This window comes from Gambusia affinis, linkage group LG16 (genome assembly GCF_019740435.1).
Source record: "Gambusia affinis linkage group LG16, SWU_Gaff_1.0, whole genome shotgun sequence".
Classification (NCBI taxonomy): domain Eukaryota; kingdom Metazoa; phylum Chordata; class Actinopteri; order Cyprinodontiformes; family Poeciliidae; genus Gambusia; species Gambusia affinis.
In genome coordinates, this window is record NC_057883.1 from 14085496 (window position 1) to 14229674 (window position 144179).

At 38.4% G+C, this 144179-nt stretch overlaps 7 protein-coding genes across 16 annotated transcripts; 2 read left to right on the forward strand and 5 right to left on the reverse strand.

Moving 5' to 3' along the window:
• Positions 1-13930: 13930 nt before the first annotated feature.
• On the reverse strand, positions 13931-46842 carry ldlrap1b (low density lipoprotein receptor adaptor protein 1b). Of its 3 annotated transcripts, none has more exons than XM_044141974.1 (10): positions 46344-46842; positions 30900-31042; positions 29654-29766; positions 27495-27609; positions 25954-26026; positions 20945-21040; positions 18804-18937; positions 18461-18495; positions 16848-16879; positions 13931-15097 (listed from the first exon to the last, which is right to left on the reverse strand). In XM_044141974.1, the coding sequence occupies exons 1-10, from the start codon at positions 46426-46428 to the stop codon at positions 15051-15053; spliced, it is 873 nt and encodes a 290-aa protein (XP_043997909.1). In that variant the 5' UTR covers positions 46429-46842; the 3' UTR covers positions 13931-15050. The 3 variants fall into 3 exon arrangements, with proteins under 3 accessions (XP_043997909.1, XP_043997910.1, XP_043997908.1); XM_044141975.1 differs by lacking the exon at positions 16848-16879 and adding an exon at positions 45513-45623 and having other exon boundaries at positions 46344-46751; XM_044141973.1 differs by lacking the exon at positions 16848-16879.
• Positions 46843-49702: 2860 nt separating this feature from the next.
• On the reverse strand, positions 49703-61425 carry maco1b (macoilin 1b). Its single transcript, XM_044141965.1, has 11 exons — positions 61139-61425; positions 60028-60169; positions 58141-58267; positions 57194-57317; positions 56157-56335; positions 54218-54761; positions 53062-53220; positions 52702-52884; positions 52505-52625; positions 51037-51211; positions 49703-50928 (listed from the first exon to the last, which is right to left on the reverse strand). Exons 1-11 carry the CDS (start codon positions 61216-61218, stop codon positions 50726-50728), a joined length of 2037 nt encoding a protein of 678 aa, XP_043997900.1. The 5' UTR covers positions 61219-61425; the 3' UTR covers positions 49703-50725.
• Positions 61426-62319: 894 nt separating this feature from the next.
• On the forward strand, positions 62320-67043 carry rhd (Rh blood group, D antigen). Of its 2 annotated transcripts, XM_044141967.1 has the most exons (10): positions 62320-62603; positions 62865-63051; positions 63526-63676; positions 63848-63995; positions 64164-64330; positions 64487-64624; positions 64709-64836; positions 64923-65002; positions 66360-66433; positions 66542-67043. In XM_044141967.1, exons 1-10 carry the CDS (start codon positions 62453-62455, stop codon positions 66566-66568), a joined length of 1251 nt encoding a protein of 416 aa, XP_043997902.1. In that variant the 5' UTR covers positions 62320-62452; the 3' UTR covers positions 66569-67043. The 2 variants fall into 2 exon arrangements, with proteins under 2 accessions (XP_043997902.1, XP_043997901.1); XM_044141966.1 differs by having other exon boundaries at positions 62324-62603; positions 66360-67043.
• On the reverse strand, positions 66765-70134 carry tmem50a (transmembrane protein 50A). Of its 2 annotated transcripts, none has more exons than XM_044141977.1 (7): positions 70010-70134; positions 69433-69538; positions 69125-69237; positions 68697-68764; positions 67749-67841; positions 67549-67609; positions 66765-67455 (listed from the first exon to the last, which is right to left on the reverse strand). In XM_044141977.1, the coding sequence occupies exons 2-7, from the start codon at positions 69532-69534 to the stop codon at positions 67410-67412; spliced, it is 483 nt and encodes a 160-aa protein (XP_043997912.1). In that variant the 5' UTR covers positions 69535-69538; positions 70010-70134; the 3' UTR covers positions 66765-67409. The 2 variants fall into 2 exon arrangements, with proteins under 2 accessions (XP_043997912.1, XP_043997914.1); XM_044141979.1 differs by lacking the exon at positions 70010-70134 and adding an exon at positions 69828-69965.
• A 369-nt stretch (positions 70135-70503) lies between these two features.
• On the reverse strand, positions 70504-73280 carry mgst3b (microsomal glutathione S-transferase 3b). 3 transcript variants are annotated; one of them, XM_044141982.1, is made up of 5 exons: positions 73190-73280; positions 72186-72412; positions 71956-72078; positions 71639-71711; positions 70504-71290 (listed from the first exon to the last, which is right to left on the reverse strand). In XM_044141982.1, exons 2-5 carry the CDS (start codon positions 72309-72311, stop codon positions 71190-71192), a joined length of 423 nt encoding a protein of 140 aa, XP_043997917.1. In that variant the 5' UTR covers positions 72312-72412; positions 73190-73280; the 3' UTR covers positions 70504-71189. The 3 variants fall into 3 exon arrangements, with proteins under 3 accessions (XP_043997917.1, XP_043997915.1, XP_043997916.1); XM_044141980.1 differs by having other exon boundaries at positions 70785-71290; positions 72186-72435; positions 73190-73264; XM_044141981.1 differs by having other exon boundaries at positions 70785-71290; positions 72186-72343; positions 73190-73259.
• A 1443-nt stretch (positions 73281-74723) lies between these two features.
• On the forward strand, positions 74724-77851 carry rsrp1 (arginine/serine-rich protein 1). 4 transcript variants are annotated; one of them, XM_044141969.1, is made up of 5 exons: positions 74724-74979; positions 75382-76088; positions 76203-76378; positions 77374-77439; positions 77527-77851. In XM_044141969.1, the coding sequence occupies exons 2-5, from the start codon at positions 75404-75406 to the stop codon at positions 77668-77670; spliced, it is 1071 nt and encodes a 356-aa protein (XP_043997904.1). In that variant the 5' UTR covers positions 74724-74979; positions 75382-75403; the 3' UTR covers positions 77671-77851. The 4 variants fall into 4 exon arrangements, with proteins under 4 accessions (XP_043997904.1, XP_043997905.1, XP_043997906.1 ...); XM_044141970.1 differs by having other exon boundaries at positions 76203-76345; XM_044141971.1 differs by lacking the exon at positions 77527-77851 and having other exon boundaries at positions 76712-77396.
• Positions 77852-78894: 1043 nt separating this feature from the next.
• On the reverse strand, positions 78895-85135 carry syf2 (SYF2 pre-mRNA-splicing factor). The gene is made up of 7 exons (XM_044141976.1): positions 85071-85135; positions 84678-84776; positions 84372-84497; positions 83299-83416; positions 81595-81685; positions 80364-80462; positions 78895-79261 (listed from the first exon to the last, which is right to left on the reverse strand). Exons 1-7 carry the CDS (start codon positions 85086-85088, stop codon positions 79096-79098), a joined length of 717 nt encoding a protein of 238 aa, XP_043997911.1. The 5' UTR covers positions 85089-85135; the 3' UTR covers positions 78895-79095.
• Positions 85136-144179: the final 59044 nt, after the last annotated feature.

Below are 144179 nucleotides of genomic sequence, written 5' to 3' on the forward strand. Positions count from 1 at the left end.
TTTCTACTTCAAACGTTGTCGGTAGATATATTTAAAAGGGTTTCTGGTTGTAGAAGAAAAGCAGCAGAATTTCAAAAGTAAAAGGTTACCTGAATGCGGAAATGAATGGCACGTAGCCGCAACCACATGCGTTTGTTGTTTAAACGTTCGGATTTCTATTGACATGAACGCTTCAAGTAGTAAAACACGAAACCAAAAAATAAACTACAAACGGTGTCTCGTACAAAACCAAACGATTCTGTCATCGGAACTCGAGTGAATCATGTAATCTGAGTCACCAAATCTGAGTTTGCATTAAACTATTTGACAACTGATCATATTTACAACAAGCAGAATGCTCTGCGCTGTAGTAAACTTTATCTTTTCTGCCAATTGAATGACTTCTATCTGTTACGACAAGCTGGTTGTAAATACATAGTTCAAAATCCTACTTACAGACAGCGACTACCCTCCACAACATCTTCTCGATATCTGGTTTGAAGCAGAGCGCATGACAGATTCTTATTATTAATCCAGCCCCCACTCCTCGTCTCCACCCCCCTGTCTTCACCCCCCTGTCTTCACCCCCCGCCAAACAGATGTAGTCCCGCCAAACAGGATTTATAAGAAATGAGTACGAGGAGCTATTCCTGAGGCTGCAGTTCACGCCTCTTACAAACTGGCTCGCTCTACTGCAAGCTTCGCTGCTAACTGCCCTCTGAACTCTCCCTACTTCCGGTCCCGGTATTCCCGCTCCACCGATCCCCCGTCCACATGACAGACCTATCACGTGAGTGGGAGCCAACAGAGTCAGACAGGGGAAGCCCATAACACTCTACAAAAAAGATCACAATGCAACTTATAACAAATACAAATAACCATATGGACCCCAGCAGAACTAAAACACAAAATCGTTACAATAATAATAATAATAATAATAATAATAATAATAATAATAATAATAATAATAATAATAATAATAATAATAATAATAATAATAATAATTTATCAATATACAATTGTCTAAAGCTCTTAACTGAACATTCAGATTTCATGTTTTTGTTTTCTTTTTGGATCAAAAAAGTGACCTAGAGTAACCCTGACTAACAGGATTCCTTCTTTTAGTTCACTTCCTATCTGGACTCAGAGAGGAGGCGGAGCATTTCATCTTGAAATCATGTTGTGTCTGCTTGCAGAGTAATTTTTTTAGCGATTTATACTCCACTGGTCTACACTTTCTTGCTTTGGAAGAAAGTGTCTGCAATTAGGACATGGCAGATTTGCTACATCTTGAACTTATTTGATTCCACACATATTTTGTATCACATCACTCACACACATTCACTTTCATGTGATGATGTCACTGTAATATTTGCAGCTGACTAGTGATTGGACAATTCAAGAATCCTCTGAAAAAATGGCGATGACTTTGTGGAAAAAGTGTTCTTAGCAACTTATTAAACAAAACCCTTACAGGCCGTACTATTGCAGATGTCTCTGATGCTTGATATGTTTCCCTTTGTATGTTGAGAGACTCCACTTCTTTCAATGTTGAGATAAAAATATTGTTTAGTTGAACACACTTTTTTAAGCAAAACTGTTAAAGTTACCACCTTTCTTGATAGGATTGGAATAGTATTGGCAAGCCGACAACAGATCACACCACCTGCTAACAAACATCGGATAACTGAAACTAGAAAGTTGCCAATCAAATTTCCTGGCTGGGAGTGCTCATTTACACAAAATTTGTTTTTTTAAAAACCTTTAAACTTTGATTAAAGATTTATTATTCCATGGAGGCTGGTAAGGCACAAGTATTAATATATGTATGTAAACAGCAGCTGAGTGTTCCACTGCAGAAAGACCTGTTGAAAAAAAAAGGTTACATCATTTCCTGTGCAAAATCTCACACCACCAGAGGTTTTAAATTTCATTGGCTTAAAAGGAATCACCAGACATATGCTCAACCTTTGTTGCCTGACAAATTAAGTGTAGCTATTTTTAAACATCCTTTGTGTTCCAAGAGATACACTTTGACTGATCAGTAACAACTTTTCATAAACACAAAGTATGCATGCCACATCAGTTATGCCATATGACTTATTTCAACTGTTTATTCCAGAGGGTCAAACAAATATACAACTTAATATTTTTTATTCCTAACTTTTAAAATTGTAAATGTATTTATCAGCTTCTGGCTTAGATCTGGCTTGATGTTTATCTCCCTTATCAGAAATGGCAGAGTTTATTTAAACGTATCCTGCTTTCAAGCATTGCCCACAATTCTTTAACATAGTTGATGCTCATTCTTTGGGAATATGCAGGAACACTAAGCTGTTGATTTGAGATGAACAATTTGAAGGTAGCTCTTTTTATTCATCATTCCATCCACTTTCTGTAAAATACCAATAATATTAAACAGTATTTTATTTGAGGATGACTATTTTTATTAGCTTGGGTTGAATTTGGACCAAATTGGTTGTTTACAATCACACAAACTCATCAAAATGGAGTTATTGAAAGAATAAATCAGGCTAAAAATCAAGATTCTTGAATGGACTTTTGAAAGTCTTCAACTTTGTTCAGAAGAGCTGAAGTTGAATTGCCCTCTATTAAAAGCGTAACTCTTAAAAGCTATGACAAAAATGTAAAAACAACCTATTTAACTGAACTCAGTCACTGCTAAGAAGAGTGGGCCAGGAGACAGCTGATGGCTATGAAAACTTGGCCTGCAGTTTTCAACAAATGTCAGAGGAGGTTTATGTAAATTTCGAGCCGCATGTATAATTTTGATGTGGTTCTGAGAAAACATGCATATCAAGTTATTGCTCTTAAAAATCCCTGAAAAACAACAAAAAAATGCATCCATGCCAATGATGAGTACATGTCCATGTTTCACAGCAATCAAACATCAGCAAAAACAGACCAGACATCTTGTGTTGGCAACTGGTATAGTTTATTAAGCTGATTAAAATATTGCAGTAGTAAAGAGTGCAGCTTATGAAAGGTGATACAGTGATGAAAGTATAAAAAGTGGAAAAACATGATCTCATTTCACAAAAATGAGTCCACACAGTACAGTACAGGTATAACACATATAAATCTTCTGCATGTATAATAACAGTAATTGCCCATTCAGGATTTCACTCTGAAATCTAATATTTTATAATCATAATGCTCATATCATATCATATGTTAGTGTAATAATAAAAGCTATTAATAATAGTCACTTTATGTGTATAGATTATATATATAATGTATAGTTTATTAACATTGGTCATAATGCTACAGGATGCTGAAAGAACACTCGCTGGTGCTGCATCTCTAAGCTTCCACAGCTTTAAGTCTTTAACAGTAAGGGTGGGTTCAGGGGGCTGCTAATGGCTCACATGGTGCACACACTGGTGCAGCACAGAGGCTTCCACAGCCTCAGAAATAATTCATCTGTGTAACAATAATTCACACTTCATCAGCAGAAGGAATTACTATTAAGGCTGGGAAGATTATTGATTTTTAAAACTTTAATAATGTTGGATGTCTGTCCAAAATGATAAGCTGGGGTTAAAAAAATAAGCATCAATGTTCTTTAAATTAATGATAATATAAGTTAATTTACTAAAAACACCCAGTAAGATAAATATATGTATATATATTTTTTTTTAAATCACGAATGTACACAATAATCTGAGATCTATAACTGGAGTGCTATGCTAATGGCAGTAGTGAGTAACAGTACATTGATAATATTCCACATGGCAGGATGCTACCAGCAAATATAGGTAATAATATTGAGCTTAAATACAGTTTATAGCAGAAAAACTCTCAAAAGCAAGAAGAAAAATAATTATTTTTCTTAGATGCTTTTGATAATAAAGGAAACTGCAGGTACATCAGCTTTCTACTGACTCTCTATCACCACATCGGGTGGTTCTGCGTCATGCTGCTTTGGTACAGGTGTGTAGATGCGTCTCACAAAAGTTAACATTCTGTGAAGAAAAAACAGAGCACTTTCTCACTACTCTCAGAAGCTGGACATTTGGCTTTTGTATGGATGTTACAGAGGGGAAGAAAACAAACCTGCAAATGTTTGCTTTGAATATGTAGGACAGGATAATAAGTCCCAATATTGCCAGAAACAATAAGACTCCAAAGATGGAGTGAATCAAGATTTTTGAGTCTCCAACTGTCAACAGATAACATTAAATAATTAGAAAACTTAACATGGATTCATCAAAGGACTCATCTGATATGGTTTCTTTTAGAGGATTTTTAAATTACATAGAAATGAAGAAATAGAAATGTCCTTTATTGTCCTACAGCTGGAAAAATTCAGGTGTCACAAGAGGAAATTAAGATAAGTGAAAGCAAGCATGCTCACACAAAGTGAGAAAATATATTAAGAATAAGAAACTACTCCCAGAAGCAAGAGTAAAACATAAGAAAATAATTATATGTCGTTATTAAAAATAGAGTCATTATGAAGTAATGTAGAGCTGACTAGGTAAATTTAGAGAAAAAAACTTTACAAGAGGTGCATAAAAAAACAATAGCGAGATTATAAGAACTGTAAACAGGAATGTGCAAATAACACCAGGAATGTTATTTCAAGTACGAAAAACTACAAATCACAGTAGGGATGGAAAGACTTGTTTGGTTTGTTAAGAGCAGAGACTATTATAAAGTCTTACAGCTGCTGTGAAGAAGGATTTTCAGTAACGCCGCTTTGTGCACCTAGGATGCATCAATCTGCATGGATGCATTTCATGTTACTCTAAATACTTGAATGGTAATGGTCCAAAAAAGTTGTCATGTAAATACAATGTTGTGCTTCAAACTCACCTTGACCCAAGTTCATCACAGCACATGTTGCTAAAAAAAAAAGACATTTACAAATAAAACAATGAATAAACTGAAACTCAAGCTCTATTGTCAAGAAAAAAAATACAACTGATAGGGAAACAACTTATTTAAAAAACAAAAAACAAAACAAATTCAGGTGTTTTGATGAAATAATTTGTGCAACCAATACTTACTGTTGCAGTTGGCTGTGTAGTCTGTCAGTTCCTTCTCCTGAGGGAAATAAACAGCTTGTCTATTTACTTATTTATTTTATTATTCTCTTTAAAATAAACTTTAATTTGAATAAATATTGCTCATTTATACATGTGGAAAAAATAATCTAAATACAGTTTTTGTATGCTTCTCAAGAGTTTAAAGAAAGTCTGTAGTTTCCAAAGAATTGTTTGGACATTTTTTTTTTCTATCTTTTGTAAACATTTTATACCTCTGCTGACCAGCACTGCGCCATCCATAAAATGTAGACATGGCAGTCAGATGTCTCTAGAGTGTGGAGGCTGTCTGGATGTTTGTCTGAGCTGGTTGAGAGCACGGTCTGAAATAAAAAAACAAAATAAAAAAAGAACATTCATACACAATTTCCTGTTACAGTAAACCAGCAATCAGTGACGATTCTGCAAAAAAAACGGACCCCACTAGAATGACACGTAGAACAAAATACTGATTTCACCAATCTCAGTCTCTATTTTAGGCAGTATCTCTTAAGTGTAGAATTGTCCAGTTACTATAAATATCAGACATAAAAATATATTCAAGCATATTAGTTAGGACTGCATAGAAGCACAATAAGATCCCATAATCCCAGCTTGGAGTCTTTATGCATGGAATATGCATGTTGTCCCTGTGAATGCATGGGTTCAAAGATAAAAAAGTAAATGACCGTGGGTTAAAAAAGGGGGAAATTGTAACTTACAGTTTTGTTGCTCCATGAGGAATCACATCTGGCTGGCTGGAAATCAGAAGAATGAGACTCCAACGAGATGTTGTAAACCATCCGGGTGCCATTTCTTTTGACTGTGCAAACCAAATCCACAGCACAGCAGAAATTGAAAAGGAATGCTATGAAAAAAGGCATGAAACACAACAAATGTCAGTAAAAATACTAAATACAAGGCGTAATTGTTTCTCACTGTGGTAATTTCTATTGTCTCTCTAAAAAAAGCAATATAGTCAATTTAAGATTTCACACACACAGTGTGGTTTACACACACAATCTCTAAATTTATCTCTACCCAGTGTGTCACATCTTGAATATTTGAAGACACGCCAGATGATGCAATAAATCTCAGAGAAAAGTTTTTTTTACTCTGCGGCGGGAACTGTCTGTTGTCACACAGCTTGAAGACAAATAAGTTATGCAAATATTACCGTATATGAACAGCGCAGCTTTCTTCCACAGCTCCATCTTAGCCGTAGACTTTAGTTTATCACTGTACTCTTCCACATCGATGGTGCGAACTACAGATCAGATCACAAGTTGTCAAACACACGACACTCGTAGATGATGTTGGTTGTGGAAATACCCAAACCAGGCAGCTTTTTTTTATATATTTTTTTTTATTTCAAAGTAAATTACACACGCGATCTGCAAAGATAAACTTCAGCTTTAAGCTTACAAAGCTAACGCGTATATCATCAAAATAATTTACGGCACTAAAAACGTATTAAAATCATACACTTTTATCTCTCTTTTATAGTGTTGTGACATTTTGGATTTGCCCGTTAATCATAAATTGCTTTTATTTTGAAAATCTTTTTTTTTTTTTTTTTTTTTACTCTATTAAAGAACGGATGATGCAAGGTTACATTAATGAAGCGAAGATACGAAAACGCCGACGAAGCAAAAGTCATAGAAGTCCTGTAGTTTTGCGTAAATAAATCACAAGAATGAAGTTATTAAGAATATAAATATTAATTATTACTGAATCAAAAATACAGACAGAATCAAAATAAAGATTAAATCAATCTTTACATTTAATTATAATTTGATAATTTTCACACCTTGAGACAAGTGACCAAAACGGTGCACATGTTGACATGGCGATCTGATCTTAGTGTTGACGACATGGAGGTTTGGGGAAGAAATATATCTGATCTTCCTAGGTTAACTATCTGATTTAGATTGCTATTATATTAACATTTTCAATGCATATCATGCACACCTATACACAACTTATGCTCGTAGCAATGTGTGTGGGGACTGGCAGTAGCGTCACCATCTGCTTGGTGCCTCTATGGCCAGTAGATGGCAGCAAACATCTGGATCTGGTGTGAGAGCTTAAACTGGAGCCATAAAGGACAGATGCGTAAAAACTGGGTAAAGAAAGTAGAAGACAGATTATTGAGAGGAAAACTTTCAGGGGCAGCTGGAGAGAAAAGAATCCTGGTGGGGCTAAAGTGGCAGCAGATTGCCCTTCCTAGTCCATTATAAGAAGTGAATATAACGGTCGGAAAATCACTACAACTCCACAATAACACTGCATTCTTCATACAGCGACATAACATGTAAAGCTAAATTAGCTAAATGACAAAGGTATGTTCAGTAACTTGCAATATGTACAGAGTTTGATCCCAAAAAAAACCCCACTCTCAACAACTAACCAAATCAGACCCAAAACTGAAAAATTCCAAACTAATTAATCTATAATGGCCTACAAGCTTAAAGAAAAACTGGCTTAATTTGGCAGAGAAACTGAATTTTTGAGAATTAACTGACAGCCTAAAAGAAAACACACTGTATTAAATAAACATGGCTATAACCATAAAATTAACTCAGAAATCAGAAGGTCATACAACCTAGACTTGACTTCCAGGAATCTATGGTTCTGTTATGTTTAGGTGAAATATGGGGTTCATATATTTTATGATAGGTTCTGAAAAACAAAATGTTGACCTGAGAGCTTCACACACTCCTCGGGAAAACGTTTGACCCGTATTAACCCTTGCTCCATATTTTAAAAGCATTTAGTTTGACTTCCTGCCCTGTGTCATTAACTGAAATGAGTCACGCCACAAGAAAACAGTCAGACAACTTCCAACACTTTCATATTTAACTGCATGCATGACAGGCTGACCCTGAAGTGGAATGGCTAGTTATGTAAATAACTACCTTTCCAATTCTTCACGCCTTTCTTAGAAAGTTACTATCAGTAGACGTAATGGTTCAAATATGCAGGTAAACAAGTGACGGAAGACCTGATGAGCTCACTTCCTGTTACATCACCCTCACACCACTAACAGTTTATTGGTTAAATACATCACACCACCCAAAGAGCCCCACCTTTTTGTGGTCATCTTGGTTTCTTAGTGCTTCTTACAGTTTTGGTTTGAGATTTAAATACACTCAGCCTCATGAAGAATGTCATCAACTTTGGGCTTTTTAATGAATAAATGCATGTTTTCCAGGATGGCATAATTATGAGTCAAACATTTTAAAATGGTTTATTTCACAATTTCCTCAATCTTCATAGGGTCAAAGTTACACACATAAGTTAAAATACACACTTTCACCAAACCGGCATGTTATGCAGCTAACTGTAGTGCCTTGTATTCTGTTATGTTTTTATTATTATTAAATATTGGACAAGATCAGACATATTAACCCTCTTATTGGATTGGACCAGATAGGCCAGTATTCACTTCTCATTTATTCGCAAGCTTTATGATGCTTCTGATCTCTGTTCTTTCCTTTGACATTTGATATATTCTGTACACTGCAGACCAGAAACACCCAACAGTTCCAGTTGTCAAACTCCCACAATCTGGGACCCGTCAATCTCACACAAATGCTTCTCCTTACCCATTTTTTTTTTTTTACAGGTTCTAGTACATGAAGTTTGAGGACCAAAGTTGCACCCACTAACAGGATCCACGATGAGCAGATCCTATTCACTTTACATGATGAGTGTGCATGCTCCCTATTGCCCTATTAAGTACTACATCAATAACATAATTTTTTTTTATTTACACACTTGAAGTATGATTCCAGTTGGACAATTTACCACCTTTCTTGATAGGATTGGAATAGTTCATTTGAGTTTATTTGGTCTGGATTCGGGTCCAGGTTTCAACCATCTGACCCAAACCGCGAACCCCAGATGAACAGAAATAAGTTTTAGTGTTTGAATTCAGTCCAACGTCCATCAAAGCTCAAGCTTAAAGCTAAATCAAGCTTTTGACCAGAACCTGATCCAGGCTAAAGTGAAGCTCAGACACTTTATGTTTAGAATAGCGTGATTTATTAAAAGCACTAGAATAATAAAGAGCAGTACATGAAAGGTGGTAGTGAGGGGACATGATTTCATTACACTGGAAAGAATCCAACAGCACGTACAAACATTTTGTATGTATAATATTTCATAGTATATAGTCATAATTAATGCTCATATCTTATTAGTGTTACATTAGGAATTATCCATTATATTTATTTAATGTGTATATAAACATAATATATCATTTAATAAATAGGTCATAATGCTACAGGAAGCTGAAAGAACACTCTCTGGTGCTGCATTACTGGTCTCCAAGCTTCCACAGCTTTAAGTCTCTCATTTCCACCAGGGGAGAACTTAGGATGGGGGCGGACGGGCTACAGCGCTGCTAACGCCTCTCAGAGTGCACACACTGGTGCAGCAAAGAGGCTTCCACAGCCTCAGAAACAATTCATCTGTGCACCGATGCGTCAGACCTCATCAGCAGGGGGATTGTCATCAAGGCTACGAGGCTAATTAAATTTAAAACAATAATGGTGTTGTGTGTGTGTGTGTAGCACAAATCTGGCATCTGGCTTCTTCTCAAAAGATGCAACCCAATCTCAAAGCATAGCTTGCAAAAAAAAAAAAAGTTAATGTAAGAGAAATATTGTTTAAAACTATATCAATACAGTTATTGTATAAAAACCACTTTTGGAAATAAAAACAACAGTAGGATACAGATGGAAGTAGTTAGTAACAGACAGAACTTTAGATTTTAGTGTAGATAATCATTTCAGATATTAGTCCAACTGTTTCCTAAAGCTACATGACGTCTTCTATAGTAATAATGCAGAAGACAAATCTAGTGAATAATAGTGAAACATCACTGAACTGAAATCCTCCACTTTACACATTGATGGCTCCAGGTTCGGTATTTTCCCTTTTCACAGCTCTGTACGCTCGTCCAATGAGGCTGCAGTGGAGGGTCCTGTCAATCCCAACAAAGCATTGTCTCAGTATCATCAGAATCAGTGTTATATTTGGAGGTTATGGAATAAAAACAACAACCTGTATTTGCAGAGCAGGAAAATGGTAGTGATGAGTCCAATCGCTACTACGATTCCAATAATGGCTCCAATTCCAGTGTTTGACTGATTCTCTATTAACAGATAACAATACATAATTATACAGCTTAGATTATAATCAATAAAAGGAAAATCCCAAACTCTATTATTTTAAACTTTTCAAGCATCATACAATGAGAAATAAATTCAGGATGTTTCACCTTCATCAGTGGGTTTAGTGGTAGGGCTGTCTCCATGACGAGAGTTCTTGCTGTCACATGTTGCTGAAAACGGGAGACATTTTTAATCAGACAAAAATGAATAAAAATGAAATTCTGAATGAATCTAGGGGGAAACAAATGCTGATACTCATTTTATGTAAAACTTGTAAATAAAAACTTTAAGGGAAAAAAACTGCAGTATATAAAATTTACTGTTGCAGTTTGCTGAAAAATACGTCAGTCCTTTTGGCATCTGAGGGAAAACAGAGAAAGAACAGAAATTGTTATACAAATTTTATAATATATAGTTTAAGCATACACTATATATATATATATATATATATATATATATATATATATATATATATATATATCCCCACATCTGAAATTACGGATGTGGGGACTGTAATTTTAGTCAAAAATGTAACACCTGTGAGCACTGTTGGGTCCAAGTCACATTGGCAAGGCATTCGGACGTTTCCAGAGAGCTGGAGTTGTGTCTCATCACCAGTGCAGTTTTGTTGTTATTGGCTGCAAGCGTGGTCTGAAGTCAAAATACAAACAGGAAGAGATCAGAGCATCTTACTGGACCTAAATCAAACCATGAACCAGAACATGGTTTTAAAAACAAGGACCACTTTGTTTTATTAACTCGAAAGTTTGACATTAGCAAGTGTTCATTTATTTTTAAATTTTAATAGAACATAAAGGAATACGTGTATTTGTAAAAAGGGTAAATGTATGCTTTATAAATTTCAACATAATTTTTAATAGCATAATTTAATTTTCTAAACGTTAACATTTATCGAGTGTTCATGAGCTAAATTAGTCCCATCACTAAAATGATTTTATATAAGGGCAAACTGTACATGAATAACAGCCATACACGGTTCCAGGCAGACTAGATGGCATGCATTTGACAAAATGTTTATTTCAATCCATAAAAACAGAGACTAGATTCGGGTCTTGACTTGAACTTTAGAAACATGACTTGTAAACATCTCTGCAAGAAGAATGCACATTTTTCAGGGTAAAAACTTACATTCCCATTGCTCCACAAGTAGTCACACTTGGCTTCTAAGGGATCAGAGAGGTTCAGTATGTTGTAAAGCTTCCCGTTACCATTTCTGGTGGGCTTACAGTCAAGGACCGAAACTGCACTGCACATCTGAAGAAGGAAGGCTGAAAAAATAAAGTAATTAAACAGAAAAGATGCTAAAACACCAAATAAAATTCTTTATCTTTTAATTGTGGCTATTCTTCACGATCATTTCTAGACAGGGGCCAACAGAGGCCAGTGCCCCTGGAGTAAGAGTCCTTGTTATTGTTATTATAAAGAAAATACAAAATTAATTTCTTATGGTGATATGTGCTGACACAGAAACTGTAATTAATTTTTTTATTACCCTGACATTTTTACTTCAACAATTATTTAAATTGCATTTTTTCCTTAGACTTTGGAACTTAAGCTAAAAATGTAAACTTTTTATCTGTTACATCAGTCGTCTGTAACTAGCAGCTCCGGGATTACAAGTAGCTCTTTGACTCAATATCTTAAACCACTAAATATCGCTCTGTTTTGTTTGATTTTGTTTTAGTTTTTGTTTGATTCTTCTGAAGCGTTCATCGACCCCACCCTGAAAAACGTGCCTCCGTTACACACTAAACTATTAACAGAAAAAGTTTAAACACCAAAGTTTAACTTCTTAGTTGATAAAGAACATGATAAAACAACAAAGCGAAACAGCTTCCCATGTGTTATTAATGAAATTTTTGCTGCATGAGTAACTTTGGACCGTCAGGCGGCTAGCAGTTTGTCAGGCATGACGATGCAGTAAAGTATTACAAAGATTACGTAATAACTCACTGTCTGAGATCTAAACAAATTGTGAATAGTAAAGCTGTTCATCATCAAACAACCTAAGCGCTTAGTAACTACCATAGTTCAAAAATAAAATACTCACAAAGAAACACTGCAGCTCTCCATTGATTCCGCATCTTTTCCACGCTGCTTTTCTGTAACCCGCCAAAATGGCTGCGCTACACTTCAGGTAATGGACTCTTCAAAATAAAAGCCTACCTGTTTTGATATGCTGTGAATAAACCTTGCCTAGAAATAACACAATTTTAGGTTTACATATCTAAATTCTATATGTGATGAATAACTGAACTGCTGCTGGAGTCTCTCTAGGATGAGTGCATCAGTTAGAAAATAATGTTGATAATAAATTGATTGGTGATCTAATACTAAAACTGGAGCTAAAATTCAGAGAAGGTGAAACAACAATTACTTACTAGCAGCTCCGGGATTACAAGTAGCTCTTTGACTCAATATGTAAAGAAATGGATTAAAAGAGAAAACAACTCTTAACAAATGTATTCTATGCAAAAGTACAAAGCTCACTTATTGCCACACATCTATATTTTATCAAAAGGATATGTGTTGGGCTTGCATGGGACTTTGTTAGTATAAGAATCTCAAGTAAAACAAATGCCTATCCATACTTATCTAATTTAATTTATCTACAACGAGAATTATTCTTTATATAATTATCACTAAAATGATTGTTTTTATTTGATACAATTCAGAAAACATATTGAATAAACACCAACAATTTTCTTTTTTTTTTTTGCAGTTTAGAGGATTTTATGCATAATGTATATATATATATATATATATATATATATATATATATATATATATATATATATATATATATATATATATATATATATATATATATATATATATATATATATATATATATTTTTTTTTTTTTTTTTACAATTTACTTTTTTGTTGAGAAAGACAATAAGTCTAAATTGCTGATATTAACTAGTTAATTAGTCAGGCAGTATATGCAGCCAACATGCAGTCAGCTGTGTAACAGATTTGCTGCTTGTGGTCTTGTAGTTTGGAAAACATCAATACCCAAAGAGTAAATAGACTTTTTGGGTTCCTACAGTGACTCTCCATGTTTTCTAGGGCTGGAAATATTTCCATGTAGCCAAAGCCTTTATTCTGGATACAACCAATTTGGTCATTTCAACACCTAATGAAATTTAAAAAATACCTATTTAAAAATCCTTTACTTTAAGCAAATAGGATAATTTGCACCAGTTTTATTTTTTAAGATAATACAAATTTCTTGGAGTTTTCACTCATGTTCTTGGGAACCTATTGATGATCCAACTGAAGGTTGGATCAAACACAGTAACACCGCTGCAAATGAATGAAAAAGAAAAGGATTCGTATGTTGCAACAGTCCAGTCAAAATCCAGACCTCAACCTGACTAAAATATTATAGTGAAACTATAGTGAGACAGCATGATGCTGCCGCTATCATCTGATTGTAGTGATGTGGTTAAGATAATGTAAGGTTTTAGTTTTCCTCCACACATTGTGATTTGCAGGTGGGCAGTGCAACTGATTCTTCCTCCTTTGCTGTATATTTTATCAGGTTTATTGAGTTTATTTAGCCAATAAGAACTAAAATACAAAAGTTTATTACTGACAAATCAAGATTATACATGTATGTTGGAGGCAAATGTTATTTTAAATGTATTTTTTCCTAAAACGAGAGAAAAAAAAGTATCACACACACACACACACAAAAAAAGATAATTAGATTTTTATTAAAATTTATGTAATTTAAATTAATGCACAAAACAAACGCCAAAAATAACACTGGGAACAGTCGCTGTGGGGGAGGCGGTAAAAACAGTAAACCGAATATCACTGTAACATATTTTGACAAATGGCGTCCGAGTGCCAATAAAAGCTCTTCATCCTCTTAATGATCTCTTTACCAAATCTGAATCCAAGAGTTCAAATGAACACATGAGAGATTTTCAGTAAAAGTAACTGATCGACTGCTCCTTGTTCTTATTACAGCCTTGAGCCTGAGTGAGAATTCTGAATTGGCAATTGCTTTTAATAAAACCGCTACACACAACGGTATCAACGTATCCGTCACACAAATTTAGCTCAGGGATTCAGAGTTGTTATACAGTTTTTCAAGTTGAGGAGGAAAAGCAGTTAGTGTGAAAGCAAAAAGGTGTTTGACATTAAAATCCCCTCACATGAATTCTGTGCTTTTAAAGATGACTGAAAGCTGAGTGCAAAAATAGTTTTTGCAGTAGAAAAAAATAGGATTGTCACTTTGTTTTGACACATTTTTTAAAGCTTTTGTGCCCACTGGAGTTGTGACACGCATATAGGTAGTAACTTCCTGCTGAACACAATATGGATCTCGCGAGTTAGCGTCCAATCTGCTAAAGAAAACAGATTGCGGTAGTCGCAGTGTACACATACATAGGAGTGATAGGTAAAAACAAAACATAATAACAGACTGACTGTAACAAAACATGGAGCGGCTGCATGTTTTTTTTTTTTTTGTCCCATTGAAAGTAAAGGTTTGTATTGCTTTGGCCTGTTGTGTGAGCAGTCAGCTCGTGTTGTCCTTCTCTGCTCAGGCAGATTCAGAGCCATCAGAGATCCACAGATGGTTTGAAAATGTGGCAGCAGGGAGAAGCTGGAAAAACTTACTGATTTCACAGGCTTCTGAATCTATTCTACCAGCATTTTGCCTTCTTTTTTCCCCCTGGTTTTCCCTTCTTCTTGGCAGAGGCTTTACGTTAGAACTCAAACGTGTCGTTTTGTGCAGCCGAGTCTGTCTCGTCTTGGTCCCATTTGCCTGTGGTGAGGCACTCTTCATTGTTCAAGTCCTGAGGGTTTACCCCAATGTCCAGGACCTGGGGGTTAGTGCGAGACTCAGCGAGTCTGTAAAAAGCAAAAGAAAATGACACATTTTAAACTTAACTTAGACCTCTGGATGACAAAAGACACAATGTTTACTTCATGTGTGGATGAAAAAAACAAGAAACAGTACAAATATTTCTGGTCATCACTAGTCTCATTATATTTGACTTCCAATGAACAGCACCTGCTCTTGTAATTTTCATAGATGACACTTGTAAAACCATATAATAATACAAGTCTCAACAGTGACACATCACAAACCTGTGTCTTGATGTTTCCTGAGCTGTGTGCTGCATTTGACGTTGATCATAACGTTGATTAGACTTAGAACAGTCTGATGGAATATTAAATATTGTGGTAAACTGATTCAAATATTACAGGTTATTTTGGGACATACATTTGGCAAATATACATTTAAGCAAACAGAGATCACACAGGTCTGGAGTTCCTCAGGGTTCCAATCTCATCCTACTTTAATTATTAGACTTTGTGTTAAACTTGCAAGGTTGTTGAACACTTTTTTTTTTTATCTGCATGTTCCACTAATACAAAATGTGAAGCAAAGGTTGGCTTGATTCCAAAGTATGGTAAAGGATTTCTAAACCATCTTAGATTAGATTAAATCTGGACTGAATTATTTGCCATCAGATTTTTTTAAAGCCCATTTTGTAAATTTGTTGCTTTGGTTTTGTCTGTAAACATTCAAAAACTACAAGTACTAATGCTATGTTTGGCCTCTAAAAATAGAACCAAAAGAAGCCCCTTTAATTTGTTTCAAATGAATGCGTATTAAACTTTTACGCATACTCGACTTCATATTGTTTTTAAGGCTTGTGAAGTCGTTTCAGACAGAGTGGGAACTCTGAACATCTCATACCATCTGTATGCTGATGACACACAACTGCATATTTGTGTTTTACTACCTGACCACAATCCCTTACAGTTACTGCGTAAGTCAAAGCATGCCTCCGCAAGAATTGTTTTTAGCTTTTCTACAAAAGACGGAAGTTGTTATTTTTACTCCAATTAAGAAACAATATCCTGCTAGTCTCAGGAAGGGTTAAAATTCTAGAGAGTACAAAAACACTGGTGCTGTTATGGACTCAAACTTAAATTTTAATCAACAAAAAGTCCAACGCGGCAAAGTACCAATGCCAAAAAAAGGTTTCTTGTCAAAACGGAGAAAAAGTTATGACATACTTTCATTTTCAGAGTAATAGTGTCTTTATGGTCTCAACAAAGGAAAAAAACAGCACAATACAGCAGCTACAACAGCTAACAAGGAAAAAAAAAAACCTTCAAACAGGCTGGAGAACTACTGATTCTATGCACTTAAAAGATTACAAGAAAGTCTCACTGCTTGGAAGCAAAATATAAAGAAAGAAGGAATGACTGAAGACTTCTTTCAGTCCATGTTTCTATTTATGATAATGAAAGGTGAAAAGAATATTTTATACACACCAATTACAGCAGAGTTAATTTTATCATAGTGTACCACAATCTGCTCTGTTAGCGCTACATGTGAACGCACAGTCAGTGTCAAAGGTGCAAAAGTGATGGATGTGATGCAGAAAAACAAGTTCGTACATTGGTGATGAAGACGTGGACACAGTGGCTGAAAGTTCCTTAGGCTCGAGTCGACTATGTTAAAGGGTGTAAACTATTTCAAAAGTAACACAAAGCTACACGCTGAAAATGTTCTGACTGAACACAGATGAGCAGGCTGGAACGGTGGGTTGATGAGGAGGAAATGATTCATGACAATTGTTACCTGAGTAGGATTCAAAGCTATCCAGACTGCGGCTGAGGGGTGCAAAGGAAACATCACAAGTCAGGGAACAATTCAGCTTACTTGGAGTGGCTCCTCCGAACCACTTCCTCATTATGATATAAATTGTCCATTTCTTCTAATGTAGTTTGATTTTATTGGTACAAATTTAAATAAGACCAGTAACATGTAACAACTTTTCCCCATGTTGTTACATTATAACCTCAAACTTCAGTTTTTTTTATTTAGATTTAATGTGACAGACCAACACAAAGAGAAGAAAAAGGAGAACCTGTGGAATCCTGAAGGAAAACCTGTTATTGACATATGATGGGGTTGTAGGATCACCTTCCTGCAGGACGATGTTCTTAGAAGTACAAGCAGGTCCGCAGCGGAGCGGTTTGGAGCAAAACATCTATGTGTTAGAATGATCCGAGTCAAAGTCCAGATCTAAATGTTAATGGGGTTTTGGTGACAAGGGTTGCAAACTGCTGTACAGCCACATTGAAAGGACTCTGTGTGTGCTTCAGCTAATTTGTAAAGAAGAATGAAAATAAGAGACGGTTTTATATGTGCAAAGGTGGTAGAAATACAGAAAGACTTGAACCTGACAGGAAAAGATGGTTTTGCCAAGGATTTGTAATCCTAAAAAATCAGGGAAAGCACAACTTGTCCTCCTTAGTGTTGGTCTGTGATTTAAAATCAGAATAAAATGGGACACGCTGTGACAAAGTTCAAGGCTTATAGGAAGACACTGAATTTATTTTTAAAAAAGTTAGGGTAATGCACATAATCAGCCAGCAGATGGCAGCAGAGATTCAGATTGCAACAAGGTTGGACTCAAACGTCTGAATTTGATACCAAATATTGCCTCCAGGATAATCTCCACTGAGTTCAGAGAGACATCAAATACTCCACATCCTGGCTTTAATCCTTTATCTCTATCTAAAGTTCAACTGCAACAAACACAATCAGCTTCCAGCCCGACGTGCAGCCCCATCACTGCTAGCACTGTGAGCATCCTCATTAATCAAACTGGAGACTAACGGCGTCAACGTGTAATTACAGTGTGAGCAGACAAATAATCATCTAATGACGGGTCTGAAATGGCTTGTTGGAGTCTGATTAAAAATACTCAGGATCCAATTCTCTTTAGCAGGACAAGACAAAACAGCACTTATATTAAAAGGGAATAAAGCCCAACCTGGCAGCAGATCAACTTATTTCAGACGGAATCAACTTCTAAATATTTTTACGTTCCGTTTTTCTACCAGAAGAACACTTTAAAATACTTTTTTTGTGGCTAGTTTAGGATTATTCTTCCTTTGATTGAAATTAAAAATACCAAATTGTGTCTCAAAACAGAAAGATTTGTCGATGGAATATAAAATCACTGTGTGGGCCTCAACTGGAGCCTACATACTGAGCATGACTCAGGTCATGCTTCACTCAACATGACCTGTTCAGCTAAACTGGAGTCTCTTCCTGCCTCTCCTGTCTGCTGGAGGGAGAGGCTGCATTTTATTATTTGATCAGGCAAGCCCGAAGTGAAGACTTGGAAGTCTTTGTGCCTGTTTAATTTCAGGAAACCCTCCAAACGTCACAGCACCACTCACCTTGAAAACGCCTCGTCCAGACCGTCCTCCAGCTCCTGTCAGACACAACACAGAGAAATGTAAGGTTTTCCCGTGAAAACATGCATGCATGTAAAACTCGCCTTCTTTCCCTGTTATCAAAAGTCCCACACCCTCCTCTGCCATGTGTGCATTAGATAAGACTGCTTCTGTTCAATAGGCTATTGTCCACCTTAATGCGGCTGCAGCGCAACTATGGTGCCTACTTTGACCACAACAAGTAAAGTACATCACTTGGTAGCATTTAATCAGTATTTCTATGAGGCATTCTTCTTATCAAACCCCAGCAGCTGAGACATGTTGGCCAACACTACTCTTGTCTTACCCAAACGGTATTGTTGTTCTCCGTCGCGTGATTATGCACCATGAAGGGATCCGACTCGGCCGGCTTTGTTCCTGAGTGGGCCTGCGCTGCTTTGGCTCCCTCTGCGAACTCCAGGAGAGTCCCTGTGGCTGCATCTGTAAAACACAGGAAAAGTTCACTCCATTTGTGCTATTCTATTACTACTATACTATTGCTTCATAAAGCAGATATTAGTTTCAGGCATGTGTGAAATAATTAAAGCAGCAATGGAACTTATTAATCAACGATCTGCTGGCAGCAGAGTGCAACCTCCTGACTTTCATACCCAACACCCACAATGTCTCTGGTCTGCAACGGGATTGGTTCGTATTAGCACACATGATGATTAATGTGCATCAACGCTAATCTTGGTCCAGTGCTCATGCATGGGTCAGTGTGTGTGATTTTTAATATCCGCACCATCCAAATCCAATATGAGAGGCAATCTCTAGCAGAGAGTAATCCACAATACAGAGTCACCTGCTGCTGCAAGATCTCATGACAACTCAGACATGTTTAACTTTACAGCATTTTGCCCTATTAGAATGTTCTAAGTTGCAAATTTAGGTACTGTGTAAATTTGCTCCTATTGAAAGTTTCCACTTGGTGACATGGGAGATAAACCTTTGAATAAGACTTTTTTGATTTCAGGGTTGATGAAAAAGCAAAAACACAAAAAAAACAATGCACCTGGTTTGGCTGTGTTGCTGGATTTTACATGGATTGGACCGATTTGTCTCAATAAGTGTCTACCAAAGACATTTTTGGGGAATTTAATTAAATTAGATGGTGGAAATGAAGCAGATAACAGGCAATGACGGTAAAAGCCTGTTTGTCACATTCTCAGAATATTTGAGGATGTTTCTCTGGCATCTGTAGAAACTAACCTCATATGTATATTTCCATACAAATCATTATATGAAAAGAAAAAAAAAAATCATTTTACTGAGAGAGAATGTAAGCGTTAGTTGTAGTTTGACATTCAGCCTTGTGTAGAGTTAGACCACTGGTAAGGAAGATGACACTCCAGCAGGAGAAATCCCCCGGCGATCAGGATGGGCTATAATTTAGAGCCGCAGTAAGAGACGCCGTTCCAAGAGAGAGCTGAAGGTATCATGTCACATCAATAAAGCTGACTCACCTTTCAGCAACGCCGCTGAGCCGTGACGTGCTATTTGATCACAGTGAAGGGTAGAAGAATGTAACCTTCTCATTTAAAAAAAAAGATCTTTCTCCAACTTCTATTTTAGAGAATTGTTCTGTCTTTTTCCCAGAAGCACTATAAAGCTTCATCCCACTGTACAATTATGCCAATTTGCCTTGAGGAAATTCCTTTCCTCTGGCAGCCGAATGACCCAACAAGTCCAAACGTGTTGACACAGAGCCCCTGCTTTTGTGGGAAAAAAAAAAAAAAGAGTCGAAGACTTGCTTCTCTGAGGATTATCTCCAAAACACCCACGTGTCATGAAACGTTTCACATTCAAGGCCACATGTAGTGTCAGGATGGATTTAGAGAAGAGATCCCTGTCTGGCCTGAGACCAGCTGGCTGAGCAGAGGATGGAGAGTGGATGTTTTCAAATTTTCACAAAATTCAGGCTTTTAGAAAGATCAGCAAGGGAACAATGAATAATGTAGTGTTTAGTTCTGGTATCAGAAACAGAAAGGCTCTCTGTGAGCGAACCCTGCAGCTAGTTTAGAGAAAAAGAACCAGGATATTATCTGCATGAGTAGATGTCCACATGTTAATGGCCGTTTCATCTTACTAATTCAAATCAAACACAGTCTTATTTATGCTTTTAAACTAACTGGGCTTCCTCTGTATGATAATTGCTGTTACTGCAGATCGTCACAAGGATTATTGAGGCAGGATTTTCTTCAGCACATCACAACGCGACCGAATGCTTCTAAATTAAAGAGTCGATCATCATCAAACACGTTCACCTTAAACTGTCTCTTCCTGTTCAGATTCATGGCGTCTTACTGTGAGAATCTAGCCGACCTGCAGCTCTGATGCAGGCCAACCTTTTAACGAGTGGCCGAACACTCTTCCTCTCCCCCCCGAGGATATGATTGCAGTGACAGCGAGGGTGAGAAAGACGTGATGACGGGTGACAGGACTCACCTCCTCCCTTCAGGCTGCCCAGGCTGGCCGAGCTGTCCGACTGAGAGCTGCTGGCTCCTTCGCCATCTGAACCCGACTTTACTCGCTTCTCTTTGTCTGTGGACGACAAGTCAGCACAAAGAACAACAAGTCAGTGAAGGTCAAGAAGGTGAGACCAACTCTTCTGCAGTGCACTGCTTAAAGTACTGTTATTTTTCTAGCGGCTGAAAAATAAATAAAAGTAGCATTTTTGACAAACGGGTCAAACTTAGCTGGATTTTATTTCTAAAGCCATCCATCATTATCCCTCTACTTCATAGTTATTCACTAGTTTACATTAGTCATTCGCATGAAATCACAATAATACTCTGATGTAGTAATGCAAGGAAATGTGAAGAAGAAATTAAAGATGCAGGTCATCAATTAATGAGTTCATCTAAAGCTGATTGATTTCAACGCTCAACAATTAATTGATAAGTGGCCATTTTCTTAAAAACCTGACTTTTTTTCTCTTGTATCAAGAGGGTCGACCGTCTGTCCATTAACAAAGATGGATTAAAAATATATAATTCAGCATATTTTTCTCAGTGTGTTGAATATTTAAAAAAATAATAATTTCCACATTATTTTGCGTCAGTTGTATTATACAACTCCTGAATAAACAGAAAATTTTGTTTTTTCTCACATTAGACATATTTATAAGATCTAAGTGTGTGTTAGGTTGCTGAACAGAAACATTAAAGATGAAAAGAATAAATGACGCCCTCTTCTAGATGGTCGCCAAACTACAACACTAAAAGAAGACTTAGGTGGATGTTAATCGATTGGAACCAATTTTAATCTAATAAGTCATTAATCATCAATTACTCGCAAGTCAATTAATTATTTGCATCCCTTACATGAATACAGCAAAGCACTGTAAGAGAGTAAACAGAAGAAGTTAAAGTGGCTCCTAAAACATCTGTTGGCTTGACCCTACAGGAGGGCGCCGTCTGCACCTCTAGAGGCTTCTTGTGCATAAATACCGTAGCAGAACATCTGGGTGAGACGGATAGAGAGCTCTACCAGCCGCATCCTGTTGAGACAGGTTTCAATAAAGTGCAAGTCACACAACACGAGCAACAACAGCCGGCTGTAGACTTCCTGCAGTGCAGCGCTACTTTAGAGCCTCCTCTTGCAGAGCGATTTCTGGGCCTATATTTATCACCCTTTCACAGAACGGCTGGTCTGAATGGCACCAATAACTCAGCAAAGGTTGAGACTTCTCCCTCAGAGGACAAAGGTCTATTCATAGGACAAAGCTGGACAATGCATTTGCACAACACTTCACAATGTCGACTCCATGACAGATTATGTATTGTTCTCTGACATTCTGGTGGGGAAATCTAAAGGTCAAACAACATGGCACCAACTCTCACGTTTTAGGAGTGAAAGGTGAAACTAACTTTTTAGGCTGTCTATTCGAAAATACTATTTTATGTATGAAATTGCATATCCGCTTTTTATTTCAACAACATCAAAACTTGAAAAAAAACACAATGCTTTTGCTCAGTTTTACTACACATTTCACAAGGTGGGACAGCAGGATTATCACTCCGCCGGGCTGAGACTGATTTTTTGTGGACATGTGAAAAAAAGTGTACACGCCATGTTTACTGCGTATGGGCGCAACTGCTAACCAATTGAAGCAAGCGCAGGTACCGCAGCAATAACAATGTTACTCGTGTTACGCTGCGTGCACAATCTCTGCACTGATTAAGATTCATCCACATCAGCGTCCTGAAAGCCTAAAACTGAAATGAAACTGCCAGCATGACCTAGTTCCTGATCGATTTGGCTGACAGCTTTACAAATCAGAGAGGAAATCAAAGAGGCTTGAACTACCAAGAGCTCAGTTGATCCTGACATAACAGTTCTAATGTTGCTGAAAACTGTAAATCTACACCCTTAATCTCAATATATGCTCATTGTTAAAAAAGAAATTAATAGAAAACAACAAAAACTTCATATATGTGGCAGAATTGATGTTACCTTTAAAAAAAAAAATAATCAGCTTTATATCCTTTTGTTAAGCACTTTTTTCAATATGCCACCCTACATGGCAAGATGGATGCCAAAATTTGAGAAATTAAAGTTGTCACAGGCAGCCTTTCTTGTAATTTTATAGCAGTTTTTAAAGTTACACAGTTCTGCAAAGATTTTATGTCAAATAGCACTTCTTCACCAACAATGGTGTTTCTTTTTTTTGTCTCAGTGTGTGCAAGGGCTTTTTGTTATTAAAGCCCTACCCTAAAGGGCTGGCCTACTGTAAGTAATGGTCCTGCAGAGTTACAGCAGGAAAATATATTTTACTTCATCACCACCCATCATCTATTTAGAAAAACAATCCAATCTCCCAAGAGTGCTGGTAGCTTAGCAATCAGAGAGAGCGGTGAAAGTTTCCCCAGGCGCCCTGAAGCTCACTCCGGCTCCTCCTAAACATAAAGCCGATGTAAACATACGTCCCTTCTGTAGTGTTTACAGTGAATATTCTATGAGAGCAGCTTTAAGAACAGAGTTAGGAGATGTAATATACGGAGGAATGTGGGTCAGGCATGTGTGTTGTACTGAGGAGAACCACAGTGGGTGGTGCAAGAAGAGCTCTTCCAAAAAACAAGAAAACCAGACGGTGGATCTCATCTTCCTGCCTGCCTTAATCCTGAGGGGTCCAGACTCAGAAGATTGCTTTGGGACTCGGTTTCTAAAGGAAATCTGTTTAGAGAAAAAATATATACTGTATATACTTTGCCTCTCCTGAAGTTTCAAGGATGAGGAGAAGGATAACGTGAGCAGAGGAAGGGAGCTTGAGTGAAACACTAAAAAGGTTGAATTCAATTTTAAGTATTTAACCGAAAGCGAGGAAAATAAAAGGCCTGAAGAGATGTGAGGCGAGGAATCCTTGGCCTTGGTGTAAACAAAACAAAACAAAACAAAAAAAACAAAACCAAATGCCTTCCTTAGAAGACAGAAGAAGGAAAAGCTGGAAGAAACGTTGCCTTTCGTCTGGTGCAGACGTGCGTCTCTAAAGGACTGCATAAATCAGCCTTCGTGAGAGACGGCATCCATGGCACTGACATTGAGCGAGTCATGGGGCTGAGCTTCAGCTGACACAAGCGCACAATCATTTTCCTTTCTCTCAGCAGCCCTCTGAGCGCCACCCTTTCATGCTTTATTGCCCCCACTCCCTACCCAGTTGCTCCCCCATTCTTTATCAGTCCTCGCAGCGAGCACCGGGATGAGGACTGATTGGAGAGACGAGAATGATTCTACGCTCAAGCCGCAGGTGCAAAACATTGCAGGCAGCAAATGGACAATCAATGAATTCAAAAGACCACCAACAAAGCAACACACATGTAAAAAATTAGTACGGTGGTGGTGAGAGGAAGACTGGGGATGCAGGAACTAATATGATGTGGTACGATATGCTCATTTACAGAGGAGTCAAACATGCAGTAAATTACACACATGCTCTACTGAGCTTTTAAAAAAACAAAAACTACTGCTTGTGTTGGCCACCCTGCTCACACAGCTGCTCCGACGGTCTGCTGTCTTCAAAGACACACATTTAGGTATATTAAGTGGAATATTAAAAATGCTCAGAAATATCAAAGTACCAGCTAGACTCATAAAACACACACACGAATGTATAATAAGGGAAGGAAAGCACTGTGTGTTTAAGGATGCAGTGAAGAGAAAATGTACGTTCCCACACATCTGCCTCAGGCAACACTTAATTCCTTCACAGCCTTCGCTCGCTAAAACCTTACAACTTCCGAGACTGAAATGTCCAGATTTGTTGGGTTTTGATGCTCAGATGTGAACATCACCAGTAAATGTTTCAAAAATCCAAATCTTCTCTCTAGAGACCCAACAAGCCCCAGTTAGCATACTAAACAAAATAACGATGGCACAAGTAGAAAACAAGCAGGGCTTGTTTGGAAAGGCTGAAAGAAGAACAAAAGTATGGCAGCACAACTTGGATTTACAAAGTTGGCTCTGGATCAACCACAAGACTTCTGGAACATGTAAAAGTTCATCTCGACCTCAGTGACCTTTTGGTTCCAATTAGAAGAACTGGTTCAATAACTGGTGAACATTCAGGGGGAAACAGATGGCTGGAGTTTGGGTTGGGCTCTACAGTCAAATATAAGAACGTGTCCAAAAAGCTGAAGCTTGACCCAAACTAGGTCATCAACAAGATACCAAATCTAGAACAGAAAAGCTGAAAAAACCTCAACATCAATAAAAAGCTGTGGTGGGTTCTTACGACAGCTATGCATACATGAAAACCTGCAAAGTAAATCTGAAGCAATGCTGCAAAACAGGGAAAAATTGCATGCTTTTTTTCATTTTGTTTTATAAATGACAGAATGTATGTTAAAGACTAAATCATATTCATTATGAATAGATAAAACTTTAGGACGCTGTGAAATGGTGTCATTTTACAGCTTGTTGTTTGTATTATGAATACAAACAATCCAAATAATGCAGACAGTTTTACTTTGATCGACAGAAAAAGGAAATAAACCGCTAATGCTGACTAATATACAAAATGATTTCAGATCCTCTTTTCCATCTTTATGAAATGCAACTTAGAACGTTGCATTTCCATCTCTGGATTCTGAGTTAGTAGTTTTTGATTTTTAAAAGACTGATTCAGCTTAAACAGGCCTAGAAGATTCTTAGAGGTGGTTGTTACAGTCAGCCATCACTAAACTCAAACAGCTCTCTATGGACTAATTGATGGCTTGGTTTAACTAATGTGGCTGTAAAATTTCTCTGAATGTGTGGAAAAATAACTACACAGTTTGTAAGTATTTTATAAGGTGTAGAGAACATAAACAAGGAGGAGTGGGAAAATGTATTTTTCTATGTTGACATGGCAACCTTAGGATAAAGAAGAAAGATGAGGGATGTGTAGGCTGTATGGCGAGTTTCCACTCATGTGTCAGAGGGAAATTGTGGGGCGGCGACGGGGCGACCATGCGTACCTTCCTTGGAAGATTGCCAGAACTCAAATGCCACTCTGAAAGCCTGAGCCACCGTCAGGGTTACGGCCTGGGCCTGTTAGAGAGACAGATGTCAGTCGGGGATGAAAAACACCGTCACGCATGTCAGCAACAGGAAGGCGAGAGCCGTCGTCCTGACACAAACAGGAAGCGACCGCAAACACAGGAGGCTTCGTCTTAAGGTACTTGAGGAGAGGGAAGAGAAACCAGTGGATTACATGACCAGTTGTTTGTGCAACTGGGAGGATACGCGGCCTTTTAGCCATAACTAAATTAGCGGGAGGAAGGAAGAAAAGGGAGTGGCTCCGTCATTCAGAAAACCTCCAGGGATGCAAGAATGCCAAGAAGGAGAATCACAATCTCTTAGACTTCCTTCTTCTAACTTCACATGAGTTGGTCTGCATGAATAAAAGTCAAAGTATTGCAGCAGTGAATGGGTTTTTTAGTTTTCCATGTTCGTAGCACAGCTAAAATTACCTCTACTCCATGTTTACGTCTCTGTCCACATCATTTCCTGTCGCCCTGGACATCATTTCAGAGAGGTCATTCCCACTGAGGGTAGTTTGTTGACTTCCAGGAAAACTGTTTCAGTCTTCATGGTAAGAAAACTCATTATACTATGGACTTATGAAAAGAGATTTTCCGAACCTGCACAACACAGGCTGCATTTCAATAAATCAGATCAACACTGAAAAGTAAAAGTATTTCAGTAATTCAATTAAATTCAACACTAAACTAAGACTCCTATTTCTCTCCTTCATGACACAAAGTGATGAATTTCAAGAGTAAATTTTTGATAACTGTGGCACTATTCTATTTGGTATTGAAAGAGGTTTGAATATTTCATAAGAAGAGTAAAAATTTACGTTTCAGATAAAGGAGTTACTTTATCTACACCAGGGGTCTCAAACTCCAGTCCTCGAGGGCTCTGCTGCACCACACCTGAATAGAATAATTAGGTCATTAGCAAGGCTGTGGAGAACTGATCTACACAAGGAGGAGGTAATTAAGCCATTTCATTCCAGTGTTTTGTACCTGTAGCACATCTAAAAACTGCAAGGCAGCGGCCCTTGAGGACTGGAGTTTGACACCCCTGATCTACATTGTCATAAGAGCACCGGTGACATCACCCACAAGGAGTGTAAACCCCACAATGTTATCGACGAAGAAGCTGGCAGTAGACAAGGTGCTGTACCCATGCATTTTCATGGAAAGTTGGTTGGAAGAAGAAACTGTGATAGAAAAATGTGTAAATGAGCATTGAAAAGATTACACAGTGTATACTCCGGTTGGAAGCAGTCCTTCAAGAGCCTCTATGCACAGACGTATCCGGACATGAAATGCATGCGTCGAGTTAAACCACGTGTGAACAAGAAAAAACATCACAATTGCCTCACCTGGAGTGAACAGCACGTAACTGTTGCTCAGTAACAAAGTCCTACTTTCACTTTTGGGTCCTCTAAGTGAACACGGGGCTTAAAGGGTTACCATTCCCGAGCGGACGGGGTCTTATTATTACTCACCATTTTTCTCTTGGAGCAGAGGAAGGCGTGACACTCGAGAGTCTCGTTGTGCTGGCTCTGAGCGATGTAGGCAAACACCTTATCGTGCATCTTGTCCGCAGTGCAATATGATATTCTGAAACAAACACATATGCAAGCACTTTAACCCAATTACAGAGAAAGCAGGATCATTATCCGTGCCTGCGATATCTATGAGGTCACAGTTTTTGTATGGGACGTTGCTTTTTGCAGTTTCTCGCACTTAAAAGTGAAAGGGAAGGAGAAGGGCATCCAGATGTGCCATTCCTGTGTCATGTGGCGGTAATAAGTCCTGCTCGTCAGTCTCGGGTGCAGAGGAAGCCTTTAAATCAAGCTATAACGACCTACAAATAGCTTTTCTCCATCACTTCAGCATGATGTCATTATTCTAATATCAAAGCCATGGGCGGGGATGGACAGGCAAAAACAATGATGACTTTAATGAATTTTAATTAACTTTCTTGCAACTCTGAGCATCATCTTCACTGTCCAGTCATCCTAGGTCATATTATCCGAGGTGGAGTTTGAGCAACGAAGATTTACTGCACATATTTGGGTGGGACGCCATTAGAGAAACCAGAAGTCAAGGGAACATTTTGTTTTTTCCACTCAGAGCAGCTGCTTTAGGTTTCTGCACCATCACAAAGTCACAGTTGGACCCAACCTGACAGACTCTGCTTGGAATTGTGTTTAAAAAGGGGCTGCATTTCTGAGCAAATGCAAAGTGACAAAAACAACCCGGGAGAATGTGGCACGCTGGAAACAATACGAGACGTTGGAGCCATTAGCTGCCAATGGAGATGAAATAATGAATACAGAGATTTGCACACTGAGAGGTTTAAACAGCAGGGGCTTCATGAGTGGAACTGATCTGATTTGTGGCCAGTGGGTTTTAGAAAGCTCTTCAGGATCTTATACCAGCAATTAGTGCTTAATACAGTGTGTGTTTTCAAAGAGAATCCACACCAGAAAGATTCGTCTAAGCATGTTCCACAAAAGCATAAAACAGAGCAACTTTGCTGCAGTCAGTTTGTAAGTGTTTCTCTCGCCCTCTCACAACCTGAATGACCTGAAAAAAATGTCTGAACACGTTCTAGAAAATACCACCCGGGTTTCTGCAGCTACTTACATCTGTGCTTCCTCAGAGATTCTTTCTCTTTTAACATAAAAACAAATGGATCGGAGTTTTTTTCTAAGAAACAGAAAGTGGAAGTTGGTGCAACCAAGTATAAAGGTGAGGTGTGTTCACTGTCAAAAAAAAAAAAAAAAAAAGACTGGATTTTTTTGAGTTTACAACAAAGCTGATCAGTAAGAGCCAAAAACATTGCCTCTTTCTTCTCACCAAATTATTTCTTCATCCATCTTAAAATAAGTAACAGGGTTTTGTGCAAGTAAAACAGAAAAGCAGAAAGAAATCAATCGACATTGAGGAAATTATGTTAATTTATGCTCAGATGTAATGTGACTTACACCACAGTAAATTAATATGCTTAGTTAATATGCTTGGGGGTTTCATTATGCATTTTTCATTTCCACAAATGTAGCCATTTTTATTTCGGTCTTCCTCTCTCTGATAGGTTGCAGCTGATCTTTATTTTAACTTCTTTTTAATTTTACTTCTTCCCTCTTTCAATAAACTTTGTGTAAAAGAAACTGAATGCACATCAGTGAAATAACCATAGATTTGCACATTCAGAGAGCGCGGCTGAGAAAGATAAAAAATATAACTTCAGAAACCCGTAAGTCGTCTGTGGAGCGTTTATGGAAAAGTCCCATCTCTTCTTGAGATGCAGGCTAATATAAGTGAATTAAGGGAAAGGTGAGTCATGCCGGGCTCATCAGGTCATGAACTAAAGCTTGCAGGCTGAGGCAGGTGAGGTTTTAACGAGAGAAGACAGATGTGGCTCCCTGTGACACCTGGGGTAAAAGCTCAGACTTACAACAGCTGGGCGGCGTTCCCAAAGGAGTTAAGATTGATGAGAAAAACAGCTGAGAGGGCGACTCGTCTTCCTGTCCCTCGCACAGATATACCACACATCCACAGAGTGATAAATGAGAGCCAGGCAGGAACAAGAACTTTGCTTTAGTTTGGCGTTAGTTTGGCGTGATCAGGTCGAGGTCAGTTTGACAGGATGACTGACCTGTATATGGAGATATTTTCTATCAGCTGGTTTGAGGCACTGTCGTAAAGGATGATTCCACGAGGCGAGACGGTTAGCGTGACTTTCTGGAGCTTTTTCCCGCTGGCTTTGGCCTGGAAATGAAAGAGCAGGGAGAGGAGGAAAGGGCGGAGGTCACAGAGGAGACAATAGAGGAGGGAGTGAGAGAGAAAAAAAAATAAATCTGCATTTCTAAATTGCAACCTGCGGAGCTAATTGGTGATGTAATCAGACAATGAAAAGTCACCAGTGAGATGACAGAGGGTTCCTAAAACCGCCATGTTTCATCAAGCCTTTCATTAGACTTTCAGATATATGTGAGACCAAACAACAACTGCAGAAAGAAAAATCAAGCATATAAACAACCCTTCACATTTTCACAAATTATCTTTCATTGCAGAAGCAAAAACCCCAAGAAAGTTTGGTTGAATTTCAATAAAATAAAGTTTGTTTTAAGATGAGGAGAATTTCTAGGAACTTTTCTTTTTTAATAATCTGTAATCTTGGGGTAACATCATGCTGAGGTCCATTTCTCCAGAAAATAAATGCACCGGCACACAAATTAAAGGTCACATTTTTCAAAATTCTCAGTACGAGATTACAGCACTGCAATAAAAGCTTATCTTATCTAAAGGCTTTTCACAAATATTTACCAACACTGAAGGTGATGTATATCTAAACTATAAATTAACTGAGGCAGTTACGTAAAACAACTCCATAATGCTCATAATCTCACTGCCTAAGTCTTGCTATTCATCAAAATGTCAGAAAACATATCCGTTTAGCTGTAATCTGCTTTAGAGCGGACACCAACAGATTAGACTAAATCAGAGCCTTTTAGTTCCCCCCTGATTCATCAGCGTCTCTCGAGAATCCCAGCACTGTGCCGTCTCTAACTTCATTATTCAGCAAGCTGACGGATCCCATAACATTAAGCCGTTTCTACCGGAGCCACAGTCTGAGCAGCAGAGTCCACACTAATTGTGTCCTCTTCTAAAATGTCAACGATGCGTTTAAGGAAGGGGGTCGGGCGAAGCAGTGTGATCACATTTCACCGAGGTGCCAGTCAGGTTATAATCATCTGGAGCGGCAGAGGTGATGATGTGGAGAAAATATTATAAATGCTTGACAGAAACTCATTTTCTGTTGGTAGGTTATTTACATGGAGAGGAGATTTGGGTGTTTAAGCTGATTCAGGCCGTGTGGATGTGTGTTTGTGGTGTTTTACCGTGGCAACTATCCTTTTGACGGCCGCCGCAGAGAGCTCCTCGCCTTTGGGCTGCTCCACCATCGTCACCCCCAGGTATTTGAGGTGAAACACCATGCCCTCCACCAGGGTCTCCCTCGTGTCTGTCCAGTTCTCTGGAAGCTCTACAAAAAAAACACACACACACACACACACACACACACACAGCAGTGAAACTTCTGAACACAAACAACTCAGCAAATAAGATCACAAGGAATGTTCTTTCAGATTGTAAATAAAAAGTTTTTTATGAATGAATAGCTTGATTGTGATTACTAGAAACCAGCAGAGAAATTAAATATTCTGACAATTTTCCCTTGATCATTTCTGACCAGAAAAGATACAGAAAAACACAAAACAATCTGACTTATTTCTTATTTATCACATGAATCAGAGCATAAAAATTTCCACTTTTTGGCTAATAAATGCGTCAGCAAACAGAATGTCCTGTGCTGTGTTTTACATTAATAAAGATCAGATAAAAAAAAAAAGTTAGGGACAGAATATTTAAGCATAAATGGGAATAATATTTTCATTCCTTCAAAATCACTACCAATATCAAGGAAGTTGCAGCATACTTATTTTCTCTATGAAGTTTATACAATTGGTCAAAATTATAAATGGCAGGTCTAAGACATAAAAAACTAGTTTTCTGAATCTTTAATTAAAGCCCTAATTTCATTTGTGAAAAACATACATATATAAACACATAACATTGAGTTAAAAAAAAAAACAGCCAAAGGTTATAAACATAACAAATTTTAATTCTTCATAGAAAATCTTATTACAGATGGGACTGAAACTGAGGCAATTTTCCCATTGAAAAAAATAATCAGGAACTGCTAATAAAGCGTCGCTGCATCGACTGCAGGACAGTGAGGCGGGTCTGTCAACACTAAGGTACGACATGCTGTGTTTTTTTGTTTTTTTTCTTGGATTGATCTCCAGCACCATCATCTAAACATAAAATAAGATTTCATCTTTTGGAAGAAGCTGTGCCTCTTAAAGTAATCTGGGGATTTGTGAAATTAAGGCCAAGACAGTCTAAAGCCGATCTGGAAATGTCAGCAGAACCAGAAGCTCAAATATAATCTAAAAATCTGAAAGCAGTAAAAACAGTTGCTTGAAGTTGAGAACGGTCAAGAGATCCAGATACAAGCTTAGTTTAGCTTTGTGTGATTGATTTTTTAAAAATTCAATTCAAAGTATGTGAGATTCTAAAACAATCTTACAAAACTTGCTCTGGCTAATATTTTATTAGTTCATTTAAATCAAGAGTTTTACATTACGTGTATTGTAACAGTGTTCGTAGTATTTTTTTTTTCTTTTTGTTTTATCTTGGATCCCAATGACACAACCTGAATAAATAGAAGTCAAATAAATTAATAAATGTGGATTGTGGCTCTGCTTTATTTTTCTGTTTTAATAAACATTTGGGGGAGCTAAAATAGATTGGGACCATAAACTTCCTCTGACCTTCTTAGACAAACACTTCAACTTTATCCATCCCAGTTTAAATCACTACTTCCTCTAATCACTCTATGTAATATGCTTAGTAAACATCATCAGAAGCAATACTTGGCTCTTTTAAACCATCAGAAATCCTAAGACTTCAGTTCATTTCCATCTTCTGAACACAATTACTTTGCAAAGAGACGTAATTCAAAGATTCTCATCAAGTCAATTTAATACGAGCATGAGTACTGGATCATGTTGGAAGCATTCTAGTGGTCCCTCATTTGGTTTATGTGAAGCTAAAAACTGCTTCAACAACGCTGAGCTAAAATAAAACTAGAAACAAAACGATAAATAAAGCTAATAGAAGCTAGAAAGAAAAACTTTTTCCTTGAGGCTTAGAAAAGGGTTCCTTGGATGTTGTGTGAGTGTGTGAGTGTGTGAGAGTCTCTTCAAGAATCCCATTTAAAAAACAAACACCACCGTCCACCTGCCTGTTTGACCTGTTGGAGATCAGTATTTTCAAGGTGATCTGTGTGTAATATTACCACTATCAGCAGGTTTTTAATCAAAGAAGGGATTCAACACAAAGTTGATGTATTTAATGTTCCACTACTGGAAAGACAGCAAGCAGGTAGAAAAAAAAACCCCAAAATGGGTTTATGGTTTCTACTGTGGTTTGCTCCAGCACTCCACCTGCTCCTTTCCCAAACAGCCCCACCCTCTAATCATCTCCATCCCTGTTCAGTGCCTTGTTGCAGTGTTTGTTCTTCTTTTCTTTCCTGTTTAATTATTAGCTCCGTCTCTCAGCAGACGGTATTTCCCCCCCCCCCACATTCTGCATGATGCAAACAGTTCTGGTCTTTGCAAACACAAAACCATTTGCTCTGGCCGTAAAAATGCACAATTATGGTCACCAGATTGTAGACGTAAGAAGTCGTTAAAATGTGGACAAACTTGTGTCATTGTAGAGAGACGCTATTTGCTCGGTGAAATTATTTTTAGGGACATGGCTGCTCCTCTGTCCCATTTGCGATAAACAAAGACATGTTTTGCACATATTAGCACCCATAAATATCGTTAGGAAGTTGCCCCCAAGAGTTTTAGAAATGCTTTTCAAAGTGGAGATTTAAAAAAAAAAAAATTGGTTTGTGGTGGATTTGTTTGGACAAGATATCTGAAAATTTGACGAAAATGCATTTTTTCTGTCTTTCTACCTCATCTTTCACTTTGCCCTTCCTTGGTATCCATTAAAATTTAACATCAACTAAGGAAGTTCTTTGTTTTTAAGGAGGGGAAATATCTATCCTCCATTATAATGTTTTTCTGAATAAACTCAACTTTATTCTCTGCAACTTACAAAGATTAAAACAATTATATTGTCTATTTGAGACCATTTTGATCTAATATAACAATAATGCCCACTCAAACTAACTTTGTACAAAACACGACCAAAATCCAAAAATAAAAAGGAAATAAAAACCACATAAAACATAAATAATTTTGTCGACTCTGTAAACAAAACTGCCTTCAATAATCAGACTGAAAATGATTGACCAGTTTAATTCATCATGTGATTAATTGCTTATTGAAGCAGGCTTAGTTTTGTGTGAACCTATATATTTGATGTGACTGTTACATCAAATATAATGTAATAGTGACTATTACACCTGGATTTCTTATCTATATCTATTCTATTAACCCTTTAACTGCCATGAGGTCGCCGGTGTCCCCATTGACCCGCATATGACCGTATTTGGGGTGACAGTTAAAGGGTTAATTCACTTTGCGTTTCATCATCTGTATTACTCTGTATCCGAAAATAAACGACATCACATGTGCTCCCCATTCAAAAACTGTCTGCCAACTAAAAATGTAACCCATGTTGTACTACTTGTGAATATTCATATTGCAAAGAGTCTTTACTTATTTTAAAAGCTTTCCTAATGCATTATTTATTGAGTGAGAACGCTGTCTGTCATTTAGAGTGCAGAAATCATTAGTTCTGTGGCAGCAAAATAAATCCTATAGTATTCCTCTCTTTTGAAGCCAAACCAAGCCAGCTGCACATGGGTAACAAGGTTAAAAATGGTCTAAATGGAGCCACAACCAAACCTATACTTAAGTAATGAGTCTGACTGGGAACACCCGCTGCAGGGCCAAGGTCTTTGTGCTGGGAATAGAGTGGATTTTTCTCTGATGCTCCTGGAGCTACATTAAAGGACTCTGTAATTGAACCTGTGGCAAAGAATCACAAGCTGCCATTCAGGACTATAAATATCCTTTACAAGGTGGAGCCGCTTAAGACATCCAGACATTTAACACTTAAGGACGATATTTAACCTTCGGTGTTCGCAAAAACGGACAGTGAACCCTGAGTGAACTAGACATTTGTTGTTGCCGTCGGCCTGCGGAGCTCCTGGGAATTTTGACGAGACAGATGTGCTTCGAGAGCGCTCGGCGAGATTCGAGACGCGGAGACGGCGTCGGCAGAAATGCACGGCTGAAGGAGCTTCTGCTGGTCCAGCGGGAGATCTGAGAAGCAGCTGTCTATAGCAACACTTAAAGATGACCTGCAGATCACCCTGACAGTAAATATTCAAGAAAAAAAGAATAGCTGATTTACACTAATTGCTCAAATAAACGATCTGCTGAAAGCGAGAGACTTTTTAAAAACCAACATGATGCCAGGTCAACTCATGAACCAAAGCTATTTTTAGCCTCGTGTGCACACCCAGCGTACCATGCACACTATTAATCCATTTTTATACAACGCACATTTTCATTCACATAACAGACACTCCCCTTCTTCCTCCCCTGTTGCAGACAGGCACCATGGCAGCACCTCTCCGCAGCTGTGGTGATGATCAGAGAGAACATCAAAAGGCTTCAAGGTTGCAGCTTTGGTTGGTCATCGGGAACTGTTTGTTTGGGTGACAGAGATCAGAAACTGATCTAAACCTGACAACTCAAGACAAGACGCTGACACAGGAAATGATGAGGAACAAAACAAAAAGGCCAAAGCTGTGAAGCTCACATAATATTAAACTAAGATCAGACTGTACAAACCTCTGATTGTCCCACATAAAAACAACAGCAAAAGGTTGTTTTGGGAAGGTTTTAACTCTGAATGGATGAAATGTCACTGCAACAGGTCATTAGAGTAACAATGTTTCTTGAAAAAGCAAGAAAAAAGTTAAAGTCTCCTCTGATCATGAGTCATGATGCATGTAAAGAACGTGATTAACATATTTTAAGTTTCTTCATCTTGTGGTTTTTTGCAACGTTTCCATTTTAAAAGCTACTTCACTGAAGTCATGCTAAAGATCCATGAGCACAAGAAAAAGGCCGTTTTAGACCATTTTTACTTCTTCAATAATTTACTTTAAGTTATTTAAGCTCAAATGCAATATAAAAACATATAAAAACATTAAAATATTCACATTGCTAATGTTGATATTCTCCAATACATTAACAGATGTTGATTCTGTTTCAGCAGTGGATTAATACCAGGAAGGCAGCAGTGGCCTTTAGTCAGCATCTTATGAATCTATTCTAAATTCTTCCTATTACACTTTTCCCCTCCATTTTCTTTATTTGTTTATTGTTTCCCTGTCCATTAATAACTTGAAATAGTACACAGTAATTGGTGAACTGCCGAAGGTTAAAAATGGGTAAGGTTACCCAAAATTGAAAAATACATTTCATAATGACAAAGTTAAAGTAGTGCATTGTTAACTGATGAGAAAAAGTTCATTAACAACTTAAAATGAAGGTCTTTCCTTCGGTGAAATTGCAAAGAAAATCAAGGTGTCAGTGACAACACTTTCCTTTGCCATTAAAAAGGTACTCAGAAACTGGGGCAAACTGACAGGAAGAGGTCTGGCGGACCAAAAGCCACAACTCGATGAGGAGACATGCTTCTGATATTTTAGCAGCTTGCATGATGACAACATCTTAACAGTGGTTGCAGTAAGCAAGTCTCAGAAAAGACTGCGAGGTGCAGGTTGGACAGGCTGAGTCCATGGTCATTGACTTGCTCAGACTGAGGGGCACCTCGAACTAAAACAGCCGACACAGCATTCTGAGCCACCAGGCAACACCGCCAGGGGTCCAACCCAAACATAAGTCCAAGGTATTCCAGAACTGCTATAAGAACACAACCTAAACTCCACTGAGCAGTTTGGGATGAACTGGACAGAAGCATGAAAGCAAAGCAATCAATCAGTTCCACACGATTATGAGTATTTCTGCTACAAATCTACAAATATGGAAAGACATTTTTGATGAGTGTTTAATTTATATTGTGGTAAGAATGTCACAAAGTTATTCAGCTGTTTATCTGCTAAAAGTGGCTAGTTGAAGTCAAAAATTAAAAAATTAATTTTGGTCTACAAATCGATTTCATGACTTTTTTCTCCTCTTGCTAACCTGTACTATGTGTGCTTTTATTTCAGGTGCAATGAGACATTAAAATGCATAATTTTCAACAAGAAACTTGAGAAATTGGGGTGTTGTAAATGAATGAAATAAATACAAGTTTCACTTCTACAATTGGATTGCTACACTAAATTGCGGTGATTTTTATAGAGCATCAAAATAGATGATATAATATAATGGAGTTAATCTATGGAGACCAGCCTGTTGACACAGAGATCTTAGTGTCACCAACCAATCTGCAACCACCTGTTTCATCTGCTAGATTAAAATGTTCTGCTCTGAGGTGATTGTTTCTTTTCCCTTTAATATTCAATCATTGGAGTCTACACTTTCCATTAAATTTTAATGACAAGAAAACTACAGAGAGAATGAGCTTCCTTTTGATGCTACAAGAGATTCAGGGAGGCGAGACAGTGCAGAGGTCTTCGGATTTCTAATCAAAAGGATCTGAGAGTAGAGGCTGTACAGAATTAGGGAGAAAAAAAAGGACTGCAACACGTAGTTTTGGTGCATGTTTTTGTCAAAACCAAAAATGGAGAATCTTATCAAATTAGAAAGGTTTGGTGAAGAAAGGTTCAGAGAATCGGCTTTTCTTGTCAGACGATTACTGTCACTGTCATCACAGTGACAGTAACGAGGCAAGAATATGTTTAGTAAGAACAGATAGTGGGGGAAAAGAATAATTGTGAATGATTCATAAAGAACAGAGTAGAAAAGAACCAGTCAAAAAAGAGAAAATGAAGAAAATCAGAAAGCACCCAATACACACACTCTCAGCAAAACTAATAAGAGAGTTGGAGAGAAGCAACAGTTAAATTACTGTAGGAGCTTTCTGCTGTGCCGTAAACGCTCCATCATGCTGTTAGTGCTAGACTGGAGGAGAGCAAGTGAGCAGTGATAAAGGCATTTAAAACTAAAGTCATAAATCAGTGTCACTATGAGGGATCCATGGTTTCATCACAGCAATTTTTTCCACTCGAGTGCTTGGATACTAGAGAATGGATGTGAGAATCATGTTAAGAAACATGATTGTGTAACAGAGAACAAACCAAGAGAAAGAAAGATTAAATACCGTTTGTGACATTCATCTCCACACTAAACAAAACCAAGAAACGCCAAAATAAAGGATTTTTAGCTTGACTGACTCAAACCCAGCCCGACTTCACAATACAATTAGGTATGTGTCAATGTTCCCACAGGAACAGGGAAAATACTTTTACGTCCTTGTTCAGAGAAAAACTGCAGCCGTCAAACACAGTTAGCCTTAACTTTCATCATTTGGAGCGGCACTGGCTGGAGATGGAAAAGAGTAGTCAAAGTAGCAGAACTACAGGTCCAGTAAGGTCGACACGCGTCAACTAATCAGCTGAACAGAATTGGATAATTGTTAATTTGATGAGCCAGTAGGGAACATCAAATATCCCATGTTTTCTAAACAGTAAAGTTGCGTTTGTTTCTAACACCCTTGAGTATGGATGTTGTCACCGAAGGAAGAAAATTAAAGTTAACCTCTTTCGGTAGACATTTAAAATGAACTCGGATGGCATGTCATATCCCAGAAATACACAAAGACTGCCATTTGTTTTGAAAATATTAATGAAAGCTTATTTAAGAGAGACTTATCTCTCACACAGTGTGACATCGCCTCTACTCCTAATGAAGACTCTGTGGCAAGAAGGCTAGAACGACATCAGCAGGTTTTACAAAGTCAGATATGAAAATACATTCACTTTAAATCACTATGGCACATTACATATGGCATTTTATCATCCTTTAGGTTTTTCCCAAATGCAGCTTCATTTGTGTAAACTTTGTTTTAATTTAGAAATTATTTTTAAAACATTGTTAATTAAAGAGAAAATGTGTTCCCTGAAAGATGTTGTAATTTTAAAATCATCAGAAAATGAAAGCTATTTCCATTTATGCATCAACTCTGAACATAAAATGCATAAAGAAATACATGCTGTTTTAGAATAAATTTGCAAAGTGAGAACAGTGGGAATTTTCATTGCTAATGCATTTAATGAACAGGCAGCCTACCATAAGTAAAGAAGACCCTCAGCATAACAAAGCAATCTGAAGAGTTTTCAGGCTCTGAGAGCTCTCCACCCAACTTATTGTGTGATGTGAGGAAATTTCACTAGACTCATCTGAACCCACTCAAACAGTCAATGTTGTTCTGGTTTTGCTGGACTAACTATAGCCAACTTGTATGCTTTCTCCTGAACACAGTGGAAAATGAAATGTTCGGACTTGTTTGAAAAAAAAAAAAATCCTTGTCTGGGACCAAAGAATGTACACTAGTCTGGAACAAAAGAGGGTCATGATTTTTTTTTTCTTGGTTTGGAGATGTGCGTCACCCTGGGAAACTGGGAAAAGCGTGTATGTTCTGGCTGCTCTTTACATGGTCTCCTCAGAGATTTGGTGTTTAACTGTGGGCAAAGGTATCACAACTCACAGCTCTTCAAGAAGGGGGTCTGTCAATGTCAGTCTGAGGCAGCCTGCCATTTAAAGCAACCCTAAAAGCCAATATTAGGTAGTTGTCTGTATTTTTTATGTTAAATAAATCAAGTAAAAGGACCAACAGAACATTAAGTTGCTCCATCTCACAATACTTTTCCATATCTTTACTTATTTTTAATATTTATGACATTAATTTTACTGTTGACATTTTTACTTTTACTAGAAAGGAAGAAAACAAGAGCTTGGAAGTAGAATGAATTAAAGAACTGTTGAAAAGAGGAAATGGTCCCAGTCTTTGGTTAAAGAACTGTTGATTGTTCCTTCGCAAAAGGAAAAACTGGCTCCTGCTCTGAGTCCAATTGAGCCAAAGAAAACCTACTTTCAGCCATTTTCAATTTATATATTTTCAAATGTGAGAAAAGCCAACAGGATTAAACTGTCCAAGAATCGTTTTTAGCACCAAGGTTCAGAGGAAATGGTTCAACTGTCAATGCATATTTAGGAAAAACAAACCCTTCAATAGGCGTGGCTCGTTTATGAGCCCAGACTTTATTAGTTTATAGCTCGGAAGAATAACACACGTCCGCCTTTATCATCACAGATCATAACTGCATGTAGACACAGCTGGTTTAGGCCTTTTGATGGACTTTCTACATTCACATTAAAAACTTAATGTATCCCAGTTAGTTTGAAACCGCTAATGTATTCAAATGTGTCACCACTGAGGCCTGGAAAGAGACCCAAACTGATTCAGGACAAACTAGGACCTGTCAAAGCTACTATCAAAATTCACTTACAATTAGGGCAGTGTTTAACAATTATTTTAATAATCAATTAGTGTACTCACTATTATGATGATTAATCAGATTACACAAAATTCTGCAGTCTGCATATTTGTCATTGGACCACTTATGCCAATTTTTTCAAACAATATTAGAAGTAAATTGAAAGCTGCAAATAAATAAATAAATAAATAAATATTATTTTTACAAAATAAAATAAACATTTCATGGCCTGAAATGTAATAACAGCATTCCTTTAGTGAATGTTTCATTACCTGTAGCAAAGGATGCATTTTACATACTTCCAATATCAACATGTGAAAAGCTCTGCACTTTCAGCCTCACCACAATTAATCTGATTAACACTTTCAGCTTTAATAACACTTGTCAAGCATGGTGTGGATGCATCATACGTTGGGATTGTTTCATTCCTTACAACAGTGATGGAGAAAAAAATTAAAGACAAACTATGCATTTTTCAGGTAAGTTCTGAAAACAGTGCAGACGATGATCCCAAACGTCAACTCTATCAAGCTGTGTCCATGCAACGAGACAAGAAGTGTCTGAATAATTCATATATTCCAGTTATTTCTTGTTAAACTTCATTTCTTTTTTATCTTGGCCTATTTGGGCCCTCAACAGCAATGCTTGAGGTGATATGAACTTAAACCAATAAGGAGAAAGCCTGTTTAAGAATTAGATTCCTTTCAGCACCCTTTGGACTAATTTAGAAAGGAGAGACGATGCCTGAAGGAATGCACCAATACTCGCCTTTAGCATAACAGGAGAGATATCCACATCCTTTCAGCACCAAAGAGAATCAAAGCTTTGAAAGAAAGTTAGATGCTTTGTGTATGAAGAGAAAAAGTTCTTGTCTAAAGAGAAAGTTTGGCTCCTCAGCCTGATGCTAAATAAGATCCATAACTTTAATTTATGTGGAAAGTGTTTTGCATGTTATTGGATGTTCCCCTACGCATGGCTTTAATATGCATCAGCTTCCATCTTTATAACAGAAGACACATCCTGTCCTAAATATCAACGTTATATTGACCCAAAGATAAAAGGAGGATGCGTTGCAGCAGTTGAGATTTAATTTGAAGACCCTTCAAATTAATTTCAGAGGGGTGAAGGAAGGGATTTAGTAGAGGATAAGTCACCAAGACATGTGTCTTTCAGTATCGGATAAATCAACTCAAAGAAGGAAAGTGAGTGGAGGGAGAGAAGAACATGACTGGTCATAGCAGTCGGGGGATTAGGGCTCATGACCAGCTGAGTTCAGAATGTACTCCCAACAAGAATCTGGGTTATGAAACTGATCCTCAACACGCTCCGTTGGCAGGCCTGCCAAACAGGAGGGGCTGGGCTGTGATGACTCTGATGAAGCACAAAATCAGAATGCATTCTCTAAACAAGGACAGGAAACAGATCTTATTTTTAAAACAAACATTAACCGGCCTGGGTTTTCTGCAGTCTGCATTTTCCCAATACAATCTATGGGAGGCTGGAAGAACTGGTGGAAAATGAAGTGATAATTAGAGTCATTCAACACTGACCAGAATAGGACAGCCATCTCAGGGCCGTTAATAATCAATAGGCTGCAGGCAGAGTTGGAATCATCAGTCGATTGACATCAGATCACTCTGTTAGCCAACTGGCATTTCACGTCATTGTTATATTGTAAGCTAAGATTCCAAGAACAGCTGATAGAAAGTCACCTTAAATATCCTGACATAGCGATACACCTTTAGCAACAGGAATAGATATGAAACTATTGATGATGCTCTGGGACTCCTAAGCAAATTGTTTCTGGTACCAGAGGTCATAAGATTTCATATTTATGTCACCATAATTTTCCAGAATGAAATCTCCAGTTCTCGTATTTCCATCACAGGCGACACAAGAGACACACAGAAGCTAAATGCTGCCTCTTCTTGTGTGCTTCCGACCCTGGGAACACAAAGTAAAGAAGTCTTTGTAGACCTGAGGGCTCTATTGGTTCATACCTACCAGCAATTCTCACACTTTCAGACCAGAAACCGCTCAGGGTTTTATAGACCGTCAACCAGATTTTATGGTTTACACTTTTCCAAACTGGGAGCCACTGCAGAGATTTAAGGTTTGGTGTGACATGTCAATGAGTCTTCCAGGGTTTGAAAATATACTGCATCTGTCTGAAGAAAAAGTGAAAAACTTTTTTTTAAAAAATTTAAAAAAAAGCAAAGTTCACCACGAACACAACTGCATCAACGATGTTCTTTGGTTTGATGAGATTAAGAATGAGCTTCCTAGCAAACAAATATTTCGGGTCAGTGTATAAAATATGTGGGAAAGCACCCATACACATAGTTAATTTATTGCAGAATTATTTGGGAACATCTTGGATTAACCAGTTGACAGGAAGGAGCCCAGATCTACCATATGTTCGTCTACTTATCTGCTCATTCATGCTTGTGTGCATCTTTACACAACTTCTGCCAGCCAAAAAAACTTACAGATTAAGGAAAGGAAGAAAAATCTTACAGAAAAACAAAAATCTCTGAATCTCATGAGCCTCGTATACAAGATTAGTTAAATATATAAGTCTGGGATTTCCTCCAACTTCTAGACTACTATAGAGAGGGTTTCACCTAAATTATTCTGATCAAGGTTTGGGCAGAGGAATGGGTGCTACTTTAATAGAAACAACCTCAGGATAGAACCAGTTTGTTGAACAAAAACACCCAGAACACCACAATCTTAAAATGACGACGGACTCTGCAGGAAATATACAGTTTAACCTTTTTGCTTTGAACACCTCTAATGGAAGGATGTATAAATCTGCATTACAATAAGTCACCAACACTATGACCACTTCCAGGATGCATTCACAACATTATTAGTAATAGCAGTCAGGGTTTCTGCAAGTTTCACCAACACAAATGTAAAACTTCCTAAGACCATTAACAGAGAAATTTAAGACCAATAACACAGCAGAAATGTACAAAAGAAAATTGCATTTTTATAGTGTTAATGGTTAAGCTTTTTAGCCCAGAATGAATGCTGAATTGTGCGGGTTGGCAGTGGAGCCAATGGCGAAGATGAAGATGATATAATTTAAGATTGATGCAAAAAAAAAAAAAAAGCTAGCTACATAACCAGTTAGCTAATATAGCAGTACATTAGCTAGGTATGAGTCAAACATTTGTCTGACAGAAAAGTTCCACAAGAATAAAAACCTACATACGACATTAAATAGTACCTCCATGACAAAATTTACGACCTGTGATTGACATAAGGCCAACTTACTATTGTTAATGAGTTTAAATTTTTCTAAGGCCTGATTTTGGATGGATGAATTTAAGACTGTTTTGTTTTGTTCTCCACTGTTTTAATTCCTTCTACTGACCAGGATCTCCTGACACTGAAGCCGATAAACTCGGTGAGCATATGCCTCAACATATGGCTAAAGAAGATTACATCAATTATTTCTCACCATGAAAGAGATCTGGTGAACCAGTCTGCTCTCTGCCAAGTTTACTGGAGGAAAGAATGTGTAAATGCAGAGCACATCAAAGACGCTCTTACTATTACTTTAGATATTACTTTTTTTTTTAAAGGGTTTCTTCCTTTTGGATCACATTTAAAAGAAACAAACCTTCAAGGACTCCACAAGCCAAATTCAACACGACACAGAGATTAGCTGCTTGCCTCATATAATTACAACTGAGTACCCTGGCTCTTATTATAAATGCACTAAAATAACTATTATGACATTGTGGAGTGTTATGTTTTGGCAGCTGTGTCAGCTCGAACCAGAAAAAGCCAAACATCCATTTTCCCCCTCACTGGATTAAAACTGCCCTTCAGAAAAAACAGTGACAAAGCAGGATTGTGCCGCCCCATCTCCACATGACACCATCGCAGACTCCACACACACACACACGCACACACCCACGCAGGCAGCAGCACACTGACACACAGTAACACAACGGTGCTGTAAATCAGTAGGGATTTTACTACATCATAAAGGAATCCTGCAGGAAGCAATCTCCATTACAACATGTCAGATAACCCCCCACCGCCCATCACCCACACTGGGTGACTTTGTACAAGGGACACAGAAATGACTGCCCACACTCCAGGGCCAAACAGGTTCTAATGGAAAATACATAACAAACATGAAACACAAAGAAAGATGTATTTTTCCTTTTTATTCATGCTCCTGATATATTAAAGATCACAGAAAGAAGTTACCAAAAGGCTCATGGATAAAATGGAGGAGATGTAGAGATTCTCCTCAGGTGGGAGAATCTTTTCAGAGGACAACCGTCAGTATATATATATATTATTATATATAATATATTATTATTTAACACAAACCCAACGTAATGCACTGGTGATGCCGTCTGAGTACTGAAAAAAATCTAAGTTAGTTGCAACTTTGATCTCTGGAAACAGCAAGGTTTGTTAACAAGGTTAGACCAAAAATGTGCACTGATAAGTTGCTGCTTCAACATTGACATCGCCAAAAATACCACTGTGTGACTTGGAAAGAGTGAAAATATTGGTTCTCTTCCATGTAAACAGAGATTTCTGCCTACCACCACTGGAAAGTTAGACACAACTATAATCTAAAAATAATACTAATGACACTCAGTCATTTACCCACATATAAAAAAGGATAATTATTCTATGTCAGTTCAGTAAATAGTCTTAAACAGGAGACAAATCCAAAGAGCCAAAAGAAAGAAAAACAAACTACCAGTCTTACTTTGAATGGTGAGGAAAAATTGTAATGACCGTTTTTCTAAGCATTGCTAACAATCAGGAAAATGTAATAAGCGTGGCTTATCTGTATTAAAATGTGGTCAGTTTTTAACATATTGCTACCGATCTAATAAGAAGAACTGGGTCAATATTAAAGTGTTTATTTCCATCTAGATATGTGTTTGTGTTTTGGGAAGGGGATAAGGTCATGTGTTGTTTGAGCATGTGACAAGACTGTGGGATTTTAAAAAAGGATAGTGTATCAATATCAGTTATTCTGTCATAAAAGTAACAGTGGCAGCATCATGCTGTGTGTATTCTACTCTTCAGCAGGGACACTTGGAAAAAGTAAAGATGCCAAAAAAGCAACAAGCTTGACTGAGGCATCAGAATTAAGCTTTCCTTGCTTCTGCTTTAGACTTAGAATTGCTGCATCTTTAAAATAATGCAATCTAAAGCAGAGGGCATGGAAATAAATCCTAAATCACTGGGTCGCATGCAGAAGTCAGGATCCACTTCAGGAATCTGACAACAAGCTGAGACTGGCAGTCGTTAATTTACAACATAGTGGAGCCTGTAAGTACATTGCAACAGTCATAAAGAAGGAAAAAAAGGAAGATGGAGAGCTCATTGATTAAAGGGCAGGACCATGAACATCAGATTAATGTGTGATATAAATGATTGACACAGTCGGCTTAAATGTCAACACCTTTAGCTGCTGACAGGATGCAGAGTCATGGCACACACTTCCAGATCAGGATGAGATCCCAGTACTTGCACGCCTCTCTCTCCTGGACCAAAACAAAGCATCAGCTGCGCTCTGCAACACACCAAGCAGCAAATTGCTCTTTTGTCTAGGAATTAGAAGATGAGAGGGACAGTGAAACACTGGCAGTGGGCATCCCCCCTTTGTGGAGATAAACAAATGAGACCAGGGTGTGTGTGAAACCCCACGCCAGTATTTAGAAAGGTTCAAGTCAAATATACCACAGGAGAAAACCCTGATGGTTCAGTCGACCATAAACGGGTCAGAAATTTTCTTAATTTGAAGAATTCACCACCAGTCCTTCTGGTAGCCTCGTGTTTTTTGTTTCACATCGAGTATCTCCATAGCAACAGGGCTGCCACGAAGGCGAGCACATTTCTCTCGGTGTGGCTCACAAGTCTGAATCACGGGAGGCTGGATCTCTCCGCTGAGCCCCTGTTAAACACTACCAACCACGGCAGGTTGTGGAACCTGACGTGACGGGAAAACTGTAGGACTTTGGTGCTTCCCTCAACCCCATCTGGGGTTACAGGCGACTTGTGGAGTTCAGAGAGAAGCTATAAAACGAGTCAGCTTTGCCATTAAGTGTCAAGTTCATGTTTCCTGAAGTGTATCTCTTCTCTGCTGGGCTTTTAACTCACACGCCTCCCCTTCGCGCTGTGAAACATTTTAAAGCCGACAACTGAAGTTGTGAGAGAAAACACATCCTAGCATGGTTGCGGCGCCAGCTAACACTAATGTACAAATCATTGTAACACGTTGAGTAACACTTACTTTTATGTCTGCCTGCTCCCCACGACTGTTTAGCAATGCTCGGGCTCCGTATAATTGCCCTTCCAGCGGATTTCAAAGCGTCCATGTCTTAAAACACAAGTGGGGCGAAGAGCCCACCGAGCGCGTGTCCGTCTTATCGGCTCTCCTCCCTTAATTTTAAAAGCCACTCACACGTCCAAACTTTTTAAAATATCAATATTCGGCTGTTTCTTCTCCACTTCGCTCAGCTCGGCTTCACTCGACGGTAGATTATCATGCTCGTCCCCTGGGCGGTGTTATGTATGCAAATTAGCCGGATAACGTGCGCGAGCTACGCCCGCTATGTGGTGTTACGCAAGCGGTTGTAGCGGCAGCGGCAGAAGCGGTAGTCGCGGTGTGACTGTAGCTATGACTCGCTGCGAAGGCTTCGGCACGGTTCTGCTCCCACACAGTGTCTCCTGAGACAAATGAGCCAAACAGGTTGGTTTCCTCAGGTCCTAGAGACGTCACCGGATACCTCATAAATGTAGTTGCCTCACCTCCGCAGGTGGATTTGAAATCTAAGGTGAAGCTGGTAGGTGCGGTGAGAAGCAGGGAAGAAGAGCTGGGTGGGATCACTACATTTTTGTGCTATAATATGGTAGGCAAGACTTTTGGATGTGTGCACTGCTGGTATGTTTGATGATATTGCAATGAACTACTGGTCTATAAGGTAGAAAGCTTTCTTGCCAACCTTCTGCCACAAATTTTCTGTTAAGATTCTTTGTGCAACTCCAGAACATGTCGATACAACTGTACGGAGCTTTGAAGATTTCATCTGCAATGTATTGGGGTATTATAATTTTTGTATTTTCATTGTAGGGAAAAGATAAATTAATATGATGCCATTTTTCTTATGAGATGCATCTGATGTATAAACATTCTCTTAAAATGGCATTTACAGTACAGGGGGGACAATCTGGCCACCACATCTTTGAACAAATGTCATTTCACACTTCCTTGAGTAGGGCTAACAGTAAATGTTTACAGAAATGACTATATATTACTCAACTTCCAAATGCCGTGAAACCACTAAGTATAAATTCTCCTTGACTTCAAATCAAAATAAGCTAAAGACGCACATTTATAGTTATACCTTATATGTATTTAGAAATGTTTCCATTCTGTTGGATTTTCCTCTGATAAAATCGTTACTCATGCCATCTTGGATTTCTTACCAAAAATACTTTAGTTGATACCAATCTACTATACTGCATTACTCTGAGCTCACATCATTAACCTTTTAACAAAAACCACTCAGGGGAAGGGCTTGTAAAAAAAAAAAAATTAATAAATAAAAAAATTAGCTAAACCAGACTTCACATCAGATGACAAGCTCAGAGACATAAGTTCAGGGAGTTAAAACATTCCTGAGGACACATTATGCAACATTATGGATAACAACAGATTGGATCTTGGCAAGAAGTGACCTTTCTTGCTTTCCCGTCTAATATAATCAGATCTAAAACCGTGAGGATCCAAAGCAGTTTAAAGAGCTAGTTATTCTGTTTGGTCATGTAGAGTTTTTGTGAAGTGCTGCTGCTGCTTTTCAGCCGGCTGTGGAGACGAGTGAAGTGTGGAAAATTATGCCTTGAATTTTAGAGCAACAGCCTGGGGTAAAAAATTATAGAGGTGTACGTGAACAGGTTTACCAACTTGCAATATCTCCAATTCTTCCCTTTACACACCTATGTGAGTTTCAGCTGAAAACATGTTAGTACTAATGCACAGATTTACCCGACCTTCTTGATTTTCTGATAATTCCTATAAACTAATATTTAGTTTATAGGAATTGTTAAAGAACAACAGTTCTTCAATTCCTTCAATTGTTTCAAATTTTGTTAATAGATTTGTAACAAAGTATCACAAATCACCAGCAGAAACCTAGTCAAATGCTTCACATTTGACTCTTATTCATTCCTTCCCTCATGAATAAGAGAGAAGGAATGAGGAATTTCTTCCTCAGTTTTCTCGCTGCGCCGGTTTGTCAGGTGTGCTTCAGCATGGCTGGAACATGGCAGAATGCTGAGCAGAGGGCTTCTTTCATGCATTGTTCTTATTAGGAAAGAGGCTCCTTATCTTCCTGAAAGGGAAAAAAATATGTGCTGAAGGTATTATCACTTACATCAAAATCTCAGTAATAAATGTCTTTTCATAACATATCTCAGTATAAAATCAAACGCTCAAAATCTAAATATGAAATGTAAAAAAAAAATGCAGGACCAGGAGGTTAAAAGAAAAACATATTCATGTTCTCCAAGGCCCTCATCTGCACCAAACCTGTCACTGCTGAAGTCACAATGCACTAAATAATTGTGCTCAGTCGCACTCACGAAGATTTTATTCCTTTTGTCACAGCTAAATGGGATTTTATGATCTTTAAAAAAGAATAATTGGTCTAGTCAGAGTTAACAAGATCCTGTGTGGACAGTTAATCTGTTTTGATTTTCACTGCCTCCTAGTGGTGAAAAGAACATCTTGCACCGTAGAATCAAATATCGAGTTAATTAAGAAAAATTGTTAATTTGTTACACATAAAAGCAAAGGGAAGAAATCTGCAGAGAAAAAAAAAATACACATCTATAAATATATATATGTAAGAAATTAGTTGTAATCTTGCCATTTATTCATTCCATAATGCCTTACAAAATGTTCAGCAAAATGAGTTAAACAAAACCAACAGGTACATAAGTTTTCAAGAAATTTTTTTTTATTTCCTGTAAACCTCAGAGCGAGAGCGCAGCCAAGGTCAGACGTAGGAGAGAACTTAACTGTGACTGTGGGCATAGAAAACAAAACACAAATAAAACAAAACTTCTGTTTACGTTCACCCATCAGTTGACGGAACAACTGACTAAACTGTAATTTTCACAACATTTTCAAGAAGCCGACAACTGCAGTCTGAGTGGGATAACAAGGTAGCAAATGCTTCTCCGTATACAGTAGGTGAACAAAACCGTGTGTGTGTGTGATAATCATCATTTCAGGCGATGGTGAAACCACGTCAGACTCGAGCATACTTCTCGAAGAATACCAGAAATGGGAGCAAGGTGGTTACCCAAAGCTCGCTAAAAAGAAACAGTATTTCAATTTGACAACAGAGATCACAACAGAACAGGTGACCAAATCCTCTGCCTGGTGTAGATTTCACTGAGTGGTATTTAACTGGATATTGATAAATAAAGGAACGCAAATGTATTTGCAATACAGTTTTGGAACCCATTTAAGAAAACAGGAAGTCTGCAGTGCAATTACATTTCCTGTCCGTCACTGTGGATGTTAAAGTGTAAGACTGAAGGATTTGGGGTTTCAGGCAGCACAAATGAGCTGTGGTGCTTTCCTTTTCATTTAATTACTGATGAATCTGGTTAAAGAACAACAGTTCTTCAAAACCAGTTAATAGAATTTCCTCCCGCTGACTATGCTAAGAGGAACATTTCCAGCTTGTTAAATATGTCACAACTATTTTAAGAGCTGTTTGAGTCGTGCTTTGTCCTCACCTCGATGACTTCACCCAGAACACTGTGAAGTCATCATACAAGTAAGCGTGAGCCAACCAACACTCTGAGTGAATACTGAGGTTTTCAAATTCACCCCTATGGAAAGATTTTTGAGGGAGAAAACTTGAATGGTAGATTTGTTGCTTTTCTTTCCTAATAAAAACCACTTGCATCCTTTTATACACGCAAAGTTTTTGAGTAAGTACTGGGAAACCATTGCATTCTTAATCATACTGCAAGTATCTCATAAACGTCAGGTTCTGATACAACTCAATCTGCAATTTATTTCAAACTTTGCCTGCATGTCTTTTTAGCCATTAGCTTTTAAAGAAAACTAGTACGGTGCAAGAAAACAACTGTGTCTGGTTTTGCAATTAGAGAATACGTCGCTCCATCAGGGAAATACATTCCTCTGGTTGAACCACTGGTGCAAAAACCAAGTGCAAAATACATGGAGCTATGAGTCACAGAAGAATGAAGCAAAAGAAACTCATCTGCCTCTCCCCGAGAGCTGGTAAAAGGCTGCAGTGACGGAGGAGCTGCACCCTTGAGATGAAGATACGCACCTGAATCTGTGAGGTTTCACTAGACATTTAAATAAAAACAATCGGGGCTTCCTAATTTTCCCGGGGATGTCAGTTTTTAGGTGGTTCTGGGTATTTTTATTTTTTTTTTTGTCTTTTGTTTTAACTACAACAAACACAGTCACACAATACAACATCCTTCTGACCTGGCAAAAAGAGAGAACAGAAGAAAACTTGAGTTCTCAGCCGCCACATGACGGGGCCTGCAGGAGCAGTAAAAGTGTAGAGAGGATGGATGGAGGGAAGGGAGGAGCAGAACGGAACAGAAGAGAAAAGGCGTTCACTTTTTGAGGGGCTGGTAAACAGAAGCGTTGGGGTCCAGGCAGGAGGGACTGGTGTCCATGAACTTTGAGGAGTAGTGGGGGGTCACAGGGGTCATGCTGCTGGTGTCGGCCGTGTAAGAGATGCTGGGCATGACGGCCATGACTTCTGCTATCTTCTGCTTCAGGTCTTTGATCTCTTGATCCTTCTGAAGGATCTGACCTAAAAAAAACAAAAAAAACAACCAAAAACCCGCTTCATTTACTTCAGTTAAAAAACAATATATCAAAGGTTTATTAACGGCAACATATTGGGAAATATTTTGCGCACCTTGTGCAATTTCCAGCTGTCTCTTGGCATCTCCAAGTGCAGAGAAGAGGTCCAGTTTGATCCTGGTCTCTGCGCTCAGGCTGTTTTCAAGGTGCTGAGTTTTGTCCTGCATGGCCGACAGCGCTGACATCAGCACCTCTGTGTCTTTTTCGTTTTCCTTATATTTATGAAGTTCCTGGAATATAAACAAGTTATGCACACAAGGTCAGACAATCAGCCTAAGATACTTTGTGGAAAGAAATATTAATGTATCCAGTGGAGTATTCGTTTTCACAAACAGAGGTAAACTGATAATAAAAACAAGAGCAGGACTTCAGAAAATTTGCTGTTTTTAAAAAGGAATACATCACAACAGAATTCAGCAGAAATGAATATGACCAGTTTGCAGTTTTTGACATATTTCTAAGATTTTGGAGCATTCAAACTGTAAAGGGTTTAATTCAGTCCTTCTCAAGTCCAGTCCTCAGGTCCTCCTGCTCTGCATGTTTTAGATGCGTCTCTGTTCCAGAACAGCTGATTCAAATGATTGCATGACCATCAAGTACTGCAGAAGGCTGTTAATCACCCACAGATACAATCCAGGTGTGTGGCAGGGAAGGGGGGGCGTGAGAACTGGAAATGAGAGAAACTAACTGCACACGTTTGAGCCGGTTTCACACTACTGACTCTAAAGCCACGATAGAGGTTGGAGCTAATGCAAGGTTAAAACAAACGGTAACTATGACAGTGAAAGTCTTCAGAACTTAACCTGCTAGATGTCTGTTTATATGCCTGTTTGGTTTTTGTGCTTTTCCACCAAATAATTCATCACGGTTTTCTGCCTGAACCAGTTCGGTGTTTTCCCAGACTAGTGACTAAGCATACAATCTGATCTCATATTAGCTGAAGCTCATCCAAACACATTCTCTCTGTCTTGCTCCTAAAACAACAGGATTTTTCTTACTTCTCTGTGGTGTTGACTGGAAAGATGGTGATGGTATAGACTGCAGTGGATTTTGGTGATGCAGCACAATAGTTGGTACATGTGTGAACGTAGATTTTTATCTTGATTTGACAACAATTTAAAACAAATAGAAAAGCTGGCCATAAAATCTTGCTTTAAAGATGACAAATTATATCTGAAGTGAGTTGAAGTAATTTCTCACAAGGATTTCTAGACTGCTTATTTTGCATAGAATAATACAAATAAAAGAGAGAAGATTAAAGGCTCTTGCATTGTTTTCTAAATATATAAAATAATGGTAATTTCAACATTTTCTATTTTGGACTTTGTTTCTATTGATACTGTAAGCTGATGAAAATGCAGAAAGAAGAACTAAAAACCAGCACTTTTATACAGACGAATTCTGGCTTCCTGTAATCAAACAGGATAATGCAACAACTCAGAACTGCCAGAGCTGATTATACTGAAGACACTAAACATGGAAACTGAATTTCCTGCTACCTCTTGGCACTGAGTGATGCCTACCTGAACTTTTAATTCAAGATCCCGAATCTGCTCCTCTTTCAGCTTGATGTCCATTGTTAATTTTTTACCCTCTGCTTCTAATTCAGAGATTCGCCGCCGCAGCGTGTCTGTGCACTCCCCTCTGGAAAAAGAACCAGAAAACAATGTAGTGAATCTCAGGGATAAACACTGGAGGAGAAAGCGAGATTGCAACATACCGAGATGCTGCTGCTAGCGCTACAGCTCTGGCCGCTGTGGCCTCCTCTAATTTCTTTCTCTTCTTTTCTTCTGTGAGCTGCTTCTCTGCCGCAGCTCGGGCCTCCTGTTCTACTTTGAGCCTCTTCTCTAATTGGCCGACTGTTTGTTTGTCCTTTTGTTTCGCCTGCACAGCATTGTGAAGCCTAGCACATTGAAAAAAAACAAAAAAAAACAAACACAGAACACATTTGGCAACTTGACATAAAATACCCATTGTCCACAAAACATTCCTGCGATTTAAGAACAATGTTTCCTAACTTTTTTTTTAGGCCTTGCTACCCTAACTGTACACAGATTTCCCAGAGAGTTGTGCAACTTACTTGTTCTGCAGCAGCTCGTTTTCCTGTCGCAACTGGCCCAGCTCGGTGCGTATGGAGCGCTCAGCGGTGCCCAGCGAGCCAATCTGGCTGCGGAGGTCCTGCTCAACCTGCCGGCTGGCCTGCAGGTCAGCCTTCAGCTTTTTAATGTCCTGCTCCAGTCTGTGCCAGGTGGGGGGGTGAAAACAGAGGACATGCTTATTTGTAGGAAACATTTTTTTTTTTTTTTTGGTAAACATCTTTCCTCCAGAGGAGTTGATGTTCTAGAACAGGAAATCAGAGAAACAGAAATACCAAGCCTACAGCATTATTCTTAAACTATGAAAATTCTCATAAATGTCAGAAGTTTGCCGCCAAGTTTCATTTGATAACATGTCAAAATTTTGAATTTGTGATTTTATTTTTTTGCAGATCTGTCTAAGGTTTAGTGAAAAAGTGAACTGTAAATATCCTGCAGATATTTTTACATCTCTCTTTAAAGATGAAATCTGCAAAACCACAGATATTGAGGATATGGAAGATTTTGGAAATAGGGCAGTAAACAGGACAGTCTTAAAAACCAAACATTTTTTCGGTATTTAATTTTATCTGCTGTCCGTCAGCTGTTATCCAGATGCAGCCTACGTATCTACAACCATCCCATCCTAGATGGCATTAAAGAACGGAGACACACCAAGCAGCAGGTTACTTCAGAAAATAAAAGAACTGCAATATTATTGGCATCAATACATCAACGCTTATGTTGAGCCAGTGAATCAAGGTTCACGGTGTAGGTTGATGTGTTTTGAGTGAAGGTGGTGGAGATTTTTTTTTTTTCTAGTCTTAGTAAAATATAAATTGGGGAAAAAATAAAATTTCTGGTCTTCAATTAGAAGAAATAAAGGAGAAACTGGCTCATTCTAATCTATGGAAGGTCTAATACTTTTCTTTTCCAAGAAATTTAACTAAACCATTAAAAGTTGCATTCAGTTCTCTGCTCCAACAATATTAAACACTAATAATCAAAAAATGGGATTTATTTAAAAGTGGACTGCACTAAAGGAAAGGCCAGGCTGAACATCTATTTGTCTGAAGCTCAAAGCCAATATTGTACTAAAGACGGCAAACATTACAAATAGCATAGAGCTATAAACTGTTAGTGCGTGGAAGCGCTTCATACCTAACAAGTGCTTCTGGCTTCTTCAGCTCGTTGTTGGGGATGCAGTTGTCGGTGGGGTCCCTGTGGGAACCGCCCGACGTTCCTTTCCCGACCGTTAACTTGTGCTTCTTCTCGTTCTTCCCTGTGGAAGACGGCTGTGCTGAGGTGGGCAAGCTGCCGTTGGTGGCGCTGTGGCCACACGGCAGGGAATTGAGCATTACGGAGTTGGTGTTAGTATTTTTGTAATTTTTGGAGGAGTTTGACGATGAAGATGAACAGGAGGAATTGTTGTCCTCTTTAAGCAACAGGTTCTCTGTGCTGCCCAGCTCTGTGGTCAGTCTCTTGTTGTTTATATGTTTCTCCATGTACTCCACCTCCTGCAGTTTAGAGTCCACCGATGACGGCAGGATGCTGTTGTGTTGCTTTTTCGTATCCCCGCTGCTCCTTCCTTCTTTCCCTTTTTCTTTATACTCCAGTTCCGGTAATGGCACAGATGTCTTTTTATTGGCTGGGGTGCCATTCTGTGACACTTGAGGTGTGTCCACTTCAGATATTCCTTTAGCTGCTGTTGTTTCACAAAACAGGAAAAGACAAGAACATAAATATTAAATATTTGACAATATTCATATTTGCATTTATCATTTATGTTGGTTTTCTTCAAAAAAGATGCAGGCCTCTTGCATCTTAAATAACCCAGATCAGTGAAAAGTGTTACACAAATTTCCAGTTTTGTATGAATCACATCATTGTCCTTTATTTATCTGTCTGATTTAATTAAATTAGCACTTTCATGTTCAGTATGTGCACAGTGTTTGCTTAAACTGTGCAGCAGGTGCACATGCAACCACAGGTTTTGAATAGAAAAGGAAGGCCGATGCTTCAGGTATTAACATGCACATTGCTATGGGGGGAAAAAAACCCTCACAGAAAACTTCTGTTTATATTGATATGTTTCAGAACATTAAACAAACTTTGATATCAAGGAGCGCAACATGCAATTGACAATCAAGGAACTTAAATTCATAAAGGGAGTAAAAGCTATCCAAACCAGCCTGGACCTTTGTGAAAATATTTGCTCTGTGTATCTACAAAGGAGCTGCACAATATTTGCTAAAACCATATCGGCCCTGAATTGTTAAGCAAAGTAAACGCACTGATTCACGCAAAGGCAAACCAGCGCTGTGGCGCTATGGCGATTACAGAGTGTCTGTGGGATCAGATGACTACTGACAAACGCCACTCCTTGCCATAACAAAAACAGAACAGTTTAGAAAGCTCACTGGAGTTAATCCTGAGGGAATGGTGACCCTTCAAAACAAGGCATTGGAAAGCACTGCATGCTTAACCCTTATAAAGGCGACTGTCTGATACACAGATTATGTGTAACACTCTACATCAGCTTAATGAGCTTTATTATCAGCTGAAGGCAGGAAGAAGTTCTGAGGGAGGCTTGTGTTCATTGATTTAATCAAAACATTTTTGTAAAATGCAGTTCTCATCTGTTCCTGACTGAGGTGTTGCTCAACTTACTTCATGTTGTCAGGCAGACCCTATTTATATAACCTCTTGATTTTCCAGGGGAGGCCTTATTCAGGCCCAGGTATAGCTAGTGAAACTGAACCAGTGCTCTTTGAATTTCCTCAGGCTGTTAGATGACAAAATTTGCTTGTTGATTTCAAAAATTTAAGTGCAAAAGCAAGAACTGAAAAAAAAAAAAATCTGCAAAAGGGACAAATACTTTTTTATGGCATATTTTATTACTACTTCCTTCTGAACATGTTTAAACTGTTCAAACTGTTAACTGAGCAGCTAACAGGTAGCTATTAAATTTCATATCTTAATTCAGACTCCAGAACGATGCTGTATCGACATTCCAAGAAAATCTGTTTTTATGTATCAACAACACTTCTGAATCTGGGAATCTCCTATCAACACAAAGAACTTTATGTCGGACTCTTACTTTCTTCTGCTTCTCGCTCTTGCCTTTGAAGCATCTGTTGCTCCAGAGGCAGAGCCTGCTGTAGAAGTTGCATATAAAACTCATTCTCCTTCTGCACCTCCTTCTGCTTCCGGAGACGCATTTTATAACTGACGTAGCTCTTGAAGCCGAAGCCCAGGGTGACTACGGGATAGCCAATGCTATAGAGAAGGATGCAGAGAAGTTTTGTGACTTCAGAGCAATAATGACTCAAAACACATAATAGTATTCATATCACTTGAACGGTTTAAGATGTTGTCATAAAGCAACCACAAAACGTAATCAACACAAAATGGTACGCAATTGTGAAATGAAGAGGAAATAGCTTTTTTTTCATTAAAAAAAAATCTTCAGGGGTTTGTTAAGAGAACTTCAGCAAACAAACAGAATTATGCAGACCAAGGCACACAGTAAAAAAGTCAGGAAGAAAGTTGTGAAGAAGTATAAAGCAGAATTAGGCTATAAAAAATATCTCAAAACAAACAAACAAAAGAAAAATAGGTGGACTACCTTGGTCAAATATGGAAAAAAAAAATAGACTGCAACAAGTCTTCTTTCAAATGGTTCAGAAAATATAATTAGGAATTGTAAATATATAATAAAGCACAAACCATAGAATTAGACTGGATAGATCTACCCTTATGGGTCAACCACATTTTATCAATACCCGATCTAGAATTGTTTTCAATATTAGGACCGATAAAGATATTAATATTGGATCAGTACATCTCTACAACAAACCAATAGTATAAAAGTCAATTCACAGTAAGAAAACAAATAAGGAACTCATTGGTTTCCAAAAACCAAGCCAGACTTTGTTTTTCCAAAAAAGCTGACAAATACTACACTACATATTTGTGGTCAAAAAAGGTATAACAAAATGGCCCATTAAAATCTACATAATAATTAGTTAGTATATACAAAAATAAAAGCCCAGAGCAGCAGTACGACAGCATTAGAACATAGTTTTTAACTCATAAGGTACAATTCCTGTTGCTAAAAACAGAAGTGACGCTCACCAGTGTGCAGCGAAAGGACGACATAAGTCCACGTGGAAATTTTTCAGGTCTTTGAATCTGATGGCCGCCTCTATGTACACAAAAAGTATCCATAGAGACACAGTCGGGAGACACACACCTCTCTCTGCATCAAGGAAACAAAGCACAAGTGTCAGAATCTCATTCTAAACTTGAGGGATTAAAAATGGGTAAAATTGTTTAAATAAAAATATAAACCTGTTAAATACAGCCTATGTTTTTTTTTATGTGAAAATCCTATGTAAATATTTTTGTAATACGGATCTATAATTTGTCTTCTGACTTCCAATCACTGCACTATTATCAGTAAGGATTTAGTGTGGCCTGAAGTCGACTCAACCCATTGTTTCTTAGCAGCACTGCACTTCAAACATTCAACACCAAGCTGTGGGGTGCAACAAGATATTTATACTCCTATGACAGGCTGAGAGTCTGAATGTCACTGATGAGTTCAGAAAGCAACTGGGAACCACTGCGTCCCTCCCACCAACAGGCTCTTGGATTTCAATCTGACACCTGGCCTTCGGTCAACTCAGGCAGACGCCACTAAATCAATCTGACAGGTAATCTGCAGAGTGTAGCTCGCTTATACCCACCATTCAAATTTTTGTGAAATAAATCTTGTTTGCAAGCAAGCAGACACAATAGTGAGCAGTGGTTTGAAACAATACCCACTTCTCTTTTTGGAAAGTATTCAAATGAGACTTTGATGGGAAACGACAAAAAGGATGTTTAGTACATCTCATAAATGAACCGATAGTCTTCCTCATTTTTACAGCTAAAAAGAAATGAAAGTCTCTGCCAAAAGACCTGATTGACAGAAGAAACCTGGCAGAAAAAATATCTGAATTTCTTGAATTTTCACCTTGGTCCAATCCAACATTGAAACTAGAAAATGTTAAGAAAATCAAAACATGGAGAACACTTACCTGTGTGCCAAACATACTGCACCCACACATAGGTACTGGCAGCAAAGAATAGCCATTGCACTGGGATGAAGAGGAGGCAAATGATGTCCGAGGTAAACGCCACACAAACAAAGAATACTGAAAACGCCTGAGACAGAAAGGAGGGGTGATAAGAAAACAGACAAAAGCCTTTTAATATTTATAATCATACTATCAGATCTAAAGGAGAATAATTTAATTGTTTTACAAAAGGCTAAAAAAGTGGAAAAGATTATTTCACTAATTGTTAGAGCTCTGAAAGAGACCATTTAGTTAACCATTGAAGCCTATGTAAATACAGTATAATATATTTGGTTCTCTGTCTAGCATCATATTGAGAAACGGCAACACAAACAAACGCCTACGCAAAACATTTTAATAAGAACATGCTGTACACGAGCTTTGATGCATCAAAGGCAGAGTAGCACTATTATAACTCTACTCTGTTATATATATATATATATATATTCACATTATGAATATATAAACATGACTACAGAAGTGCAGCCCTGGTCAGAGCTAAGCTTTGTCATCAGACAGAAAAAGGCAGCGAATGAAATTTATAAAAACAAAAACATGTTTTTGAGATTAAGTGAATTTAATTGAAATTACAGCAACACAATCAAAAGATGCTAAAAGTAATGATTATGGAATTTATTGTGGTGGTTCATTTTTTTCCACCCACAGCATACGACAAGAAATTTGGCACACCACATTTGGCAAACAGCTTTTCTTTATTTTATTTTTGTAGTAAATAAAAGCTCAAACTTGCGCCAAGTGTACTTTTGGCCATTTCTCTACAAGTAAATCCATAATAATAACAATAACAAAAGTTTGTTGAGATGTAACTGGGTGCATGGTGAAAGTGAAACTCTTTCGGATAAACCTTTGGTACAACTAATTCTCTATCTAAAATTCCCCTGAGCACCAGAAAAGGAACTCAAGAAGATGTTGATGCAGAAATACAACAAGAAAAATTACTTTAAATTCAATGACTTGATAAAACTAGCTGGGTTTCCCCAAATGCATACTTTGAATGTGTGTATATCACTGGGCTGACTTAACTTTATATTTCTGCATATAAATCAGATATATATGTCTTGCAAAGTGCCTTGAGATGGCATTTGTTGTGAATTGACATTTATAAATATTAAGAAACTGAAATCTTTTAATTGATGCTTTTAAGGATTTACATGGCGTTGCTCAATCTTTTTTTGTTGCCGTTTTGTATTTTATCGGCTTATGTATCACTTTGTACCCCAAGAGAACATTTTGAAGCTACTTATTTTCCTTTAACCTCTTTTCCATTTGGTCAACTTTAATCCATTTCTTCGGATTCAAAATGGCTCCATCTGCTCCACAATGTTTCATCATAGCTATGAGTCAATACCCACCTGCCAGGGAGATGCTGTGAACCCAATTTGATTGAGAATTTAAAGTAATTTTCTATAATTTACTCAAAGTCTATTGAAAGGAAATGTGGTTATACGACTCTAATGGTAATAACACAAACTGGTACACTGTGGTCTCTCCATTTATGTTTAAAATGGATTTTAAAACATTTATTGTTTTCTTGCTCCAAAAAGAGGAGAGGGACAAAGTGACCCAGAGCCTATTTATAACATCTATACTAAATGTTTATGCTTGTTTTATATCTGCCAAACATCCAGTTTTTAATCCACCACGCTGACACACTAATCTGCACATTAGTGTCTTAGTTGTGAGAGTTACTTATCGTTTCTCAAAATCCTTTGAAAATTTTATTTTCTGAGACCTTACCAAAGTTGAGTTCATGCTTTTCATTCAGTTTTATATAAAAAAATAAATAAAAATAAAAAAATTTGCAAATCCTAATCCGGAACAACTCACCAGTCCCTGGTATCTGAAGGAGTCGTACACACTCCGCATGAAGAGCCAAAACGGCCAGAGGTACTCAAACCTGAACTCAAGCACAAAGTCTGCCAGCAGGACCAGAGCCCACACAACCAGGAACTTCAGGTACAGGAAGGTACTAAAAAAAAAAGAAAAACCAACAACAGAAGAGTCATATTTTAGCTTGAAAACACACAACATGATTTTGAACAATGCTAATAGCAATCCTAGACTTTGGCACTTAAAACACTGTAGTTCCCTTATGTTTTTTTTTTACTTGTGTACATAAACTTGGCATCATATATTTCTTTTAATGCGCTTTCAAATCGTATTCTCTTTACATAACTACTTTGAATGAATACATTCACACGGACTCGTGCATGGGATGAAGCCTGGCAGAATAATTTAAGAGATGCACTTAGTTCAAGCATCTTATGTTAAATAATATATAAAATACAGACATACTAATGAAACTTTCTAGGAGCTTGCTAACGATTATCAGGGTATGACAGGATGACTTCTTGAGGGTAGTTCTAACTCATTAATGTTGTATTTTTTTCGCCTTTTTCATTTCTAAAAACCATATTTATTTCTATGATTGCAGCTGATTTGCAAGCCTTTTACCGTTTCATGATGGGGCACCATCTGAATAATTTAAAGGCTGCTCCATATCTCCAGACCTTGATGCTCAACTAGCGGCTGTTGACTGATCAGGTATAAATATAGGAAGTCACAGAGAGGTGGAACCTGTCAGGTTCAGTTTGGACAGCTCAAGAAACCTACAAAGCCCTCCTCTGAGGTAGCTAAACAGGAAGCAGCTGCATTTGACAGCACAAAGGGCTGAAAATTTAACATTCAAAACGTTAGGTTGAGCTGTTTGGTTACGACAATCTACATAGCTACAAAAAAATAAACATAATGACATGGCTCAAAACAGGCTGTACCGGGGCCTAGCAGCTCAGTTAGCTCAACTGCTAATGTTACCAGCTGGTGTTCAGCGAAAAAACTATAGCTAGCTTCAATAACAGCCTGTCCCGCCGAGGTAGCTCACTCTACCGGGACCAGACCTCACCAGAGTCGTGGTGGAGACTTATTCCGTATAAGTTACCTGCCGTATATCCCCTCGGCGATTCGGTTCCGTTTTAACGGCCGTCTTAGTTTGCTGCAGTCCGCATTGCGCCGCTTCATCCTCCTCCCCTTGGCTTCGGCCCTCGAGTAACAGCTGTAATCTTATCCAGTTTTCTTGCGTATACTGACAATGATAATAGATAAAATGCCTGTGGTGTGAGTTGCTGTTGTTATTATTATTCCCCCCCGCTGAACACAAAGAAATAAATAAAGGACTCAGTTCGGGATCCTCCTCTTTTTCTCTTAGCGCACGCTCAATAAGCACAAACCGCGCTGTGTTATACATACGTGACGTTGACAGACTTACCGGACATCCAATCAGCATTTCCACCGAGGCTTTCTTGTTTAACTGACGGGCTTGTTAGCCAATCACGTTTCACCAAAGAAGCTCGCTCAGCTCTCTTCTGTCACAAACAACGGTGGCAAGCCATGAAAACTGCGTTTGGAAGGTCTCGACAATCAGCCAATCACACCTTTACAAATAAATCCGGCATACCTGATTAACCAACCAAATACTGGAAGGGGCGGGATATTTTATGCAGGCTTTTGGGTTTATTATGAGAAAAATATGCAGTCTTTGGTACAAAATTCTCTTTGTGTGACTTACAAAAACCCCCATTCCAACAGTTGGAGCTATTTATATCAGTGCCTTTGTGAACGGGTCGTTGAGGGACTGGGCCCAAGGCGCTGAATGCCTCTATGCTTTGTGAAAGGTTAAAAAGTGTGCACAGGAAAAACAAACGTGTCGGAAAAGACGGTTAATTTTATTGCACGCGAGAATAAAGAAGTGAGAAAACGTTCCTATATATAATAAAGGGCAGATGGTGGGAATTTTCCATTTTGAAAAGGCTTAATTAAATTAACTCTTCTCAATGAATCAATTAGATTTTGTATTTTGTTGATTTAATTATTGAAAATAATGATTATAATTGTGTTGCATCTAATAAAGAAGTCATTCACATTTATTAAAAATGCTAAGAGTGTTATTTTAAATTGTAAACATTTATTGAAAGTAAAAAAAAGGAACCAATGTATTTTATAATTGTAAAATAGTTATTGCACTAGTTTGTATTAAATTGCTCATTTTTCAGAATAAATTACTTTTATTTTCTTATTTGAAATACACTGAATATTTTTTCACCATTAAAAAGAAAAAAAAATAGATACAGACTGTCTTCCTGCCCAGCAGCTGATAAAGTGCTGTGCTGGTTGCGCCCAGTTTCTAACCGTCGTGGCCACCGATTATGAGTCCTGAGTGAAAGAATTGCGCAGAAAACAACCAGCCATCCCCCAAATGGCTCCTCAATACGCTCCGAGTTTGCGTTCCCGTTTGGCTCCTTTACTGCTCATTCTGCAAACTGGATTCATCATCATAGCTGCACTTTGCTTTGAAAACAAAGAAGCCAACAAACTTGACAGGAAATCCTTCCTCCACTTTTACCCAGGTGAGTTTATTTATTTCTTTGGAAGCAAGAAAGAAGACGGCTTAGGTTCCAAATATTGAATTTCATTTCAATTTAATCAAATAAAATATAATAAAAATAGGATTTTAAGAAACTTCGCCTGCCTTAAAATGCAAAATCAACTTAATAGATCTTGCAGATGTGATTGATGGGTGGCAGCATGGATAAGTTTGTTTGTTACACAGTTATTAATTATAGTGCCTTTATTGGATTTAATGACAAAGGGCTTCTGTTGTCTTCCAGAGTTCCAGGATGTGAATGTGATGATAATACTTGGTTTCGGCTTCTTGTGCACCTTCCCAGTGCGGTATGGGTTCAGTGGCTCTGGGTTCAACCTCCTTGTTGCCATCATTGCCACCCAATGGGCTCTCATACTGAACGGCATTGACTCCTGGTACAACACCAAGATAATCAGAATTGATTTGAAAAGGTACAGTATGGTTAGTGGATTTGTTTTAGTTATTTAATTATACAAATTATATTAGAAAGATTTATTAAGCGCTATATTTCAGCTATTTATTTCTGTTAAATTTCAAGATATGTATATCTTTTCATTAGAAAACTACAATATTATTAAATAATTACTTTACAAAAAATATTTTTCCACATATATGTTGACAACATATTCATTTGTTGCCATGCCATGTTTCCCAGTAGAGCATCCCTGCTACCTTCAACCTAGCCTACAGTGGGCCCAAAAGGTCATTGCTAAACAAGTTGACTGTACACAGTGTGCTGTATTTAACCATAATAATGGAAAGTTGAGTGGAAGGAAAAACAACTGTTGAAATCAATATTAATATTGTATAAACATGTTTCAGTAATATCCTAACTTATTTACACTGCACCTTTGTATTCATATTTGCACCACTCTAACCTGTCTACAATTGATGTTTTTGTGTAGCATTATAAAGGCAGAGCTGTGTGCTGTTTCTGCGCTTATTTCAATCGGATCCGTACTGGGAAAGACAAACCCAGTCCAGCTCACCCTGATTGCCCTGCTGGAAGTGACAGGATTCGCCCTGAATGAATGGCTCCTCCAGACGCTCCTGAAAGTATGATTCTGTTCTAAAAATCTTCAGTATATTAGTATATTAAATCTTCAGTGGAAGGACTTAAAACTGTACCCAAAAGTCAGATTCCTACAGCAGCTCATATACATTGAACACTTTCTTTACAAAAGATTATAAAGGTCGTCATAAATGAATGATATTTTCTGGCTCCAGGTCCGGCCTCCGAACAGCATCATGCTGCTTCATGTCTTCGGGGCCCTCTTTGGACTCATGCTGACGTGGATCCTGTACAGAGATGGCTCAAAGCAGGGATTTGAGAAGGAAAAATTTGACAGGAAATCAGGATTATTCTCAATGTTGGGTGTGTAACAGACTTATATTGAGACATTTCAGTATGTCATATTGTGGCATATAAGTCACAGCTCTTGCATCACAATAGTCAATGTCTAATGTCTAATGATTTCTGATTCCCAGTGCAGCATCAAAATACTGAAGATAAAGAGAAGTGTGCATTGTCTTTGCTCTCCAGGCGTTGTGTTTCTCTGGATGTTTTGGCCCAGTTTTAACTCGGTATTGGTGGAGGACGATCAAACCCGCCTGGAAGCGGTGTGCAGCACCTACCTGTCCCTTGCTGTTAGTGCTGTGACAGCAGCCGCTCTGGCTGTGCTCTCCAGTCCCAGAGGAAAACTCAACCCAGTATGATGTGTTCCTTTGCATGCTCATAACACTGTTTTGTAACTTTCTGTAAAGCTTCAGGACACACTTCTTGAGCTTGTTTTTGTACCGAATCTAGGAAAATAATTAACTTGGCTGCTATATTTGATATTTTTTTTGCATAATTTCTTCAACCAGATCCAAATGCAATCATGCGTCCTTGCTGGCGGCGCTGCTGTTGGGGTTTCTGTGTCGGTAGTTCAACAGCCGTGGGAAGCCATGGCACTCGGATTCACTGCTGCCATATTGTCAACCCTGGGATACAGATATCTTAAGGTCTTTATCTACCTTTACCTAAGCACTTTATTTCCTAAAATCTACACTTTAAACGTCTGCTCAACATTTTTTCTTTTGTTTCAGACCCACTTGCTGATTGCATTTGAATGCCATGACACCTGCTCTGTTCTGAGCACACATGGACTTCCTGGTCTATTGGGGTGGCTCGCACAACTGGTCCTGCAGATTAAATACTGTGATGACCGCACTGTGTAAGAATGCACTCAGCAATCAAAAAGCAATAATAAAAAAGATTTTCAAAAGAAGTACCACAAAATAATTTTTTGTTTCATTTTAGGGCTGTCCGATTTGCTGTGTTTCACATCTGTACTCTCTTTACTACTGTCTCTTTAAGTTTGTCCATGGGAATCATAACAGGTATGTTTGTTCATAAGTTAGTCATATAGTCATTACACTCAATGTGATTTATTCTAAGCTCATTAGTTGGGTTGATTTTGATGATATGGCTTACAGCTAATGAAAACCTAAAATGTAGTTTCTCTAGCTACTAGAACATTAAGGTTAAAAAAAAATAGTTTTTTTGTACAGAAGTGTGTAGGTAACATGCAGCCTATGGACTCAACACTTGGCTGAGGCTTCATTTAGCGTGAGTGCAGCATGGCACGGAGGCATCAGCATGCGACTCTACTGAGGTGTTAAAGAAGCTCTGTGTGTCTTATCAACATCCTTCAACTCATTTGCTGGTCTCTTATTTCCTTTTGATAACAGACCAGTTGTATCCAATCATATAGTCATTAAATCTGATCCTGGTGCTTTTAGCTGTAGGGGCAGATGACAAATCCTGCTGACAAATCAGGATTTCCATGAACCTCATCAGCAGAGAGAATGATGTTCACCAGGAACCTCCTGGTGAAGCACTGTGCTGACTTTTGTTACTTCATTCTTGATTACAAAAAAAATAAATAAACAAAACACCAATAGGTGCCATGGCAACCCAAATTATCACAGAATGCAGAAATGTAACACTGGACCTCAAGAAGCTTTGCTTGTGTCCCTCTCCATTCTTCTTCCAGACTCTGGGGCATTGATTTCCAAATGAAATAATCTGACTTTCATTTGAAAACTGGACTTTGGACCACTGAGCAACAGTCAGGTCCTTTATCTCTTTAGCCACAGTAATACAATACTGATGTTGGCTCAGGTTTATGAGTGTAAAGCAACAGCTGCTGCCCAGGTCATGGATATGCCTGCGAAGCGTCTCTTAAAGCACTGACTCCACAACTTTTGAACTCTTTAATTTACTTTGCTTCACAGCCCTTACATGATTGCTGCGTCTTGTTCATCTATTTCTACCAAATTTTTTCCTTCCACTCAGCTTTCCATGATCAAGTCTGGGTACAGCCCTCTTGTTAGAATCTTTTGGCCCTGGAGGCCGTCAATGACTGATGAACAACCACGTCAGTAATTGTGTGGGAAGTTGATGGTCACAACATAACATTTCTGTATAAGAAATACTTTTTTTGGTCTGTAGTTTTCAGAGAAACTGACTTTTCAGTAGCTGTAGACCATATAGATTATTTACGGTAAATGTTCAAATATTTAAACAATGTAAAATGAATATACATTTAAGTTGAATGTTTTGATATGAATTAATTTTGAATTTGAGATGACCCTGACTAACATTGAACAAACTGATGGAAAGAGAAATGCAAACTTAAAATCAAGCTTCAGCATTTTAAAGCTAATTTTAACCAAAATACTTTCTGTCTTAAAGCCTTTCTTCTCAGGTGGACGTTTTGGAGACCCCAACAAAACAAAAAATGCTTCGATGATCAGGCTTTCTGGGAGGTATTTACACGTAAATCTCAAAGAAAGAAAAAATACAGAAACGATAAAACTATTACAGAGAATCACCTTAACTTCTATTCTGTGAACTTGATGTTTTGTGTTTTGCAGTTTCCCAACCTCGTGGTACGGAAGTGAGAAGATGAAGGAAAAAAAATTATCAGCTCTCATCTTGGATATGGCTTTTCTACATCAATCTTTGCTATTGAACATAACTTTTATAATTTTGCTTTTGTTTTTCTTAAGAATAGAAATGAGATGTGTTTGTGCAAGAGAAATAATAAAACAAAAAGAAAAGGGGAAAGGCTGGATGATGAAAAGACAAAAGCCAAGCTCATTACAGCCCAGTGTGTTTAATGATGCTGTTATTGGAAACTGACTCGATGATTTACAGGACAAAAAAAACTGAAACCCAAACCTCTGTTAAAGCAACACCACCTTACAGTTCTGAAACCCTCTATCGTGAAATAGTAAAATTCAACATTTAATCTAACTTAATATAGAGCAGATAACCCGTTAAAGCTGAAAACATTTTTCAAACCCCATATGGATACATTCAGTAAAAATTCAAATCATTCTAAAATGTTGCCTGCAAATTGCACCCATTTCAAATTTCCACATGAACAGTTCAAATTAAAAGGATGATGTGTTAAAGAAGTGAGCCAACCCAAGGGAATGTTGCAGTAAAGCTCTGCTATGTACATTTTGGTATACACAACTTGTAAACCATAATAAAAACATAGATACAGTCTGAGTGCAAACACACATTTAAAGATGTGCCACCTTTGAAAGTCCTTAAACTTCACAGAAATCTATGACAATTTGTGCTTAGTTATGATTTAGCTACAATGCAGCAAAGAACATAAATTACACATTTAAATGTAAAAGCTAAAAAAGGTTTATATTTAAATGAATGACAGCTAAAGAATATTGTCTCATACAATATAGAAAGAGTGTTTAATCATGGACAGTCAGTGTTTTACTGCCAGAGATCCTCTGTGCGCCCAAACTTGAAGACCAAACCTCTAAATTAGAGAAAGTAAAAACATAATGAGTATCATGTTTCTTTTTGCTAATTGGATTGAATAAAAGATACAAATAATTAATCACACACTTACCCGAAGAAAATGAATGCATTTTGGAAAAAAATGGCAATACCAGGATACACAGCAGGCTTCTCTGCAAAAAACAACAATTATATCAAGATTATGAAACTGTGATACTTTGTGAAGTAAAATTAATATAAAAGTCTTTAACTTTTACTAAGACCTAAGCACTACCTGCTGCACTATATGCCAATACCACAAATCCCACTTACGAGGCACTACGAATCCTCCGAAGAGAATCCACATGGAGGCAATGAGGGAGCCGAAAGCCAGCATGAAGCCAATGAAGAGCCAAACTCGAGCACCTGCAAAGAGAGATAAGGGGGCGGTGGGTTATTGAGGGCAACATGGTACAGCACTACACGATTAGTCTAAAGTAGCAAGGAGAAGTTCAGGAACATTAAAGTGATTGGTTTGGGGCTTTTAATGACTAATCAGAATTGTTCTTCATCACAAGTGGAAAGACTATAGAAAAAATAAAATGACTTTGAAAGGCAATGTTTTAATTCAATCTTAAGGTTTCGCTCTTCCAAACAGGCACAAGGAACAGTGAAGACCTCAATAGCACTATTGTAAAGTTACAACTGGGAAAGTGATGTGGAGTCATTTCTAAGCAACAGTGGTTTGATCAGTTCTAACTACTGTAAGCCAGCACGAGTCATCTAAACTCGTCAACATCTCATCAGGGCCTGCAAGTAGATCTAGATTGTCACCTTCAAATGAAAGGAAAATATTTAACATGCTCACTTCTAACTAGAACTGAATGTGAACACATGCAATCAAGTTTAAACCTGCCAATGTGACTGGACTGTATTGAGTCAAGTATGCATTTCTGGATGTTCATTTTTAGTAAAGTCCTTCATTGTTAGTCAGAGCTATATACATATTTTGAATTATTTACAGATTATAATAAAAAGCTAGTAGTTCCCACACCACAAAAGCTGCAAACATGTAGAATTCTATTTAAAAAGTGCAGTAGATTAAATTTAGTAAAGATATTTTCAAATTCATACAAGAACTCCTAATAGTTTAGTCAAAGTTGTTTCCCCACTCACATTTACGCTAAAAGTGGGCGATAAGCAAAAAAAATATGAAAAAAAAGACAAGACTTAAGTTGCAAAAAAAATAAATAAAACAAAATGACTCATCCATGTACTAACCTGTCTGTCCAAGGCATCCCTCACTGTAGCTGTCCCCCCTCACTTGGCCGTTAGAAACAGCATTTATCCTACACAAAGCAAATAGAACGAGAGTTAATTGATCAAGTTTTCATCAATGGTGAGAGATATCACATCTATTCTGTTCATGACAAACAGCAAAGGTCGTTACTATTAATGGTTTTAGCAATTTGCATCTAAAAACTAGGTACCCTGACTAGAGAAAGGGGTTAATACACAAAAAACACATACTAATCACATGACTGAAATTCCAAAATGAAGTCATGTGATGAAAGCTACCACTCATCCACGACAATAGGAAATAAGAAAGTACCTAAATAAATGGAGATTCAAACTTCCAAAACACCAAATAATGGAGCTTTGAGCATTTACTTATTTTCTGCAAAAAGTGTGAAAAAAACTCCACTTACATGAGAAAGGCCACTGTGGCTATGACTCCACAAGTATGATAGGCATGATGAAATTCTCCCTCGGTGGGATATTTCACAGCAGCATCAATGATGATCCACCATCCTGTGAAAAACTGCAAAAACAAGATGCTCAGTTACCCTCAGTGGTTGATTGCTGGCATGAGATCACTAAGAAATCTTCCTCTTCATTATTACACACACTTAGATCAGTGTTTAGAACATTAAAACCAAGGTAAAACAAACACAGTAGCTCACACTACCCTTTCCACAACCTATACGATTTGGACAAAAGAAATCATTGCAAATACCAGAACTCCAGCAGCTATGGATGCGATGGTATTTCTTCTCTCCCCCCAGTCCACATTGCACTCACAGTCTCCGCAACGGATTCCGTCCAGAAATCCTGACATGATTCTGGGAGAAAAAAAAAAAAGAGAATACAAAATAATCCACAAAGATACATTACGTTGTTTAAAAGAAAGAAATGAAGCAAAATACACATTAAGATTGGGGGAGAGAAAACAATAAATACATTACTGCGCAGCCGCTGTACAGTGAATACGATGCTAAACCCAGTTCGTACAATAGTACTGTACCTCAAGATTCATAGTCTAAACCAGTAGGTTTCTAACACCGATGAGAAAACTATACAGTGAGTGCGATTTTACACAGTAGAAAATGATAGTATTTTCAAAGGACAAACCTCTGTTCCTAATGTCTCTTTTGTTCGTCGCTTTAACGCTAGCAAACATTTCCTTGAAGGTTTCTTGTTACAAAGTTGTGAAAAATTGTGTCATAATTAGGACTGACAATAATAACGACTGACGGAAGCATGCGTAAGCGAGTTACAAGTAATGTTTAAAGTGAGTTTCAAAGATAATTTACCTTTTAATGTTCGGTTTTTGATGTCAAGCCTTTGGTTTAACCCGACTTGGCTTCCGACAAGAAGCTGTCTCATGCACATGCGCAGTATATCCACACCCAAGCTTTGTTCATTCTGTTGCCTTCAAGTACCCTACAGAAAATTAGACTTTTCTATTGCAATAAACGTAAAATACAAATTTGCAAAAAATAAAGTTAACGGACAAAATACGTTAAATTGTACCACACAATATTTAATTTTTTTAGGAATGTTACATAGGTGACAAGTGCTTTTTCTTTAAATCAAGCCTTGGTGTCATAAATATTCAAAGTCATAAATATATTTTTTTGTTTGTCGTAAATAGACAAACAAAAAGGTGACTTATTGTAAATCATTAAAATAAGAAAGTGACAAAAACTATGATTGACGCCATGGTGAAATGTCCAGAGAGAAACAGGTTGCAGACCTTTGCGTAAAGCAAGGTAAAACCCTGCTTGCCAGAGTTGCCATTGTTTAATGTTTTCATCATGTAAAACACTTTGAATTGCCTTGTTGGTGAAAGGCAATTCAGTTTATTAGGCAAGACAAATAAAATTATCTTGCCTAAAATAATAGTCACTGCCTGGATAAGAAAATGGAAAAGCATAACAAAAAAGCAAACTTGTAGGCTTCAGAGCAAAGGCTTAAAATTAACCCATCTAAAGGTAGCTAAATATTTAACTAATTTAAATGATTAGGAACATTAGAACAAAAAACATTTCTTTTTATTCTCTTTGAGATTTTATTATTCGAATGACTGAGATCAAAGCATTTTATTGTAAAAGAAAAATCACATTTGTTGTGTATAAAACAAACTTGAGGAAGACAACATAACATTTTCTTCCATATTTAATAAGAACTGTATCCCCAGAGCAAGATTTGTGACTTAAGCATCATGTGTAAGTCACATGGAGCCATCAATCCCCCACTGCTTGGCCCTTTCGCCACTAACACCATATGAGACTAAAATTCTCTTTTTTTTCTTCTAATAATCCTTGGCTACATGATGCATTTTTTAATTAAACAATATAAACAAACCTTAATGTCAAAATACCAACCAATAAGATATATGCTGAAACTAGCACTTAAGTATGGAAAGTTTATTTTGGATGTTTGCCAGCAATGAGCCTTTAAACTCTTTAACTACACAAATTGAAAACCATCTTAAAAGATTCTCAGCAATTGCAAAGAAATGTAGAAGGACATAAGGATCACTCCAAAGTATCCAATGTAGCCAAAGGCGCCATTCATCCTCTTCTCTGGTTCTGGGAAGAAAGAAATAAACAAAACATTGTAGAACAATAAGTTAAGACAAACTAAAAAGTATTTGTTTTAAGAACATGGTGAGTCAACTGATGCAGATTCACATATCTTTAGCAGATGTTCAGATTTTTTTTTTAATGTATAACCTTTTGCCTAGGTGGTATCTTATGTAAATAATTAAACAAAACTAGGTGAGGAGCAAGACATTTTGCAAGGCATTAGCCTAGGAGACACCGTCTTTTTATAAAATGAAAAAGGCAAGGGTATTTGGGGCAATGTTGTAGAAAGGGGACTTGAAGTATTCTCAGTTGAAGTCCATGTACATAACATATCCAAAATGGGGGTCTTACCTCCAGTGTAGTATCCCCATGCATAGAAGAACCTACTGGTCACCCAAACAGCACCCAGCACAGATGCAGTTAACTAGTAAAACACAGACAATAGAAATCAGAGTCCACAGAAGTAATGTAAATAAAATAAAATAAATAAATAAATAAGTTCATGACATCTGGAGAAAATTCGCCCATCACTGTGACACCATATCTTTCGCAATCGGAGGAATTGGGGTCAAAGACCGCATGATGATTGGCTGCTTGTAGTTGTTCTATGTACATGGAAATAAATACACGAACAAATAACGATTAAGTTGATATAAAATGATAAATACCGGGTACAGACTGGCCGCAATTGTTTGGAAAACGAGCCACTGTGGGTACACCTCTAATGTGTTCTGGTGGGCTCTCTGGATGCAGTTGAACATTTGGTCCTTGTCGCTGTACATTGCGGGATACTGTAAAATAAACAAGCAGTTGCATTAAAAATGTTTTCAAACGAGTTGTAGGCACATCATAAAGACTTTAGAGACTTCTCAAAACTTCTCAATCTCAATCAAGGTACCTTCACTTTGTATTTCGTCCTGGCCTCGATAACCTGTGCTGCCAAATAAACCAGCATAACCCAGCTATATAAATAAATTAAAATCACAAATCCATAGCTGGATGGCACATTAGCGAGGATGTTCATCTTGGAGCAGTTTATCGGCTTCGTGCAGGTTTCTGGAGACGCGGAACAGGAAGTTAGCGAGCGTTCACTCGGTGGTTAACTCCAAGTACTTTAGCCAAAAGCTGTAGACATAGAAGAGTAGAAGCTGCAACGGGTTAGTTGCGCTGTAGAAACCACACGGTCCGCCATATTGTGCGTGGCAACCGCTTCTTGAAGACCATAACACACACACACACACGACAAATACACACGCCCAGACACTCTACAATAGCATTGCAAACTCAACTTAAAAGCATCAGTAAAAATATAAATTCAAACCATCCAAAATAAAATGACAAAACCATCACCCCCAAATTTTTAATCTTTCTGAGTAATTCTAATAAACCAAAAATGAACAATGCATATAATCATAAAAATATAATTGAGAAAATGTTAATTTTATTTAATTCATCTATACTTAAAATAATCAATCGCCATTTAGTTCATTTGATTCCGCTATTTTGTTATGTCAACAATAATAATTTAAAAGGTGAAAGTCACAATTTTATATATTTTATATTTGTTTTTCTTAATGTAACTGCTCTTAATATTATACAATAAAAACTGTGTAAACTGCAGTTTTATAAATATCATGATCAAAATATTTTTTTAAATTTTAATGAATGCCAATATAACTTTAGTAAAACAAATCTATCCTCACAACACGTGACTGTCTTGAACAACTAATAAAAGGTCACAACGCAAGTCTTGATTTTCTTAACTACAGATCTTTTATAAATGTTTTTTTTAACTGAAATATGACAGAATGGAAAACACTTATTCAACTTAATGCTGCATTCAGATGATATATACTGCTCTACATTTTATTATCCAAGTCTCCCCCACATATAAATACTTACAAACATGAAAAAAGTGCATTCCGAGAGTTCATGAGCCATTTACTTTCTCCAAACTGCCCAAATTCTTGTTGTCAAGGTAACCGGAGAAAAATACGTCAAAGATAGTTTGCTTCTAAGAGCGCTTGCTCTGTCATGTTTCCACAAATTTGACGAAGATGTCAAATAAGTTTTTTTTTTTTTTTTTAGCTATTCTTAGCATGAATTTAGTCTCACAATTTTCTAGGTATGAACTTAATTTCCAACTTATTATTAATAATGAATTAATAAGTAAACAAAAAATAAAAAATACAAATCCTACATTTCACCTATATTATTTTAAATAGAAATGCATAGATTTCTAATACATAAAACACGAATAACTGCAGCAAACTTCGTAGTCGTACAATATTACCTACAAATTTTTTATCTCTAGTACACTTTTTTTCTAAAAATGACCATCACAATATGGCGTTGACACAGGACATGGCTATACCTGCGTAGCCTGTTTTCTACGTCTACTCAAAGTAAACAGGAGATGTTACATAAAATGTCGCGAGATCGCCTGCAACGTCTGCGAGTAAGGACAATGATTACATTTTCTCCAATGTAACCCACAAATTGGATAAAGATACATATAAAACATGAGAATAACACTGTGTTGGCATGTCATCACAAGCATGATCTGTTACAAAGTACACAGCTGGGAGATTAAACTGTTATTTCCAGCATCAAATTCAAGCACTGACAACAAACAGCTGATATTTTAATTTAATTTTACAACATACATTGTGTTATTGAAGGGTTAGCAAAGCGATACTTCTGGAACTGCAGAGAATCTCATATCTTTTCTACACTGACCTGCATTTTAAGATGCAACACAATTTTTGCAAACAAATTATATTTACTTCTTTCATAATTAATACTTAACTGCAAACCAAGTAAATCTGTTATAAAATGAATTTAGTACAGCTCTCAAAGTGAGCTGTACTTTGACCTGCAATATGTGAATGATTTAACATAGAGATTTAGCAGTTAAAAACGTTTAACACAGTGGTGTTACTTTTGGGGTAATCCTAAATAAGTAAACATTATTGCAAAAAAAATATAATTTATTAGTTATAACACATAATTCAAATAATATAGGCTTGTTAACCATACGGTTTTTACACAATGGACCATATACTCAACTGTTGTATAGTATGCAGCTAAAAAGGTTGAAATTGTATCTTCACCACTTCTATCAATTTTATGGATTTATTTCGGAAAACCGCATTATGCTGTGCAGTTACATAAGCATCCATTTTACTGAAGTTCGGGTCGTTGAAACTGATTCGATTCTTCTGGATTGTTCAGAAACTGGATTTTCTTTTTAATTCAATCTCAACTTCACAGTCATTTAAAAACTGAAAATAACAAACTTCAAAACATTTACTGGTGATCTAATGTATGACGACTTGAATTTGGAGAAAACTGGGCTTTTCCCTCTGACTTAGAAGTGTCTTATTAGTGAATTGGTCAAAAACGTCGAATCGGCCGGGCAGCACACGAATGGAAATTTCCAGAGGCTTCTTAAAAGCAGTTGCAGCTGCAGTCTCATCGTCATTCGAGTAACAACGACTGGAGGATCAACTTTGGAGGAAGCGCTTTGTTCTTCTTTTTTCAGCATTTGGAAACAAGACAATATATCTGATAGCTTTTTAGCTGTTCCTCTACACTTGCGCCTTGTGAAAACAAACGTTTAAGTGTTTTCTACATACTAGCCGTTTCTGTCGACGTTTTTATAAAGAGACCAACCAGCTACATTTAAACTGGTAAGACTACAGCAACACGCCTATGTTTTCGTTTGTTGAGGGTTTAGTGCTTGTAGAGCATTGTTTTTATGTTTTGTGTAGCTATTTGCTTTTAAATTAATACAGAAGCGTGGTTGTTGAATCGCCCAAAGAATTTCTTGTTAGAAGAACTAGGCCAAGCTACTAGCCTAGCTGTATTAGCGTGCGAGTCTGGAAATTTCCACAGGTCAGCCGTTGGAGTTACGCAACGCTACTGCAGTCGCTAGGTGCCGTATTGTGTAGAATTTAGTTACATCATCCACATTGCTACAGTACATATTCAAATGTATTTGTGTAATAGACTATCTGAACTTAATGAAATCAAGTTACGTTTGCTTTGCATCTATACAGATAGTAACTTTTTAATTTCCATCTCTTTTTCAGCCTTCGGCAGAAAAACTGAGAGATGGCTACACAGGTTGACTCGCACTCTGATATGGCACATGCTCGCCAGAGCGACGGCATCAATGTGATCTTCGACCAGAAGAGCCCAGGTTCTTCAACATCTCGATCTCGCTCACGATCCGTTAGCAGCTCTGCCAGCAGCCGTTCCACTGGTTCTGACTACAGAGGGCGTAAAAGCCGCCGCGGTCGTAACAGGTCTTCATCCTCCTCATCTTCGTCTTCTTGCGGGAGCCGGTCATCCTCTAGCTCCAGGTCCCGTTCCAGGTCCCGATCCTATCCGCGATGCCACCGACATTCTTCTCGCTGTAGATGTGATAACCATCGCAATTATGGCGGCGACCGCTACCGCCGGTCCCCACCCAGGCGCTACACAGCACACTCCCGCTCTTTCAGCCGGTCCCCACCCTGCCGCTACAGGGGACGTTCTCGCTCTTACAGCCGATCCCCACCACGCCACTACAGGGCTCATTCCCGTTCCTACACACGCTCCCCGGTATCAGACAGATATTCCCGTCATCGCAGAAGCTATCGGTCCAGGTCCCGTTCTTGGTCGCCAGCACGCTGGAGTAGATACAGAAGACCTACAAGTCAGCTGAGATGCAGATTCTCTCGATCTCCTTCCATGACCTACAGGGGGCGATCGCGATCCAGGTCATCTGGACGTTCTGTCAGTTTAAGCCTACGTGGTGAGTAGACTTTTTTTTTTTTTTTTCTTAATTTAAATTTTTTTTTTTTTTTGCACAGGTGATGGATAGTATTGATTGAATAACTGTCTTCTCTATTTTCATTGTGGTCCACAGACAAAAGGGAACTCCTTGAAGTTGCCAAGGCCAATGCTATGCGAATGCTTGGAGTGGAGAAGCTGGACCTTCCTGAAAGTGTGAAGCCTATCCTGTCAGAGCAGCCAGCAGCCAGACGTTCTTCACCAGAGCCTGTTACAGGGGTGAGGCATGGCTCCCAAAAGACTCATTTAGAGGTGATTGTTTTTACTAATGATAAAAAAAAGTGCTATAGAAGAAATTACTTCCTCAGTCACTGAGAAATTCTTTGTAAACTTTTTTTTTTTTTTTTTAGCTACAGTACATTATTGGCTTGGTGAAAGTTGCATAGAAGTAAATACACATTTTTTTTTTTTAAATAAATGTAGGTTCTTTTAGATTTAAGTTCCTTACATGATTTTTTTTTTTCCTTGAGCATACCAAATCTTGGTCTAGTTTCTTTTCTTTCTTTTTTTTTTATTTCCTGTCTTTTGTTAACCTGACCCATGAGGGAACACACCTGCTGTCTGTATTTATTCCTGTCTTCATAGATAACATGACAGTGGTCTCCTTCACTCATCGGCACCTGGGATTAAAAGGCTGTCATGTGACATGGGTGACAACCATTTGTTTGCGTTGACATGTTCTCTGACTTTAGATGTTGCAGTATGTTTAATATATGGAATAAGCACAAACCGTTAACATAGCAATTCACTCTAGATTATATGCTAATTGCACAAACATGTAAATAATTTAGTTAGGTGTTAGTTCTGTGCCATTACAATGTATTTATGCTTTCAGATGAAATGGGTTATTGTTACTTAGCAGAATCTGCCACTCGCTGAAGGAGCACAGGCGTGTGGACTGCATTATAATGACTATTCCAGTCAAGACAACCCTTCTCCATATCCTAAAGATAAGTTGGTACACAAGATGTGTGCTGGGGAACTTGCGTCTTGATCACTGTTCCATCACTCTTCCAGTTTAAACAAACTAAACTTTTTTTATTTTTTATTATTTTATACAGCTTCAAGGTCTGTCCTTTAGATAAAATTTAAGTAATGAAGGGCTGCATGAAAGCTGTACTTTGAAAGTGCCATATATTAAGTATAATTGTTTAACTAGATCTTGAAGTCCATCAGTTTGAACTTCAGGTTGTAGTGCAGTTTCTTGCTCATGAGTAACTTGTAATCTGTTTCTCTCCTTGAATTAGGACGAGGCAGAGCCTGGTGTCTCCAGTCCAAGGATGGAAGGCAGGAAAATTGCTTTCAGTGTAAATGTAAGTGACTCAAAAGTGCACAGAGTCAAAACAGTCTGGAATAAAATAGGTGTTTAAAAACTTTTTTTTTTTTTCCCCATTTTCTAGAATTCTGTTGCCAAGCCAACTGTGGTGACTCCGTCTCCTGCAAAGGTAACTCCCAGAGTTGACAGCGTTGAAAGCCGGAAACCTTACGGCCATTGGATTCCCATCAGTTCAGGGCAAAACATCAGTCCAAACAAACACCCTTAAGCTAGTTCTGAGGCTGGGCACATGGACACTGTAAATAATGTACATAGTTTGTGAAAAATTTTGTGGTCATTTTCTTTCAGATGTTAAAGATTTAAATGGGAAGCTGCGAAGAATTCGTTCAGGTGGGATTATTCCTTCTCCTCTGTATTGTGTATTTATTAATAAAGAATTGAATCAAGAATGTCTTTTTTTTTCTTTGAACATTGACAAATTGGATTTGAGTTGTAACATAATGTTGGCAGTGTTACTAAGTAGGGTTATCCCTCAATACTTTCTTAAATGTTTGAAAAGAAACAGTTGAGTTTGTTGAATAAATGTGTACAGTAGCAGTTCCTATAAATCCCACATGATGGCACTGTTTTCTTTAAAATCATGAGCAAATATTATGCCTCTTGACAGGTTTAGATCCTAATCACAAGGGATGTGTGTAATTTAGTTCAGATTGGTTCATAGTTTCCCAGTTCAGTATGATCATCTCTTGTTCCTACCAAACTAATAGATACATTTGCTGATTTGGACATCTGTTACATCTTCTAAAATTGGTATAATCAAACTCAAGCACTTGTCTGTGCTTGGTGTTGTGGCTGTTTTTCAGCAACCCTGAAGGTTGGCGGTAGCCTTGACAGCATCTTGGCACAAGCGCTAGTAAATTATTGCAGAGCTGTGTAATAAATCAAGAAAATTATCACTGCAATAAAATTAATTGCAGTGGAATATCTTGCAGCCAGACTACATGTCCCTGTTCTAACTTGAGCTCAGACAAGTGCTTTGATAGAAAATCTACCTCAAGTCTGTCATGATGCTGTTTTTGTTTTCTAAGTTGGATTAATATTGGAAGTGACACTCTGAAATGGGCCGTAGCAAATGTTTCTAACATTATCCCCAGGTATATCAACCTTGGAGTAAAAACTAAAACCATGCATCTTTATAGAATCCAATTAAAAAAAAAAACATTTCAGAAAAATACTAAATGGGTGTATTTAACCTTCCAAATAGGTCCTGCAGAGGGTGCAATGGCACTTCATTTGCAGATCAAGAATAAGCTAGCATGGGAACCCGTTTGCTCTTCTCAGCCACAGTCACAAGGCTTTCTTGGTCACATCACAGCCCTAGGCAAGTTAGTACCGAGATGAAGGTATGACGGTAGTTAATATTCATTCTTAAGCTTAAAATATTTCAATCATAAGACCACACACACACAGCAAACACAAAAGCCAATAAGGATTACTGCGCAATTAGACATGGTTTATTAAAAAGGGAGGGGGAATTTCTTTTCTAAGGTTTAATACTGTACAAAGTAACAGAAGACAAAATATTATAAGAGATACATATCAGATCAAATCCACCAATCAAAGGACTCAGACTGCTTAAAGCAAAAAAAAAAAAAGGTATCCAGAAAGAAAATCACTGAGGTGATGGTACAGACTAGACGGCTGTTCCTCTCTCCAAGTTCTGTTTGATCTCTGCTGTGTATTTGCCATAGAAGCGCTCTGCCTTCTTGTTGAACTTGGCGTTCCTTTCGTTGATGTAGTCTATGTCTGCATCATCGTTGTACGCCCTGCGCCGGCTGTATTTGGCACGCTTCTCAATCCTGACAATCGCAAAAAAAAACAAAACCCAAAACAAAACATGAAGGACTGCATGAACCAGTGCGGCCCCTATCCATGGCATATCCAATAACAATAATTGTCTGCAAGCAATATTTTTGGGGGCATGTGCTTAAATTTGGTAGGGTGAGTGGGGACGGAAAACCTAACACACACATACATGCTCCAAGGAAAATACTGTCAATTTGTGAGCTCCTACTCTTGATTCACCATGTCTTCAAAGCATTATTGTGCGTCATCCCTGGCAGCTAAGTCCTTGTCTAATGTTCTACAGTTGCATCTCCAACATAAGTCTAGGACTGTCAAATACAGAACAACTTGGGGAACCACTAGCAATCAAAAGTTAAGAAGCCCAAACATTAAAACTTAAGGCACACCAGATCGCAGACACTTTTTAAAATAACTTTATATATACACACACAAGGAAAAACTAAAGTATGTGTCGAAATGCACATTACAAATTGCTTCAAAAAGCAAAATAAGGAAATACAAGATTACTTGCAAGATGTAATGGTAATACTAGGTACAAAAAACATCTGCTATCTACACTGACAGGTTTGTCAATGTACGGTAGATAGAATAAATGGGGAAATTTAAGCATTTCCTCATAAATTTTAATATTAACTGTTGGTTTGGACCAGGATTTATACCCTGGAGTTGATTTTGTTTCAAATTAGATAGGCTCTGGTCTATCATAGAAGCCAACTTAAATCGCTGACATTTACTGTATCGCCACACTATGTTTGTGGTGTGCCAGTGTGACTCAACTCGCTCTCATTCTGAGATAAATGAAAAACAGGAATTGTTTCAATAGCCTGAGCCAATGATAAGTACCAAAGTTAAGGTAGATTTCCAACATTTGCTTTTCTAAAAGGGGTTTAAGGCTGGGTAACAGGGTATTAACAAGGACTTAGTGTTTCTTCATAATTTTAGCTTCCTATGCCATTCCTCTGCTCTTTTCAAACCAAGATGGATCAGTTGATCTGAGAAAGCTGCCATGTCAGACTGGCACTGGATTAGAAGCTCAAATCATCTAAAGGTCAAGACATAATAGAGAACTTCAATAAATTTACAACTGTGACTTACTGTTTCTCAACATCCTCCACCATGCGGTCAATGCCCTCTTTTGTGGGAACGTGGCTGCCATAGCTCAGGCTATTGGACGTGGGGTAGAAATCCTCACCGCTGTGAAGCAGCACCAGCAAAAGAATTAGAAATGCATAACCAAAGATAACCAGCATTTTGACACACTTAAACTGACTTTTCTATTCCACCATTGTGATTTCAAGCATCCAAAGAAGGAAGATGATGCTGCTTCTGGGCATACGTGACAGTGGACTCTTTTGCTAGGGTGCATGTGGTAGCAGTAAAAGGGTAACAAGCCTCCAGGCACCAAAATCCTCTTGACATTAGCATGCATGTCCTGTGCATCTACACTTAAAATTTTTTTTATACTGGATTGTGTAACCATGTCAAAATAAAATCCAATTGGCAAATTGAAAAGTGCATGGCTGATCATCGACTAAACTCTTCATGAACACATGATGGCTGACTTCTGAGTTGGTTGCACTGGGCCAATAGCTACTATTCATCTTTTTTATTTGAGATTTCACTTATGCCCTTCAATCAACTTCAGGATCCTTATTTAGTTTTTTTGTCACACAAATTTTTTATAATAGACATAACTGATGTGATAATGTGAGTTAACAAAGGCCAGTTCAAACGATAACATTATACATTGAATATGTTTTTGTTTTTCTTAAAAGCTGTTAGTTTTATGCCAAATGTGAGACAAGCCTGTCTATTGTTTTTGATCATCAATGGGTTTCACATTAGAACTCGTGCAAGGATGCCATTTCGGATGAGTCCCTTTTTATTGTTGAATCATGAACACTGCAAAAACACAATCTAACAAAGTAGTTGGTCTGGTTTTCAGTGCACTTGAAATATGACAAAACCGTCTCAAAAGGCACTGAACTAATCTGCTGGTTCCACTGGGACTGAAAATAAAGCAAAATCATTAAGCAATGTTTTACTTAAAACAAGCTCTTATAGCTTGTTTTAGTTACCTGTGTGTTAGATTAGTCTTATTTCAAGTGTACTAAGATAATTATAATAGAAAATAGACCACAGATACTTGGTAAGATTTTGTGTTTTTGCAGAAGACATAATATAACATGGTGTTACCATACATGTTCTATTTAACAAATTTCTGAACTTAACTGGTCTGGCTGTAATCAGTCATTTGAGTAAAACTGAACTTGGCATCTCAAAAAATGTTAAATCGCATACAAAACTCAATTTTGAACACACTTACCTTTCCTCCCTTTGCTTCTCATAGCTTTGCAAATCTGGTCTGATTTGCTTGGTGAGTCTCTGGTACTGTCGGAATTGGGCCTCTGCATAACCTGTAGTCCATTGTGTGTGTGTGTATTTGTGGGAGATGGCAAGATAAAACCCAAAAAAAAAAAAAAAAAATTATAATTAGTGGAACAAACAGCAAGCAGGCACGAGGCACAGCAACACAAGCTGCAGCTGGTTAAGCAGGGCCAAAGAGGCATATTTCCTCCTCCCATCATTTCTCTTGAATCCCCTCTGGTGGAGGGAGACTGAGACATTGGATGACAGCCACATTCAGCAGCAAGTTCTTTTCTCTACAGATTAAATTGGGAGATGTATTGCATATTGCATCTATGTGCTTATATGGCGTGCTCGTTACTTCACAATCTGCCATCATGGAAAACTGGCCATACAAAGAGCCAGGATGTTTCTCACTCACACACTGAAGCACAGTGGAAGAACAGAATCCCAGCACTCTGCTTTTGGAATCGACACACTACATTGCATTACTAATCACTAGAAGAAAAGGGTTCCAAAGCGTGAGAACAGGGTTACCCACGCCCAAAATAAAACCGTTTGATCTAAATGGCATTCCCTAGAATGTTAATTCCAGATATAGTTAAAACGCTCACAGGAGGATTCCAGAGTGAATGTAATCTGGAACTGACAGCGATTTTAGTGTGTGACACAATGTTTGGTAATAACATTAGCTGTGAAAGATCCTAAACAGAGATCAGATCAGATAGATAAGACTGCCGCCTGTAGTTCAAACTAAAGTGAATCCCATGAATTGATCATTGATTTAAAATATAGAATTCTTGTGGTTCCTTCAAGTTATGGGACCTAATCTTATTAAGACGGGATGGAACATGTGCACAAACTCTCTTCTCCCTCCCCCCCAAAAAACACAACTTATGCCTTCTTTCTCATTTAATATTGCTGCATTATGCACAATTTGACAACCCAATATCGGACAAATTTTCCATTTAGTATAACAAAAGAGGATAGAAAAACAGCATTTAACATTATTTACTAGCCGTTCTACCCAGAGCCATCATCAATTATTAGTTTTCTGCAGGAGTAATGTAAAGACATATCTGTTGGAGAGTAGCTGCCTTAGAAATTTGGCATTTTCCATGAAAGACTATTTTACTTTAAACAGCTTTTTAAAGCTTTTCATTTTTAAACAGGTTAACTGCACAGTAAATAAATGCTTCTTTACTTTGTAACAGGGTCCACAAAGAGGCGCTGTGAGGTGAAAGTGTGACATGTTCACCAAATGGAAGTTTATTCTGATCGCTGGTCCCAATTCAACCGATTCTGTCTATTCCTAATATTAGATATTTTTTTTATCTGTTAAAGCTATTTTATCTTGATAAAAACTTACGTTTTACAACATATACATCATTGTCATAACAATTTATCTCTGAATAAAGCAGAGGAGAAACATGAAACTGGACACCATAAGTTAGATATAGTATCAGTGTCCTTATTTAGTATTATCTGATTAGCTTTGTTGTAGGTAGTATGATCCCAGTGAGTACTAGGCAACTTGGATCCTGTTGTATTGTGACCACTGAATGAAAATTAGTGAACATCTTCAAATGGCTGACTTGTAATGCAGGTGAAACCAAGAAGAACCGAGATGTTTTCTTTCAATGTCTAAGTGAAGCCATCAAACCTGCGAATCCTGTGTCCGGATTCTTCTTCTTCTTCTTCCTCTCCCATCGCTCAGCCTCATCAGCAGTGACGTCCAGCAGCTTCACTCTGTGATAGTCCTCACCACGAGCCGCACATTCCTTGAAGGTAAATGCTCAGTCAGAGCTGCACAATATATCAAACCTCAATCTTCGCTGCAATATCAACGTGTGCAATGTCTCAATCACAAAAGATTGCATTGATAGGTGTCAATGAAAGAAACGCACTAAAACTCTATGAAAACTTATTTTCCAAACTCTAAAGTTTTGAAAATAAAAAGGATGAGTTTATTACAAATTCTAAGGCTTTTTACAAGATGCCAAAGAAAGAGCCAGTCTAGAAAACAAAACAAAAAACTGAATAATAATTATGTTTACTACAATTAAAGTTATTTATTCCCTTTATTTTTTAGGTTCTCTACCATTCTGTATGAATTGCAATACAAATGCTATGATGATTAACATTATGACTGTATTAATTATTTTTATAAAAACAGAAAACCAGCAGGTATTACTACCGTTGCTACAGTAATTGATTATTACTGATAAACAGCAGCTGTTTCATGTTGTACACTTTGATTTAAAAGTTTGTGTGAATATCATGATACCATGGCATTTTTGCTCAAGGAATTCAAACCATGAGAATTTGATTCCAGCCTATGCATAACAGTGTCAAGAGATGAATCAGCGGAGTACTTCTTGAACGCACATTTTGGAAACTTCTGTCTCTTTAGTGAAGCAATAATAAAGAAATGCATCAAAGGCAATAAGATAAAATTTTGTGATTTTAAAAAACCTTTATTGTGAAAGGCTAACTGGTAACCATCTGCTTTAAGGTACAATCAAAAACTACAAAAACACCTGTAAATTTCTTGTTCTACCAAGATTGATTTCCTGCAATAATAAGCGTGGAAAGAATTATGATGACAGAGTATAAAGACGGAAATAAATAAATCAAGACTTCCTAATAGGAAAAGCTTCGCAAACTAACAATAAGAAACTAAAGAGTGGCCCAATGTTTTTAACGCAGTACTGTATTAGACCTAGTGGAAAATACCTTTTTCTTTTCATCTTCAGCAAGCTCCCACTCCAACCTGGATTTTTTAGCTTCCCAGTTTGAAGGAAGTTTCAGTCTCTTGTCCTCCTCCACTACCTCCTGATGATTTTGTTTACGAGCCTCATTCTGCAATGGAAATAGGATTTATAGGAAGATATTTTGTTTTATGTCGATGAGGTCCACACAGAGACGCTTAAACGGGTATTTCCATAAGCTATTTGTCTTTTACCGAAAAATACAGATGAATCTGTCTAACTGAATGCCAGATTCATTTAGCTCTGCGAAATGAATCAGGCAACAACTCACCCGTTTAAAATGCAACTCTCTGAATTTACGTAGTCTTTCTTCTCTCTTCTGGGAAGCCGCAGTTTCTGTCGGTTCTTCTTCAGTAGCGGCAACTGTGCCCTTGAAAAAAGAAAAACGTCAGGATTTATACACAAGGCGACGCAAATTAATCGTTTATTGTGATCATTTTTTAAAATTACGGTCTTCATAGCCGAACACAGCTGACAGATTAAAAGTTAGTTAGCATGCAGGCTAACTACAGTTAGCTTAGCACAATAATACGACATTTTAAACAACAACAATTCAACTAAGCAGATTCACCTCTTATATAAACAATCAACTAACAATACTTACAGAATGACTTTTAGCTATACAAATATATTCCCCATATAAATAACATTATAATACGACTACCTTACTACAGGACGCCATTGTTCTTCTTGCTTCAAGAACAAAAAACAATCGGAAATACGTCAGCGGTACCGGACGTTACGAAAGTATAAAGGGATGCGATGAGAAATAACAAAAACACAATTCACTGTTTTATTCTTTTAAGAAAGAATTTTAGATATATTACAGAGTAATTAAGAAGGCATATTTTTAAACCAAGGGTTTATAACAAGCTTAGGTCTAACAGGGGCAAAAATAGTCTAAATAGAAAAACTACACAGAAACTGAAGGCGTCTCAGACAAGCAACTCTAAATCTAATATTAAACACTCGGCAATTTTTGCATTTTTGTTGTTTCTGCTTTAACGCATTCCACATTCGCAGTACTGTTCAATTTATGTTCAGTTTAATTCAGTTTATTTTTTATAGCACCAATTCACATCATATCAAGACACTAGAAAAGAAAAAGAAAAACTCAAAAACAATTCAGTCCAGTCATACAGACATTCCTATTGGTCCTACTTATCAAGCAATTCAGGCTTGATAATTAGGTTGTTATTCAAAATGCTTTAAGACGTTTTCTGTCTATTCAATTGACAATTGTAGTTAGCCTGTTGTCTCTGCATACAAGAATTAGGAAAGGTGTCATTTCCACATTAAAGCTCTTACTTTTGATGGAAACAGAAGATAGAAGTAGCCACCAGGACGTCTTTCCGGTTCCTTGGTCTTCACTTCAGTTTCCTGTTGTTTTTGATTGAAGCAAAGATCAATAGGCTGCTCGAATGAACCTTCTCTATCAGTGTGTGCTTATTAGCTTTGAATCACAGGTTACCCTGCAATTATTATGCCTCTGCATTTGCTATAAAAAAAGTAACATATAAAACACTCATTTGTGCATCAGTATTTGACTAAATTGTGCAATATGATCCCATTTTTCATTTCTGCTGTAGAGTTTAGGATTTAGAACTCCTGATAAGTTTAACATTTGTAGACAATTTGTCAAACTTAACACCTGAAGCTCTGAGTTACAGGTAAAAAGTTGCTATTTTGGATGACCCATTGAGTTCAGTCACTGTACAATGTTTAAATGTAATATTCATCCTGAGGAGACTATGATAAATATAATCAAATAGGTCTCATAAATCAAAAGAAGACGCCTACCAACACACATTGTGCAGGTGGTTTTAATTTGTGTGATTAAATACGAGCAGCTGAAGAACAGACTCACATTCAGGATACACATGGAATATAAAGAAAAAATAAAATGAGGATATCCTCTATTAGAATGGGGACTTTCCGTCACCCAAATATTTTTATTGAAATGTTTTTCTCAATAAATACATAAACCTACAGACATAGGACATAACCTACAGACATACAGACAAAAATACAGACCTTAGATCTGGACTTTATTTATTTATTTATTTATTTATTTATTTAAGAACAATAAATAGAGAAGAATAAAAGCAAGAAAGAAGAAAAAAATTAAAACAAATTATTATACCCAATTGACATGCAATTTTATATTTCCTGTTCGAAAAAAGGAGCAGCTCCTTTTTAAACAGTTTTTTAAGTTGGTTTATAGTTGTACTTTTTTGAACTCATCATTCAATCTATTCCAACATCTACTCCTATGATTGGGCCATTCTAACACACTGACATACTGGGAGCTGTTATAAATGATCTCTAGTGGAACGGTCTTTAAGTTATTTGATGAATTAAATCCTACGATTGATGCACAGTTCCTAGTACAATTGATTACTTCATAACATGGTAGCCATCATTCTGCTTTAATGATGAAGCTATGAGCATTCATATGTAAAATATGTTTTGATTTTAACCATTCCATTGTATCTCTGGCTGTATGTTTATGATTGTTATCCTTCCTGAAGTTGAATCTCTGCTCTTGTTTCAGCTCTTTTGCGGTTTCTTACCTTATATTTAGTTTAATCCATCTTCCCATCAACTATCTAGCTTCCCTGACCCTGTAGAAATGCTTTCCCATGGGACAATCTTCCATCACCACGTTTCATTTTTAGCATGATTTAATCAGAGATTTGAAGTGTTAGTTTTCTAATATACTTTTTTTTTTTTTTAAAGTTCAATGTTGTTCTCATCTCAATGGAGCATCTTCCACTGTTGCATGTGTGTTCTACGTGACTTCAGGCAAACTGAAAATGCGACAGCTTTCCTTCAACAATGGATTTTTTCATTCTTCTCTTTCATATGTGTTCTATCATCAGAGCCAAGTTATTACACATACAAAATACTGGCAAAGATGTTGTATACTAAAAACAAACAACTATCTGCATTTCAGCTAATTTTAGTAAACAGCACAACATCAAAAACAGAAATGTTGCATTTTACAGAAATGTCTTTGCATATAATTTTGAACTATCCAGTTTTGCTTTTTATCTTGAAGTTTAGATTGATAGAAATCTTACCAGAATGTTGGAAACTGGAACAACAGACAGACAGCAATTAAGAATATGGCTTGAGGTTATGAAGTGAGACGCATGAAAGGTCAAGCATAAAGTCATCTGTGCACCACACTGAGAGACTGTTTAGACCCTCTGAAGCTCAATTATCACGCTTGTTTTTTGGTTGCAAAAAACAGAATCTGCCATATATTACCAATGAGTTTTAGTTTTACCCATGAGGTTACGAGTATCAGACCAGGTTTTTGAACATGGGACCTCTAAACATAATTTTATGAGCTGATCAGAAGACAAAAGGAAACACTTTCAAGAGCCATCTGAGCATGTTTGACTTGCCAAAATGGATGTGCTCCCTGTTTGATTGCATTATACTAATAGAGCTCCTTTGGAGGATGTAATTAAGTGGAGTTTATAGTCTTAGATTAAAGCATCCTGTAGATCACAGGCAATGTTAATGGAGTGATGCATTTTCGCTGGAAACCAGATGGGAGCACATCACAACAGAGCAAAACATCATTGGGTGCAGTAATGGGCACGGCTATACTATTGCCATGCAAACAGGAAAACATCTTCATAATGAATGACTCTCGCGTAAGAAGGAGAAAAGTGACCGCCATAAGAAAGAGGATGGGGAAATTCAGCATTTCCTCTGTATTTAAATGCACTTCCAAAACAATAGTGAGAGTGGGGTTTATGACTTTTAAATCTCCTGACATAAATACAGAACAAGCGTGAGAGTTCACAATTCGCTGAGTTATTCTTCCTTTATTGTTTTGTTGGATTCATCTATGCACGATTTGCTGGTCTCAAGTATTCTCACATGTTACCCTCCCTTTATTGTGATTTTACTCATTTCCCTGAAAGTTTCTCCAGCATGTTGATCCAGGGCAGAAATAAATTAATCCAAGAAACATGTTGCTGGAAAGAGCCATTCAAAATAAGAGTTAGAAAACAGTTGGTTTTAATTAAAAACACAACATACACATCGAGTGAGCAATCACATATCAACTTTCAGCTATCACAGTATCTCAATATGTTCACTGTGACGGGTTTTTTAGAGAACATCAAAAATGATTTTATCTTTTCTTTTATTTCAATTCAACCTTGTTGAATATTGTGAAATACAATAGAAATAGCAGAAATCCTGTCACAAAAGTAAGAAAAATATAATTTGTGATTTCACTGATGTTGAATGTATCAAATTCTATATCGCAGAACAGATAAACATTGGTTTAGTTCAACTGACTGCAGAGAATGTGTATTGCCTCATAATTGATATTTATGTACTATATTCTTCAATGGTTTAAAAAATTTAAGCCATGACTTAAATGTATATTTTGAATCTATTGAGTTTAATTGAATGTATTTATTTGATGGCACATCAAAACAAATTTCATTTCAAGGTGAAATTTGCTCAATTCATATCTAGTCCTATTTATTTTAGGTCTTACAAGCTGACCCCACGTCACCCTAGCTGCGTTTCCATTAACAGTAAAATTGCGCAAATTGAAATTACAAAAACAAATTTGCTTAATAGAAACATGACAATAATAAAACAAAAACTCATGTTTTTCAATAAAAAGTTTTTGCACTAGTGGTTTTTCGGCCATATCAAAATAAATGCATTTGGGAAAACTGCAATGGAAACACTTTTATTGTGTCACATGAGTCATGTGATCAACAGCCGCATGTTGCTACTGGCGAAAATGTTAAAGAAGACAACAGGAAGTAGTAGTAGGATGGTGGTTTGTTTCTGTTTTTTTCCAGCTTTTTCTGAGCTCTCAGACTATCGCACAATTCATAAAAAGTTGTGTGTTAATCCATTCTGTAAAATCACACTGCTCCCAAGTATAAGAACCTGGTGTGTATATATTTATATATATATGTATATATATATTTATATATATATGTATATATATATAGGTTTTGCCATTAATATTTCAAAACATAAGTAGTGAAATATAGCTGATTAGAGTCGTCACTACTGGAGTTATTTAGTTGTCTAAATTCAATTTTGGGAACACTCATCCACTGTGTCGCACTTTTACAATATTTTATGTATGTTTCAATAATCATCCAGAACACGAACTACGTGCAGGACGTTTTTTCCCATTCAACAGTGTTGTATTAAATGTCCAGGTAGTGTAGAATACATTTGTCAATTTCTTGTCATGAGCTTATAAAAATATCTTTGGTCTCAAAATACACAGATTTGCTTTTAATTTGAAATCCAAACTGAAAGTTTGACAGGGAAAATGCAGGGATCTCAGTGCTGTTGTCATTTCCATTTAAAGCACACTGAACTACGGTACAACAAGGATCTCACATATGTCAAGGCCACCCAAAAATGCTGAACAGTCACTCTTTAATATTAACTTTTCCATTCAAGCAAATCAGCCCTGAAACGGAGTAACATTATATCTGCAAATAAATTGCACTTTGGGGGCAGATTTATAAATTTGAAGCAGACCTCACGGGGCTTTGTGACGGTTTTTCATTAATCAACCCAGACATGATTGTAGTTTAGCTTTCTACATACTGTGAATGAAATACCATACGTTTCTTTAATGTACACAGAAATGAGTTTGGCTGGAGTCGTTATCTCACTCTTTTAATAAGAGTTCCTCCATTGTAGATAGCACACATGGGGGCAGGGCCTTGTAATCTGCAGGCAGCTGCTCCACATCTGGAACTTAATATAAACATCATGGCCAATAAAATCATTCCATTTCCTTAATTACTATTCCTGTCATTTCCGCACTAAATGAAAAGTTATTAATTCAGGGCCAACACAAACAGGCTTCTCCAGAACGAGGAGCTGCTCCTGAAGCGCCGCCACCCCGACTACACGCTGCCGTCACTGGACTGAAACCACAAGCTCCCGCCTTTCTTTTGGCAGCACGGGTGCGTGCGTGTAGGTGAGTGTGTGTGGCACATAGAACAGAGGCCAGGACGACCCAACATGATCGGAAAACAACATGGCGTCTTGTTTTCCGTCGCTTACAAATGTCCAGAGCGGTGCCAGCAAAATCATGGCAGGCAGACAGCTTCATGTACACTCTCTTCCTTTCATCTCTGCTTTGCCTTGTGTTTGACACGTGTGTATCAACACCCAGTTTATTCATGCTCTGTGATATGCCTCTTATTCCCGTTTTTCACAGAAGGCGGTTGAAATAACATGCAGTGTGATGATAACTATTTAAGGAGTATTCTTGGAAAGCAATTTGAAGAGGTCAAATGTCACGTTGTGAATTTTCTGCCGAGGCATTCCCCACAGCTTGCCTTGGGAAAGTACGTATTGAATATGTCAACACTTTTTCCCAGTAAATATATTTCTAAGGGCTCTATTGATGTGAAATTTTCACCAGATGTAGATAACAACACAAGAAGTTCTCACATGCAAAGAAATCAACACAAATGAGTCAGGAAAGTATGTTATGTGTAATAAAATGGAGTGATGCAGATAATGAGTATTGGGCACACTTTCTAAAACCCATTAAATACTTAGCAGAAAAAAACCCTTTCCTGTATAGTTGCATTCATAGCTCAGCAATGAACACCAATGTTAAATTTAAGAAGCCAATCAATGCCGCTGCCTTAGGTAGTTAACCTAAAGCCTGTGGATTCTGTAGAACTATGGATTTATTTATCGTTCACACAATAGATTTTGAATCTAATCATTCAGGAACACAAATAGCTGAATGGCTGTGCTCTAATAGGATTCAAGTGTACCTCTTCAGCTTTATTGCAGATTTCAGTCTTGAGGTCGACTGAATAGCTGGACTATAGTGAAGCTCAGGGGAGAAATGTTGGCTTCATCACTCTAAAAACGTTTGAATTAATATGAGTTGCAACAACATTTAATTTCCTAATTTCAAATTTAAGGTTGCAAAAGGCTTAAGTGATTACTGTATTTTGACTGAATTGTTTTACAAAACCTTCACACTGTGAAACCGTTTTGCAGGTCATCACTGAATAGGGTGACATTAAATTGCATTGATAAGGAGCAAGACTAATTTCTGCATTTCAAGTGCCTGATATAACTCCTTCTTTATGTGTTCAATTCTTACTCCATGTGTTATTCTGTCTTATTACATATAAGGTCATTATAGACTAATCTGTTCTTATTTTTAAGTGTAAATAGGTATACCTGTTGTAAATAGCTGTGAATTTTATATTTATATCCTCTTTACAAGCATTCAAATAGTTGTAAAGTGACAAGTAGCATAGTACAAATAGTAAAATATTTAAGTAAAGTCATTTCATGGGGTCAAATGTCATCTTGTTGCCTTTACAAATTAGAAGGCCTCGAAAATAGTCACCAGCATCACATTTAAAATATACCTAGAAAACGTTGATAAATTGGGACAATTGATAACTAAATGATCTTTATGTTTGCACAAACGACAGTGTATTCATCTATTTGTTGGCATTTGACTCACTCAGTTCCTCAATTCCTCATAGGCAATATAGATAATGATGTATGTGATTTGACATGGCTGCTCTGACTCCAACTGAAGCCATTCACTAGCCAAGAAAAGAAGAGGATCGGGTGAGCCACACATATACTTACACAAAAGATGCATGTATGCACTCAAATACCACCAGTTTTGTAGTCAATGCTTTTGCTCCACCACACACACAATTAAAGTCCCAATTAAAGGCCATTATGGGTTTTTCCACTAGCAGCCAACCGCAGGGGGAGCAGCTCCTCGGCCCGAACGTTGCGGGCGCACAGATGTCTCCTGTGTTGTCATCCAAAGGAACTCAGGCTGATCCACAAACTTTATGATCATAATTACTGATCAAAATTAAAGTGCAGCAGCAATATAAACTCAAAGGATTGGAGTAATAAAAAAAAGTTTCCTGATTCCAGTAAGCAGTGCCAAGTGGGACCAGGAGGCAAACTCTAACTGATTATTATTCTCATTTAACACCAGAGGGAGCCATTTTCATTGTATTTCAGCAGAATCTGAGCGATATTATTGAATAGAAAAGCCACATTTTCACGCCTAATTTAACCAAATTCTGTTTCCCACAGCCGCAATGAGCAGAAGATTTTAGTTCGCACTCCAGATGAAAGCGCTGGGGTCGTATTTCCCCTATGAAGCTTCCATTCACCGCTGTACCCACACACGAGTTCAACACAAGTGTCTTCCCTTGAGCGGGGGCCCAAAAGTGTCATGGGTTTCCGCTTCTGAGTTCCCATCCTCTTCCCCAGTGACCTTAATGAGAGAGTTAGGCTCTCATCTGGCCAAACAATACGCTGTTGTATACGGCTGTGATAAGAGGTGGCCGCTCAACAGCCTGTGGACATGCAGCTGCGTAGGCGAACAGCCTTCCCTGTTTGTCCTCGGCATGACACGCACAATCAGTTGCCAGATTAAAAAAAAAAACAACCTTCACACGGACTCGCACACACGTGTCAAAATGCATGATGTTGCCCAAACACATACACTCACATCCTCGCACACACAAAAAAGAGAATCTCATTCCCACCCTCTTTGGGTCTCTGAGAACTAACAATCTATTTACTCCTTTCATCTCAGGTTCAAGGCACAGATGATCTAATTTCAGGTCTAATGATGAACAAATAAGTGCCAAATATCTAAAACAAGTGTCCACAACGACAATCCTGTGAACCGCTGAATGATAAACGAGGTCTTTCTTTGTGGACACTACGGTTTATTCTTTGAGCTATTTAGGGATTTAAAAGGTCCTTCTCTGTCCATGTACACACTAATTTTGGGAGACAGAAAACTAATTGAGTCATCTGGAAGGTAGAGAGTTAGTTCCCCTGGGAATAGTTGAAAACCAATTTGCACAGAAAGAAAATGCTATTTTTTTGCGAAGAATAAACCAAAAAATATTGCGGAACAAGCTCGCTAACTAGTAAACTTTTGAGAACTTTAGCACACATGTACAAACAAGCAAAACTATTACAAACTGAAGTGCAAGAAATCTGATGCAGGTATTTTAAAATATATTTTCTAAAGGACAGCCAAACATCTCCATTTTGTTCGAGACATTTTTCGAAACCTATGACATTTTAAACTATTTGGATTAGTTTTTACCTTAAAACTTATCTTCTAATATATTTCTCATTTTTGTATGTCGTTCTTATTTTAACAAGTAAATAATTGCTTGCTTTTCTATCAGAAGTAACTTTCTTATTATTTTCAATCCAAATACTGTCAAATCCAGTTGATTATTGAATGACAAGTGGCAAACACATATCTATCTATGGAAGCTAATTACAGTACATCAAGTGATGTAAAGTTAAAAAAGTAAAACTTCCTATATATATTGCACATTTTCAAAGACAGATATCATAAACTTCTTCACAAAAAGGGCAAAAATAACAAAATGCACCGATATGTCCAACACAGAAACCAAAACACAAAGTCAGAAGTACCTGTTATAAAAGCTCAAGTCTACCTAAACACTTCTCAGACTAAAACTGTATTCAGCTGCCTTTTAAAATTGTCCACAGAATAAAAACTGCATAAATCAATCTAAAATATACATTTTAAACAATGCTTAAAATCTGCCACAAACCTTGGGATTGTTATTCTAACTTAAAACAGATTCTATTTTTTGTCACCTTTAGGCAACAAAGCAGCATTTCCAACAGAGATCGGAAGTGCTGCTGATAACCGCTTTATAAGACTTTGCTGCAATATTTGAAGAAGCCGTGTTGTTGGAGCAGAAGCAGGAAATATTGAGAGCTGGTTTGCATCATCAGAAGTTGGTGCAGGACAAAAAAAATAAAGTGATGAATGAAAACTAGAATCAGAGTAGGGAAAAGAAAATGGCACATCTAAGCCATGGCGACCAGATACTATTAATGACAGAAACAATTGTTTTTGTTAGGAAAAAAATATGCTTTCTTAAAGGTCTAAAAATTTCCAATGTGGTCTTGGCATTATTTGGGTCCATCTACTTTTAACTGGACTGTGGGTGAGTGGCAGTCATCAAAACCAGATGCACATGTGGGGGGAAAAGGAAAACTGCGACAAATATTCCACAGTCAATAAGCGGCCTCAGATGGACAATCTACAGCAATCTGCAGGGCTCTGTGTGTGAAGTAATGAGGTGTTTCCCTTCATGTAGGCAACAATCTGACCTCAGTGGGAGGAGCTGTGGAAAATATTCAGAGCAAATTCGGAACTGTAGGTTACTTTGTTCAAATCCAGTACATAGAAAGGAAAAATCCCATATTTGTGTGTCCAGTAAGAACAAACAGAAACACAGAGATGAAATGAAAGACTAATATTAGACAAAATAAAAGGATGGAAGGGGGGAAAAGGAGGCCATGTGTGTAAACAGAGCAGATAGAAACCAGATAGGAGGCAATCGTAAAGGTAATATGGAGAGAGAATGAGTTTAGCAGAGTCCATTAAAGCCTCAAAGGGAACACTTCTAGGCAGACCCCGGACTCTGATGGAGAAGACACTCTAACTCCAGGTTAGTGTCTCGCTCTGAGTAATGGACAAATTTGTTTCCAGACTCCCATGGCCCCTTCGAGAGCTTCGGTGAGCTCCCATGATGAAGTTAGAGAGGGTGGGTGGGGGGTTCAGGCACAATGAGCCGCGCTTGTCTCCATTTACTGTTGAATGCAATTTGGGATCAGATTGCAGCGGAAGCACAACTGACAGCAGAGGAATCTATCGAATTCAGCTCAGACATCACAATAATATTGAGACTTGTTTATAAACAGACATTCGGGAGGGCTCGCTCCAGAAGTTCAGAGGGCAAAGCATGACCGAAACAGGTGCGAAACAGTAAAAAAACCATTCATTTATTTTTCTTATCGTTCACTTTGCCCTTGTGCCTTTTCCTAGTGGTTAACCAAGTCTTGGCTTGTCCCTGCAGAGCGACGCCATCCCTATTATAATGCCATCATCCTTGCCTGCCAAGCCATAGAGAATGATGTCACTTCCACTCTTGGTCATAGTGGTTTGGGTTTGGCCACTGGTGCATGTGACAATTTGTGCACTACTTGGCAGGCCTGAAACTCCCAGCCTGGCAATTAGCCACAACACCCACAGCCTCACTCAGTTTTCATTAATGCAAGTTTTGGCAGTGCCCTTATTTACGCCGCATCACTTTCAGAATGGCCGTGTTAAACACCATTCTTTTCGTCGCTTGTCTCATCATCTCCTCTCTGGCTGTTTAGTCCGAAGCTTTGTAGTTGTTTTGTGAGGCAGAAAGGAGCCGAGCAGGGGCCGGTCTGATGACTTCTGAAAGAAATACACAGAACAGGCGACAAGAGACTGTGGTAGTGTGACTGTGGCAAGGTGCCCACTGTGTCCAGCCCACTCTGCCTTGTGTTTAGTGGCAGCCTTTCTTCTAATGCCAGGTGGGAGGGAATGAAAGCTTGCTCAGAAAAGGCTGAATGAACACAGGCCTCGGATCAAACAGCAGAGATTCAACAAAGTGTGGGACAGCGGCTTTTTTGTGATACAGTATAGTTCTAAACAAAGTCCTCACAAGAAATTACAATGTTTTGGGATGAAATTCATGCATTAAACAAGGGTCAGAATAGTGCTTTTTGGCCCAAAGTACCCAATATTTTGTGCGGTGGTGCCCTAGTGAAATCTGGTATTTAATGCTTTAGGTGGCAGGAATATCAGGGCTTAAATTTTCAATATGGAGATGAAAATAAAGACATGCATATTCAAATTAATTTTTTCTTTTTTAATTCTTAGTTATGTTTCACTAAAATCAAAACAACTGTTTCAAAAATTCACCATGGAAATGTGGACAATTACTTACTATGTACAAAATGACACAAACTACAAATTCACTGTTTACATAGTTTCTTCCATTAATATGCCATCAGTCTCTCCACATGTTGGAAAACGTTCTATAATATAAACCAGACTTATACTGACCACTGTCTAATTTGTCGGTAAACTGCACTGCTGTCCAAACTTTGAATCTGCATTCTGTGTTGGAGGTTGTTTGGTTGTGAGTTTAACATACATACTCCCTATGTGACTAAGAGCAGGGGCAGATGCCATTGTTGTCCTGCTAGCATCTCATTATTGCAGTAATTCAAGTTGAGACATGTGGGTTAAGCAAAGAGAACCCCAGCCCAGAGTGTGGTGGTGAGAACGGGACAACCCAACCGCCACTCACAGCCTCTGGTCGGATGAGGAGGGAAGAGGATGACACTCATCATTTGGAGGTTTGGGTCTGATTGCTTCCCCTTGTGAGGGACTCAACTGTCTCCGCTGGGAATGCGGTCCCTTTTACACCCATGCCTGGAGACAGAGGACAACTGAGAAGAGAAAGTTCACAAATAAAATAAGAAACACGGCCGCAAAGAGCAAAGCCGAGTCTACAAAACAGGGTCAACAAGTCAAAAAAACAAAAACAAGGATGTAATCTGCATAAAGAGATAGGTGACATTCTGTAATGATGACTTATGAGCATAACCAAGTGCTAAATATGGATGGACTTTCCACTCCAAAATAATGTTGCAAGCTTATTTCCAGCAAATACATAGTGCAAAAGAATTGATACTCCCTAACATATTTTGTTAATGCTATAATCAGAAATGTCAGTGTATTTTTTTATATTTTGCAAAGATGAAATTGAAGGCAAATAATACATCCATGTATTGTCAATACTTATCCTTGCAAGGCCACAGTGAGTTCTGGTGTGTTTCTCCAGCAATCATCAGGCGAAAGGCAGGGTATATTACAAAGCATTACACACACACTTAATAATTAGAAGGCTGAACTAACTGTCATGTTTATTTGACCGTGGGAGGAAGCCGGAGTACCCAGAGAAAACCAACGCACGCATGGGGGGGACATGCAAACACCATGCAAAAAGACCAAACACCACCATTTGTACTCAGATATTTCATACCACGCATTTAGACTCCATTCATGAAATGATGACGTTATTTAAAAGAGGGAGCCATACGTCACAAAACAGTCAATGTAACTTTATATCTTGTGCTGTTTTAAAACTCCCGCCCCCTTTGTGAGAGTTAAATGCAGCTACTTTATTGACTCGGACATTTCTGTTCTTCAGATAATCATTTCAATTTCCTGGTATCTTATGTCATTCGCTTACTTTAATTACTGTCTATGGAAGGCACCAGTGATTCTGCATGACTAGCGTCTGCTAAAGAGAGCAGAACTTTACAGCGTTCTGTTGTAGCTGCCAGTGTGGCAGAGAGATCTGTAGTCGAGTTAATGACTGTGTCGGAGTCCAACCACACAGGGCTCATCTGAGCTCTTTTTGATCTAAATACTGCAAATGAAGTCAAACAGACAGACGGAGACAAATCACCTGTGGCTTCTTTTGAGATTCCTTTTGAGCCAGCCAGCTTTTCATGCAGAGGAGGGGCAGAAAAAGGCTTGATCTTTGTTCACTCATTACTGCTTCAGATTACTTATTTTTTTTATATCTGGAAGTGTGCTGGGGTAAGGAGAGAGGGATTATCTTGAGTTTCCTTGATGATGAATAGTTCAAACTCTTTCAGACCGGAGAAATGAAAAGTACAGAAACAATAAAAGCACAAGGCAGGCTGCATGTGGACGACTGTGATCGCTGAACTGCCTGGCACTCTGAGAGTCTCGGCCCAATAAAGAATTATAGCCCTCGTCTGCTTCATTAATTAACAGCCATTCAGACAGGAAACCAGATCCAGTGCTCCAGTCCACTTTCATATCTCTTCCTATTTGCCTGCAGAAACCTCATTTTTCATTATTTATTGCATCACATCAAGAACAAAGATCATCAGTGTAGTGAAAACGAAGGGGAGGGCTCTAAATGTATAACAGCTTGCTGATGAAAGACTGGCCCGCGCTGCGTGCTGTTAGAGAAAGCTCCAGCGTGATATTAAAAAAAGGCCGGCTTGTACTGCCACACGTTCAGGCGTAACGGTAATGAACCCCAGGGACAGCAGGGCAGGAGAAAAGTGGACACAAGTATTTTATGATCTGGCAGCACCGTGGACAAAAGCAAATAATCGCCAGACACAGAGGAGCAGGTAGTTTCACTTAACCTCTGCTCTGTGCTGAGCGACAGCTTAACTGGAAGCACATGGCTGCAGAGCACATTAGATGGATGGAGAGGCAGAGAGATTTATTTTTCCTATTAGCCGATCCAACGGCTAAATATCCTTGGAGGTGCAACAGAGCCGTTGGGCTAATGATGCAGGTAGAAAGCGTTTTGCTTGACTGTGCAACCAAATGTTGGACGTTGCTCAAGTTTCTCCAGCCACATATCCAGTGGTAAAACACACAAAAGAGTTTAGGAAGTCGGAGTTCTGACTGGTGTACCTGCATGGTTAGATGGAGGAAAGAGCACACATCTTGCGGACTGAGGTCTGCTGTTTACTGGATGTCTGTGGCCTGTGGCTTTGTCTCTTTCCCATTAGTGTGTTTGGTGTTGTCCACGTTCTAACTGGCCCTCCGGTAAATGCTGCTTAGACCTATTGGTCAGCCACTCTGCAGGGCACTGGAGCCACAAAAACCTGTTAAAGGCTATAGGATGGGAGAAAGAGAGAGCTGAACAGAGAGAGAGCGAGAGAGAGAAGGAATAAATGTGAGTGCTGTGCAAGTCTTTGCTCATCCCTTATTTCTTTGGCTTTTGCTTCTAGGGATTGTGACATCCTACTAATCCTAAAAGTGGTTTCTGTTGCCATTGCCTGGATATTCCTTCCTTTTAAGTCTTGCCCCTCACCATTTTCAGGGGAATGTGATTTTTAGCCCTTCCTTTGAAGCATTTATGAAAGAGGATTCCTAAAGTTAAGAGTGAATGTTTGGGCACCTTGTAAGTAGAAATCTGTGCAAATAACACATTAAATGTATAAACAATGCAAAGATAATGTGGTTCAACAGACAAAGATAGTATTTTAGTTCTAACAACATGGGTTATCTGCTGAAAACTAAAGCATCATTCATGTCTCAGGGCCTCTGTATAGTTTTTCCTGGATTTCTTCCCCCATATGTTCAAAAGACATGATCTTGTTCTGTTCATCTGCTAAGGGAATGTTTCTTAGGGATGAACACTTCTTCTTCTGTCCTTTATTTTTCTTTGTTTCAGACACATGCATGTTCAGGTACAACAAAATGACAGGAAACCAAAGGCCTCCATAAAAACCTGAACTACTGATCAAAACTAACTTATTTTCCACAGGAAAAACTTTTATTTCAAGCACTGCAGTTCACCTCTAGAAAAACATAATTTAGGCATTGAAACTTTTATTTTCTGGTCAGTTGTATTTACTATTGCTATTGTTATTACTATTATTAGCAAAAATGAGACCAAGATGTTCCATGAAAATAGTTTTAAAAAATTGAGTAAAATTCAACTGATCTACGGTACTTAAGAAATGACTTGCATTTGCTGTTCACCTGCTGGTAATTAATCCCAAAGAATCAACAGCAGGTAATATTAATCTGCTGGAAATAGGGTTTTAATTTCCTCATTTCCTCCTTTTTGTTCCACTTTTCAATCTCCTAAACATGCAAGACTGAGTAAACACAAGTAATAAGGTAAAAAGCAGCCCACGTCTTCAAATGATTACGACAAATGATTATGACAAATAACTGAAAGTTTAGCTCTTTTTGAGCAACACTTTTATTTATGAGTGGTTTCAAACTTGCCTGTAGCATGGCACCACCAGATAGTTGTATTTTAATGTGTATGCTGAAGGTCAGGGCAAGCATTGACCTTCTATCGCACAAGTGTGAGACTGCCCAGGTTAACTTCTCTGGTCATGAAATACCACTATCAGGTTCCCTCATGTGGTTCTAATTAGACCGCCAGGGGCTGCACATACAGTGTGGAGACGGGCTCATAGGCCACAAGACCCGACGGCCCCTGTGATTGTATACAGAGCAGACTCATTGTGGCGCACACCTCATTGCTGCCTCTGTGGAGCCTCGGAGCCCAAAGTGAAAGGCTCCTATCCTCAGATTATTGCTGTGCTGTGCTTCTCTACTTACAATTGATGATAAAAAAAGGTGAGGTTTGTTTTCACAAAACGTCATAATAACTTTAAATGACGGCTTAAGTGATAAAAAAAAACAAACAAAAAAAATAATTTTTGAGAAAATCCGGAGCACAAACTTTGTTAAAGTTATGATTTATGGACCAGCACAGAGATTGGTGATGAAATTACAGGGTTATCATGACACACCCTTCAGTTCTGTAAATGTTCCCAGCTCTTTCTGGTTTGAGTGAAAGCCAGTTCTTCTGTCTCAATGCCCTCAATCTCTCCTATACCACTTAAAGTCTATCACTGGACATTTTTATTGATGAGGCCTGACAGCCAACCAATTCCAATGTAGCTTGGGACATCTGATACGCAGGTCCACCCTTAAATCAAACAAAATAAAAAATAAAAAAAAGGAAGGAAAAAAAAATAGCTTGGTCTTCCCTCTAGATTCAGAGGCTCCACTCCCCAACAGGCACTAATCTCTCTTTCCAGTCATGGAATATGATAATTTTCTTATTTGCAAGAAATATCAATTGCTCAAGGCGGACACATAATCATTGGGGAGGAAAGCAGAGGCTACCTGTGTAATGTTCTTAAGAGGCTAACCCATTTAGCCGCAGGCACTGTTTGAAAATGAGAAAGTGCTGATGGTCAAAATCAATTTTCCCTGTGTCCAAATTACTCCCTACCCGGCTTAGAATTTCACCTAAATGGCCAAACCTTTAAACACTGATACTAATTCTATCATATTAGAGCCTGGTCATATAGTTGAAGATATTTCTAATTTTATTTTGCTGTACTTATTGATGTAGGGAGATGACGCAGAGGCCAGGGAGCAAAGAGTTCTGTTACTGAATATGTGTTTGTGCAGATGTTGGGCGATGCATTTACTGCACCTACAGCCATCAGCCTTTCACAGCGATTTAGGATATTTACAGATCAAAGTGTTCAACAGATTTTGAACACAAGGTTGCTGAACATTTCCTATATCAAAATTTTATTGTTTTTCAGACTTAAATTCAGAGTTCAGTACTTTTTAAGTCAATTTTTATGAATTTGTGGCAGATCATTTTGCGGTTGCCCATACTTAAAAATCTGCAAGAAAAAAAAAAAAAATCAAAAGCTGCTGGAATGAATGAATGAATGAATGCATGCATTTTAGATAATGTGCTAGTGCATAAAATCTGGAAATAGCATTATTTTTTCAAACTCCCAGTTTCTTTATTCTTGTTGTTCCAAAATACTTACATGCTATTCCAGGCTGCACAGCAACCCCAGGAACAAATATCTAGAGATTATAAGTTTTTTTTTTTTTTTTTTTAAATAACTAAATAATTTTTTTAAATCAAGCTGTTTTAAAAATTTATTTGGAGATCAGAATGTATTTGTTGATATTCCTGATTTTTCCAGAAGAAGGATGGACACAGTATATTATTGCAAGTATAATGCAGGCGGAAGATTGACAGGAAAATATAAGCTTTGACTGTAGAAATAATTCATCAGAAAATTGCTTAAGATCAGGCTTAAAAGCACACAGTTTCACACAGATAACGCTTTTGAAGTTATAAAGAAATTGACTTCCGTTTGTTGTTATTGTTGGATCAACATGTAAATCTGAGTTAGATGCCAATTAAGCAAAAAAATCATGCTTTTAAGAATTTTCTCCTCTGTGTATTTTAACTGAGCATTTGTAATTCTGACTAAAACCTTTGCTGAAATCTCTCACAGCGTTGCAAAAACAAACAAACAAACAAACAAAAAACCTCTGCAGAAACAACCCTATGCGGCCATGAACAATTATACAGTTTTACTTGGCAGCTACATTTTGCTAGAAGCCATAACTTTGAAGTGCTTAAATAAATTAGAGGCTATCACAGTCATAGTAAAAGCACTTTCTTATGAAAGTGAATACTTATGTATTTTTTTCTTGTTCACCTATTACAGATATTTTTAGTTTTTCTAATAACTAGCACACGATTAATGTCAAATTACAGAAATGCTTTGGAATGATTTATAATAGTTTCATAAAAACTTGGCATTTTAGCAGGTTTTTCTGCTCTTACTATATTCACCCAAACCAAAATATAACAAGACATAAATCAAAAGGTATTTTATATTATCTGTGAAGTGTTCATTTTCTAAAATTTCAATAGACCCTGCCCTTGTATTTAAAGTGTTTTTCATTCAATCTATTGTTGGAGCTGCTAAAAGAGCTATAAATGGAAACATTAAAGCATTAACAAGCTGTTCTCCAACATCTGATAGGATCAGATCAAAGTCCTGCTTCAGACTTGCTCGAAAGGAGCTGGAATTTTCCTAGCTAAGGACAAACTGGACTTGACTTCCCCCTCCAAAACAACTCTGGTCAGGACTATAGATCTGTGGATCCGAGGTTGGGTTGGCTTGTGGCCTTGGCCCGTCCACCTGGGCTAGCCGCATCATAAACAACAGCTGTGTGTCAGGTCCGCTTCTGTATCAACATCACCACACTGGCCACTGCCTGCAGCCACACATAGGTATTATATCCACAGGACTTCCTGCTGTAGGGCGGCCCTGTAAACACAAAGGCCACTGTCCAGGAAGTTACATGAATCTCTGTGAAGTTGCTAAATGGTAACAGCAGAAATGTGCCTTTTTTGATTCTAGCTCGATTCTATCCACTGTATAATAACGAATGGACTTCAATATGCCCCCTGGCACTTTGAAGACTCGCAGAATTTGAGATTGCATATCGGTTGCAGGTCTGATTTATCTGTTTAGCCCTTTCCTCTCGTCAGAACCAGGTCAGCCTAATAACCTCTGTCAGCTCTTCAGGCGTGAACAAGGTATATTGTAACCATTTGGGCAGAAACAGGCAGGCTTTCCCGATATTGACTCAAACACACAACGGGGAGAAGAAGGGGAGGCGTGGAATAAAGTGACACTAATGGAACACTGATGACAAAACAAGGCGCGCGCGGGGACCACTTTCTGCCGTTTTTAATTCTTAATGCCGAGGCCTCGGGTTTCATCATGTCTTGGGCCAAGGCAGCTGCTCGCGTCCGGACGGATCTGGCACGCGGATTAGGATTTCTTCGCGAGGAAATGGTCACGTGATTTACTGTTGCTGGAGAGGCGCTACAGGTGCCAGCGGGCGGGGAGACGGGGGGCTGAGGATAAAATGACCGAAAACTCGTCTCCTTTGGAACCACACTACGCTAGCCCACTCTGCGCTCTGGAAGCTGCTCTGTCGTGACTGGGCTGAGAGGCCGGAGCGTCACCCAATACTTTGAAAACACACTTTGATGGCAATTAAATATTAATATGGGGAATCATAGCCTGAGAGCTGTATCTACATTACATGGAGCATGCAAATCGCTCCAATCAGTGAGCCAACTGAAATAGCATCTGGAGAGTTATATAAATAAGACTATGGTTATCTTTAATATCATTAATATGGACTAAACCAACTGCAGCGGAAAAAAAAATAACACAGAACTGGAAAGCAATGACTGTAATTATCATTATTTTGCATGTGGAGAAAAGATGGTTTGACCTTGTAAGAATCACCAGTCAATTTTAAAACTGTAATTCAGAGTCTTTGAAGTGAGATCTTGTGAAAATATTATTACCTATTGTTGACAGATGTCACCATTAATTTGTAGAAAAGTAAACACATCCTCACATGGGGTTTAAGGTTCTGCAATGTAGTAAAAAGAAATAATTATAATGCTAACTGGTTAAAAGCTGGTCAGACAAGACAATTTGTGTAATTCAAAACAACAAATTAAAACAAACGCTGCATAAACGGTTGTTGACAATTTCCCCTTTAACAAATCAACTCAACTCAATTCAGTTCAGCATATTTATATGGAACAAGTTCAAAATTTTATCTCAAGACAGTGTGCATGAAAACCAGGTCCAGTTTATTTTGAATCATACAGAAATGCTATAGTCTAGGTAAAGTTACAATGCTAACTATAAGGAGGGACAGCCAATCGCATTGAGTTATCCACTTTGCATCAATCCCTCCTTGCAATGTTGCACTGCAAGGAGGGATTGATGCAAGTCAATAACTTTGCAGAATCCTCCAACAGAGCAATCCAAAACAAGGGACGGACATGATCAGCAACACTCAGGAAAGCTGCAATGTTTAAAAATGCTCAGTTGGTATCAATGCATTCAAAAATACCAATAAAATATTTTCCACACCATCATACAACCTCAACTAGCCTAAACCATTGATGCAGCTGGACAATGCAGGTTTTAAGCTAATGTTTCAGATAAAATTAAGATTCATTAGATCATGTATTGTTTTCTACAAACTCAATGCAGTGCCTCATCCTTCTGCTGGGAGGCAAGATAAAAAAATAAAAAAAAACATTTGAGGGGCAATTTTTAGATGTCAGTGATTTAAGATTGCACACCTCTGCTGCAGACAATTCTCTACCTTTGCTCTTGGTTTCACTTTAACCGTTTCATAATCAGGCCTGGTTTCCTCCCAATAGGAAAACATCCCCTCTTTCCTCCTCGCCTGAGTCTGTCAGCGATTCTGTGTGGGCCTGGACTCAGCTCAGCCTGTGGCCAAAAATATCCCCCCATGGCTCCTCTGGTTGGGACAGGCCACAGAGACCACAGGCACACAGCCCTAAAAATACAGAGCTGCTCAGCCACAACTCCCCTCCGTTCATTCATTAGCACCGTGCAGACTCACAGGCATCCAGAAATGGCTGAAAAATGATGCAATGTTAGCATATGTATTGGAAAATAACAATGCTGTCTGCTGTTACACAGCTCCGTCTCCAAAAATCCTGCTGCAGACTTTGCATAACTTCGTATTTCAGCCTGGAGACAAAAACACCCCTCTGGCTAAGACGGAATATCTCGCATGTGGCGTGGGAGAAATTCATTAAAAGTCGTAAAGCTGTCTCACCAAAATGATTAATAGCTCTCTGGCTGGCTCTCAGAGATATCATCGCATCGTGCCACCCATTATCTCCACAATCTTACGAGACAGAAGGTGAGAAGGAGAGTGTTTAATTGCGGCAGTATTTATTTTTAAAGACAAGTTATACGTCTGCATTCCTCGGCTGCTGCTCAGCCTCTGCGTTTCTCCACTTTGTGCCATATTGCCAGGCGGCTGCTCGATGTGTGGGCGCTGTTTGTTTTGCGTTTCATGCCTCCGTCTTGCCAACAGATGAGACAGGCCCGGGCAAAAAACAAAAAACTCACACGATACCAACGTCTGTGAAGAGAAGTCTCTGTTTGTGTGAATACATTTGCAAATATGAATATGTTTTCATGGAGACTGAGTTTAGATAGATGTGATATGTATCTGTTGGTGTGTGCAAGGCCTACTGGATACTTGCATTTTAAGAATGTGTGAATGTCTGAGTGTATGTGTGCTTGTGTAAACAGCTGGCATGCGTGCCTGTGGTGCTGTGTACACAGAAGTAAAGGTATTCTGGTTGAGGTTAGGAGGTGGGTGGGGGCAGCAACGCTATGGCTGAATGGGGCATTTAGTGCTGACAGTTAAAAATACGCTCCTCGAGCAGAAACAGCGATACTGCTTCTAATGCAACAAATCCACCGGAGACGACCCAACCCCCATCCTCCACCCCCCACCTCACAAACAAATACTCTCCACAGCAACAACTCTCTGGAAGTCCTGATTTGGCGTGCAGCCTTGCATGCTAAACTTGATGTAAGATAATGGTTAACCAGAGGCATGGATGCATGCTCAGGAGTGCCGCCTGCCACACATAAAGGCATGCGGGTTCCTTGTTGGCATGAAACAGATTGTTTGATATTCAAAATTAAACAAGGGCTTTCCGTGCCGTGTGTTGCTACAGTAACGCTGTGTCTGCAGGAACATTGGAGGCAGTGGACAGATTTATGGAGGCATGAGAAAATTGAATACATAAATAATACAGTTGATATGTGATGGGAATGCCATGATTTAGTTTGCTGTGCTGTATTTATCTGCAAAATTACAAAAAGAAAAAAAAGAGTCATACATGTACATCAGTTCTCATTTAATTTGTATTACTCCTTTTTTCCAAAACACAGGCGGCATGCAGTGCATCCAGAAAGTATTCAGAGCGTGTCACTTTTTCCAAATTTTATTATGTCACAGGCTTATTACAAATTGTGTAAAATTAATGTCTTTCCTCAAAATTCTACAAACAATTATCCTATCCTAACAATGTGGAATTTTTTTTTTCTGCTTTTTGAAAATGTATTAAAAATAGAAAACCAAGAAATAACATTTGCCTAAGTATTCAAGTCCTTTGCTTAACACTTTGTTGATCCACCCTCTGGCAGCAATTACAGCCTTAAGTCTGCCTGAATATGATGCCAGAAGCTCAGCTCGCCAATCTTTAGGCATTTTAGTCCATTTATTTTTTTCAGCACTCCTCCAGCTCCATCAGGTTATGGAGATGTCTGTGCAGCCATGTTCAAATCTTGTCAGAGATGTTCAATCGGATTCAAGTATGAAATCTGGCTTGGCCACTCCGGGACTTCCAGAGAGCGATTCTGAAGCTTTGGACATCTTGGCCATGCACTTTAGGTTGTGAAAGATGGACCATTGTTCCAATTTGAGGTCATAAATAAAACCTTCAACATAACAGTTGTGTGCTTACATATTAGTTTCGAGACCAAATCAAATCAATTTATCAGCATGCTGCCAAATTACATCAATGTGGAAAGCTGTACAATATTATTTAGTCTTAAGAAATACTTATTAAGTACAGAGACAGCCAATAATTAATTAGCTGCTTGTCTATGGTTAGTTTTCTCATTGCATTCTGCTGTAAGTGGCAGATGTCATGTTGATTTGGCCCAAAATGACAATGAGACGGACACCCCTGCAACATAACAGAATGTGGAAAAAGTGAAGCGCTGTGAATACCTTTTGCACCATTTTAGAACCAAAATTAAACCTAACACACCAAAAAGTCTGTGCTGTGAAATGTACAGATTGAACATACAGAAAAGAGACATTTTCAGCTTAATAAAACAAAGTAAGAAATAAATCTGGGCTCATATAAGAAGTCAACTTGAAATTGGGCAGAGATAAACCACCCACATCCCTCAAACTCCCTTTGAGAAACACATGAAGGGACCTTGTAGCTCCCCCACAAAAAGATGCAAAAGGCCTTAACATAAATTCATTCGCCACTGCCTCAGTAACACAATATCACACATCATCACGGGACAAAGAACCCTGCAATCATGTGGGATGAACCCGGTGTACCTGGAGAGAACCTAATGGAAGAAAATGCAAATCTGTTTAAAGAAAAAAAACCCCAGAGTCTAGACCTTCTTGAGGCAATGCAGCAGTGCAAACAACTCCACCACAATGTAGCTTACATTTATTCTGTGAAGGAAAGGAATTCCACTCGAGAAAACAGTATCTCATGAAACTATCTATACCACAATAACTTGCAGTGCTGTCATAAATGTTTCAAACCAGCTGGACTCCATGTAGTCTTCTCATGGGTAGGGTCACCCAAACAAATTTTTTTTGTGTATGCAAATTACAATGGATTAGCAGGGACACGTCGGCTTTGAGGCTTATAGGTCCACATGCAAAAAGTCAAGTCAAGTCAAATTTATTTGTGTAGCACATTTCAGCAACAAGGCAGTTCAAAGTGCTTTATGGAATAAAAACATAATACAGTAATAAATTATGAAACAGCAATAAACACAATATTTTCTCAAATGCCATCATCACAATCATTGAGCAAATATACATCAGATCTATTGGTCAATGTTAGAGTTGTGAGTCAAAGTCAAATCTAAACATGTGGGTCTTTAGCCTGGATTTTCAGTGAAAAGAACATTTCTCAAATGACCTTTGTATTTTTTCATTTCTAAAATGTTCCTTACCACAATATTTAGAAATGTCTTCACTTATACAAAACCAAAACGCCGCAGTTACTGTGGCCCGCTTGGATGTGGCAATAGAAAAGAAAGCAAACATGTCACAGGTTTCCATTAGAATTTAGGTTGTGGACCGACACGGCTATGAAAGAAAGTCGAGTTTGTATCAGGTGAACCATTTCCATGTTGATTTGGTGATGTGTTTTGAATTATTATCTAGCTTAAAGGCTTAGTCTTGACCCATTTTTCTTGCCAAGGCAGTCAAAACTTTATTCAAAATGTATTTTTAATGAGTCTATGATGAAATGTACTCAAACATAGTTCCCAGGAAACAGGCACACAACAGTAATTTTTTAATTTACCTCCCTTGCCATCTTGAGCTCATAGTGATAGCAAGATAAACTTTTGTAATTGTTAATCTCAGTGTTCTGTTGCTAAAATAATTGTCCCACTTTGCGATGTGACAATTTTAACCCCATCTCACAAGAAGTCAGACATCTAAAAAAGGTACAAAGTGTGTTATGTTCTGAAAATGCAATGAGGTGACAATGTAGTTATCTTTTAATTACAATTATCTAGTAACAAACGTGGTTCTAAACCATCTCCACATGGCTTAGAACAATCCACTGTTCAATGTTCTCACTTATTGTGGTGATAACTAACATGTTCATAAACAAGGTAAGGATTTCACTAATCATCAGACTAAAATAAATAATTTTGCCTTAAAAGACCAAGGATACTATGTCTAGCAGTAAGTGTAAACAAGCTGCATTGGAACCTGATGTGGATATAAAATACGCACTTACAGAAGGTAATGATACATTTTTACTCAATTTTATGAGAAACAAAACTCGTTAAGAGTTATTTATCGTTAAAGTGTCACAGTTACTGTTTCAAGTAGTTTTGTGTTTTTAGAAAACTTCACTTTAAAATGTTAACATTTAAAAAATTTAGAATCCATAAAAACTACAAACCAAAATAATTCCAGTTACACATGAAAATGATAATAGATCAAAGAAGTGGAAAAGAAAGTAATTACACAATCAAAACCTTCCTCAATGTTGGAAAACAGCACATTTAAACAATTATCTCAATTTATACATGTCTGGTTTGAGACAATCTTGCACACGCTGAAAATCATGCTTTGAGTAAATAGTTATTTCTACAATTTGTGCAAAGTTGAATCATTTTTGATTTATACTGCTTTTGATTTGAAGAATGTCTTACATGTCACTCAAAGAAAGCTTTTCTTACAAACAATTTCCCTAAAGGCATGAGCAGAAATGTTTGAGATGTTTAAAAATATTGGTCATATGACCTTTTCCCCATGTATTTCTCACTTTAATCAATCGTGTGCAACCATATATTGAGTTAATCTCTTTGGGGATCAGTGCTCCCCTTGCCTCGTGATGCACAGAAAACCATTTTACTTCCTTTTTCTTGGAGTTACAATGTGCAAATCTGGAAGTGTTAAAACTAGCACTTACAAACTAAGGAGTTAATATAAAGCATTTTCTGTTTGTGCCTACATTTGTCTAGTCTTCATGGTGATCAAACAAAGTCAGCACGGGGTGGTAGGGTGTTCTGAAACAGCTGCTTGAAGACCAGGAGTTCATTTATTTGTCCAATATCGAGTTTAGGTGGAAAAGTTCACTGGGTTGCCACCTGACCCACCAGAAAGGAAGCCTTTCAGATGAGCACATACTGTATTTAGCACAGTCAGAATATAAATGATGGGAATAAGAAACAAACAACATTGAGCTGTGGGTCATGAGGCTGAAATAGAGGCGCTGCGGGCAAAGAGAGAAACTATTCTAACACTATCCTGATGAGTTTATGCCTGATAAGTAAAAAGTAACAACTTTGGGCTGAGACAGTATCTGATGCTAATTTTTTCCTAAAATTAGTTTTGATCAGTTTTTTTTAATTATTATTATTTAATGCTAAACTAAAAAACCAAATCAAACTTGTTTGATAGTTTATGAACTTACATCAAATCTAGTTACTTTTAGCTTTGACTAAAACCAAAACAAAAGGTGAAAACACCTCTTCTTTTGGACTTGCTACCTTGTTGTGGTGGAAATGTTTGAGTCTCTCCATGAGCTCTGAGCACCTTCATTAAACAGATAGGTTTCTCTCACGTTTTTTCTATCAAGCTGGTTCTGGGTAAGAAGGTCACAAAATATGTAAATCAAAAGTCCTTGAAATGACTTTGGAATTGTGATCCATGGACTTTGAGTTACTCTGTCACATTGCATCGCAATTTCTTTTAGTCATTATCATTCTATGATCATTTATTATCCTTCCAAGCTTTGTCGTGTTTCACCCTTTAGCTGCAGCATATTCTGTTTATTGGATTAATTGAGACAAAGAGTGATAATGTTGCCCATTATCACTCTTTATCTGTATTTAATCCTTCAGTTTTGTTTCTTTACTAAATGGATTCTACTGCTCTGCTCATCCTGGTTCCTGTTCAGTTCTTCCTTGGGTTTTAGTACGTAGGTTTCTTATCCAGCCACTTCTTTACACATCTTCGTAGTATATGCCTCTTGTCTTTTTCTCTCATCAAGTCAATCTCATCAAATTACTGATGAAGTAATAAAGAAAAGCCATAAAACTGGGGTTTTAGTTGAATATTAAGCTCCAAATAATCTTTTGTTTCTGATACCTAAATTTGTCCTTTTTGACAAAAGACCACTGTTCACAGAATATTCCTCTCATATGTATTAATCGTGCTTTGAATAAGGTTTAGAGTTTAAAAAAGAAGCAAAAAGATTTTGGCCAAGAAACTAGCTCAGAAGGTGACAAAGATGTGATATGCTGTTGTCAAGGACACACAGTTTTTTTGTATAGTAAAATGTGGTCCTCAAACACATACTTCCCCTCCAAATGTACACCACACAGGTCAATTTCCTATTACTGGTATTCTACTTTAAATAGCTGTCCAAACTTCAAAACATTCCCAAGTTGTAGCCACTGAAGTTACAGGAACATACATCTAATTTCTACTGGCTGAGGTCAGGCCGCTTATACGTTGGAACTGAATCAACAGCTTAATTTCACTGATTCATTCTGGCCATTAAATCATTTTAGTCAGAAGCAAATGGAGAGCTGTTTGCTGTTTATCAGACTGAAAGGCTTCCTCTTCGCTCATTTAATGATAGCATTACAGTAATATAGGTGTTTACGATAGGTGTGGGGCTTATTTAGAGTTAATAAAATATTCCCTTTCCTATGTAATGAAGGGTGCCGTTTGACATAAGTGCTTTTTGTTTGTTCTGTTTGGTCTCAAGTGTGAGGAGAGAACCATTAACTTGAGACAAACATTTTTACCAGCGGTTTGTGAAAGCCTTCTCTGAAACGAACGAGAGGAGAGGCTCTGATGTGAAGCTTTCTTGTTGACTTTCCAAGGAGCAACACGGTGAGAGAGAGGAAGTTTTGAAATAAAAGTTTATTTGCATTCTTTAAATGCAAATAAAGACAAAAGGAATTTCAGTAAAGTTCTTTTATGTAAAATAAAATACAGTTTGAGTTTGTGGAAGGTCTATCATAAAAGAAACTGGATTTTTTTCCCCCTGGGTAATTGCAGTTTTCAAATAATGAGTTCATTCTTTGATAAAAGAAAATCCATACAAACTTAAATAAAAAGGTATTTACCCAATAAAGCTAATAACATGTGCCAAACTTGATGATTGCAACAACTTGTTGCTCGGTGGCAACACCTGCCACTGAGCATTTGTGATAATGAAAATTGTTTTGATTTCAACCAGACTGAAGTCTTGATGAGCATGTTCTTTAAGTGATGTCATTGCTTTACAATGCTTTCCATCTTGCATGTCCATTTGTCACCTCTCGGATAAGCTGTTGATGCTCTCTTGGAGTAATTTTGGAAGACTGGCTGCTCCATGTTGTGGACATTGGCTCCCAGTGCAGTTTTGCGGAGTCCCAAAGTCTAAGGAGTGGGTATGCAACCCTTTCCAGAAACATTGGTTTAACTGAATTTGTTCATTATTTCTTCTTTGTTTCCTTTAGATAGGGGCATGACATTTAGCCTACTTCATATTGCCAGATAGCTTCTATTGAAGAGATTTCTTTACTTTGTAGGTATGGTGACAAGGAGGTCCGGGAATGACTTGAACTCAGCTGAGCGTGACTTTTCAAATAAATAAAACCCTCATATTAAAACATTTGTTGTATTCACTTCAGGTTAGATTTGTCTGGCATTAAAATTTGCCTCATGATCTGATATACATATACAAGATTGTATGTATGATATGGTTGACAAAATATAAACCAGGGGGTTTTTGTTTTTCAGTTGAATTTGATGACGCTTCCCTTGGGATCCCAGAAGCTGAATGCGGCTGAACGTGCACTACGTCTTCAAAAACCCACGACCTAGGAGCTGCAGTTAAGCGAGATCCTTTAAAACAGCCAAACCGCTTCAAACGGCAGCCAAACAAGATCCACATTGTTCGATGGCATGCCCAAAGTGGCCATAACCCAGGCACGGGCCTATAAACAGATTGTAATTGGTTTAATTATCATATAATTTAAAAAATATGTTTTAATCTGGGGTCCTATCCTTTTATTTTTCCAGAGCCAAGTGGAAATGAGACATGGGGCCCTGTAACAAATTCAATATGCTCTTTATGTAAACACCTTAAAAAGCTCAAAGAGAAACAGAGGAGAAAGAATTAGCCACAATGCAGAACGTAAATAAGAAGTTTCAAAAGTTAAAGCACTAAAAGTTCGCTTTATTCCAAGAAAACACTGAGGTGGAGATAAAGCCACCGACAACTCCCCCCTACTGCCTCTGTGGCTGGTTTTCAGATAATGAAACAGGGCAGCAGACCGTTTAGCAACAACTGCTTCCTTCCTGGATGGAGGTACGACTGGTGGAGAAGGATAAGAGACAAGAACGAGTCAGAGGCGGCAATGAGACTGCTGAAGCAAATTTGTCGGCTCCTACCCCCTAACTGTAAAAAGAGTGGAAATAAACCGCCTGCTGAGCGCTGATCCCCGAGTACTCTGAGACTTCACAGGGCATGGGGCAATTCATGACTCAACCACTACTACAAAAGAACACAAAGAAACGTGTGAGAACACCACGCACTGCAACACAATTCGCAAGAATGCTCAGCATGTTTACTTTGAGCGCCTCTGTACTGGCAGATTGATGTGCAGAGCCAAGAACGTCTGCTTGGCACAGCCACAAGGGCGACATGTAAATGAGAAAAGAATAAAACCCAACCCCGGTCGTGTAGGATCATGTCTAATTAACTGGGAGCTGTGGGTGGAATCAGATCACATACAACAGAAATACTACAGATTAACCACAGTTTATAAGGTGTTTTGCAATGATAAGCTGGAGGGGGTTTAATTTCTATGCAGACGTGCTTTTAAACCAGCCTTGACGCTTTGATGTTTTTTGTTTTTTTTTCTCCCCACCAGGGGGTCTCTTTGTGGGCTCTAGTGTCCCTTATATGACAGCAGGCTGACAGGAAAGCGGGAGGGAGAGGGTGCAAGACATGAGGCAAATGTCGCCGGGTCCGGGAATCGAACCCGCAACGGCCGCGTCGAGGACTCAAGTCCTCCAAATGTGGGTCGCGCTATCCCCTACGCCACCACAACACGCCTGACGCTTTGACGTTTAACCATTCAGTTTACTTAATTAAGATACAATGTCTTACAAAAGTACTCATACCCTTTAGACTTTGTAAGCATTTTATAAGTGACCTCAGTCACTTTGTCATAAAACTTCAATACATTTTGTCAGAAACTTCAATACATTTTATTGGGATTGAATCTAATCAACCAATACAAAGTAGCGAATAAGGTAGAAACTGAACTTATTGGCCTACATAATAAACATAGATGCTTCTCAGTAACACAAATATGACCGAAAAGTTCATTTATATCAGTTAATATCTCAGTTAATATATGGAGTAATTCCACAGAGAGTGATATATTTCATACATCTATTTTAATCCATTTAGGTCTTAGAACAAAATAAAACGCTGATAAAAAATGGAGGCATGAAATATCCTCTTTAAAAAAAATTGGATGCAACGTGATGAAATATAAATACAAGCTTTTGTTTTCCACACATTGGTTCAGTTTTATTTACCCTTGAATGGATGGGAGCTATGTTAGAGTTGACTTGAAAGTGTTTTATGAAAAGTGTTACTGGGCTACAAATTTTTATTGATATATTCTATGACAGACAACCTCATACAAACTCTAAAGGTTCAGATCCAGTGTTTAAGAGGTAAAAATGTTTGATCCCAAGCAAAGTATGTTGGGATCAAAAGTATTTATTCTTTCTCCCTGAAAATAAAACTCAGGGAAGGAACAGTCACAGAAACAACCAGAAAAAGCTGCATCCCATTCTTGGGTGTTTTGATTTACTCCTGGAAATTTGCTTAATCTCTACATTAAGTGTGTGTTGTTCAGAGACAATGCTGTGTCACCTTTAAAAACAAATGCTCTCATGCTGTCATAGAAAATTAATGGCCTGACTGCAATTTCTAACAGAGACAAAATGAGGGCTAAATTGCTTTGAGTCATCAGATTCCTTTATGGAAAAATGTGGAATGACTGGCCATGACACTAGAAGCAATTTTAAAAAAGCTGCCAAAGATGAAGAGGAAAAAGTAGTTGAGGTATCAGGTCCTTTCCAAGGAATAATCTTACTGTCATCGGTGTCAGGCTTGGGTTTGGTCTTTTCCGAAAGACACGCAGTGAAATGGTTTTTAATAGCCCTATTGACAATTTAGTAAGTCCAGATATTTTCTTTTTAAAATATGTCAGGATCTTTCAGGAAGCAAGAAAAGAAAAAGGAAAGTTATCATAGAGGTGACTGCATATAATCTGAACACCGATCTTATGTTTTATTGAAGAACTCAATGTCGACCTGAAAGAAAAGTAGTTATTGCAAAGTTCAAAGTTCATATTTCAGTTCATTAAGTGAAAATCTACATTGGGATTTTTGAGGTGAGGGGGAGAAATATTGCCCGACAGCAATAGATTAGAGACCCCTCAAACCAGCACCCTACAGAGATATTAAAAGTGCTTTGTTGTGAGCCCAGTATATCTGTAAATGTGCACATTGGCAAAGGATTGTTGGTTTTAACCAGCATTGTTACACTAATGTGCACATACATGAATCAGAACTTTCCTCCCTATGACCTTAGTTCATTTTAACAAGCCATGCAGTTCTTGTTGAAGTCTTACTGTTCTCTGTGCAATAAGTCTGACTTTTAGTCATGAGGATTTAACTACACTAAAGAAATAGAGCTGTCAAATCGTCATTCCAAGGACACGTATCATCTCACAAACTCTAAAAGTCCATCTGCAGTTTGTTTCCCCCAACAATAATATGTTGTTTGCCCCAAGAACTCACTTCAAGCTAAATCTACACATGTGATGGATGAAAGGTAAGTAAAAACACTAAGGTACAATCAAACTGCAGCTGTTGGCAAACCCTTTCTTCTTCATTTGGCACAGAGAAAAGAAAAATAAAATGGAAAAAAAGAGTTAAGCTAAGCAAAAGCAGACATTACAGACAGAGGATAAAACTGCTTTGAATATATGGTTTATACTTTATCCACAGTTTATCTATGTTTTCTGTTTACATTATCTTAGCAGCAAAAATGCCCACTCTGCTTTTTCTGAGCTATTGATAATTACTATTTCTAACTCTTTTATGTTAAGGAAACAGCTTGTTTTCTCTCTTCAACAATGGTCTATTGGATACTGCTGGTCCAAGTGACAAGTCATGATCCTAATATGGCATTCATGTCCTGTTTTTCATAAGGTATGGTTAACAAAGGCTTATCTGTTTTTAAAAGGTGTATTTAAAATTCCTCATCTGCTTTGAAAAACAACGGAAAGGGCAATTATAATTTATTTTTGTTTTCTACTTTCAATATTTACAGGTTTCATGGCTCTAAAATCTGATATTTGGCCTTCAAAGGGCAACATGCTGGTTTATTGGGAACTCACATCACAGCTCCTACCTATCTTCAAAATGTGCACTTCATTTGCAGCTTCAACCTCAACATCACGTCACTATTTTCAAAACAAACTCTCTCCTCATTAGACGTTAGAAAAGTGATGGAGCGACAGAGGGCAGAGGGAGGGGAAAAAAAATCTGGAAAAAACCCCTCAGAAATAAAGATAAATTGAAAAGAGAGGAAAAATGAGAAACAGCGAAAATGAAAGAGTGTTTTTGTTGATGCGAGCCAAATGACAGGCGCTGGGACACGAATGTGAAGACTTAATGGGCCTGGCCTCAGAAGTTGGCCTCCCCCTTGGTAAAATGAAAAGCCTGTGGAGCCGGCTCCTGTGATGGATGAAGCGTTGCGCTCGCCCAGTCCTGACAGATTCTGGGAAAGTGCCTGAGCCGTCTCCGGTCCTGATAAAGAAATAAAAGGAGAGCCAGAGCTGCTCGTCTTGCTCCTGGCGGAACAGAAAAGCTTTAAAAATCTGATCGGTTTGCCCAACCACAAACCTACAAAGTCTAGTCACAACACTGTAAGCCACAACAACATCAGCGGTTAATGAATTATTACAAAGACACTTGACCCCGTTGGTCAAAGGTGGTGACCTTATACGTTTATGACCCACGGATTTTAATAAACTACCAATACGGAGGCATGGAAGTGAGCCCACATGTGTCTGTTCAGGAGATGTCTCCAATCTGGTTCTAATTGGTACCATCTTCCTTCCAGAGTGACATCACTGAAGTTAAGGCAGAGGTGATGGGGACCAGATGGTGCAGAGACAGTGACAAGCCACTCTTCCTCACTCCTCACCCATGTGGTTTTGTTTCAGTCTTTTGCTTATCTTATCTCTCAGATCGCAGGGATTCATCCCCCTCCATCGGCTCCATCAAGATGTTTTTTATTGCCTCTGGTTACCAATATAATTGCAGTGAACTAAATCAATGCTCCTTCACTTTACCTCACACATTATTCATGCCGGCTGCGATTGATCTCACAAGATCAGTTTTCTTTTCATACAATGAATAGATTGGTGTAAAAAATTAAGCCCTGATTTCTGTCAAATCCTTCTGCGAGTCTGCGACCTCTAATTAACACCCTCCCCGCCTCCCACCCCATCATTTCCCAAAAGTGATCCAATCCAGCCCCAGCGGCAAGCGCTGCTGACCTGGCGAAGGTCGAACCTCTCCAGCCTTTCACGCCTGCATGCAGAAACACATGAGTCAAGAGTCGCATTGATCCTATGTGTGGGTGTTCATTTCAGATTCCTGTTAGGATTCATCCAAGGCATTGATTTTACCATCTCCTCTGATTAGGCAATTGAGGGGAACATAACAGTGCTCCAAAGGGGCCTGATCAGGAGGACTCATCCCAAAGGGCGGCTGATGAAAAGTGAATGTAAAAGTGTAAAATAGAAAAGGACTAAATTAATTAACTCAAATCATACATTGGTTATTAGTTTAAAAAAAATAAAATAAAATGATCCAATACTTACGCAAGAGAACAATTTGTACAAAGAAATGTATTTACAGCATTGCATGTGGATGAGTAACTGAAATCTGCAAATACTTAAAACCTCCTCTGAAATGGCCTATGCTGATAGTCCAAACACCAAATATACCTTAATATGCATGAACACACACGGAAAACTGTCTTGACACTACAGCAGAAAATAATGTTTATATTATTTTCCTTATCTCCACTCTTGGGGGGTCCAGGCAAACAGCACCAAGGCAAATGAATGCTTTGCAAACCCCAGCCAATAGCGTATCAACTAGCGCTGCAACCTGGGAACATTGGAGTTGCCGTGACCTCCTCAGTATACTGACTGACAGCTGAAGCTCAGCCCAAACAGGTTTTGAAACAGATCCCAAACATCGAAGCTAATAAACTACAGCAAAGATAAGAAAGAAAGAGAGAAACTGATATGTTGGGATGGCCTAGTTAAAGCCTAGGGCTAAACCTGATGAAAATGCTGTGCTGGGAGCCTGGAGTCAAATTTATGACAATGCTGATCATCCATGCAGGCAGTAATATTTGGAATGGGATCAAAACTCAGTTTAAAAAAAACTGCACGTGATGAGCAGAATAAAATACAATGTTGATATTTGTTTTGAAGAACGATTTGGAAAGATTTAAAGCAGATCTACTGAAGCAGGGAAAAGTATTCAATGTGAAAGGTAGCTTGGCCTAGGGATTATGATGGGTCAGTGTTGTAGTCCAAGCTACAAGTAACTGATATCATACTTACTTAAAGTCATAGTAAAATGTTCTTAATCATTTATTGGCTTGACTTATTGCTCCAAAAGGCAAGCATTGTTCAGCCTTATTTATTGCTTAGGCTTAATACCAGTTTTACTTTTGCAATGTTTTACAGGAAGCAAAGGCGCTTTTTTAATTAATTTTCTTTTATGAGTGGTTAACAGCTGAAGTTACCCTCAGCCCCACATACAGTTCTCCCAATTACGTTTTTGTTTCTTTAAAGCCAGTGAACTGTACCTTTTAACGCAAAAACAAGCTGTAAAAAGGGGATGAAATATAATAAGAAAGTACTAATAATGCATTCTGTAATTCTATTATTTGGAAGAAAATGAAAGTCAGACGGGATTGGCAGAAACAATAAGAGCTGCTAAGCTCTGTCTGGACAACAGCTCTAAAAAGAGATTCAGGGAAAAGTAAAAAATGAGCAAACAGCAGCAAAGCTTCCATGCCAACAGTGAGATTTGTGACTTGAGCAAAGCAACATGACATGTTCTGCTTAATGATTTCAGACCTGGACAACAGAGAGCAGACACAAAGCTTGTCTGAGCCTGTGACACGGATCACGTGCAAGGAGCTGTAGTGGCCTCCGAACACACAGTCCAGACCACAGAGCGTGGATCCAGTCACAGAAACAGAGGGAGACTGTCCAGGCATTCTTTTCCGTCTGTGTCAACAATGACACACCTCTGCTCTCCAGCTGGTCTCCTTCCTTCTCCTGGATGTCTTTCAAAACACACAGGCCTGCGTCACAGTGTAAAGCCACTTCAGACTGCTTTTGTTCATGATTCTTCTCTGTCAATCCGTAATCCCAGTCTTATATGGGGGTCTGCCTGTCTCATTCTGGTCCCTCTTGTTCTCTTTCTTTATAGGAATAAAAGCAGCAGTTGAAGAAGTAGCCCACCCCAGGGGTTGAAAGCTTGTATCCCATCCAACCCTGAAAGCTGTTTTCACTCAAAACATTGTCAGCGTGCCCAAGCATGTCAAAGGAAGTTATTCGTAACAAGGGGGATAGCAAGCTATCCTTTAGATCTGTCATCGGGCTCTGGAGGGGAAGCTCTCCGCTCACTGGCCGCAACACCTCGGCCAGCCAATCGGAGGGCAGGAAGGGAAAATAAATAGAGGACTCTGTCCCTTAATGGGCGGCACACACTGGTGGTTTCATCATCCTAATGGTGAGTCGTGGCAACAGTTTATATTTCCTATTTTCCCTACCAATCCCTCTCTATTTCCCCACTGCGGACCACTTTTAGACACAGCATATGAAACATTCTTAAAGTTGGTAAAAGAGATTTTGAACCAAAAATCAGTTGGTAATAACACAGTAAAGATACGTCTAAAAGATGTCAGGAAATGAAAGGAAGAAGGATTATTCTTCCATGTTTTTAATACAGTTTTAGTATCTTGGAGCATTTCTTAAATGCAACATCCCAACCAAATGCTCTACAGGTTTTCAAAAAGCAGCCCAAACTGTCAAGAGTAAGCAGCAAGTGCCAGTGAACTTTTAAAGTACTTTAAGTCTGGCAGCAGATTTTCAATTAGATTTGGCTCTGGATTTTGACTGAGCCAGTTGCAATATATATAAAAAAGACTGGTTGTCTTTATCAGCCTCTAACTGGTTTTCAACCAGCATATTTATATCTCCTTAACATGTTTGTATGCGAAAACACTTATGTTATACAATCGATTTGATGGTACACAAAATCCTTGTCTAACTTAACAAACTTTGATTTGACCATTTTTTCACAGGAATCAAAGGGAAAAATTAAAACAGCATTGTTTGATAAACATGAAATTGTATTTTAGTAGCAGTGAAGTCATTCTTCAAGATCTGTTAGTTAAAAACTTTGTTTGGAGTCAAAAAACTATATGGTAGCTTTCATTTTGTACTTGCTGCATTTGGATTCTCTTCATTGGATGGTTTAAAAGCAGAACAAAAAAATTTACTAAACTGCCAAAGTCATTAGAAAAAGTCTGAAAGACTTTTGAAAAGGCAATTTTTTTTACTAAGTGTTCTTTCAAAGATTACATAAGCTCTAAAGTGGGAAAGAAGATAGATGATCAACATGTTTTGCTCAACGTTTTAAAAGGCTACAATCCTTTTACACATTCAGCTTATTAGTCTGTGCTGCTTGTAATTCCCTCAACGCAACGTGTCTAACCAGCTCTCTTGGTTTAAAAACAAACTTTATTAAAAGATCATAGGAAGGTGGTCCGACAATAGCAGCAGTCATCAATCAAAGACTGCCATGGTGTGTGACGCAGTGGGAGGTTTGGTTGGAAGAGCATCACAGAAAGTGACTCATGCTTCTCCAGATTTGTTGGTGCACTTCCCTCCTGCCTCCTCCCCCCGCACCAGGAATGTCACTGCAATCAAAGAAGATGTCTGGGGCGTTATTTTTCAATCGCAGACAAAGAATTGAAACTGAACACAAACAAATGGCAAATGTGCTGGCACTACACGCACAGGGACGATGACACTGCAGCTTTATGGCATGATAGGCAGCAACACAAGCTCAATTAAACTCTAAGGCTGATAGAAAACAAGCCAAGCTGCACTCAGTCAATTGTCTAACCATTATTCAACACATGAGGCTAATTTGTCCCTGGCAATTTCGATCTTGGTTGGCTGATGGACTGCAGGAGAGTTAGAACAAAGTAGACGTGGTTGCATTATGATTTCCAACAAAACCAAGGTAGCCACAAACACCATATATAAATGTTAGCTCTCTCGCGAATCTCCTGCTATTCCGCCACTGTCAACACACCATGGAAGCAGTGGAGCACTGGCCAAGGCCGGACGCAATGCTAACTTGAAGGAAGCAGCAAATGTGAATCGTCTGATGCGGAACTGGAGTCATTTGACTAAATTAGGCAAGTTAAATGTGTTGGAGCCTGTGGTTAGCAGAATATAAAGAGAAGAGTCACTAATCCATCCACACACATTTGTCAACGCAGAGGGATGAAGCACGCGCCCGTGCGCTGGCAGACACACCAAGCTTTGTGGGTAATGGTGGCTGGATGGGTGTTAGAGGGGCGCCACTGTGGTTGTACTGGGCTGTCTGGGAGCATAAAGTGGCCTTCTCATGGTTCTCCTCATGCCTGGGTGGTCTGACCAGGGCGCTAATGTGTGTGTGGACAGGGACGGACGTGCTCTCGTCTTGCTAAGGTGAGAGGAGTGAATGTGTGTGTGGCAAAGACTGCCAGAGCTGTGCCCACACATGGAGCAACACTGATCGTCCTATTCAACACACACACGCACATGCACGCGCACGCCCACACACACGTACACAGGCATGCACAGTGACCATGTATGTGGAACAAATATTTTGACAGAGACGGTCAGACTATAGGGCGTCTCCTCTCTCTCTGAGCGGGATTCGCTTGGTGTTGGGCTGGGTTCTGCACAGGATGGTCTTGCTGTGTTCAAACAGGACCATAGGAAAACCTCAGCCACTTTTAGAGTCAGTCAACCCCCTCTCCAAACCCCCCAAATCCCGCCCCGACGACTGAAACACCAACACTGAGCCATCAGAGTGTGGGGAGAGGAGGACAGCAGATTCCTTGGGTTTCTAAGTTGTGGCCAAGAAGAAAAAAAATAAACATTTTCTTCTTCCAACGAGATTTCAACAGGCAGATATACAGCCTGTCGCCATTCCAGTTACATTGAAGGAAAAAAAAGTGTCCTTCTCCTTCTCTCATAAGTGCCAGGCTATTTTGGTTTCCCAAAATATTTTCTGAGGCCTGAAGAGCTGCTTTTATATATCTGTCGCTGTTGCTGCTTGAAAGAGAGAGTGTCAGCTGAAAAGGACCATTCAGCAACCAGAATCAAAGTCCTCTGACCATGTAAAATGGTCCTCTATTGAGGGGGGAGGGGGGCGGGCACCTCAGCAAAACTACAAATCTACAGTATCTAATGTGTGCTTCCCTAGATGCTTCAGTGTGGAAAGACTCAATATGCTTAAATTGTTTTCTAAAACAGGGTCAAAATCCTTTCTGGAGTTATTTGTCTTTCATCAATTCAATTTAGATAAGGCTTATGAGTTTAACACACTTTAAAGGACGAAAAGGTCCAATTGTTATTTACTTAATTCAAATGTTAATTCAAAAGGTTTGAAATGAAATCAGTTAGTTTAATTATGCAGTCTGCAGTGGGCAATTAAAGTCAGTGGAGCTTATGATGGAAATTAATAAAGTCCAGATGATTGCACGGAGCTATTCTGAAAAGAAAATTTATTATTTATCAAAAAAAGAATAAATCGAATGTTTTATTACATTCTTCGAAGTCAGACATACACTATACCAACAAACCATTTGAAACTTCAGAGTATAGGAGGTCCCAGTGTGGATGTAGTATAAGACAATAATTCAAACATACAGCTTCCCTGTGTACTGACGGAAGAACAGCAATCTCAAATTGAAAGTCAGACTTCTTTTAAAAGAAACACAACATGAGAAAATATGAGAAGAATAAAACCAGAAAGGAGAGGAGAGACAATGAAGGACAGGGGACCTGGTATGCTGAGCAATGGCAGGAACTGAGTGAAGGAAACAGACTCACTTAAAACTGATGGAACAATGAGATGGAAACCTGGACAGTCCAATTAACAATGCTGAGCAGATGGGTAAGGACTCTCATTGGAAAGTTGAGTAAGATTAAATTAACACAGAAAATAATACACATGAATCTACAAAGGACACATAAGGATTTTATCAATCCAAAAGTTAAAGACTTGCACTAAGGTATTAACCAAACCAATGCATCAACACATGAAGAAACTAACAACCTTAAAGCCAAAGGTTTAAACATGTAGAGGAACATGTGATAAAGTTAAAACAAACTAGTCCCACTCAAACACAACACCAAAACTAACATGACAAATTTCAAAGACCTACGGATCATGGCAGACATGACCATTTCAGTGACATTCAATTTAATGTACACCTCCAAAAATATCATCAGATTTCTGAACAAACATGATGATCTTTTAATCTAACTCATCATTCCAGGTACTGCGCCTTGCCTTGATCTAAACCATTTTCCTCTAACTCTGTGTGTATTTAGGGTCATCATAAGATTTTTGTTTCATATGTGTTCTGTCATCTGTTTTCAAAGTATTCATTTGTTCTTAAAGTAGTCTTGAATTTGCTCGTGTTCTAATATATACGTGTTTAGATATTACTGTATTTTTCCTCTCTCTTTTCGTTCATTCTTCCTTAGATTCCTGCACATCCATAATGCCTTTGTTTGTTAATCACTTCTCCTCTATTTGGTAAAATTCTAACTAACTGTAAGGAACACAATGAAAATGCAAATGAAACACCAGATGGAAGTAGGAGTTGTGTTGTAAAGCTCTACACACTGCAGTTTACATGTAATTTTGCTGCTGCCTTCATGCATTCAGGAGTTAAGAAAGCCCCATTTATTATTGATCAGGCTATCTCCAAGTGTCCTTACTGAGTAATAAACAGTTGTTCACAGACAGTCAGTGCATTAGTGTCAGCAGGAGACACACAGCAACGGTCTATCAGTCACCATCACTCTCAAATTGACGAGACTGATTATAGGTCGTTATTAAGCTGTATTGATTACTGCCAGGAGAGAACAGGAAAAAGACTGTTGAACTGTACTTTTATTGCTGCCTGCACTAAAATACAGCATTCTATAGTAAAGAGAAACTTAAGTAAGGTTACTTTTTGAAAAAGCAACTCAATTATACTTTTTTTAGTTGCATAATTCCACAGTTTCATTGACCTTACAGTCTCTGTAGCTGTGCCAAAGAAGTTCACTATTAAATGCTATCAGTGGTTTTTAGCTTTTATCATCACAGTAATTATGGCTGTCTATTTGTTGAATAAACCTTTGAAGCGGTATCTTGTTCAGATGCCATAGCCACCCCAAACACACCACTTTGGAGGCAGAGGGAGCAGCTAACAGGCTTTTGGAGGCCATGTGGGTTACCTCCTCTCTCTACGAGTTTATCTACACACACGCACACACACACCCCCACACCCACACCATTCTGTGCACCAATCATTATACCAACCGTGCCCACAGCTCCTCATCTCCACAGAACACACTTAGCTGTGGTTGCAGAAGCACTTACACCCACTCAGTAGGCAGCCCCCTTTCTCCTCCCCAAGCTATTCTGGCGAGGGGCTGGGATCTTCTTTTACGAACTTCCTGCAATCATCTATCAGCCAGCTGAAAAGAAGTGGGTGGGCACGGTGGCCACAGTCTCTAACCTCAAGACGAGCCTAATGCAAGGAGGGCCTCTTTGGACTAGCTTCTCCGGCCTGCGCTGCATAAGAAGTGAAGCCATTAAATATTAACCCTCCACTGGGTTTAATATTTAATGGCGGCGACATGTAATTTACACTTAAACTCAAGAAATCACGGGGTAAGGACCAAAATAAACAAGTGTATTTGTTCCAGGAGGTGTTATATGAATCCTGTCAGATGGGCTCTCTGATCTTATTTTACTAATAAGCTCCTCTGTGAGGCTGCAGATGTTTGAGCTTTGATTTGATTCATACTGGAAAAGCTTGGAAGCAGCAGATTTTAAATCACGACATATCAGCTGGCTGTTCTACTGTCGAATCTGTGGGATATTAATCTTTTTCTACAAGACTGCGTCTGATGAAACTCTCATGTACAGGCAGGGATTTTAATACCTCATAGCTCAAAGCAACATGTGTCCTGCCTCTGATCTAAAAATATTGTATAAAATATCAGCCAGTAGCATGTGGCGGTACACCACACTGAGAGAACAGTTTCATGTTCTGGTCCAAGCATTGTATTCCCAACCATTCCTCTGTTGCATGCCTCCAGAAAACCAAACGCTCTTTAATCAATATCCAGTAAAAACAATGATGTGTTTCAGAACATTTTTTGATTAAATCGTGCAACCGCTCTGTAAGTCTGCGCCTCGAAATGGGCTGCGGCAGCGGCCACTGAATTTCGAGTTAACACCTTTTGGGAATTACAAACTATGTGAACATGTGTTGTGAATCTCTGTGCCTTCAGAAAAGACGACTGACCTCTGACATGTGGAACACCTTCTAATTTGCTCAGAGGAGAACTTAACGAGGCCTACTGGGTTGGGGGCTCGTAAAAACGAAGAGTGCTGGGGGTCTTGTTGACAGAGGCACTGAGTTTTGGTGCATACATGATGAGTTTACAGGGGACATTTACTGTATGTGTGATTTATAGATTTTTAAATAAGCGCTAATGACACTGGGAAAGTTTAGTGCAAATAATACAAATTTGATCAAACCCTACAGCCTGTCTGTACTGTGCCGATTTGACAACATTTGGGTAATCAAAGTCATAAGGAGGAGTTTGCAATTTGATGACCAGGAAAACACGGAGTCAAAAATACAAATAAATGAAAACTCAGTCAAGAAAGCATAAACAAATACAACAACGTAAAGCTTTTAAAACTACATAAATTTCTTCATAGTTTTGTTCTTTGGGATCAAGCTTTTGCGTGACTTTCTAACGATATTTCAATCAATATTTCTCCAGCTGACCAGGCATTTTTAATTTTTGAGTGGCTACAGACATCAATTTATTTTAGTTGGATTTTATTATTGAAAGACAGACATACAGTAAAAAGTTCAGTTTGCAGTTTTCCTTGGGGATGTTTTTTTTTTTTACACTTGAGATCATCTACTCCTTTGTGTTGATCTATTACATAAAATCAAAATATAATATATTGAAATTAGTGGTTGTAACAAGACAAAGTGTGACATTGCTCAAGTGGTCTGAAATTCTTTTGCTAAACGTTGTGCCATATGCCAGGAGTAATTTATTTGCGGCCCAAACCAAGCGGTTCTTTGTTTTGCTGATTTCAAGCTAAAAGTCTTAAAAATAAAGCAAAAATTTAAAAAACAAAACAAAAACAAAACAAGTAATTTTTTATACAATTTTATTTGTTAAACAGGTCAATATAGAGTGAAGACTTACTGGTAGAAACTCACATGTTCAACCATCTGGTAGATCTCCTATGATCATACGACTTTTCCTGAAGTTCACCTCTCGTGCACCCCAAGCAGAGAAACCACACCATATGCTTCCAGGGCAGTGTGCTTACCACTGATAAACATTCCTCAAACTGTGGTGGAAACTGTTTTATTTTTTTATTTTTTTGTAGCTGCTGTGTATGTCTTTGTCAGCCAGGACTGAGGAGGAATGCTGTGAAGGACGGTTTCTTTTTGTGCTTTTTTTTTAAGCTGCCGCACCACTGGAGGGCACTGCTCCGTCTGCATTCACACACTATACTCTTTGTTGGAAGAGGCTTCTGCTACAAGCATGGGTGGAAGTTAATTGAGGCTAAATTTTACCTATTGGAGTCTTTGTTTTGCAATTAAATTTACCGGAACAGCCCAGTGTATAAGAAAATAAATGCAATGAGTAATTTGATGACTGATAGAAAAAAAAAAAAATTATTACAGGCGTATTTTTTTTAAACAGAGCTGTTTTCGTAGATTATTCAATTTTAAATAAGTAGGTTTTAAAAAAGTAACAATAATAATGCAGTTGTAAACTTGAAAGTAAAAAGGGGTTAAATCCAATGCCACACAATATGAAAGTCTCTTCACCACAGACCTCTCAGCCTTGGTTTTCTATTTCATTATTTTCTTTTTTAAAATTTTGGTCCGCATACTGTAGCAGGGTTGGCTGCTCTGGAATGTTCCCAAGTTTGAGTTATTTTAAATGACATATTTTCACATCAACACGTCTGCCCCCCCTTTGCCTCTCTGGCCACAGTATCACAAACACTTTCATACTTGATAGAGGTAGGCTGTTGGCAGCCTTAAGGTGCAAAAAAAGGATTAAATTCAAAACCAGAGCAGATCTGCTGATTCAGTGGGTTTGCATAGCGAGTATAACTGCTACAATTACTGAATGTCATTGCTTTGTGGATTAGATTTTGAAGAGCTGTCAGTTAATAATACCAGAAAATGATGGGATATATGTGAAAACTAAATGTTTGAAATGGAAATGGTACAAACAGAGAGGGCTGGCTTTGACAGTGGGGGACAGAAGGAAGAAAAAGTTTGCAGAAACGTTGGAAAATCCATGTGAGGCACAGCAATGCTCTGCATGACTGATGGCCCTTAATCAGAGGATATGATACGATGATGAAGGTCCAAACCACTGTCAGCTCAGCAGGCCCGGCTGTGCGCAGCACTGCAGAAGCTCAGGCTTCATTGGAGGTGGGCAGATGTTCAAGTTTTTTTTTTTTTCCTCTTCAGAGGCTCCACCCCTCAAGCCGCTTTTATGGGGCTGTTTACTAGAATTGGCTTCCAGAGATCTTTATCGAGGGCGCCTTTGATTTACCAGAGCTCTCTCATCCCACATCCCATATGCAGCGGCAGAGACACGGGCCTTTCAAGACGCACAAATAGGAATCTGGCAGTCATTTCACAGTTAAGAAAATTTTTTTTGTCTGCTTACTCCCTCCCTTCATTTTGCTCCTTCATAGCCCCCCCTTCTCTTTCTACACATCTTCACATATAATTATGAATGCTCTTTGCAGATGTTGCCTCTCTTCTTCCCAGTAAACAGAATTGCAGAGGAAAGCAATTTATCAACCTAATTTATTGTCACTTCTCTCAGTTGAAAAGTCCTTTTCTGGAAAATAGCAAAAAATCTGAAATCTAAAAGCGAAATAAGTGGCACCATATTGCTAATTTTAATTATCTTCCATTTCAAAGGCTGCAGAGGAAACAAAGCAGCTGGAGTGATTTCCGTTGAACAATCTAGGTGGTCAGGAACCCACTGTAAACTGTACAAGACATGAATCACTGCAAAGAGACAGTTATTAATCATCACTCATTAATGAATGGTAGAAAGGCATAGATTAAGAATAATGACATGAAAGAATGCTTTGGAAAAAAAGACAAGAAAATCACTTCAGCAAACTCTAGATACTTATCCTGAAAAACAAGTCATTACCAGAGTCATTTGGAGTCATTACTGATTTCGTAATATTTTGCCTGTAACACTCCAGGCATTTTTCTGTTAAAGAAATTTTGGTTGAAATTTCGTCAGTCTTTTTCTTAAAAAAACAAAACAAAAAAAAACAGTTTTGTCTTTGGACTTCGGCTGTTTTTCATTCAGGTTCAGACCATTCTAAGAGGAATATTTTTGTTTTGTTATTATTAACTTTGGCCTTATTAATTATTCAATTATTGTACTTAACACCACTGTCGTTTAGTCTCCTTCCTGTCCTTTAAATCCCCCAGACTGTTGGGGCAGATGGTGGCTTACACGGCTTCCTGTTAATTAGGTGTTGTTTATCTCCACCCTCATCACATACTTGATTAGGATGAGTAAATTGCTGCCAAGCCAATGATTCATCCGGATTTTGTAGATTACTTTTTACCAGCTAGCAATATAGTCAACTGAATCTCACTATGTTTTATAACAATCTGTATTAAATACAACTTTAAGAACTTTGATATGAATCTATCTATAAAATTGAATTGAACTGGGATAATGTTTATTGACATCAACTAGAGAGAGTTGGATATCAATGATTAAATTCATCAGAAATTGGCACTATTTAAATGAAATTATTCAACAACATAAAAATTAAGAAGGCTTTAAATCTTTTGTTCATTTTTGAGCCATGGACAACCGATGGGCAGATTTTTATTTTACATCAACACAGAAGCAGACTGATGACAACTTTCGATCATTAGAGTTCACAGTTGAGGTCAAATCAACCAATGAGCATCTTTGTCACATCACCAAGGTCAATAGATAATTTCAGTAGAAACAAAGCTGTGGGCCAGCAATGAGTGAGCCTTCTTTTTATTCTTTAGAAATATTTTGCTTGCCTTTCATCACATTATCAGCTACAGCTTTTAAGGCAGGCAAACCTCTGGTGTGCCTGCTCAGCAAAGTGATGAAGCTTCCAATTTTAAGCTCTTAGTGAAGAGTGCTTGTGTCTTTCAATATTTTTACAATCGTGGCCTTACAGATGTGTTTGGGAAGCGAGGAAGTGAGTCTAGGCAAGAAAATTCTTTCTCTGTGGATTAATCCATGAACTGTCACGGTCCAGGTAAGCGGTGTGATTTGGCCCATGATGGCTGAGGAGGTTCTGCATGGTAGACAGAGGAAGGAAGCGCTCACTGGGCTAGAGAAGGTCAGTAAGTCTATTTAACGGTTTCTGAGAGAGAGAGAAAGGTTTAACTGAAACGCAGAGCCCCTCGCTTGTAATCCTACTGCGGTTTCCTTCCTCAGCTTGACAGCCCCACACCCCTACACTACTGCTGCCTGCTAAACCGTCCTCTCCCCCATTTCTGTCTTTCAATATTTTTTCCCCTTCTTTTTCTTTTGTGGCATTGGCTTCCATCCAGGGGAGGAGATGTGGTTTCTCCAGCTGCTGTGAATCCTGCAATAAAGGTTTGCTCATGAAGCATGCTTAATTTGGGGTTGGAAGTTATGATACACCCCCTACTAACTCCAAGTATTTTTACTTTTATTTTATTTTTCTTTGAGATCTCAACCTCCTGTTTATCTTTATAACTTACTTTTATCGTATTCAAACAGTAGCTAAAGCAGTAGTGTTTTGCGATATGGGCGATTCAGTGAGTTGCTCAGGGCAGCATTAAAAATGGGATGCACCTATAGTGTATAATGGATCTGTTCATTGTGAACAAGTTTCCCAAAATCTCAGATAATGAGGACTTGCCCAGATCAAACATTTGTTTTTCTTGCAGTGCCAAATTACTACCTGTTCTTACTACAATGTAAGATAAGTATTCAAAAAGTCGGATGTTTATTTAACAGTTAATTTATTCATTTCGCTCAACTCACTAAATCAATTTTATATAGATTTAAAAACACAACAATTGATAGTTTCAAGCCTGTATTTCTGGTCATTTTAATTATATGTAATGTAAACCTTACAAATACAAACTAAAACTATCTGTAATGTTCTTCCTTTTTCTGCCATGTAATGCTGCTCCTCTGCTCTGCTAATATCCTATTGCTAATATAAACTCCTGCTCTGCATTCAGTCGGTGTGTTGTTGTCACAGCCTTTGAGTGTTCCACATCATTGTTTCTGATCGTATACCTCGCTTGTTTTCTGTCTTGCCTGGCTCTGAACCTCACTTCATGTACCTGGACTGATGTTCTGCCTTCCCTCCTGGCCCTGTTGCTCACACAGGCCATTCAACATAGAGCTCTGGGTTACAGAAAAGTAACTTCTTACGTTCCCTTGGTGAAACCTGAACATTGGATTGGAGTGTGTGACCCTAATTATCCTGCTACAGGAGTGTCCATACTTTGTGAGCTCAATGTTCCTGGTTTCCAGGATATAGAGTGTTTCCCTCTATTCAGTCCTGTGGGTGAGAAAATCCCCAGTAAAAAGGATATTTTCCAATCCTCAACAGCTGCATTACTGAGAATTCAAGTCCGTCAAGTTCGAGTCTCTAAAGAAGACTTACTGGAAACCATCTCTGCTTGATAATCAGCAATATCTTGATTTGTTTTCATTGTGACTGCATGAGGATATTTATGTACATTTTTGCAACATAAAACTAGGAAACTTCATCTTATGGGTAAAATGGAAAAATATGCTACTTTATAAAAAAAATTTAAATTACGTGTTCAGATTTTGAGGGTTTTTTAAACAATCTGGACCAAATTTCTAAACATTCTAAACATTTGAGGGTTTTTTTCAGTTTTGCTAAATCAGTCCTGACATCTTTGCCAGATTTTCTCTGCATTTCCTCAAAACAACTTCACAAAGTTAATATTGATTTAATGGTAATATTTGTATTGTTTTAGTGGGCTCTTTTTCTCTCTTCCACTTGTCTAGTTGCCTGATTATTTAAGTACATTTTGTTGAATAACCTTCAGAATTTCTAATTAAAAACAAAAACAGTCTCACTCATTGGAAGAAAAGATTACCATATGTCAAAGCAGAAATGTCATTTTTGCTTAGCATTGTTTCTATAACATGTTCATGGGTAATTGACAAGTTTTCCAGACTGTATGCTACTTTTCAGGTGGGTATTGCAAAGCCACATGATTTCTTTTTATCCTAAAAATGTTTTTTTAATTTTACAAACCTAACCAAAGTTACTTTTGTGCTCAGCAAATAGTAAAATTTTGCTACAATGCCAGAAGTCCATGCATAAGCTATTAGGGAGGAAAGTCTGCCAGCATTTGGAGCTGCTGCCATGTCCACATATAAGTCCTATTTACATCTCCCACACTAAACACTGCCTACTGCAGTGATCAAAACATTACATAAGACTGCTGTGGTGGTAGGTTGGGTTGGCTGGCTGGAATCCAGTGGCTTTCTAGAGGCCCTGGCTTCTCTCTGTACATTAGCCAGGATATTAAAGGAAATGCAGGCCGCCACAGGCTCCACTGCTGTGGTTTGCCATCAGCCGGAGCAAATCTGTGTGTTCCAGTGGCACATTCTCTGCCCAGTTTTGACAGGGGGGCTGCCTAGAGTGGGTGGTGGTGAGGGGGGACAAATGCACGGCCACTGCACTCTTTTTTGTGTGGCCTGTCAACAGCGGGTCACTGTAGTAATACTCATTACACATAATAGTCATAGAGACAAAGCGGCAAGCCACACGTACTGTCATGAATCCACATGGGCCCCTTAGTGTTCACGGACCATTAGCATAGCTGCTGTGTGCTGTAATCGGCTATGGCAGCATTTTGCTTGGGACTGACCGGGTGGGACAGGTAACGCTGCATTACAGCTCGGCCAGGGTTGACTTGAAAAAGACACTAGAGAAAACACATGGACTCTGCGGCTGGATGGAAACCGAAAAGCATCCTGCCTCGTCATTACCCCTTCACTTCAATAAGAAGCCCCAATTTCTGCATTTGTGTGAAAAAGAGATTAATCACGAATGACTCAACATTCTGTATTTGTGTATGTACATTTTTAAATATCAGCATGTGTGTGTGTGCGTGTCTGTAGGGGATTGTCTCTTAATATAGTTAAGCTGTGAAAAACCCCAAAGTCTTTGGCGAGGGCTCACACACACTTTTTCTTCTTCCTTCCTCTCACCAGAACCATTTATCAGAGCAGAACAGGGGCAGCTTGCGTGTCGTAAGCCTCTTTGGAGCCACAAACAAATCAAGCAGGGCTCTCCATCAAATGAACTCCCCACTCGACTGGCGGTTACATAAAGGTTTACTCACTCGCTGTGTAAGAGCATGTTTCAGTGGGAAAGGCTTCTGATTGAATACATCCATACTAAGAAACACAAGGGAAGAAAAATTACTAAAACTCATAGCAAGGGTGGGGGGGACTGTCAAACTTTTCTCACTTCTTCATATGTCAGAAAACTCTGAGGCTTAACAGCTGATTCTTTTATCTCAGAGCGAGTGTTGCAAAATTTCACTATTTTATCTGGCGTGTGACTGATATGCAGAGCCCTGAAAAAGTTTTTCATACTTTTCACATTTTGACTCATTAAGAGAAAACTGTAATATATTTTGTCAGGATTTTACAGTTTGTAATGGACCATGCAGTAAAGCAGAACAAAGGTTTTCCAAAGGCTGTGTGGTTTTCAAACACACCTTTGATTATAATTAAGGTTTTAATGGAGAATCTTTCTACCAGTATATTCAGAAACTAAAATTATTGACATTTCTTTTCACAATAGCTCCACTCCAGTTATGTTGAAGCGAGAGAATGTACAAGCAGCAATTTTCATTATTTTTGATTGAATTTTGGGCTGAACTTGAACTGGGTCATTTCAACACATTAATAACATTTCTTATACTTTGTTCCATCACTGGTTTACTTTTATGTTCAGTGTTATGGTCCCTGTGGAATATGGACCTCCTCCACAATCTTAAGGCTTTTTCCTCTTACAGCTTTTATCAACAATGCCTCTATAAAGAGACCTTACAGAGGGAATCCCCATAGCATAATGTTTCTACCACCGTGTTTTATGAAGGTTTAGGATTATTGTGAGTGTTTATTATGCACCACAGATATCTTGTTCCATATCGGCCAGATAATCCCATCTTGGTCTCATCTGATCAACCCTTTCCTTGTTTTCATATAACATTTTCATATAACTTTCCTTAAAAAAAACCCCCAAAAAAGAGTTATACTGTCAACAAATGATTTTACTTGAGCTGGGACCTTCTGCAGGCCCTTCAGAGTTACCACTGGCCTCTTTGCTGGTTCTCTGATTGATGTTCTCCTTTCTTCACCTACCAGTTTAGGTGAATGAAAATACCTTCACTGGTTTCCAGTTGTGTCATGCTGCTTTTATTTTTGGTTGATGGATTCAGCAGGACTCTGTTTGATGTTCAAAGCTTTGGATATTGTTTCTTAAACTGACCCTCCTTAAACCCTGCTTAATAGCAGACACATGAGTAATGAAGTAGGATTTCACAAAAATACGTTTTTAAAATGCCCCCAAAAACACTCATCAAGTTTGATGAGACCTCAGAACTCAGTCTGGTTTGAATCTACTGAATTGGTATTACGAACACAGGGAAATGAAGGCTTAAACATTGGCACAGTCATTCTGCAACAGTGTTTGCTTATTGTACTTGTGTTCACAGGAATCAAGTGGTGCAAGTTTGGAGTCTACTGTATGAGTCATCAATCCCATGTTTGTAGAAATGTGTCTCTGAACAGAGAGAAACAAACACAGACACCACCATGGTGACACAACAACAATAGATAAAACACGCAGAGTACAGAGACTAAAAAAACTGGGATCAGACTGGATAATGTTTTCATCCCTTTTCACTGCAATTTGGAAATAAAAGGTTTTTTGAGTAGTTAACACCCTAATTTATCATTCCTGCTATTTTAACAGCTTTGCTCCAGATTATTACACAACATCCCAGGTGAACCTTTAGGTCCAGCCAAAATAAATTCTTATAACATGCAGGTGGGGTCCCAGAATTTCCAGAATGAGAACATGCATTACATTAAGCATTTCCTAGATTTAGATTGAGAGAATAGTTTAGAAAGTTTCTCTTCATATTTAGAACCACCTTTCAAACTGTAGGGCTTGCATGAAATGTTACGGGTATCCTTCCAAAAGCTTCCCACAATATTTTACTAGAATTTTGTCCCATTCCTCCTGCTAGAACTGGTGTAATTGAATCAGGTGTGAAGGCTGTTTTGCACATTTCTTCAGCTCTATCCTCAAATTTTCTTCTTGACTACCAACAGAGCTTTGTAGAAGGAACCGGAAGATGATGAATCAAAAGTGAGTCAATGGCTTTATTTCTCCTTCCTTTTTTACTTTCCCCTCTTTAACTACAGTAGTATATTACTCAACTAATAATCAATCAATGATCAATATCATTCATTCAAACTATTCCCTAAGCACAATAGACAATGTCTCTGTGGTGTTGACTATCCTCTGTCTCCAACATCACAGTTTATGCAAAGAATAACCACAAGAGCCTCTAAGAGGGGTCACCAATCTGAGCTCCACAGTGAAGAAAAAGCCCAGGTCAGGACAAAAAGCAGGTCAAACCTCCTCTCTGTGGTTTAGCTACAGCTAGAAGAGTCTCCAAGAACTTGACCTTCACCTTTGACCCTGACTGTGGGTTTAGATGGAGACCAAGGGTCTCCTCTGACTTCTGCAGCTGTATCGGTAATGGCATTGATTACTGCTTCTGAACTGGAGTGTTTGCATATTAGGTGTGTATGGAAGCATCGCGTCTGCCTGCTTTGAATTATGGGGACATGAGGGATGTGGTATGGCTCTTTTGAGTAGTTTGAATGATTTATGGTGACGAGAAACACTTGCATGAAGTACATCCTATACAGTCCCTCTGGTAGCTCCACCCTCTCAGCGCCATCTCACACCTCTCCCTTGTGGAGGACAAACGGGGCTTTTAGGGCCCTGAATAGGTTTGGAGTCATGGAGTGAGGATTTTCTGTTATTTTTGCCAAAAAAGCCAGAAATAACTCAAAGGAATCCGAGATCATCAACAACTTATTGACATGATTTGTTCATATTTCATATTTCATCAGCACATAATGGTGTAAAGAGGAAACAACAATGTTTGAGCATTTGTCTGAATGGTGAGCAGTAATTTGAAATGAAGGGTATCTGTGGGGGGCCCAGTCTCATAGGGCCAACTAGTGAACATTAGAGAGGCATACAACTCACACTACACATCAATATTTAAGGACATACTGGGACTCTTCCATTTGATATCCCAAGGGGATGAAGCAGACCAATATATTTTTTCTCCTGCATCTCCTAACCCTGACCTCTGTTGCTCTTTTGCACTTCCCTTTCTCTCACTCGTTTTCCGTTCATTGCTCTGTCCTTTCCACACTCTGGTTTCTGTTGTGCTTTTTGTTTGTACTATTTCTAATGTAAACTGGAGTGTTTGTAAATGTCAAATGAGAAATGCTTGACACATTTTATTTCTTTAAGCTATAAGTTTTTGATTATTAACCAGTAGTCCTTCTCCTAGTAGATCACATACAAAATGACTAGACCTTCATATTTTCTTCATGATGCCATTCAAATAACTATCAACTCATTTCGAAACTCAGCATTCTAGCTGAAGTGCTTGTAAATGACCAGTTAAATAAATATTTTGCCTTCAGTGCTATTCCGTCTCTCCATTAGACTGCTTTTGGGAAACAACAAAGCACTGTATGTGCCGCTCCCAGTTTTAAATTATTTTATGGCTTGATAAGCCTTTGATGTAAATGGCTACCGTTCTGCCCTTTTAATGGATACATAAAATGCTCTTGACACCATAACAGTTTCATAAACAGCCCTCTTAAAACATGCCTTTGGCAAGTTTTTGAAACATGTTTCGGGTCATATACATTGGAATCAATTCAGTTTTTCTTTGAGTTACTATGTTGTTTTCAGAAACGTATCAGTCAAATCTTTGTGTTAGGACCAGCAAGTTTCACAATTAAGGACTTGGTACAGCCGCCTAACTGAAAGCATTATTTATATTAATGCTCTTGGCAAATGTTTGAATTGGTTTATTGTGATGCACTAACACTCTTCACAGGAGGGCTTCATTGTTCTCAAGCTCAGTTTTGCACTAGTATATTTTGATGTAAAATGTCATGGAAACCCAAGGCTTCTGCAGCACAATTTTCTGCTTTTACTGTTTCTTTGAAAGTAATAATCGATGTAGAAGCCTTGGACTCCAAAGACTATTGTACTACATTGTTTTGAGATCTGTCAAAATACTTGACACTGCTGACCATAACTTTCAGAAACCCTTTTTCTGATTAGTGGGTTTCCAAACTATCTTGCAGTCTGAAATAATGTGTCCAAGTTTGTGGTCTCATTTGTTGTTTTCTAAATGTCACTGACAGTCTTCCATACTTGTCACTTTGTATTTTCTTTGGTAAATGGGACAATTTCAAAGACAAATCAATACTCTTGGCATCATACATGTTTTCTTGCCATGGCTCACCTGTATAAACAAAGTTGAAATAAACAAATATTTTCATTTAGAAATGATTAATTTGGTGACGTTGACAAAACTTGTTCCTGTATTAAGGTTAGCATTATGAATAAAGGCAAAATGAATAAACAAGAGAGGCTTAAGTTAGCCTTTTCTTTTGCAGGGGTTCTTCAGTGCTAAAGCACTTGAAGGGATAAGAATTTGTTTTCTACCCTTTTGCCCTGCCAGTAGGCAGCCAAGAGCAAGAAGAGGAGATTGAGATGCGACCGACGATGAAGCAGCTGGTTCTTCTTTGGCTTTAATAGCTCCCAGAAAGTCGACCATGGTTTGATTTGGTTTTTTACAACCCTGCCTTATTTTTCACATCAACGATTCGCATGCCCCTTCAAACCCTCCCCCTTAAATTTTTGATGAAATTTGCACCATATGTCTTTTGATGGGAGATGAACAGACTAGTGGGCATGCTTCTCTTTAACTCCCCTTACTCGTGCGAGTGGTTTGATCAGGACTCAGTCCTGATGGGAATGAGTGTTCCAATCCTCAGCCTGTATTACATTCCCAAAATTGCCTGACTGAAGATAATGAAGGGCTATGATTTCTTTTTCTTTTTTTTTTGAGGAACGATCACATCCAGAAAGGAAAGGACTTGACTAAGGATGTGCTCACTAGACCGTTACTACCAAATCAACCCCATGAGTGGGAAATGTCCTGTTGTGTGCCTCAAAGAAGAGTCCAAATTCATCCAATCACTTCAGACTTTATGTCAAGTCTTCTCTAAATACAACATTCAACAGGATTAAAAGGGTTTTATTTCACCTTGAATTACAGCTGCATGCAGCATGCTGTGTAATCCATATTGAAAGCGCCCCGGAATAAGTTTGGTCAAATGTAAAAAAGAGGAAAAAAATGGGAGGATGGTTCGCTGATTGCTGAAATGAACGCTGTGTTTCCCAGTATCTTTGCCCCAATGAAATCCTTCCCTCCTTCAGAGGGGGAGCCAATCAAAGCCCCTTATCAACGTCTCATCAGGCCGACTGGGCGAATTAGCCTTTGGCATTTCACAGAGTGACGCACAGTTTGGGTAATCAGGGAGAAATCAGCAGCCACGAAATGAGGGCATCCTTCGGAAAAACAGTGAAGAACAGTTAACCATGACCAGCTTCAGAAAGTGATGAACATGACGATAAAGTCATAAGTTAATGAAAGATGCCTCGATTTCATTTACGTCACATTGTGGTGCAACAGAGAGAAAAAAAAAAAAGTAGTCAAATGAGTTTGAAAAGTTTCATTGTTTAAACAACCCACTGGAAGTTGACCCAAACTGCATGACTTCAAACTCTGAACCAATAAAATGAATAACTGAACAATTAATACTTAAAGATACAACAGAGTCGGGGAGAATGTGAAATTTTTCTTCATGTAGTAAAAGTGTCAAAGGTTGACAGCATGTTTGTCCTCCGTCTGCCGCTCAGCAAGCTGTCACAGATGTTTCCGAACATCAATCAAGGTTTAAACGTGCTGGAAAACAACAAAGCTTTTGTCTTTTCATTTGCTCAACAGATAAATGTATGTAAAATGTGGTAGTAATAAATATAGTGCCTTTCAGAAGCAATCGTATTCACTGAGTTTTTTTTATTATCAGTAACATTACAGGTCAATAAAAAAAATCAAGACTAACAAAAGCCTAAAGTCCTAATTAAAATCCAGTGCAATCAATTGCCTTAAAAAAATCTACCTAGTAAATTGAGTCCATTGTGTAATTTAATTTCTCTGTGAATAACTTAAGAGGTTTGATAGAAAACATTACTAATGTGACAGTACAATGCAGACGAATTTATACACCCAACGGATCTGGAATAGGGTTATAGAAAAAAAAGCCATATGGAGAGAGTATTATATCGAAAAATGATCATCTAAAATAACACCCTGAATGTGCAATCGCCTCTGTGAAACGCAGTGGTTGCAGCTTCATGCTTTGGGGATGCTTTTGTTCTGCAACTACATTGGATCGGTTCAGAGTTCATTAGGATGTCAAAGGACAATTCTTGATATAAACCAATTAGACGCTGCTGAGCACTGAGACTGGTTTGAAGACTCACCTTCATGTGGCGATCTTAAACATAAAAACGCCTGCAACACTTTTTCTGATTTGTATTTGAAGACAGGTTTATAAACCATGTGTCTTATTCCTTCCACTTCCCAGTTTTACACGACTTTGTGTTAGTTTGTCTCTTAGCTATTATGTCAATAAAAGACATTAAGTTTTGTGATACAATGTTCAAAGAGGAATTAATACTTTCATGGGGCACTGTGGGTAAAAAAACGTATTTTTACAGAGGTAATTTCACTGCGGCAGGTGTCTGTTGGGGGCTTGATGCATAACAACTGAGCTGGGAGACATTATTAAACAGTGCAGAGACAAACTGTAACACATGTGTGTGATGTGTGCAGTAAGGCGTCTTTGACATACTGTATGCAGCCTGCCTATCTGCAGGCCATCACTATTGATTTACTAATGCTAGAGAATGCAGCTGCGCTAATTGAATTGAGATCCAGGAAGTCAGTTAATGTAGCTGACAGCGATACAGGAATTTAATCTCCCTGGTGCACAGAATTATGACTCTTCCCTATCTGTGCTGTCGGAGGGATAAATAGTAAATCAATCTCTGCTAGAATGGGCCGCACTCAGAGTTCTTCGAACGGGACGGATTGCTGCGACCTTCCTCTGTCTGAAACCATCAACAGCTCAAGCTGCTCAAATGTTTGTCACTGCTTTAAAAATAAATCAGAGTTATGGAAAACGCGGCTGCCTGACGCAGATGGAGCTTCCAGAACCAGCAATCACCAAACCGGTCATTATAAAAAGACAATGTGTGGGCTGCCGCCAAATCACTTGTAACATAATATTTCACAGGCACTTATCATACACGTCAGGGCATTCGCCTTTACGCTTCAAAATCCACTTCCTGAAGTTCAGCCGAGTCCAGCTGGTTCCGCGCCACCCCTTAAAGAGTCCGCCTGTGTCAGCATTTCTACACTCAGGACCACCACCACTACAACGACCGCTACAATGTCTTACAACATCAGAGGCTCTCCAACATAAAGTCATTAATAAAGGCCAGCTCTAATGTATATGTGTTTGTACAGCTGCGATATAGCTGAAGGTAAAAAGGAGGCTGTATAGCGTGGTCTTGAAAAAGCTGACACTGTCCAGAAAAGGCAAGCCAGGCAGGGGGGCGAGAAGCCAAACCACGACAGTGTGCTCAAAGGCACCACCACCCAGGCCGGCCAAGGTGTGTGGGCCCGCTGGCTGGAACCGGACAGACAGTATGTTTAAAGTGTGAGTACATGAACAGGAGTGGATCATATAGTGCATGCATCACAGAAATTCATAACCCAGAAAGGGACATGTGTATTTATAATAAAGACTGAGTGTCTAGGCAACTGTAGATTAGAAAAACAACTTCTTCTTTTCTTTTTTTTTTTTGCTCTGTTTCCTCTTTTGGTGGTTAATGGATACAAGTTATATACAGTACAAGCTGTAGTCTCTTTAATCATGAGCTTTTATTGTATTTTCTGCCAAGACCTTCCACCAGTTGCTAGTCGACTCTGCCAAGAGAAATGAATGAAAATGTAGAGAAACCAAATATTGCGGAGGCAAGCCTCAGACCTCCAAACATATCTTTTCCTTCCCCTTTGAAGAGGCATAGAGTTATAAAAGAAGCACCTCAAACTGCTACCAGGTATTGTGTGGATGACAGATGAGGAAAACACTTCAGAGGGTTTTAATGATAGGAGAGGAGTTTGTGTGGTTAATATTACCTGGTGTCTTGTGCAACTTAAGCTAGGCTAAGCTGTGCAAAGAGAAAACAAACACAAATGTCAGCATTTCTTTATTCCAGTGGCTTAGGAAGAGAGGAGACAGCATCATTAATCATTTTCTGACATGTCTTGATATGCAAGTTAAAAAAAGAAAACAGCTAAAGCAGTCCTGTTTATCAAAATAAAAAGCGGGTAATCCAGTTCTGCTCAGAAAAGCTTCCCAGATCTTAAATCCCCAGGAACAATGAAAGGTGTCGACGTTATCCTTGTGTGTTTCTAATGGATGGAAATCCTGCAGAGTGGATGAGTGTGTTCAGCCTGAGTTGATCCGTTGGCCTCCCCATTAGATGGGGCCAGGGCTGCGGCCACTGGAGCTCTCAGGCCAGAAGAGTAGTACTTAATGCTTGGGTGGGATGGAGGACCTTTCTGCCCACAACGTCCTACCCCATGCCCCCTGGAAAACCACAGCTGACCACCGGGGCAGAGGGAGATGAAACCAAGGAAACCACGAACGGGGCAAGAGCCGCTCGGCGGCCGACATCGGGACGGAAAAAACAAAGAGTCCAGCCTTTTGGCGGCTTGGTGGTTGGAGCTGATGGAGGTATTAAGATATTAATTGCTTTTTGACATGATTTTGTTAAGGAAGGAGGGCAGGCCTGCGGCTTTGAATACAATGGCTGTTAAAACGGTATAAAAGCCTGACGGGGCAGAAACTGTCCAGCTCTGAGCTTCACCCTGAATGAGAGAGGCAGCTATGGAAGTTTAATATTAGTGGTTTGGGAGTTTTACATGCAAATCTAAATAACTTAATTTGAATAAAACTCATGAAATGTGTAGATTCTTCCGTCCTACTCGGTTTAAATAAAAATATCACATATGATCAGTAAAAAACAGATTTTTAACTTAAAAATGTTACATCGATGGTGATGTTATGGCTGTTCAAAGTGTGGAAAGTTTAGTGGAAGAAAAAAGTGTGACAAAAGAAGATGCACAAGTAACCAGAATAAGTTGAAAGGGAGGTGAAAGGCTTTGGGGGAATTCAAATGGTGTGGATTGTGGATAGATTGCTAATTTTGATTACAGTTTTCCAGTGGACAGTTATTGAATCCTCTGACAACGAGAATAAGCCAAAAAAAACATTGGTGTTTTTTTTCTTAGCAAAAATCGGCAATATATATATATATATATATATATATATATGTTTTTTGCTAAAAACATTTACTGTTCACCCATTGCCCTATCCAAGCATGTTAATGGGAGGTTAAGTAGAAGCAACAAGTTGGGGGGTGGGGGAGGAAGCGCATAGATTATATACTGAGACAATTTTGAAGCAAAGCACATTCAAAAGCTTGCAAAAGATTCCAGACAGTGGCTAGAGTCACAGCTTCAAGAGCCAACACACAGACATATCGAGGACATGGGCTATAATTGTCACATTCCTTGCAACATGACAATGTCATAAACACCTTCGGTGGGTTATGGACGAGAAGGACTGGACTGTTGCTCAGTGGTCCAGTGTTGTTCCACAGTCAGTGAGGATTTGAGGAACCATATCATCTGATGTTGTTGGTCCACTGTGTTTTATCAAGTCCAAATTCAGCACAGATGCCCACAAAGGAATTTTAGAGCACTTGATCATTTACTTTGCTTATATCCTGAAGTGATGCTGATTTTAATTTCCAGCAGAACTGGGCACCTCCGCACCCAGCCTAAAGTACCAATGCCTGCTTTGATGACAACAGCATCTCTGTACTGGGTTGGCCAACAAACCTAAACCACATTAAGGATCTACTGGTCATTGTCAAGAGGAAGTAGACCAACATCAGACCCGACAACACAGACACAAAAATTCAGCAATTCATGCAAAACAAGCCACAATCAAGTACCTAGCAACATACTGTACAGTAAACGGAGAAGGTTTTCAGTAGGTCAACATTACAGTATTACAGAACGAACAGACTAGTTCATTTCTCTAATCATGTTATATTCTCTTTTTTTCCAAGAAATAAGAATTGTGAATTTTCATTCACTTTAAACTATATAATGTATTTCATGAAACTATTTAATATCTAAGTTTCAATTCTTTAACTGAACTACTGAAATTAACTTTTTGATTAAATATGTAATTGCGTTTTCAAATCCTTCAATTTTGAAATTGCAGAAACGAAAGGAGAACAAAAAGGCCAACCACAGCAGGAGCGAGGATGTGGGCCGAACTCAAACTCATTTAAAGAGTTCAGTATTTACAGCACATGCAGCAAACCTCTAACTGACCTTTACTTTGCTGGAGAAACACAATGACAAGACACCTTCAGGCTGTGTGCAGAGATACTGGGCACACAATACAAGTAAATATCCAGCCAATGCAGAGAACGCTTTATCCTTGTCTCAAAGGTTAAAGCCTCTGGAACAGTAAAGCATCACCGGGGGTGCAGACAGTCCTGACACTCGGCCACAGGGAGGCTAAAGCTGCACCGGGAGAAGTGAATCACCAACCCCAGTGACTCAGGACACATAGCCTATACTTAAGGGTTTCTGTCTTCATGAAATTGAACACTTGCATGGTTGTGTGGGAGTGGCATGTGTACGATCTGTGTATGGTGCAGGCAGCTGGCAGTGGAGGGGCAGGAAGCATTACCATCAGCATCTCTGCGGATCAAGGAGAAGCCCTCAGTAATCCGGGCCTCTCTGCTGGCTCCCACACATCGCAATTAGAATTAATCCTCCTCTCCTCCCCTTTGAGCTCCAGGACAACCTAGAACACTTTTGTGTGTATTGGTGTGTCTCTACATGAGTGTGTATGTTGTGGCTGTGGGAGGTGAGGGAGGGGGGTTGGCGGGGGCAATTAGCCAACATTGTACTTGGGGTGGAGATTCCCCTTCCCCCCGCAAAACCACCAGACGACCACTAGGCTGTGAGACTGCGGCACAAACATCTGAAATATTGAGGGAGGGTAACAAGTCAAGCAAAGTGTTGGCAATAGAAACAAGTGTTTGACCAGTGGCCACATAATTGGCTGTGAAGCTTGAGTTCATCACCACCATCAGAGAGTTTTCTTCCTGGTTTTTACCACATTTGTTCATTGAGCAAATGTGGCTGTACTTTCAAAGGACTATAACCCCTAATAGGTTTTACAATGTCCGCAGCTCTTAAATGTGCAGTAAGTTTATAAACAGCGTGTGACTGTGAAGTGCAGTCCAGAATGAGATATCAAATGTGATTTCATGCACTAAACAGAGTGGAGGTGCTGCTTCTCAGCACAGGTTAAAGAGCTACAGGCCAAACATAACATGAAGGTTTAACACCTAGAACCACCCATACATACAGGTCATGACATGTTTGTTAGCAGAAGG

What these genes read in the sequence shown, in the direction of transcription:
- ldlrap1b (XM_044141973.1), bottom strand. Translation starts at nt 46,428, where the DNA reads ATGGACGCTTTGAAATCCGCTGGAAGGGCAATTATACGGAGCCCGAGC. An exon ending in TCAAAAGGATAGTTGCCACG is followed by an intron (nt 29,767 to 30,899) that starts GTAAAACACCAC and finishes TTTCATTTCCAG; the next exon opens with GCCAAAGCCAGCGGGAAAAA. An exon ending in GAAAATATCTCCATATACAG is followed by an intron (nt 27,610 to 29,653) that starts GTCAGTCATCCT and finishes TGTTTGTTTCAG; the next exon opens with AATATCATATTGCACTGCGG.
- maco1b (XM_044141965.1), bottom strand. Translation starts at nt 61,218, where the DNA reads ATGAAGCGGCGCAATGCGGACTGCAGCAAACTAAGACGGCCGTTAAAA. An exon ending in AACGAGCTGCTGCAGAACAA is followed by an intron (nt 52,885 to 53,061) that starts GTAAGTTGCACA and finishes TCAATGTGCTAG; the next exon opens with GCTTCACAATGCTGTGCAGG. An exon ending in ATCTTGAATTAAAAGTTCAG is followed by an intron (nt 51,212 to 52,504) that starts GTAGGCATCACT and finishes TTTATATTCCAG; the next exon opens with GAACTTCATAAATATAAGGA.
- rhd (XM_044141966.1), top strand. Translation starts at nt 62,453, where the DNA reads ATGGCTCCTCAATACGCTCCGAGTTTGCGTTCCCGTTTGGCTCCTTTA. An exon ending in CTTCCTCCACTTTTACCCAG is followed by an intron (nt 62,604 to 62,864) that starts GTGAGTTTATTT and finishes GTTGTCTTCCAG; the next exon opens with AGTTCCAGGATGTGAATGTG. An exon ending in ATCAGAATTGATTTGAAAAG is followed by an intron (nt 63,052 to 63,525) that starts GTACAGTATGGT and finishes GTTTTTGTGTAG; the next exon opens with CATTATAAAGGCAGAGCTGT.
- tmem50a (XM_044141977.1), bottom strand. Translation starts at nt 69,534, where the DNA reads ATGTCAGGATTTCTGGACGGAATCCGTTGCGGAGACTGTGAGTGCAAT. An exon ending in CGGAGGATTCGTAGTGCCTC is followed by an intron (nt 67,610 to 67,748) that starts GTAAGTGGGATT and finishes TGTTTTTTGCAG; the next exon opens with AGAAGCCTGCTGTGTATCCT. An exon ending in AATGCATTCATTTTCTTCGG is followed by an intron (nt 67,456 to 67,548) that starts GTAAGTGTGTGA and finishes TCTCTAATTTAG; the next exon opens with AGGTTTGGTCTTCAAGTTTG.
- mgst3b (XM_044141982.1), bottom strand. Translation starts at nt 72,311, where the DNA reads ATGAACATCCTCGCTAATGTGCCATCCAGCTATGGATTTGTGATTTTA. An exon ending in TTGCGGCCAGTCTGTACCCG is followed by an intron (nt 71,712 to 71,955) that starts GTATTTATCATT and finishes GTGTTTTACTAG; the next exon opens with TTAACTGCATCTGTGCTGGG. An exon ending in ATGGGGATACTACACTGGAG is followed by an intron (nt 71,291 to 71,638) that starts GTAAGACCCCCA and finishes CTTTCTTCCCAG; the next exon opens with AACCAGAGAAGAGGATGAAT.
- rsrp1 (XM_044141969.1), top strand. Translation starts at nt 75,404, where the DNA reads ATGGCTACACAGGTTGACTCGCACTCTGATATGGCACATGCTCGCCAG. An exon ending in CCCAAAAGACTCATTTAGAG is followed by an intron (nt 76,379 to 77,373) that starts GTGATTGTTTTT and finishes TCCTTGAATTAG; the next exon opens with GACGAGGCAGAGCCTGGTGT. An exon ending in AAATTGCTTTCAGTGTAAAT is followed by an intron (nt 77,440 to 77,526) that starts GTAAGTGACTCA and finishes CCCATTTTCTAG; the next exon opens with AATTCTGTTGCCAAGCCAAC.
- syf2 (XM_044141976.1), bottom strand. An exon ending in GAGAGTTGCATTTTAAACGG is followed by an intron (nt 84,498 to 84,677) that starts GTGAGTTGTTGC and finishes TTTCCATTGCAG; the next exon opens with AATGAGGCTCGTAAACAAAA. An exon ending in GTGGAGGATGTTGAGAAACA is followed by an intron (nt 79,262 to 80,363) that starts GTAAGTCACAGT and finishes TGCGATTGTCAG; the next exon opens with GATTGAGAAGCGTGCCAAAT.